At 33.9% G+C, this 144179-nt stretch overlaps 4 protein-coding genes across 10 annotated transcripts; 3 read left to right on the top strand and 1 right to left on the bottom strand.

Annotated features, from left to right (window-relative positions):
* The first annotated feature begins 49770 nt into the window (after positions 1-49770).
* On the top strand, positions 49771-82320 carry LOC124531760 (synaptotagmin 1). Of its 7 annotated transcripts, none has more exons than XM_047106275.1 (11): positions 49771-49897; positions 71113-71232; positions 71664-71804; positions 72583-72725; positions 73280-73378; positions 73663-73857; positions 73933-74109; positions 78241-78358; positions 79024-79157; positions 80277-80482; positions 80884-82320. In XM_047106275.1, the coding sequence occupies exons 2-10, from the start codon at positions 71118-71120 to the stop codon at positions 80469-80471; spliced, it is 1317 nt and encodes a 438-aa protein (XP_046962231.1). In that variant the 5' UTR covers positions 49771-49897; positions 71113-71117; the 3' UTR covers positions 80472-80482; positions 80884-82320. The 7 variants fall into 7 exon arrangements, with proteins under 7 accessions (XP_046962231.1, XP_046962237.1, XP_046962235.1 ...); XM_047106281.1 differs by lacking the exon at positions 49771-49897 and adding an exon at positions 67100-67242 and having other exon boundaries at positions 73286-73378; positions 78250-78358; XM_047106279.1 differs by lacking the exon at positions 49771-49897 and adding an exon at positions 67100-67242 and having other exon boundaries at positions 73286-73378.
* Positions 82321-82796: 476 nt separating this feature from the next.
* On the bottom strand, positions 82797-84015 carry LOC124531761 (electron transfer flavoprotein regulatory factor 1). Its single transcript, XM_047106282.1, has 2 exons — positions 83754-84015; positions 82797-83666 (listed from the first exon to the last, which is right to left on the bottom strand). The coding sequence occupies exons 1-2, from the start codon at positions 83796-83798 to the stop codon at positions 83457-83459; spliced, it is 255 nt and encodes an 84-aa protein (XP_046962238.1). The 5' UTR covers positions 83799-84015; the 3' UTR covers positions 82797-83456.
* A 607-nt stretch (positions 84016-84622) lies between these two features.
* LOC124531749 (cilia- and flagella-associated protein 44) lies at positions 84623-110338 on the top strand. Its single transcript, XM_047106263.1, has 42 exons — positions 84623-84659; positions 84764-84917; positions 85294-85456; positions 86035-86189; positions 86257-86420; positions 86960-87090; positions 87438-87542; positions 87828-87977; positions 88218-88277; positions 89048-89290; positions 89685-89861; positions 90200-90391; positions 90556-90698; positions 90811-90941; positions 91301-91481; positions 91805-91970; positions 92211-92314; positions 92624-92729; positions 92810-92982; positions 93293-93502; positions 93951-94061; positions 94570-94738; positions 95286-95459; positions 95838-96035; positions 96403-96538; positions 97482-97581; positions 98224-98326; positions 98890-99009; positions 99779-99977; positions 100881-101040; positions 101913-102051; positions 102308-102510; positions 103942-104170; positions 105113-105217; positions 105300-105407; positions 105814-105968; positions 106474-106623; positions 107047-107188; positions 108110-108257; positions 108847-108972; positions 109494-109633; positions 110061-110338. Exons 1-42 carry the CDS (start codon positions 84623-84625, stop codon positions 110112-110114), a joined length of 6114 nt encoding a protein of 2037 aa, XP_046962219.1. The 3' UTR covers positions 110115-110338.
* Positions 110339-111200: 862 nt separating this feature from the next.
* Positions 111201-137809, top strand: LOC124531857 (signal-induced proliferation-associated 1-like protein 2). The gene is made up of 16 exons (XM_047106413.1): positions 111201-112190; positions 115034-115267; positions 115864-116149; positions 120647-121247; positions 121935-122070; positions 122694-122809; positions 123842-123974; positions 124590-124754; positions 126245-126414; positions 127089-127212; positions 128030-128148; positions 128573-128752; positions 129184-129279; positions 130204-130374; positions 130988-131109; positions 137071-137809. Exons 1-15 carry the CDS (start codon positions 111548-111550, stop codon positions 131096-131098), a joined length of 3285 nt encoding a protein of 1094 aa, XP_046962369.1. The 5' UTR covers positions 111201-111547; the 3' UTR covers positions 131099-131109; positions 137071-137809.
* Positions 137810-144179: the final 6370 nt, after the last annotated feature.

Raw genomic sequence — 144179 nt, 5'->3', positions numbered from 1 at the left:
CCAGACCTTTTTCATTTCCGTTTTCATCCGAAGTTTTCCACTCTTCTCGATTAAATAAAATTGTTAGGCATTAAAAGGTATTTTTTTCACCCTTTTACATTTACTAAGTAAACATTTTACGTATATGTGTATAATAATTTACTTGCATTTACTGATCTTATTGCCGAAACAATATTTTATAAGCAACTAGTGACTCGACCCGGCTTCGTACGGGTACAATACTGATACTAAATATACTGCAGAATTTGTTTATTTACGACATCATATTAGAAACTTCGAAAATTATCAGTGTTAATTTATTATATTGTCCTTGTATTACATACATAAACCTTTCAGTCGAATCACTCTATCTATTAATAAAAAAAAACGCATCAAAATCCGTGGCATAGTTTTAAAGATTTAAGAATGCAAAGGGACATAGAGTCAGAGAAAGCGGCTTTGTTTTATACTATGTGATATTGAACTCACTAGCGGCTCTACGTGGTTTCAGTTGCATTAAACATTACTCATGCCTCGTGATGACGCGATGTTATCTACCACGAACATATTTATTCATATCAAACTGCTAGATTTTGAGCTTTCCACGTCCTGGAAAACAAATCATACTTAATTTTTATTCCGAATATAGAAACCCAATTCAATTTATTCATTAAGCAGTGAAGCGGTGAAGGAAAACATCGTGAGGAAACCTACATGTGTCTAATTTCATCGAAATTCCGCCACATGTGCATTCCACCAACCCGCATTTTAACAGCGTGGTGGAATATGTTCAAAAAACCAAGCTTTAGCTCGTTAGTGGGAATTTCACAGGCTGTTACTGTTACTGTTTTACTTTTAATAAGCAGTACGTTAATTTATAATTTTTCGACAAGCTAAACACAGACAATTAGCTTAGTATTATTTTTATACGATTGAAAAAGTATAATATTAAAATACATTGCTATAGCGTTAAGAACATTTGATACTTCTTTTTAATATAATGTGCTAAGTAAATAATTAAAAGAATTAACAAATATATAAAGAAAAAAAACACGTTCAATCATAATTAAGGACAATTCCTAGCGTTCTTTGTTATTCCAGCATTACTTCGAAATAACTTCACCCAATAAATATATTTTATGTACGAGAATGTATATTCATAGTAGCCAGTAGCAACGGCCGTTTCCAATTAATTGGGGAGGTACGGCCCGATAGAACTACGTTTCGAACTATTTTGTCTATTTAGCAGATTCTAGATAAAGATTTGTCTAGATTTAGCACCTACGAGAGATGTGAACACGCTTTTTTGCTCTTTGAGTACAGTGATAGTTGAACTGTTTTTGTGTTACGAAATATCGATGAATTTGAAACGAATTTTGTAATGAGAATATATCGCGTTAACAAGAGATCATACTTTACTTTATACTATACTAGCGACCCGCCCCGGGTTCGTTATTTTATTTACGACATAACATTAGAAACTTCTAAAACTATCTGCGTTTTCTTTACTATGTTATCTATGTATTATTTATAAAAACCTTTCTTTCGAATCAGTCTATCTATTAAAAATAACCTCATCAAAATCCTTTGCGTAATTTTAAAGATACATAGGGACAGACTACGGAAAGCAACTTCGGTTTTTACTATGTAGCAATTGTATACCATACAGAGAAAATAAATAAATACAACATAAAAACAGATTTAATAAAAGACGCGTACATTTTTGGTGACCTTATCGCTACATAGCGATCTCTTCCATACTACGATACAATACCAACGGTGTATGTTAGGATAGCACATAGAATTTGGGGTGGGTGGTGCTGTAATAATAAATTAATATAACATGTATCCAATATTAATAGTAAATAAATTTAAATATAGAATAATGTAAACATATCTATACGAGGTCGTCATGCAGCAGTGGTTTCAACTGTGACGTCATCGGACTGTCGTTATTATTATTATTTTATCTGTTCACTTGCATTCATTGAGCTAAAATAGCCGAGTCGTTAAAACGTCTGTATGTTAACTGACGATTGCGGGTTCAAATCTTTGTGTTTCTAATTAATTTCGTACTCGTCGGTAAAGGAACAACATTACACCAACACATTTGAGCAGCGTGGTTAAATTAACTTCAAACCTTTTCCCCCAGGAAAAGGATGCCTTAGGTCAAGGCTGGTACATTTACAGGATTTTACTTTTATCTATTTATTTACTTAATACTTACGTAATTAATTAAGTTACCTATTTGCCAATCCAACCTATAAAACAATCTTTGGTAATTTTGCTGTAGATTATTTTTTTGACCGACTTTAAAAGAGGAGGTTATCAGTTCGATATATATGTATGTAACATTGTTGGTGTTGAATATTTTTTGAGTACGATGATATGATACCATTTAGACTACCACGCAGGTGTGCAGTGGCGCAGCTATCGTAGGGCAGGTGGTGCAGTACACCAGGGCCCTCTAAACCAAACCTTAAGCTTCTGAAGTTAAAACACGACCCTGAGCACAAGATCTCCTATTTGGTATCTTTAATTTTAAAGGGTAATTATTAATTAAAGAGGCATGGGAAAAAGCTGAGGGCCCAATTCTTCTATGCACCTTCCTTCCTTACTGCACGTGTGCCAAATTTCGTAATTGTATGTTTGTAAGCTTTATTCGCGAATTTTTCAAAAATTATAAGTCCTATTGAGATTATAATTTTTAAGTTAGGTTAGGTGCACTTCAATATGGAACAATGTAAGTTTCACTAAAATCGGTCGAGTGGTTTCATAAAAATATTTCTAAGATAGATAGATTTATTTTTAGTTCATTAGCTGTTTCTAATTTTGAAGTCGGTTTCATTTTATATATATTACTTATGTAACTAGAAGTAATTTAGTAGTACATAAATAAATCCATTGATTCAAACATCAGAGGTCATAAATTAATATTGTATAACAAAATTATATATTGTATTAATTATTGTTAATTATAAGTTAAAAATGCCCCAAAAGGTCCAGGTTCAAAACAATATTAAATTAAACATGGGTCAGTTATTTGAATAATTAACTTTCTTTGCCTTAAGTAGCTATAAAAAGTATCTTAGTTAATAATCTTTTAACTTTCTCTAATTAACTATTACTGCGCTGCCAGCCAGAAATTTTGCAAGTAGCTCCGTCGTAGCTGATAAAATATTAGACAGTAACATTTTGAAGTAAAATTATTCTAAATTTTCACAAACTTTCACTTTCACTAAAAACATTCTATATAATACGTGCGTTTTGGTTTTGTAATCTAAATAAAATATGTAGGTACGTAATTCGAATGAGCTCTTATAAGCATGACAGTCAAAATAGTTTCTTTAATTAATTTGAACAACACACCACATTGATACTCTTATTAACTGAAGATTTCAAGTTTAAACTCTATTTATCCCTATAGTATCACCCAATTCACGAGCTTAACTTGTGCCTATAATTAACGTCAGGAAAAGAATCTACATGAGTCAAGCGAAAAATTGGCACATACCACTAATCTACATTTAAACAGCAAAAACAAAATATATTTTATTTAAGGCTTTTACAAGCACTTTTGAATCGACATTTAAAGTATATTAAGTGAAGCAGCAAGCACTGGTTCAGAAAAACAAATTCTCCGGAAAGGACCGGCAAGAAACTTTTTTAACATTTCAAAATACAATCATGACAGTTAAATACATAATATATGTTTTTAATATAATCCTGCCTGGCAGTCAACAAGTATTAATTTCACTTTACTATATCGTCTGTATAATCTTGTATTTAGTAATATGCTTTCTTTACCAACGTTTTTTTTTTACAAATGATTTGAATTTATGAAACAGCAACGTTAAAAATGTCTCTAGCAAAGAGTACTTACTTGTCTACCTAAAAAAACGTACATAAATCATAATATAATATAATATTAAATAAATACAGCGTATGTATGCTTAGTAATTTATTATTTATATAGACATTACGATATGCCTCGGGGTAATATAGTTTCTTTTATTAAGATCTGAAAGTCATTTGCATGAAACATATATAGTCATTTTTCTAACAGCCTACCTTTATTGCCATATTATATGGCTGAAGAGAATGTTATACAACTTTTGCTAACGATATAAAGACTATTAACAAAGATTAAACACGATTGAGATTACTTTTAGCTTCAAAAATAACTAATCAAATAAAGCTACTCCAATGAAAAGTGAAGTAATTTGGCTTTAATATTAGAAGACACGGTACACAATTTTTATTTACCGTTATTTTTTTATAAACATTTATATAATGTTTATGTTGGTATTCATTGATATAATAATGTAGACAAGAAAGCCTGCATTTATTATGATCTTATTAATATTAATTATATTTAATACTAAATGTATTACTTATTGTTTAGAAGATAATTATTGACGGCCACCAAATAATTCAATTGATTTCAATTTTGCAAATGATTCATTTATTTATCCTAAAACTAATAATTTAAAATTTCCATATCAAAAAGCGCAGTGAAGTTTTCTACCACCACCTATGGGTGATGGTAGCCACCTGGTAAGTGGTCAACATCACCACCACCATAGAGAATGCCGCTGTAAGAAATATTAACTATAACTTACATTGTCAATGTGCCACCAACCTTGGGAACTAAGATACTATGTCCCTTGTGCCTGTAGTTACACTGGCTCACTCATCCTTCAAACCGGAATACCAAGTAGTGTTATTTGGCGGTAGAATATCTAATGAGTGGGTGGTACCCAGACGGGGCTGCACAAAGCCCTACCACCAAATAAAAAAGTATCCAAAAAGGTGTTCATCTCATTCTGTAAGACAAACTCATTATGCACTTAATCTATTTTATTTTTATTTTTTATTTTATTTTATTTGGGAAACAAACAGTACAATAAGTCTTAATATTAACAAATACAAATTAAATCACAAGCCAATCAAGTTTCCACTCATAAATTAATATACAATATTAGAATAACAAGAAAAAAAGGAGGATATTACAAATTACAATAGCAGCAATTACAATTTTGTTTTAATTTAAAGGATAATTTATATAATTAATAAAATTAAATTAATCTGAGTTTGTCTATAAGATAAACTATGAAAAACAATAAGCAATTATCAAGATACTAAACATTAAAATTATAAACATTAAATCAATTATGTAAGATACAAAATTATAAATTAAATTAGTAAATTAATAGAGGCAGCAATTTTAAATTATAACGGATTTAAAAGAATAACAAAAAATTTATATACCTATATTATTAAATTATACATTATTATTATTATCATTAAGCAATTGCAATATTTTCACTTTCAATTTATTAGCATTATCTACTTCAAACAGATCAATGTTATTAAATTTTTCGTTATAATTATTACATGCACGATTAATAAAAGCGTTTTGAGCATATTTACTTCGTGTTAAAGGCACATTAAACAGTAAATGTTTACGAGCAGCTAACCTGGGACATCGAAAGTTTACACAATTTAGCAAGTATGGAGAGTCTATGAAACCTCGAACCAATTTATACAGAAACATTTGGTCCCTTACAATTCTACGATCAGCAAGAGAGAGTATACTAGTACTGTTATTGAGCTTATGAGTGTAGTCATCAAATTTAAACTGCAGGTGTTTTAAGTACTTCTTTTGTACACTTTCCAAGCGGTTGATATGCAATTTATAGTGCGGATTCCAAACAATGGATCCATATTCTAATATGGGTCTCACGAGGGAATTAAATAAAAGAGCAAGTGTGGAGACGTTTTTAAAGTCCTTAGCAGTTCTAATTACAAAGCCAAGCACACGGAATGCTTTTGCTACCGTCAGATTAATATGGGACTTAAAAGTGAGCTTTTGATCGAGATGTATCCCTAGGTCTCTCACCTCGGTCACACGATTTATTATCGTATTATTCAGACAATATTCATGTGTAAAAAGACTATGCCTCCTCGTGAAGGAAATGATGTTGCATTTTCTTACATTTAAGAATAAAGAATTATTCTTGCAATATGCGCATAGGTTATTAAGGTCATCTTGAAGAAGTAAGCAGTCCGTAGAAGACGTAATCCTTTTACAAAGCTTAATATCATCTGCATATAGTAGGATTGAGGAATGCTTAATAATTTTTGATATATCATTTACATACAAGATAAAAAGAAGAGGACCGAGGTGAGACCCCTGAGGTACACCTGAGGGAACTGGAGCAAAAGATGAACAAAAACCTTTGATGGTTACTGCTTGGCTTCTATTATTAAGGTATGATGTCAACCACCGAAGAAGGTCACCATGTATACCGATTCCTCTTAACTTGTTAATTAATATATTATGTGAAATTTTATCAAATGCTTTAGAGAAATCGGTATACACGACATCCGTTTGGAACCCTCTATCCATGTCTGAAGTGACTTCATGGATAAGTTCACAGAGGTTGGTTTCAGTAGACTTCTTACTAATAAAACCGTGTTGTTGATCAAGAACTATAGACCGCAGCAGAGGAAAAATTTGATCGTAAATTATTTTCTCAAATAATTTAGCCAAAACGCATAATTTGGAAATCGGTCTATAGTTCTGAACGTTGTGTTTATCACCTGATTTGAACACTGGAACAACATACGATTTTTTCCAAATTAGTGGGATTTCACCGCAACTCAAAGATTTGTTGAATAGTAAGTAAATTGGATAGGTAAGAGACTTTTCACATGATCTGATAAATAAAGGAGGAAGACCATCTGGACCATAACCTTTAGTAATATCTAAAGCTTTTAGGTACTTATTAATTATCTCGATAGATATTGACATGGATCCAATAGAAATATGGGTTTCAGAGGGGTCACTTGTAAGGCTCGATAAATCATAAGTATCCGGTGGCTCATACACTGATTTAAAGTAGGAGTTAAAAAGGTTGCAGATTTCAATACCTCCATGTCCGACAGTTCCATTAAAAAACATTGAATCCGGGAAATCATTCAATGTTTTTTTAGATTTTACAAAATTCCAGAAAAATTTACTATTCTGTTTAATTTTTATTTCGGCATTATGGATATAGTTATTATAACATGTCAGTTGTGCTTGTTTTTGTCTCCTCCTTAATAAACTAAACGTATCATAATCAATCTGTCTTTTGTAGAGCTTCCATTTTACATGAAATTTCAGTTTCTCCGTGATTATTTTTCTTAAAGATTTTGAATACCAAAAGGGATAGTTGTTAATATGTTTAACTGTCTTAGTTGGAACCATGTCATTAATTATATCATTAATGGTGGTATAAAATAAATCTACAGCATTAGTTATATCAGAATCATTAAGCAATTCAAACCAATCAATGCTGGCCAATGCACTATTTATTGCATCGTAATCTGCCTCACGGAACAAGCGTATAGTACGGGGAGCATATTTTATTGCAGACAATAATGTGACCTTAAGAGACAAGATTAATGCAGGGTGGTGTGGGTCTTCCGGTACTAGTGGGTCATCACATCTACATACCAGACATTCACAACCACTTATAATTAGGTCAAGGTATCTACTATTAGCATTAGAAACTGAATTAAATTGTTTTAAATCATTGAAATTTAGAAAATAGAAAAGTGAGTTAATGTAGATGTCATCGTCATGAAAATTTTGAAGATCCATATAACCCATGTTATAAGAACACACCCAAGAAGCATTGGAGATGTTAAAATCTCCTAATATAAGAAAATTATCACCAGGGTGACAGATTATATCTATTGAGACTAAATCAAAAAATTCGCATAAAGCCTCGTAGTGATATTTACTATGCGGAAAATAGCAACAATAAATATGTAATAACTTAGATATTGGAAGAGAATTAGTAAATACAGAGACTTTGATAACCTCAGCTGCTGAATTTTTTAATTTAATCGGCATTGAGGAATGGACATTTAAATGTGACCGGAGAGCAATCAACACTCCACCACCTAAACTGTCTCCACGAAAGACATAGTCGCGGTCATTTCTATAAACAGAGTACCGCGAGTCGAAAAATTCAGAATCAAATATAGCATCATGCAACCAGGTCTCACTAAGACATATTACCTCATAATCTGTTTGGATCAGATTTCTATAAAAAATATTCGTCTTGGTCCTAAGGCCACGTACATTCTGATAAAAAACACTCAAATTAGGCATAATTATAAAAAGTAGAGTAAATAAAAATTCTCATCAACATAGACCATAAAAAATTAAGTACGTTCTTTTCATAAAACTCTCCATAAAACAATTGTAAATATATTTTTTCAGTGTATAGCCTACCAATACAGAATAAATAAAAAAATGTATAAATACGAGCCCATTTTAACCGCTTGCCCTTAAACATTAACACTGCTAATAATAAAGTAATATCAATAAAGCAATCACAAAACAAAATATTATTACATAAAAAGTGCAATAATTTCTTATAATAAAATTCTAGAAAATGTTCATTCATAATAACAGCTAAATTTAGTAAATGATAAAATGTTAAAAAAATATTACGACACTGAAATAAGTAAACTATAACACCTACACAATTTTTTTTACGTCACACATGTTAACAAAATGCACAACCGGACTAGAGTCATTACGTCTCGCCATGATACAACAATTTTTGACCCATACATATCGATACGCTTTGTCTTTAGCGGTTTTCTTAACAACTTGAAGGAGTGCCTTGTTGGAGCTGGTAAGATGATCATTAAAATATATATTGCTATTACTAGCGGCGAAACCTAGATCATGGCACTTAAGTTTGAGTTTCCTTGCTTTAGCAAGAAAATCATCCTTCTTCCACCGACAGAGAAATTTGACTATGATGGGCTTAATTTTCTTTAAGTCTTTATTTTTAGAGGATACTCTTGTAACAAAGTCAATGTCCGTGGTAACATTGAGATCAAAACCAGCCCGGTCAGCAATATTTTGCAAAATAACAAGTAGATTTTCATTCTTTTTTTCGGGAATGCCATAAATCTCCACATTAGACCTTCTCGCCCACTGCTCACGGTTGTTGGAATCCGTTTCGATTGTCTGTATTCTCGACTCTAAAGACATTACTTTGTTACAACGCTCAGAAATAAGTTTCAAATCTGTTTCGCATTTGTCGATTTTACCTCTAATTTCCTCATATTTATTGTTAATAAAATCTAAGCTATCTTTCAGACTTGATACCTCTTCGCGTAACACTTTTAGATCTGTTTGGATAGGAGCAATAGTTGATTTAAGCTCAGATCTAAGTGATGACATTTCTGATGAAATGATCTGCCGTATCTCTCTCAAAAACGACTCATTGGAGTCTACAGGACTACGGGGAGAAACCATACCGCAGGTCGAGCCACCTCTACGCAATGTGATGTTCTCACTATAGTCAGATTTGACCTGTGAACTATGGCCGCGTACAGGCGTATTGTCTTTGTTTATTTGACGAGGCATAGACGATAAGCAATCAGGACAAGTCCATTTTAACATTACTTCTTGAGATGGTTTAGTTTTACTAGACGGGTGAATGCAATGATAGTGGTAATTCTGGCCACATTTAATACAAGTCATGCATTCAGAGGCGCCACCTACCAAAGATTTGCAACACGCAAACTTCATGTTTTAAATATAAATAAATAATTATGATTAGACAAAGTGCAGAGCCGGTTGAGGCGCGAACCAAGGACTCAAGCGTAAAAAGCAATAGCTGCACCACTGAGCCAAACAATGTATAGGATTATAGGGCGAATATGGAGATCCTATTTGACGTCAATGATGGAAGCAACAGAGTTCGTTGACTTGGGGCGTGTCCAACACCACAAGCTCATTAAACAAAGACACTTAATGGCACACAGTGTAGGATAATTCAAAGTATTATCGAACAAAACTCACTATTTAAATTACACTTTTTGGTAAAATATATTTCCGTTTAACTGTACACGCACTAATAGTTATTATAAGCAAACATTACAAAGAAATTGTTAAAATAAACGTAAGATTTATTGTTATAATAAATGTAAATTATATATGGGCAAACTATTAGACATATAACACCCGACTCGTTCGGCGGTCGGAGCGAAACTATGAACTAATAAATATGAAACAACTACCATAACATGTGCATTACGTTATAAATGAATAAGAATTAAGAGCCGAATTAAATAAATATTATGTAATAAAGTAAAGTAAAGTAACAGCCTATACATTTCCCACTGCTGAGATAAGGCCTCCTCCTCCATTAAGGAGAGGGTTTGGAACATATTACACCACACTGTTCCAATGCGGGTTGGTGGAATGCATATGTGGCAGAATTTCAATGAAATTAGACACATGCAGGTTTCCTCACGATGTTTTCCTTCAGCGCCGAGCACGAGATGAATTATAAACACAAATTAATCACACATATATAGAGGTGCTCGCCTGGGTTTGAACCCGCAATTATCGGTTAAGATGCACGCGTTCTAACCACTGGGCCATCTCAGCTCTTTTTATGTAATAATAAAGTTCAAAATTGGAATTCGATTGATGAAAATTGGATTTCGGAAAAGATTGACAGAAGAATCCTAATTTATTTTACAGGAAGAGTTTATTGCGAAATATATTTGTAATACAGGAATATATTACAACGATATTGCCTAAAAAATATTATGAAAATAAACTCTTAAGGAGGCAGGAAAGAAAAAAGTACGGGGGTGGATATGATCAAAGCTTTTCGGTGTTGTCACTTGTTAGTCCTGTACTTGAAATTTGTGTTCGATATAAAATGATTTATAAATAAACGTCTAATCTCGGCTGTGGTGACGTAACGCTTCCGAATTAAAAGAAATACGTTTCTTCTGACATCTTAATTTATTTATTGGGTATAAACTGTTATTAGGATCCATGGGTTAGTATAGATTATATCTTCATTACAAAGTATAAAATAAAGTTGCTTACCGCTGTATGTCCCTATGTATGCTAAGGTCTTTAAAATTACTCAACGAATTTTCATCTGTTTTTTTTTTTTAATAAATAGAATGGTTTGAGAGAAAGGTTTACGTATATAATACATGGACAATATTGTAAAGAAAAACTGATAATTTTAGAAGTTTTGTAATATGATGTCGTAAATAAACAAATTCTGTAGTATATCTAGTATCAGTATTGTACCCATGCAAGGCCGGCGCGGGTTGCTAGTTAAAAATAATCTCGAAGTTTATTAACTTCTAAAACTGTATTGTATTTATTTTAAAAAGGAACAGTGACAATGTACCTCTAAAAGAATACTAATATCTTTCTCAAATAAGTTTCATACTTGTGCTTGGAATAGCATAAATAGCCCCAGGAGTCAGAATAAAGGACCGCTCCAACCGTATACTGTTGAAACATTGAAGCTTTACAGTTTTCTAATCTAAATATATACCCCCACCGTTCATAAGCAGTCACACTCCAAAAATACAATTTCTTACATCAGCTAATAGGAACCAAGGTGATACGTCCCTTGTGCCCATAGATGCATTGGCTCACACACCAAATAAATAAATATTGAACAACATCACATACATTAATCTGATCCCAATGTGAGTAGCGTTGCGAGAAGTGCTTTACACTTGTGTTATGGAAAATCAGAAATAACTTCGATACCACAAACACCCAGACCCTAGACAACATATGTAGAAGACTAATGAACTTTTTCTACATAGACTCGACCGGGAATTGAAGCCGTCCCGGTTTCGGAGGGTAAACATGAAAACCGGTGTATACTAATCGATCACGGAGGTCGTTGTGATGTTGAAGAATACAAATTATGGTTTCGCGGTAGAATATCAGATCTTGATACCTATTTAACAAGTCAATTTTTTCCAGTAATAAAACAATTACAAAACACACACACAAGAGTCGAGATGGCCCAGTGGTTAGAACGCGTGCATCTTAACCGATGATTGCGGGTTAAAACCCAGGCAAGCACCGCTGATTCATGTGCTTAATTTGTCTTTATAATTCATCTCGTGCTCAGCGGTGAAGGAAAACATCGTGAGGAAACCTGCATGTGACAAATTTCATAGAAATTCTGCCACATGTGTATTCCACCAACCCGAATTGGAACAGCGTGGTGGAATATGTTCCAAACCTTCTCCTCAAAGGGAGAGGAGGCCTTTAGCCCAGCAGTGGGAATTTACAGGCTGTTGTTGTTGTTGTTGAAAACACACACATAAATAAATATCATACTCAATAAGTCCTAAACGCATAACATTTTATTATTCGCCGTAATTAGTTTGTAAATGCCGTGATAGCGTTTATCATATTCGGTAATCAGACTATTGAAATGAAAACGATATAATACGAGAGCAATCTAGATTACGATGTAATTGCACCAATTGTACAGCATGACGTTAAATTAACTTTGAATTATTGGCCAGACGCTTATTAATTTAGACCTTTCATTATTTATGGTAATTACAAACGTATAGTCGGTAATCATTTTGCTCGCTTACCGATCGGACGGAAGTCTATTAGGTGTTTAACTAATATAAATGATTGCAAATGAATTTATTATAACCTCAAACCGGTTAATTAATATTTCATATTAAGTTCGTAAATGAATAATTTGTAGCTGAAGTATTGAAATACTCGATTGTGTTTTGGTTCTAAATCGCACCACCGCTTTGTGCTCTGTGCCAGCTTTCGCCGGAGGTTTTTAAGAACCAATACGACTTGGGAGCCTTAAAGGGAAGAGCATATTCCTTCGTTAAAAGTCAGCGACGTACCTGCACGCCCCCTGTTTTGCAGATGTCCAAGGACAGTAGTTAACACATCAGTTGCATCTCCTACTCGTTTGCCCCTATAACATAAAAAACTAGGCAGACAACCAGTTGGAAAATGGAAGAACTTCATCCTTCAACCTTGCATACCATAACCTTCATACCAAAGTGCAATAATACGAAGTAATACTTTATAGGAGTTCAAACCACTGATGGGTGTATGGAATCCATAACACTATATAAATCATGTACAAATTTAAAGGTGATGAAGCGGTTTCATGTCTAGAATTTGATTAATTATAAAGCCTGTCCTAAAGTTTCTCGTAAGAGATCGCTCTCCGGCGATAAATCCATCTTTTGTAACATCATATAGTATTTCATTTCGTACTAAAAATGTCTTGGTATGTAACAAGGAGTGTTATTATAATTAATCTTTATTATACATTATTTCATCGGTTACAATCGGTTTTATTGCGAGTTCAAACCCAGGCAATCACCGCTGAATATTCGTGTGCTTAATTTGTGTTTGTAAATCATCTCGTTCTCGATGGTGAAGAAAAACATCGTGAGAAAACCTGCATGTGTCTAATTTCATTGAAATTCTGCCACATGTGTATTCCACCAACCCACATAGGAACAGTATGGTAGAATATGTTTTAAACCTTCTCCTTAAAAGGAGAGGAAGCCTTAGCCCAGCAGTGGGAAATTTACAGGCTGTTGTTGTTATACATTATTTATTTAAGAGAAAAAGAATCACCTGATTTTGAAATGAACTTCAATGTAATCATCTAAAATTATAAGATCGTACTTACAAACAGAATGTATTATTTATATATTTATACACTTTACTGCGCATAAACACAATAGCACATCATTATAGGACAGGATACAGTAGGTTAAAGCAAAGGCGGGCTTATCGCTACAGCGATCTCTTCAGGCACCCTTTGTGACAGAGACTCGACTATGAAATATATTAAAAAACTAGTTGGAGCAGCGACTTTGTGCGCGTTTGAATTTAACAAAAAACTTTTGCTGTTGACTAAATTACTTCTCATTACATCGGCTATCTGCAAATGAAAGTTACTTCAAAATCGGTCGGGCAGTTCCAGAGATGAGCCGGAACAAACTAGCAAACAAAAATTGTAAAACATGTAACTGTGGAATATGTATCGTGTATACACAATTATTCAGTAAAATGTGGTAATTTTAATATTACAAACAGACACTCCGATTTCATTATATGTATGGACTAGTAGCCGCCCGCTTTGCTTGTGTTTTAGGGATTGATCGTACTGATAGATCCCTAAAACGCATGTTATGTTGGGGATAAAAAAGCCCTTTATTGTAGTATAGTAGTTGCTCATGTCCTTAATCAATATTATTTCATGAAATTAGGTTCAATCGTTTGTGATAACCACTGGCAGACAACCGAGGCAAACGAAGCACAGTTACTTTACATTTAAAATATTAATATAAATAGTATCAATAAGGTAGTGTTAGTATGAATAAAAGAATTGTTTTTTGTCGATTATAATTGAGCCACACGATACAGAATTAACATCCATGCTGTGTCGAGTACCTCAATTTTGTTAAACGAAAATACATATGTGTTTTTGTTGAACAAAATTAAGTATTATGTTGATTCCAATAATGTAGTTTTAAAAAGAACATTTATTTCATGATCAGTCAACGTCATCATCAACCCACTTTCCCACTGCTGGGCTTAGGCCTTATCTTCATTCGAGGAGATGGTTTGGAGCATGATCCGCTATGCTGATCCAATATGGATTGGGTAACATATGTGGCAGAATTTTGTTGAAATTAGTCACAAGCAAGTTTCCTCACGATGTTTTCCTTCACCGCTTAGTATGAGATTTAATACACAAACTAATCACATGAATATTCAGCGATGCTTGCCTGGATTTGAGCCCGCAATCATCGGTTAAGATGAACGCGTTCTAACCACTGGGGCATTTCGGCTCTTGAACCTCATTTAATAAAATAAAACTTGTAAGAACGCGTTCTCAGTAATATCGCTACAATTCAATATTATTTCAGATTCATTACACATTATAGCTTAGTAGAACATCAAAGGAGTTGATTCAGGGAATCGCTTTCTTTACACGAGGCCGCCTGGCATTTGTGCGTGTTAACTGATATGAAAACTAGTGATGTAAATCTATTATAATTATGTAAGGCCTTGTCCCTTTGATCGATATTACATAGAGAAGCGACGTATTATTTACATTTCCTTATTTATAGAACTGTATTTTTTACTGATCTCGACTCACGTTATTTTATAATTTCCCCGGCTTCACTCGATTGCAATTTTTATTAATTGTTAAATATATTTTTTATGGTATAGTTTGGCGGACGAGCACATAGGCCACCTGATGGTAAGTGGTCACCATCACCCATAGACAATGACACTGTAAGAAATATTAACTATTCCTTACATCGTCAATGTGCCACCAACCTTGGGAACTAAGATGTTATGTCCCATGTGCCTGTAGTTACACTGGCTCACTCACCCTTCAAACGGGAACACAACAATACTGAGTACTGTTATTTGGCGGTAGAATAACTGATGAGTAGGTGGTACCTACCCAGACGGACTTGCACAGAGTCCTACCACCAAGTCAAAACTTGGCAAATTGGATTGTAGAAAATGATGGCTGGCGTTCTTTTCAAATCTAAGTTTAATTTGATGCACTATAAATAATCATTTCCCACCCTTCACAGGGTTCATCGAGGAAACGTCAGAACAGTTGATAGAATGCAGGGTTACTTTTGTGTATTTTTCTTATATCCTTTGGTTTTATATTTTTTCGTAAATGGTCAAATATATTGGGAACTAATGACATCCGTTGCCGGTAGCGAGATCTTTTGAGGTGTCTAAGAATAAGTTACCGATTAATAAAAGAACATATGTACTACCGTTATTTGATTGGTGGAAAAGAGTAGCCAATATTAACTGCTGCGTTTCCTATTGGTTCTAGAAATAATGGTAGAAAAACATTCCAAATTATTAATTCGGTAGTTATGGTAGCTTTAATCGTAGATAGTTTTTAGTGAGAGTATCGTACTTACTCTCTCTCTCTCTCTCTCTCCCTCTTTCTCTCTCACACAGCAATATAATTATTTATTTTTGTAGTTACTTTTATTTATATATTTTGCAAATTTTATATGAATATTAAATTAGGATTTCAGGCAAGTTCTTATGTTCGGAATAATTTACTATTTTTAAAAGCTACGGGCTAAATTTTAAAATCATGTTATAACAATTTCAGCGAATCAGAGCGTGCAAACAATTTCTTCAAAGATAACATGTAAAACCCATTAAGATGTGTCAATATATTATGTATTAAAGGATTGAAAAACTTAATGTGTATAACTCGTAACATCTCCAAGTTTTCCTGTGATGAATACTCAAATATAAAACACAAGTTTTTCAGTATTATGTATAAAATAAATAAATAAATCTTAAAAATCCTACCGTTACATCGAGTTTTAAACTTATAGATCAATATTACTTGGTAGTTGGTGGTCTGGGTAAGTACCACCAAGGGTGAGTGAGCCAGTGTAACTAAAGATACAAGGAACAGAACATTTTAGTTACAAGGATGTGTATCAGTGTTATGAGGAATGATTAATATTTGTTGTTTTACCAATTTCTATTTACAGTGGTGACTACTTACCATGACGTAAGCCATTTGCCAGTCCACCTACCTATGACAATAAATTATCTCCGAATGACAGCAAGATGTGGTCCTCTAATAAGGTCAAGATGTTTCGAGGTGGTCCGACGGCCTGGTAAAGGTCGCGGGAAGATGCTGGTTGCGGGCTGCGCAAGACCGGTCGTTGTGGCGATCTTTGGGGGAGGCCTATGTCCAGCAGTGGACGTCTCACGGCTGAAATGATGAATGATGATGAAGAGTGAGATGAAAATGTACGCAATCATATTTAATCTTCAGTAATTAATTCAATGTGAAGAATCAACAGCCTGCTGCGGGGCTAAGGCTTCCTCTTCCTTTGAGAAGAAGATTTGGAACATATACTTATTATTGCGTGGGATAATAAATAAATATTAGAATTAACATTAAATAATAAAGAAACTTTTTATTATTTCATGTTAATTCTAATATTTTAAATAACAAATATAATTTACATGTAATTCAGTCCAGCTCCCCGCAGAATAGAATTAAATATTCCTATCTGAACTCGTGGGTGTCGTAAAATACGACTAAGGGCCAATTTACTGGAAGGCTTATCCGGCGCTGGCACTTTAATAATCTTCATGGTTACGAATTCACCAACCAGAACAACCATTGATGAGGAAAATCGAACCTTTGTTATATATAAGATATAGGGCTTTGTACCAGTCCGAGAAGGTACCAACTACCCTTTAGTTATTCTACTAAACAGCCATACTTTAAAGAGTGAATAAGCCAGTATAACCACAGGCGTACATCTTAGATAATGTTGGAATGGAAATGTAAGAAATATAAATATTAAAATATTTCATACAGCACTTACCATAGTGACTTATTTGCTCGTCCACCTAACTATGCTAAATACAACACTACCATGTAATAAATTGGATCGATCATATGTAGCATTAGTAATTTATCACTAAAAAGTTAATAAGATCCCAATTTTTTTATAGGGGGCAAACGAGCAGGAGGCTCACCTGATGGAAAGCGATCACTACCGCCCATGGACATCTGCAACACCGCGGGGCCTGCAGGTGCGGGCCTTAAGGAAGGAGTACGCTCTTTTTTTGAAGGCTCCCAAATCGTATCGGTTTGGAAAAATTGCCGGCGAAAGCTGGTTCCATAGAGTGGTTTTCGAGGTAGAAAATGTCTTAAAAATCGCGCTGTTGTGGATTGTAACCAATTGATTATCACTTGTAAAAACACAAGTGCAAAAAGTAGAATTCCGTAAAATCCCAGAGCTGAGCTAAGACCCCCTCCTCTTTTCAAGGAAAGTTTTGGAGTTGAATGCACCACATTGATCATTTTCAATATCACAGAGACAGGTCTTTCTAAAGTGGTTTTCTTTCTAAACAGGAGATGAATTAAAGCAAATAAATATTCAGACGTTCAAGGGATCCATTACAAGTTGTCCTCTCAGCTCATTAAAAAGTTAAAACAAATCCAATATCCGTGATGTCATTAGGCCTCGTCATGGAAACCGATTATAAATTGGCCTAATCACGGAACCATATAATGACGTTCGCACACGTAGTATGAGCTGACAGGACTCATGCTGCAACGCGACAAACCTAATCACTTGAAACGACTACACTCATTAAATTATCTTCGGACGAATTCTAAATACGTTCGATTCGTAATATTCTCAACTAGAATTTCGAAACTGAAATGTACGGTCACGTTATTTCGACACGTTTCGGTAAACCCCGCAGACTGTGGCAATTCGCAAAACTTTAATACGAATATGGAAATAAACTTCTTTGTATATTTCCATAAAGCGACATAGTTTTCGAAATAAGAAATGCATAGCGATAGATTTGACGACCTCCGTGGTCCAGTCGTGTGTACACCGGTTATCATGGGTATCCCACTCCGAGGTCCCGGGTTCGATTCCTGGTCGACTCGATGTAGATTATCATTAGTTTTCTGTATTGGGTCTGGGTGTTTTTGGTACCCTCGTTACTTCTGATTTTCAATAACACAAGTGCTTTAGCTGCTTACATTGGGATCAGAGTAATGTGTGTGATGTTGTCCAATATTTATTTATTTATTAGAATCGACTGTGTCGGTTGAAATTTTACTAAAAAGATTTTTCCGGTAACAAAATCGCCTGTTTATAACGAACGCCTCGGCGAAACCTTTCTCCGGTTTCAAACTTTTCATTCACTAAACAGAAAACACAATTAAAGTTAATGTATGTGATGTTGTCTCATATTTATTTATTATTTACATTCGATTCCGTGTAAAATAATTATTGTGAAAACGATAAATATCGCTATTTCGTTTTATTAATAATATCGAAAGTACTTAGGGGAAGTGGTCGAAATATTAATGTTAGCGATCAGCGAGCGAGTGTGGGTCTAACAAGCTATAACTCAAAAGAAGAGCATCTCACGGCCCATAACATTCAATCGTCCGCACGAGGGGAGAATTTTGATGACCTGGACGGAAAGTTTGCGTCTGAACACTCTGTATAAATCCGTTGGAATCATGTCGGGATTTTCTAAATCGCCTATTTTATTTATTGCACGCCTACTACTGTAGGCAGCCGTTTAGCAAAATGTCGTGTTGGATGTACGTGATAGTTTTTCTCGGGCTCATGAAATATGGTCTATGTAACTAGGTAGTGTAGTGCAAACAAAATGTATCATCGCTATAACAACAACAACAACAAAAACAACAGCAGCCTGTAAATTCCACTGTTGGGCTAAAGGCCTCCTCTCCCATTGGGGAGAAGTTTTGGAACATATTCCAACACGCTGTTCCAATGCGGGTTGGTGGAATACACATGTGGCACAATTTCGATGACATTAGACATATGCAGGTTTTCTCACGATGTTTTCCTTCAGCGCTGAGCAGGAGATGAATTATAAAGACAAATTAAGCACATGAATCAGCGGTGCTTGCCTGGGTTTGAACCCGCAATCATCGGTTAAGATGCACCCGTTCTAACCACGGGGCCATCTCGACTCTTCATCGCTATAATTTGTTAAGTAAATAAATAGGAATTTGGTTAAAATAAAAAATAAAAATATACTTTATTCAAGTACTTTTGAGTCGTCATTTAACAACTATATTAAGTGAAGTTACCACCGGTTCGGAAAGTAGATAGATAACTAGAGGAATCGGCAAGAAACTCAGTGGTTACTCTTTTTCAATATAAAAAATACAGTGATGTTAGTTAAATACAATTATATGTGTTACATACATATATAATTGTACATATATCCTGCCACTATAGATAAAAAACATTTTTCCCCAAAAAATACATCGTTGATTTTCATATTATTAATAATGGATCTAGTAGACGTTACGTTTCGCTGTATGATATCGTTACTACCTTTAAGTTTTATAAAATAATAAATATTAATAGTATTATAGAATTAATTTCAGTAGTAAGAACGACTACATTTATAATTTGCAGTTCATATATACACTTGATCTGGAAAAATATATGTACAACACTACACGACTACAACATTGTTCGAATATAGAATTTGGAGCATTCATTACGATATTAAAAATGTATCGTCGTATCAAAAAGTCCATTTGTATCTTATTTACGTAAGAGTTCGAGACGCCCATTAAATATCTTACATAGATCTGCATCAAAAGTACTAATATGATTGCTGTATTTCGACGAGCGAATATTTTATTTCAGTACAATACATGCTGAGAAAATATAACAGAAACGCGTTCGTTCAACCTTCCACTTGTCCCTGGAGGTCGCTTTCGTATCATCTATACAATACAACCTGTCAAATGCAAATTTGAGTCTCTGTTTCAGACATCTTAATAACAATGCTGTTTTCTGTTATATATTATCGAGAGAGCGATCGAAGTAGATACATGTACATGTACTGATATATTGATTTGGGACGTATTTTTATTTATTTTTTTATTTTATGAAATAGGTTGGCGGTATTAGTATGCGCCACCTGATGGTAAGTGGTCATCATCACCCATAGACAATGACGCTGTAAGAAATATTAACTATTCCTTACATCGTCAATGCGCCACCAAACTTGGGAACTAAGATGCTATGTCCCTTGTTCTTGTAGTTACACTGGCTCACACACCCTTCAAACCGGAACACAACAATACTGCATATTGTTGTTTAGCGGTAGAATATCTGATAAGTGGGTGGTATCTACCCAGACGGGCTTGCACAAAGTCCTACCACCAAGTAAGTACGTTTTTCGATTATAGTGTTATCTAAAGAAAATAGAAACAACAACAGCCTGTAAATTTCCCAATGCTGGGCTAAGACCTCCTCTCTCTTTGAAGAGAAGGTTTAGAACATATTCCAGCACGCTGTTCCAATGTGGGTTGCTGGAATCACATGTGGCAGAATTTCTATGAAATTAGACACATGCAGGTTTACTCACGATATTTTCCTTCACCGTCGAGCACGAGATGAATTATAAACACAAATTAAGCACATATATATAGTGGGTTTGAACCCGCAATCATCGATTACGATGCACGCGTTCTAACCACTGGGCTATCTCGGCTATTTTTAGGGAAAATAGAAACTAGTGAAAAATCATTTACAAGGCGACTAAAGGATTTAGTAATACGATAAAACGTTATAGTCCGTTTCGAGTGAAATAGCTTGCGATTTCACTGTGTGTAACTGTTTGCAATTGTTCAGACAGTGACCTACCATTACACAACGAGTTTATCGATTTTTGTTTGTATTTTACAGAAACTATTTTCATCAACGCACGATGATAACGCAATATTCGGAGTTATCCAACTCTCCCACTGTGGAGGCACAGCTTAATGCTCGTAGCGATACCAATTTGTCTGCAAATTGAAATACGGACAATTTCGAGCAGCAGCACGCATGACCCATTGATATATAACAACATACACATCTAAATTACACGCATAATAACTATCAAATATCTCTTAATAATAATGATTGATGATGATGATTGATAAATTGTCTAAATAATTTATATTGTATATTCTTATTAATAAAAAAGCACTCGTCACTTTACAAATAACAACAACAGCCTGTAAATTGCCACTGCTGGGCTAAAGGCCTCCTCTCCCTTTGAGGAGAAGGTTTGGAACATATTCCACCACGCTGTTCCAATGCGGGTTGGTGGAATGCACATGTGGCAGAATTTATATGAAATTTGTCACATGCAGCTTTCTTCACGATGTTTTCCTACACCGCTGAGCACGAGATGAATTTTAAAGACAAATTAAGCACATGAATCAGCGGTGCTTGCCTGGGTTTGAACCCGCAATCATAGGTTAAGATGCACGCGTACTAACCACTGGGCCATCTCGACGACGTAATGGCCCAGTGGTTAGAATACTTTACAAAAAACGAAGTAATGAGGTCGCTTAAATTAACTAAAAAATGCCCACATTTAATTAAAGTACGGAACACTGACAAATTAAGAAGGGTAATTACTTGATGGTAAGTCATCTCGGCTATTCATTGCATATTCTTCTCCCAAACAACACAAATAAATGAATATTTTTTTACAATTTTCAAGGTAAGGGGAATCAGTGTAGAGGCACAAGGATCGTGACATTTCAATTCCCCAGGTTGGTAAGAGATATCTTTGACGACCTCCGTGGTCGAATAGTGTGTACATCAGTCTTCACGTGTACGCCATTCCGAGGTCCCGGGTTCGATTCCCGGTGTAGAAAAAGTTCATTAATTTTCTGCCTTGTCTTGGCTCTGGGTGTTTATGGTACTGTCGCTTCTTGATTTTCCATAACACAAGTACAAGTACAAGCTACTTACATTGAGATCAGAGTAATGTATGTGTTGTTGTCCATTATTTATGTATACTTATCTTATGAGTATCTATGGGCGTCGGTTATCATTAGGTGCTAAACTGTCTTAAATTAAAATAAAACAATATCATAAAACAGTATTATCTATACCGTTAAACTGGGAAACTAAGATACAAATCTGTATTACATTAATAAAATAATCTTTTATTTTTATGTCTTTGAAATCAACTTAAATGAAACACTCGCTGAAAATTTTCCATTACAACACACAAATAATTATCTATTTTTTTATCTTTTCCAAATACAATTTTAACCGACAATTTTCTTGTATTTCCGTATTATAACTAAAGGTATATCTAGTTCCTTTTTCTTCCTTTCCATATTCCACTCCCTAACAACACAAATAATAAAAAAGAGTATTATTTTTTTACAATTTCAAGGTTTCAGTTCCCCAGGTTGGTAAGAGATATATTTGACGACCTCCATGGTCGATGTTGCCCCATATTTATTTTATTTTATTTATTTATTATTCCTTATCAAATGTTAGTAAAGATAAAGCTTCATTCAAACGAATTAATTAACAAAAGCCTCATTAATAACAAGCTTTTATTCGGTTCATTTAATAAATCGAATAATTAAACGTGTGCAAATTTTCAGCTCACTCGATTTGGTGATGTCTGTACAGAGTTCAGTTGCATAATTGACCCAAGTCTAATTTAGCTTAATTATAATTAAATATTGTAAACAAGGCTCGATTATAACACAAAAATCTCGCTTATTTTGTACTAGCTGTGCCCGTGACCTTGTATGCCTTTGAATATAACAAAAAAAATATTGTAGCCTAAGTTACTCCCTATTATATTAATTATCTGCCAGTGAAAGTCCCGTCAAAATCGGTCGGGCCGTTCCAGAGATCAGCCGGAACAAACAGACAGACCGACAAAAATTGTAAAAAAAAATGTTATTTTAGTATGTGTACCGTGTATAATACATAAACATTGAGTAAAAAAGGACTATTTTAATATTACAAACAGACATTCCAATTTTATTATATGCATAGATAATTAAATAAACACGCTGTGTGCACCCATCACGGGTCTTCCAGCCTGGATGAAACGCTGTGTACACGTTAGTATATGTATTCATTGTTACTTCTGAATACTAGATGGCGTTATGTCAAATCGTTGACATTTCTTAATCGCGATGGCAAGATTCACTAATCTATACATATAACAAAATTGCAGTGACTATTAGTAATTTTTAAATAGCCGCTTATTACTAAATGCATATGTATGTATACACGGTTCATAAACCACAATTACATAGTTGTATATAGTCCCTCAGAGTGTTTGTTTATTCCATCTAATCTCTAGTACGTCTGGACGGACTTTAACTGGTAGATAGCTGTAATGTAACTTAGGCTACAACGATGACTTTCTTTTGTTAGACTCAAAAGCGCACAAAGTAGCAGCATAACAAATCAAAAACAACAACAGCAGCCTGTAAATTCCCACTGCTGGGCTAAAGGCCTCCTCTCCCTTTGAGGAGAAGGTTTGGAACATATTCCACCACGCTGTTCCAATGCGGGTTGGTGGAATACGCATGTGGCAGAATATCTATGAAATTTGTCACATGCAGGTTTCCTCACGATGTTTTCCTTTACCGCTGAGCACGAGATGAATTATAAAGACAAATTAAGCACATGAATCAGCGGTGCCTGCCTGGGTTTGAACCCGCAATCATCAGTTATGATGCACGCGTTCTAACCACTGGGCCATCTCGACTCAAGTAGCAGCATATCTTTTGAAAATTGAAAATGACTAAATTGTTGTATTCTTAAATATAAGTGTTGTGAAGCATATATAGAATCAAGTAAGCATTCAACTTAAAAATATCATATTCACAGTATTTAACCCGAACGTGTATAACTTAATAACAATACGCGATACAAAGTAAGCTGTAAAAACATCACTCAACTTTAATCCACACATGTATGGTTGACATTTAATAAAACTCAAGACACACGCTGCATTTAATAACACGTAATCCTCGTACTTAATAGGCTGTTGAAGTTTTTATACGTTTTTAATCAAATAATATCATTTGACCTTTAGTATTTCATCGGCGACATTGTATCAAATTAATATTACAAAATCCTGTGTGTGCTTCCTGTGCTTAATGTCGAGCTCAGCATTATCCACTTTTAACCATAAAAGAAGCTTTATTACAAGTTAAAACTTTAAAAGCTCCACTTAAATAAAGCTCTTGCTTGCGCGATACGCTTACCTACAAAATGGAAAGCTACAGATACAATCTTATATTTTTTATTTTTTAAAATGGCTCAGTTTCTTGCTACGTTTTAAGTAAAGTGGTTATCACCAAATACATGGATTTCGACGCTTTATTTCAAGAACGACTTAAATGAAAACTAAACGGTGCTATTAAAGTAGAGTAAAGTAAAAGTAACACCATGTATATATCCCATGGCTGGACTATACATCCTTTAATTTTAAGACGAAATATGAATATTATTCCATAATGTTGTTCGAATGCGGATTGGTGGATATACGTCTGATATACAAATTTTCATTCGATATATATACAGGTCGTTTTACGATATTTTCTTTAATCTCTGAGTTATAAACATAAATTAAGCACATACAAATTTAAATATTTGCTAAGTTCAAACCAGTAATCTTCGATTCAATGCTATTTATATAATATTAACTCTACATTATAATCGTGTATACATTAATGAATAATATATCACGGTACGAAGGCTGAATGAACGTTGAACGTAACTCTAAAAGAACATTTAATTTCAACAACTATTAAAAGTAAATAACATATTTAAAACTAGGCTTAAGCGACTCTTGAAAGTTTTTAATATGCGCACAATAATGAGTGAGTTATATATGTATGATTAAAGAACATGGAATTCACACATTTCATTCCAAATTTGAAACAGATTAAATTTCAAACGGCTGCTTATAATATAGTAAAACCTCCTTCGAAATGTTCTGCATCTTGCAAATATGATTTAAAAAAAGAATTGCTTCCATTTATTAATAATATTTCTATAGTAATAATACGTATGTTAGCTAATAATAAAAAGGAGGTTTACATATAAATAATGCATATTCTCTCAGTCTACTCTATTCTATCTATGCGATGATACTGGCAACACTTTGGCAGTAAAATTAAATAACTTCCTACGAACTCGATTGTTAGACAGACCTGATAAATGAGACCTGATACTTAATATGGATAACCTAATCACTAGACCATCAAAGTAAGCTAATATATGTATTATATATTAGAATAGAATATTAAAACCTACATAACCTATGCCTTCCTGAAATCCCGAATAAATGTTTAACTAAAAGAATCCTTAAAGAGCGGAGTTTAGATGGTGTGTAAGATTGTATGATCTTTCAAATCTCGTAAAGGATGAAAATGACATTTCGAGCATAAACCGGCGTTTGTCACATCACTAATGGTGCGGAAAATCGGAAAACTCTTGCTTTGCAACTAAAGAATGAAAACGAATCGTATAACGCATCTTTGAACTCTCGAAAAATCAGAGGGAACAAAAAAATAAAAGGTACTATTCAATTCAAAAATAAAAAATGTTAACCTCTTATAAAGTCTATCAAAAAACATCTATTAAAATGTTTAATTAACTAATAATTATTATTAAAGCTTTGATTTATTAACAGCCAATCTTATTATTGTATAAATATACGACCTCAATGCTTGTAAAGAATGAAAATCTTAAATAACAACTAGAATTGCGTTCATTTGCATATCTTGTTACAAAGATAAGGTTTATTAAAAAAAAAATAACCCTTGGGATCCATCATAAAAAGTATATAGCATATTAAGCATACCGACTTTCATTAAAATCCCGAGTTAGTTTCCTCGTTAAACTTAAATATGTTTTACAAAATTACACTTATATACCATATATTTTTTCAAACAATAATTGACAATTACATAGTTTTTTTCATCACCTGATGAGGACGATAACAACTTTAATTATCATTACTTGTAAACATTAGCACCGTAAGAAATATTAACAAGCCCAATGCGGCACTAACTTTGTGAAATAAGATGTTATGTCCCTTGTGCTTGTAGTTACACTAGAAACTAGGAACACGACTTTGCAGCACCTTACCTTTACCTGAAGCCATATTAACCATATGATTTAATATATTATTTAAGTAATTCGTTCATTCTATATTTTAATAATCAAACTTTTTGGTACATTTTGGTATAAATTAAGAATAATTACAGTAACGAGGGATATAGAATCTTAATTTTCATGCCTGACGGTGACTTGACGTTTAAGGTAACAGGTGAGGTAAGGTAAGATTTAAATCTCCTCACATCTTTCTATTAGAAGATATATTAAATATTCTTATCATGTTATCTCCATTGAATTCGTATCAACCATCTTTTAACAACTGCCTATATTAAAACTAAAACCTCCTTCGAAATATGTAGCATCTTCCTTCAAATTCGAATTTTGAAAAAAGAATCCTGATCGAATTTATGATACGGTAACCAATCACAGGGACTATCCTTTTATAAAAAAGGAGGCTTAGTACATGTAAATAGTGCATATTCCCTCCATCCATAAATTCGTATCAACCTTAAGCTTAAACATATAGTATGTATATTAAGGTTAATACTCTAGGTGTTTCTTACATTTATTCATTCAAAGGTTTCCCGCTAAGTTTGGGGCTTTAGAAATATATTCTTAAAACTACATTTATCACATGACTATATCATAAGCACGTACATTTTTCACACACAAACCCAACATAAAATTCGGAGAGCCTTGACGAAACGTATACATTCATACCACAAAGGCGTAGGAAAATGCTAAGATTATACGCCTGATTAAATATTTTCGCTCCAATGCAAATAAAGGCTTTTGGGAGGAAATTTTCCTCCCACGAATATTCCGATTCAATATTTATGTATATAGTATATGTATTTATGTTGTATATGCGTGTGTTTGCACGCGACCCGTGAACGACTGAGCGCTGTCGAAACACACTTCTAAAATCTCGACATTATTACGAGGGACCTCTGTATTATTATTTACTTTCATTTTGACAGTAATATTGTTGGATTCTCGTATCAGTAACAATATATATTTTATTGAAATAAAAATATGTAAGTACAATTGATTTGGAATTGTTAAAATTAAACTTTATATCTATGTAGATTGAGAGCAATTTCGAGTGGAAATTTAATCGAGGAAGGAAAACAACAATCAATACCAGATTACTGAAATGTATCTGGCACCGTTCTACTCACTTCGGTGGCTCGAACTATCCTCTACGTCGACCCGAGACACGATCTGCATGCGAAATTAAATTATATCATTCCACACATATATTTAATACATATTTCGAATGATTTACGTATTAACTAAATATATTGCATTCACAAGTTTATCATACTAAATACGTATATACTAAATTCATGCTATACTAAAATTTACCTGTCACAGCCGTGGGATATTTCTCCACTCGAGAGCAAGGTTTGGAGCTCAGCCCACCACGCTGTTCCAATGCGGGTTGATATTGATGGTCAATTAAAAATATAAATATGACTGGTCCTCATCTTTAGCCAATAACATTTTCGGCTGGACAAATGCCCCTAACAAAATGCATCGAAGGTCCCGGATCCCGGTATGTAGGAATATGTGGCAACCCAACTAATCCATTTGGTCTAACGCCCTCTGTACCTGTACAAATATTATAAGATTCCCTAATATGATAAGATTAAACTATATTTCAGTGCAATATCCTGTAATTTATTGCACTAACGGTAGTCTCAACGCTACTTATATATCTTTACTAGACTCTGAACGCATATCATGACCTATTATTCGGTGTGCAAAAAAATATACATATTAGAAATAAAAACAATAAATCAGCCATACATAACCATGTAATTATATATGTAACTCACGCTTTACCTAATTCCTTAATAAGTGACATCATCATAAAAAGCGGAGACGAGGGTCACAAATGTCATATTATTTTAGCATAAAAAGCGCCGACAAAAAATGAACTTTCCCACTGTCCAAATGACAAATTAAAAGCGGTACGATAAAACTCCGTGCGTGTGGTAGGAAAAACTCCTCCGTCATTCAGATAACATTCTCTAATTTTCGTTGCCTACGAGGAATTAGGGAATGGTTAAATTTACTATAATTACTCTTGACCTATTAAAGTTTTTTTTTTTTAATTACTACGTCTCAGATCTTTATCATTACAGCTAATTATTTTTCTACGACGAACTAGATACCTTTTTGGTAGTTAAAAATTCAAATTATGACAATTATTTTATATTTCATTTCATTCGAATATATATGGCATTTTTCTGGCCATTAAGTGAGAATCATAGAACGTTAAAAATATAGAATATCAAATATAAATACGATTTGAATGATAATGATTGATAACAGATTAATAAAAGTCCGCAGACTATCTTAGTAACAAATATTATGAGCATTTAAAATGTGCAATGTACTCTATTCAATACATTTTGGTTTTATAACTTATTTTGAACTTATAAACTATCATGGTATAATTGACGGGCTAGTCATGAACAAATTAAACGTTGTCCACAATTGATATTTTTCATTTATTTATGTGTAGCCGCAGCGCTAGATAATTAAATTTTACCATAAAAATATGAAATCACTTTCGATTTTAGTAACATCACTAGAGAATACCATATATAATTTAAAAAAAGAACGTTATAAAAGTATTTATCTATAAAACATTATCAGAATAGCGGCGTAATGCAGAGAATAACCCATAGATAAACAGGAAGGAAGCTATGACGCAACTACTGTGCTGTACAAAATTGCTCACTCAATAGTAAAGGGTTGTGAAAAGAAAATTGATGTGAAAGACATTAAATCCGCGATATATTTTATTAAAAAATATACCCATCACTGTGCTACCTGTATTATATTACTATCAACCTTCTATCCTTGCTAAAATATAATTCGTACTATACGTAAAGTAAAGTAACAGTCTGTACATTTCTCAATACTGGGATAAGGCCTCCTCTTCCATTAAGGAGAGGGTTTGGAACATATTCCTCCACGGTTCTAATGCGGCTTGGTGGAAGGCACATGTAGCAGAATTTCGATGAAATTAGACACATGCAGGTTACCTTACGATGTCTTCCTTCACCGCCGAGCACGAGATGAATTTTGATCAAAAATTAAGCACATTTATTTATATATAGTGATGCTTGCCTGGATTTGCCCGCAATCATCGGTTAAGATGCACGCATTCTAACCACTGGGCCATCTCAGCTCCTACGGTACATAACGATATATTAAATACTATGTGTGTACTTCGATTTCACTTTTCGGGGTTTTCTTTGAAGTGAAAATGTTTAACAAATCAACGTTCAGTGGAAGGGAAATAAACAAATATAAGTTTATCGAAAAAAAAATATTCACGAAATCATTTGGTATCTATGAAATCAGAACTCAGCAATCTTGAAAAACTTGTCACATTATATTGTCAACCCTACGTCGCGTCTCAGATATTACGTCATAAATCTACGCTGCGCGTTGGATCGCTGTCGCCTGTCGATTATCACGGGGGAAACGCTTTTAACTCAGAATGAGGTATTATAGAAATGATAAATGCCAAAATCACTAAATACAATATTGTTTATAATATTTTTTTGGCACATACCCTAATGTGTGATTTAAGGGTGTAAAAACACGCAGACTCGATTTTGACCCTTAGGGTTATTTTCGCCGCCGTTTCTTACATAAGCTTTAGTCTAAAATAGCGTATGATTTAAAAAATATATACAACAACAAAACAACAACAGCCTGTAAAATTCCCACTGCTGGGCTAAAGGCCTCCTCTCCCTTTGAGGAGGAGGAGGAGGAGGAGGAATATATTCCACCACGCTGTTTCAATGCGGTTTGGAAAAAAAAAAACCAGACTCAAAAAATATAAATTATGTACTAAAAATAATTATTTAAAACTATTTGTCGCTGTGTTCACTCGGGTTAAAGGGTTTAAGGTCATATGTTAGACAAAAAAAGTAACTTATGTCCTGCCTTGAAGTTCAAATTTGCTTCATATAAAATTCGCTTCAGCGGTTTGGTAATGAAAGAGCGACAGAAAGATAGACAGACATAGTTAGTTTTACATTTATAATATTAGTATAGATAAATACATTTGATACCTATTTTCAGTTTAATTTTTATTATTATGTAGAATGTATTGGTCGTAACTGACACAGCACTGAACAATTGAATATATTTTTAGAACCAGAAGTAGGAAGTAGGTTAACCTCTAAAACAATTATCTTTAATTTAAAATAACAATTAATCTACTACAATAGAAAAACATTTAGTCTACAACACAAATAACCATCAATAATCACATTACACCGTAATAATTATATTCGCGATCTCAATGTGTCAAATACCAATCTCCCGCCTTGTTTTTTTTTTAAATGGAAGTTGTGTGACTTGACGATGTTGCTTGATTATTCCAACAATATATTTAAAAAAAATGACAATTAAGTTGAAATTAGATTAAGTGCACTAGTCGTATTTTTAAAAATATTTTGCAACACAAATGCCTCGTACGCTCGCCAATGCGAGCACCCTAAATTTATTTCCAAAGTTCCGACATCAACTTCGATTGCATTCAATTTGATTTTTAATCGCCATAATTAATAACATATATGTCATGTATGTTACATGTCAAGCAATGATAATTTTAATAATTTAAAACTATTTGATTGTTAAATTCATAATTTTAATTGAATTCTATAATTTTAAATTAGTCTGAAATATTTTAGTGTTTGTAAACAGATGTTATGTTAAGTGATTAAGTCTACCCACCTATTTTGTTATAAAACATAAGTATTGACAGGCTTGTTCGAACTATCGGACCGCCTCATATTGGAATAAATCAGAGAAGATTATTTCCTGAGTTTAATTTCATACCACCAAGGATCGTTAAAGATCGAAACCCTGACACTCGTGACGTCAGCAATGCTGATTTTATATATTATTTTCGAACTCAGCTATGATATATCAAGCCAGTTCCATGACTATTTTTTAACATCTCACTCTTCTGTAGTAGTAGAGGATAAAAATAAATAAACAAATTTGACCTTTAATTTACATAACATAAGGTTCAACTTGTGAGGTTTTGAAGTACTGAATCCTTGATGGTACATAAATAAATTGTCCAATAACGAATTCTCCGTAAATTTATGTATATACCATTTCTTTGACACGGAAAAATCACCCGTTCATAATATATACGCAAGATCAGCGACGAATGTGTCAGCGCTCGCTTGCAAATATTTATATATTTTTTTTATTATTTAGGTTCAGATGTTTTCACACACTTCGAAACTACGTTAAGTGTCAGTTCGGAAAAATATCAAGTCCTATGATGACGAGATTCTTAAGGGAACTTTTCTATTGAAATTAAAGTGGATTTATGTATGCAATTAATTTTTTATTCAAAAAAATATAACTCAGGAATTGATTATTGAAAACTATAAAAAGGAATTGAAGCATGTTGAAAAAGAGTAATTACTAAGTTTCTTGCCGGTTCTTCTCGGTAGAATCTATCTACTTTTGAAACCCCACTAACTTCATTTAATTGTTAAATGACGATTTTAAAGGGCTTGTAGAAGCCTACTTGTAAGTTTATTTTGATTTTGATTTTAGTGGTAGAGCTTTGTGCAAGCCTGTTCTAGAAAGGTACCACACACCCATTTATTCTACCGCTAAACAACGGACACATTAATACTTAATACTTAGAATTATTGTGTTCCGATTTGAAGATTAAGTGAGCCAGTGTGTCAGGGGATGTGTGGAGTGATACATACGGAGTCCCTTTCGTAGATAGCACATTAGCCGATGGAGGAATGGTTCAAATTTCTCACGGCGCTAATGAATATGGGCAGTGGTGAACTCTTCTTGCCATTAGGGGGCCCTTTTCCCCTTCACTTACCGAAAAAAATATAAAAAAAAGTTCTGGCAACAATTCTCATGGAATATTTATAAAAAAGGTTTGTTCAAAATTTTTCCCCTTTAATTATGTTGTACTATATTATATACTATAACGTGTAAGAATTTTAATAGCGATTACTTTTTTTGTAGAGTATTTTGATAGAATCTGGACACTTTCATTATTAAGTACTTTTTAAGATATGACTACTGAAAATCACAAATAGATAAGTAACTATCATGAGCAAGTAACTACGCATTTAACTATATTATGACTAGCATACAAAATAAATATTAATTTATGGCATACCATTTGTAATAAGGTTTAATCGTGTTGTTTTAAATCAAACAAAGATATATTTGATTGTATGATTAAAACATAATAATACATAAATAAAAAATATTCCAAGTTAAAGGATTCGTGAATAATGTATGAAAATTATTAGTTTGTAGCAAACAGATTTGATACATAAAAATCTACATTTATTTGGTCAAGATACTTGAGAACTCAGGGCGATAGCGGAAATGGTCCCTCGAAGTGATAACGCCCTTATTTATTTGCTTAAGAAAAAAATTCCTATGTTTGTTTCTCCATTTTTATAGAAATCCAGAGTCTTTACCGACCGGGGAATCATTTATAATTAACATGAAAATTAAGATTCTAATATGCTAGCTTGAGTCATATAAAAATCATAAAGTAATTAAAAGAAAAATTACGTATTTGTAATTATGAAGTTAATACTTGTTTCTACAAGTTTATAGGAATTCAGACTGTTTACCGACAGGAAATTAATGAATAATTAACATGAAAAATTAAGATTCTAATATGCCAGTCGAGTCGTATAAAATACTTAAAGTAATTTAAAAAATAGATTACTTATTTGTAGTTATGAAGTTTATACAGAAATTTAAAAATATCATTATAGAATTTACGTTTACATAAGAAAAAAAATTTATATCAAGGTAAGTGGTAACTTATAAAATAATTTAGCGCCATTTCTCCAATATTCATTGTTCCGAGTCCGGAACGGTTCTACTACGACGCCATTTGCAAATGACAAAAGATAGCGATCACTGTGTTGCCAGTACACAACTACGCGCTATTATACAGCCAACATAAGTTTATAACCAAAACATTTCCACAGAGAGTATCTGTTTGTTTAACTCATCAAAATCATCCACTTTAATAATTACGAGTATAAAATATCGAATTGCGTTATTAAATATTTTTATACGCAGCGATAATAACATAATTATAAATATGTCATTAAGTAATAACATACAGTCGTGTGGAAAAACCATAGATATTCATTCGTTTCGTACATTAAATGTCATATAAAATGGACGTTATAATAGGTAATCGCATTGTAGCAACTTGCACCAAACCCTAATGCCATCGGAATACAGTCGGTAATCGGATAGCAGCTTTCGGCGCAAATTTTACGCTCCTGTTATAAAATGATATCACACTTTTGACAATGTCCGAGCAATTACACGGTTTATATTTACTGCAAGTCAATCAAACGTTTACAAACGAAATCAGAACACCGACGAATTTATTCATTATTTATAATTACATATTCATTATGATAATGCTAAGTTGTTACTGACTTAATTGAATACGATTAAAATTTACGTGTAAAACACGCACACATTAATGTACAATTTAAATGTATTGTACGGCACAACTTAGATGTAGCATCGGCAAATTTAATAAAACTGATTACTGCCTATTTACACAACCAATAGAAATAGCTGCCTATCGCGCCATTTGACGCGATTCGTCGCTATGGAATATCGCGTCTGTTTAACCTAAGAAAGCACATGTAAATCGACGTGTCAAATTGACAGATTAGGTCATATGATATTACAAGTTATTACGTTAGTGTAAAGATCATATTCACATAAGAAATAAATGTTGATAATTTGGGATAGCGTACTTAATTCGGATGTGATCGGTTTTACGAATTTGGACGATGCTACATCTAAGCTGTGTCGTACTATACGCGTCAATACACGCACACTTTGACATTTTTTTTAACTAAGCTTTTAGTCTAATTACTCAATGATAATAAACTCGAGATTCTACTAATGATTAAAATTTTACTGATTTCGATTTGCTAACGCTGGTTATATTCATAGGCTATTCCAATTTAAAAAGGAATAAACATACAAACAAATATATGTTATTGTATCGCGTCAATTCGATATTTTATGCTATCTCTGGACCAGGCAATTTAATTTTGATTATTTTAAGAGAGAAAATCAGTTTTATCTTTTAAAAAAATCTATATTTAATACTTATTATAAATGCGATAGTAACATAGATCATACATTCATGGCGACCGGGATCTAACAATACATAAATACATACAATTTACATTCATTGAATGCCAGTAACTTTGGCATTGCCAGCAATAATCTCTAAACAATTGAGCAGCGCATTTATCTGCACTATATAACCAACGGAGTACACTGCTCGCATCAAAAGTTAAGTAAATTCGCTGAAAGCTTATTATGCTGTCACATTTGACAAATTCACTTAGATTTTGTTCATCGCTCGCTGCCGGCAAGTGGCAACTTTATAACTCAGTTAGTTACATAATCAACTTCGGAAGGCTGGATGTAGGTTTTAAACATCTGATGTACTTCAATATCAAGATACAACTCATCAGGGATTACACTTGACTCATAAATCATATAAAAAACGTACACATATATAAATACTCGTATAAGTGTAGAGTCGAGATGGCCCAGTGGTTAGAACGCGTGCATCTTAAGTGATGATTGCGGTTTAAAAATCCAGGCAAGCACTGTTGATTCATGTGTTTAATTTGTCTTTATAATTCATCTCGTATCGGTGAAGGAAAACATCGCGAGGAAACCTGCATGTGACAAAATTCATAGAAATTCTGCCACATGTGTATTCCACCAATCCGCATTGGAACAGCGCAGTGGAATATGTTCCAAACCTTGTTCTCAAAGGGAGAGGAGGCCTTTAGCCCAGCTGTGGGAATTTACAGGCTGTTGTTGTTGTTGTATACGTATAAGTGATTAACGTCGACAGTCTTGTAGGTCTATTTGCCTGCAGATCTTGAGGTGATCGTTCCAGGATTCGATCCAGGTTTTCTGTAAAAATATTTTGAACTAATAGTTGCCCGCGGATTCAGCTTTTTTAAGGTGTCGGTTATCATGTGTCAGGGAAAAAAGTAGCCTAAGTAGCCTTCCTTGGAGTTCAAATTTGCTTATTAAAAAATTTCATTAAATAGGCTATTCGACTGGTTTTTAAAATCCATTTTATATTATTTAGTAGAAGTTAAGGAACCCAGTAAAATTTGTGTTTTTTATTTTTAGTACATATTTGCCGAAATATATCATATTAAAAATTCCATATTTAAATAGTGCGCAAAAACGCTGCTTGGACAATATGGCGCTACAATGGGGTCGGTGACATCACTTTGCTGTATTTTAATCTATGGTTTATATAGTAGAAAAGCAAAGCTTACAAGAAAATGATATTATTAGCCCTTCATCATAAGCCCTGCCAATCAGGAGCGTTTTGTGTCACGTGACAAACGTTTGAAAATTTGGATTTTTATTTATGGATTTTTGAATAAATTAAGTGTTATTTTCAACTTGCCTTAGTAAATAACCATTTTTAAACTCATAATATACACTGATTACAATAATTCACAATTTATTTTTCGTATTGTCAAATAGCCTATTGTGTTTAGCGGGTGTGTTGTGAAATAGCAACAGACAGACAGACAGGGTTACTTTCGCATTTATAATATTTATTACAATATAGATTACAACCTCATTTTCATTGCAAGATGATATTTAGTTACTTAGAATGTTTCAAATGTTTGATTACTTTCGCAACTGTAATGGGTAGCAATGAAAATGCTCTAGATTTTACCTTTAAAAAGTAAAGTAAAGTAACAGCCTGTAAATTTCCCACTGCTGGCCTAATGGCCTCCTCTTCCATTAAGGAGAAGGCTTTGAACATATTCCACCACGCTGTTCTAATGCGAGTTGGTGGAATGCACATGTGGCAGAATTTCAATGAAATTAGACACATGCAGGTTTCCTCATGATGTTTTCCTCCACGATGAATTATAAACACAAATTAAGCACATATGTATAGTGGTGCTTGCCTGGGTTTGAACCCGAAATCATCAGTTAAGACGCCAGAGTTCTAACTACTGGGCCGTCTCGGCTCACCCACGTTTACTATAACTTAAAAATAATATCTCCTGAGTAATAAGTTGTAACAACACTCGTCGTTATATCACAATAGTATTAAAAGGACGTAAGTTTTGTCAGTTCAATTATTATTTCGCCTTTCTGAAACTACATCAAAACCAATCTGACTGTCACAGACCAAACAAAAAGGTCCGACAATATATGTATAATATTATGCTACAGATACAAAATATCAGATATTGCAATAATCTGAACTTTATTGGAAGAGTTATATAATATAGGATTCTACTATAACGGCAACCTCCGTGGTCGAGTGGTGTGTACACTGGTTTTCATGGGTGGGTTACCCAGTTTCAATTCCCGGCCGAATTTATGTAGAAAAAATCATTAGTATTCTATGTTGTCTTGGGTCTGGGTGTTTGTGGTACCGTCGTTACTTCTGATTTTCCATAACACAAGTGCTTTAGCTACTTACATTCATTGGAATCAGAGTAATGTATGTGTTGTTGTCTCATATTTTTTTCTTTTTTTTTATGTTATAGGTTTTCATACAATGACGCTGTTAGAAATATTAACAATTCATTTAATCGTCAATGCGCCACTAACCTTGGGAACTAAGATATTAAGACCCTTGTGCCTGTAGTTACACTGGCTCACTCACCCTTGAAACCGGAACACAACAATACTGAGTACTGTTGTTTGGCGGTAGAATAACTGATGAGTGGGTGGTACCTACCCAGACGGGCTTGCTCAAAGCCCTACCACCAAAATTTATTTTATTGAGGATTAAAATTCGATACGACAGGAATAAATGAACGGTTATGTTATTGTTTCAATATAGTTACAATATTTATTCTACTTCGAATAAATATCATAGAAATTATAAATGTCTTAAATAAATAGCTGCTGTTTATGTTTTACTATCCGCAACGGAACCGGTTGAAATATCATAAGATATTATTATGTTATACTAGTGACAGGCCCCGGCTTCGCACGGGTATGTATATCGTTATATTATGAACAAATTACATAAAATCACTATAAATTGTTAGCCTATGTGCTATTTCAATGTATAACCTATATTACTGTGAAATTTCCTCCAAAACCGTTAAGTATCTTTATCTTGAAAGAGTAACAAACATACATACACCCATTCTTACAAATTATTATATATTATTCTATCGCTAAACAACAGTACTCAGTATTGTTGTGTTCCGGTTTGAAGGGTGAGTGAGCCAGTGTAACTACAGGCATAAGGGACATAGCATCTTTGTTCCCAAGGTTGGTGGCGCATTGACAATGTAAGGAATAGTTAATATTTCTTACAGCGTCATTGTCTATGGGTGATGGTGGCCAATTACCATCAGGTGGCCCGTACGCCAACCTATTCCACAAAGAAAAAAAAAAGAAAAAAAAGTAGCATTTAGAATATTAGTAGTATAAATAAATAAAAACACGTAGGGCTTTTGATACGATGTTCTAGAACTAAGTGAAGGTAGTCCGGTGAAGTCGCTTGGCACGAGAGAGAAGATATTTATTTCGAACCGAAATAAGTCTGTGAGTAGAACACGCATCTGAAATGAATAGCCCGAGTTTAAATCAAAGCAAATGGCATTTTCACCCTCATTTCATCTCGGCCTCGTAAAAAATATCGCGATGGAATCTACATGCCGTATGGAAACTCTACTACTATACATATATATTATTTATGTAATATGTAGGTTGACGAGCAAATTGGGTCATGTGAAGTGGTCACCACTTTCTATAGACGTTCTAAAAAATATTAACCTCTCTTTACATCACTAATATGCCAATCATGGGAACTAAGATGTTATATGCCACTGACTCACTTGCTATTTGATGACAGAATAGCTGATGCGTGGGTGGTACCTACCAAGACGCCTTAACAATGCCTTACCACTGAGTAAATCATACTTACCTTCTTAGACTTTAGAAAAAGTTCATTTATTTTTCCATATTCTCTTAAGTCTGGGTGTTTGTGGTACCGTCGTTACTTTTGATTTTCCATAACATTAGCTACTTACATTCAGATCAGAGTAATATGTGTGATGATGTACAATATTTATTTATTAAGAATAAAACAGTAAAATAACAACTGAGTTGCGTGCACGGAGCTCTACTATTAAATTTCGCTATGAATAAAATAATTTAACGCAAAAGCTATACGCAATTTGTGGCGGGCTGTCTCTAATATTTAATGCGTCATAATTTATGAAAAATATTTGCATATGTATTACATAATATTAAATTATGCCACTATATAAATACCAATCGATACATATATTAATTATCCGATTATTATATATTAATTATATACTTCTAATCTCCGATTCTCATTTTTTTTTCTTCCTCACTCTCAGATCAAAATCAACCGCCTTTTGTTTTTCTCGTGCCAGGCAGTACCAGTCGCCGCACCACGCCACGAGAGTAAGTGACGGGAGTCCCACAATACGGTGTCGATAACCGAATCAATAATCATACTAATAAATGTTATTTCAATTAAAATTATATGAGTATATTTAAAAAATCATGTAGGATAGCGTATCCGCAAAAACGTATACATATATAAATACTCGTGTACATACGTATAAGTAGAGTCGAGATGGCCCAGTGGTTAGAACGCTTGCATTAACTAACTTAACTGAAGATTACGGGTTAAAAATCCAGGCAAGCACCGCTGATTCATGTGTTTAATTTGTCTTTATAATTCATCTCGTATCGGTGAAGGAAAACATCGTGAGGAAACCTGCATGTGACAAAATTCATAGAAATTCTGCCACATGTGTATTCCACCAATCCGCATTGGAACAGCGCAGTGGAATATGTTCCAAACCTTGTTCTCAAAGGGAGAGGAGGTCTTTAGCCCAGCTGTGGGAATTAACAGGCTGTTGTTGTTGTTGTTGTATACGTATAAGTGATTAACGTCGACAGTCTTGTAGGTCTATTTGCCTGCAGATCTTGAGGTGATCGTTCCAGGATTCGATCCAGGTTTTCTGTAAAAATATTTTGAACTAGTAGTCGCCCGCGGCTTCTTCTTTTTTAAGGTGTTGGTTATCATGTGTCAGGGAAAAAAGTAGCCTAAGTAGCTTTCCTTGGAGTTCAAATTTGCTTATTAAAATTTTTCATTAAATAGGCTATTTGACTGGTTTTTAAAATCCATTTTATATTATTTAGTAGAAGTTAAGGAACCCAGTAAAATTTGTGTTTTTTATTTTTAGTACATATTTGCCGAAATATATCATATTAAAAATTCCATATTTAAATAAAAAAACGCAAAAACGCTACTTGGACAATATGGCACTGCAATGGGGTCCGTGACGTCACTTTCTTGTATTTTAATCTGTGGTTTATATAGTAGAAAAGCAAAGCTTACAAGAAAATGATATTATTAGCCCTTCAGCATAAGCCCTGCCAATCAGGAGCGTTTTGTGTCACGTGACAAACGTTTGAAAATTTGGATTTTTATTTATGGATTTTTGAATAAATTTAGTGTTATTTTCAACTTTCGTTAGTAAATAAGCACTTTTAAACTCATAATATACACTGATTACAATAATTCACAATTTATTTTTCGTATTGTCAAATAGCCTATTGTGTTTAGCGGTTTTGTCGTGAAATAGCAAATGACAGACAGACATAGTTACTTTCATATTTATAATATTTATATACATAATATAGACTACAACCTCATTTTCATTGCAAGATGATATTTAGTTACTTAGAATGTTTCAAATGTTTAATTACTTTCTCAACGGTAACGGGTAGTAATGAACATGCTTTAGATTTTACCTTTAAAAAGTAAAGTAAAGTAACAGCCTATAAATTTTCCACTGCTGGGCTAATTGCCTCCTCTGCCATTAAGGAGAAGGCTGGGAACATACTCCACCACGCTGTTCCAATGCGGGTTGGTGTAATGCACATGTGGCAGAATTTCAATGAAATTAGACACATGCAGGTTTCCTCAAAATGTTTTCCCTCACCACCGAGCACGAGATGAATTATAAACACAAATTAAGCACATATATATAGTGGTGCTTGCCTGAGTTTGAACCCGAAATCATCGGTCAAGATGCAAGTGTTCTAACCACTGGGCCGTCTCGGCTCACCCACTTTTACTATAAATTAAAAATAATATCTCCTGAGTAATAAGTTGTAACAACACTCGTCCTTATATCATATTAGTATTAAAAAGACGTAAGTTTTGTTAGTTTAATTATTATTTCGCCTTTTTGAAACTACATAAAAACCAATCTGATTGTCACAGACCAAACAAAATTTTTGACAATATATAATATTATGCTACAGATACAAAATATCAGATATTGCAATAATCTGAACTTTATTGGAAGAGTTATATAATATAGGATTGTACTATAACGACGACCTCCGTGGTCGAGTGGTGCGTACACTGGTTTTCATGGGTGGGTTACCCAGTTTCAATTCCCGGCCGAATTTATGTAGAAAAAATCATTAGTATTCTATGTTATCTTGGCTCTGGGTGTTTGTGGTACCGTCGTTACATATGATTTTCCATAACACAAGTGCTTTGGCTACTTACATACATTGGGATCAGAGTAATGTATGTGATTTTGTCTCATATTTTTTTTTTGGTATAGGTTGGCGGGCGAGCATATGGGCCACCTCATGGTAAATGGTCACCATTACCCATAGACAATGACGCTGTAAGAAATACATATTAACTATTCTTATTTTATTACATTAACTACTCTTATTTACACTGGCTCACTCACCCTTCAAACCGGAACACAACAATACTGAGTACTGTTGTTTGGCGGTAGAATAACTGATGAGTGGGTGATACCTACCCAGACGGGCTTGCTCAAAGCCCTACCACCAAGTAAATTTATTTTATTGAGGATTAAAATTCGATACGACAGGAATAAATGAACGGTTATGTTATTGTTTCAATGTAGTTACAGTATTTATTCTACTTCAAATAAAAATCATAGAAATTATAAATGTCTTAAATAAATAGCTGCTGTTTATGTTATACTATTCGCAACGGAACCGGTTGAAATATCATAAGATATTATTATGTTATACTAGTGACAGGCCCCGGCTTCGCACGGGTATGTATATCGTTATATTATGAACAAATTACATACAATCACTATAAATTGTTAGCCTATGTGCTATTTCAATATATAACCGATATTACTGTGAAATTTCCTCCAAAACCGTTAAGTATCTTTATCTTGAAAGAGTAACAAACTTACATACACCCATTCTTACAAATTATTATATATTATTCTATCGCTAAACAACAGTACGCAGTATTGTTGTGTTCCGGTTTGAAGGGTGAGTGAGCCAGTGTAACTACAGGCATAAGGGACATAGCATCTTAGTTCCCAGGGTTGGTGGCGCATTGACGATGTAAGGAATATTTAATATTTCTTACAGCGTCATTGTCTATGGGTGATGGTGGCCAATTACCATCAGGTGGCCCGTACGCCAACCTATTCCACAAAGAAAAAAAAAAGAAAAAAAAGTAGCATTTAGAATATTAGTAGTATAAATAAATAAAAACACGTAGGGCTTTTGATACGATGTTCTAGAACTAAGTGAAGGTAGTCCGGTGAAGTCGCTTGGCACGAGAGAGAAGATATTTATTTCGAACCGAAATAAGTCTGTGAGTAGAACACGCATCTGAAATGAATAGCCCGAGTTTAAATCAAAGCAAATGGCATTTTCACCCTCATTTCATCTCGGCCTCGTAAAAAATATCGCGATGGAATCTACATGCCGTATGGAAACTCTACTACTATACATATACATATATTATTTATGTAATATGTAGGTTGACGAGCAAATTGGGTCATGTGAAGTGGTCACCACTTTCTATAGACGTTCTAAAAAATATTAATCTCTCTTTACATCACTAATATGTCAATCTTGGGAACTAAGATGTTATGTGTCACTGACTCACTTGCTATTTGATAGCAGAATAGCTGATGCGTGGGTGGTACCTACCAAGACGCCTTAACAATGCCTTACCACTAAGTAAATCATACTTACCTTCTTAGACTTTAGAAAAAGTTCATTTATTTTTCCATATTCTCTTAAGTCTGGCTGTTTGTGGTACCGTCGTTTTGATTTTCCATAACATTAGCTACTTACATTCAGATCAGAGTAATATGTGTGATGATGTACAATATTTATTTATTAAGAATAAAACAGTAAAATAACAACTGAGTTGCGTGTACGGAGCTCTACTATTAAATTTCGCTATGAATAAAATAATTTAACTCAAAAGCTATACGCAATTTGTGGCGGGCTGTCTCTAATATTTAATGCGTCATAATTTATGAAAAATATTTGCATATGTATTACATAATATTAAATTATGCAACTATATAAATACCAATCGATACATATATTAATAATCCGCTTATTATATATCAGTTATATACTTTGACCGCTCTCAGAACCTCGTATTTTTCTTCCTCACTTCCTTTTTAAAAATCAACCGCCTTTTGTTTTTCTCGTGCCAGGCAGTACCAGTCGCCGCACCACGCCACGAGAGGAAGTGACGGGAGTCCCACAATACGGTGTCGATAACCGAATCAATAATCATACTAATAAATGTCATTTCAATTAAAATTATATAAGTATATTTAAAAAATCATGTAGGATAGCGTATCCGCGTTGTATCCAGTATAACGCATTGCGTCAAATGCACCTTTCTGTTATTAGCAAATGGATTCAAATGTTGATGACACGATCATCTAAATTTCACCTAGATAACGTTTATTATAGGGTAAAGTTCCGCTCGTTACGGCCCTCTATTCACTTGTTTGAAGCGAGCTTGATTACATATTTCACATGGTAATGTTACAGATAAAATACAAAAGTACATATTTTTAAATTAAATATTTTCTCCGTTTTTTTTTTAAACTGATAATTTTTTGTGAAATAGTTTTTTTTTAATACGTACCGGTTACGTAGATGTGTAATACAGATGCACAACACACTGGCATTCTTGTTTTATCGAATTATTTTACTTTAGAAATAAAAAAGAAGTTACCTCTTCAAATATAGATAATTTAATCCATTATATATATAAGACAACAAACAAACACCAATTTATAAACTTGAAATCTATCAGGTAGGTTCCTAATAGGATATAGATATCCTTTAAGAACGGATTTCAAGAAACTAAGGGGTAAAACTGGGGTTAGAAGTTTGTGTTTTATATATTATACTTCACGTCGGTAAAACCGCAGGTTTAGCTAGTATTGTAATAATACTGATCCAGTGGTCAAAGGTAGGTTAACGCTAACAATACATAATGCGTAATTTATAATTCATTTCATGGTCGGTATAGGAAACGTTGTGAGGAAGCCTGCATATAACCTTTGAAAGATTACCTCACATATATCCACCTCTAAAGTGGTACAGTAAGGTAGAATAGCCTTCTTAATAGACATTTTATTTTATATCGCGGGGACATAAATAACATTCCACTTACTTTATCAATCATTTATTCAAAGCAATACAAACTTGAGAGGTGAGATGGCCCAGTGTTCATTTTAATCGATTATTTCAGGTTCAAACCCAGGCAAGCACCACTACTTATAGATGTGTGCTTAATTTGTATTTATAATTTACTCGTGCTCGGTGGTGAAGGAAAACGTCGTGAGGAAACTTGCATGTGTCCAATTTCATCTAAATTCTGCCACATGTCCACCAACCCGCATTGGAACAGCGTGGTGGATTATGTTCCAAACCCTCTTCTTAATGAAAGAGGAGCCTTAGCCCAGCAGTGGGAAATTTACGGGTTGTTACTTTACTTTAAATACAAACTTAGGCGTACTTAAATTATAAGTATTTTATAAATTAAAAGATAATTCGTTATCTGCCTTAAGGGATCTTAATTAATTTCATAAAAAACGTTGACCCATAACTTCATCTTTCAAAATAATCAATAAAATATTCAAAACAAGTTGAAGCGTAAAGCTAAAAGCTATTTTAAATATTTAAGACTAGCTGTGCCCGGGACCTTGTACGCGTTTGAATTTAACAAAAAAAAATATTGTAGCCTAACTTTCCTCTTTATTATATCAGTTATCTATCATAGAAAGTCCCGTCAAAATCGGTCCTGCCTTTACAGAGATTAGCAGGAACAAACAGACAGATAAAATGTTGTCTTAAATTTTCACGATTACACATTGAAATAAAACTAGCTATAACGGATTTGAATCGCGAAAAAAAATTGTAAAAAATGTTATTTCGGTATATGTACCGTGTATACATATGCATTGAGTAAGAAAGGGCTATTTTAACATTACAAACAGACACTCCAATTTTATTATATGTATAGAAGATATCGGTAAATCGGATCGTGTGCTGAAGGAATTTTCATCATAATAATTGATATTTATCACTTAGATAACGTCACTTATTAACTCCATTAGCCTTAATAAGTAGATGAGAAGTTTGCGTTTACGTTATTATATATTATGGATTTAAATAAGTTTTTATTATCCACTTACCGAGATAAGACTAATAATCGCTGGCTTTTGGCCAAACTTTATAAAATTATTATTTCGTTTACCCATATTTTGGGGATTAAATTAGAAAAACCTTGCAGGAAAATTATTTGTATCGTTCGGTTGTATTAAAAGCGGTGCGAACGAGGCCGATCAAACTCAAAATGCTTGTGTACTACTAGGATTTAATAAAACCTTACCATTGCTCGGATACTTACCAAATATATATTTACAGTAAACAGTAAATAACTTTTTAAAGTAAAAAAAATAAAGGGTTATTAAAAGCTGAGATGGCCCAGTGGTTTGAACGCGTGGTCTTAATCGATGATTTCGAGTTTAATCCCAGGCAGGCACCACTATATATATGTGCCTAATCTGTGTTTATAATTCATCTCGTGCTAGGCGGTGAAGGAAAACATCATGAGGAAACCTGCATGTGTCTAATTTCATACAAATTCTGCCACATGTGCATTCTACCATTCGCATTGGAACAGCGTGGTGGATTTTTTTTCAAACCCTCTCCTTTACGGAAGAGGAGGCCTTAGCCCAGCAGTGGGAAATTTACGGCCTGTTACTTACTTTTACTTTAGTAGTCGGCTGCGGCCTCGCTGGCGTTTTGGAGTGTTAGCTGCCATGCGTCAGGCAAAAAATAGCCTATGTCCTATCTTAGAGTTCAAATTTGTTTCATACCAAGGTACATCAAATTCAGTTCAGCAGTTTGGTCGTGAAAGAGCGACAGACAGACAGATAGAGTTACATTCACACTTATAATATTAAAAATATAGATTTAACTGCTCGTTTCGACTTCACTAGACTACATTAGAAATTCTGTCATACATGATTTGTGCGAAACTGTTTGTGTAAACCATTTAAATATCGCACACGACGAAAGTCCTAAAAAAGATTATTTTTTTTTATAACATTTTTCATCAATACTCTGCTTACTTACTCTGCATTGGTCGTAACATATCATACTACTTTTCCCAATTAATGTACTACATAACACTGAAAGTTTTTTCAAATCCAACCAGTAGATCAGCAGATCAGTGCCTGAAATTATCCCGTCCAAACAAAAACAAACAAATGCTTCGATTTTTCAATATTAGTATTTAATTTCGTTGAAGTACAAAACTAATTTATATATTATTTATTTTATTTAGTTCACCGTAGCCATTTTGTAACGAGATATTGTAAACAGTGCAAACTTTGTTAACGTAAGATTCAAGAGTGTTTTAATCCAATGTTTAACCGGGAGCAAGTTTAAGAAACCAAATTGAGTTCTGGTAAAAGCCGGGATCACAATTAATCTTCGCTCTTAATCTTAAAAGTATGGTTTCGTATTTATATTAAATGCTTTAAATAAAATTATTTTGTATTTATTATACTCGGGTGGAAGTATTCTTTGATGAAAATATATACTGGGACAAAATAACATTAAGTGCTTAAATGTATACAAATATGAATTAAAAATAGTTACTGTATAAATGGCAAATGTATGAAAGGGCTATGCTCGGCGTTTCTCTGAGGGATCGCATCAGAAATGAGGTGATCCGTCAAAGAACCAAAGTCATCGACATAGCCCACCGGATTAGTAAGCTGAAGTGGCAGTGGGCTGGTCATATTTGTCGCAGAACCGACAACCATTAGGGTAAACGCGTTCTAAAGTGGAGACCGTGTCTCGGCAAACGTAGTGTAGGACGTCCTCAGGCACGGTGGAGTGACGATTTACGCAAGGCGTCTGGCAGGAGCTGGGTGCGAGTAGCCGGAGAAAGACCACAGTGGCGTGCACTTGGAGAGGCCTATGTCCAACAGTATGATGATGATGATGATGATGATAATGATGATGATGATGACTGTATAAATCTCGACCGCGTGGAATGATGGTGGAATGCTAGCAGCATTTTCCCGTTGAATCGCAATTCCAATCCTCTGGGCTAAAATCGAACTAGCCTTCCTGGCACCAGTGGAGACAGTAGGCAAGGTATTATCCAATAATAGTATGTTACAGCTGATGTTAATATTATAGTTATATACGTAGCTTATTACATGATGTTATGTATTTTTGCAATCGACACCACTTGTGTATTTTTCCTTAGAGAATGTTTTAAACTAAAATTATATGTAATCTGCAGCCAGCTGAAACAGCAGCACATCAATAATATGGCAAATGGTATAATGGCAGTTCAATGTATTTTTAAGATGTAATTATGCGGACGAGAATATGATCCGGCTTCTGGTATTGTCCATTCATAGACATTTTTAACAATTACTTTATATGTTTTAGCTATTCTTTACATCATCCAATGTGAATGTCGCTACCCTGTCTCACTCACCCTTCATACAGGAATGTGGAACCAGCTTTTGCCGTCGATTTTTCCTAAACGATACGACTAGGAAACCTTCAAGAGAAGTGCATACACCTTCCTTAAAGGCCGTTACGTTGCACATCGACATCGGAATGGGCGGTGGTAGTCACTTTCCATCAGGTGAGCCTCCTACTCGTTTGCCACCTATTAATACATATAAAAATATATATATATTACTGCTTATCGGTAGAATATATGATGAGTCTGGATAGGTACCCATCTGAAAGACCTTGCAGAAAGTCCTTAAAAAAACATTAAAAAAATAGGCAAGCTTCACCAATAGACGCTCAACTAGAAAATGTCACTAAGAAATATGATAGCAAATTTTTACCATTTTATTTAATGAAATTTGAAAATTAGATGAAAAGCAAAAACATAAGATTCATTTCTCTACTTGACATTCGTTTTCTTTAACAATTTCGTCGGTATAATTCAAGAAACAATCACGAAAGCAATATATAGAATACAGTTTCGCCGTAGCTCTTGAATGGGCACTCGTAACAAAGGAATCACAAGACGCGTGTCACAATCGTTGAGGATTGATCGCTGTGATGTTTATTTCGCTCGTGGAGATCAGATTCTGTCAATAATATAACTACTCATATAGCGTATCGGGAGGGAAAATTCTAACACTTTATTTTATCCCTTTTGAAGATTTTTTTTTGTCATGGGTCTTAATTTATACAGCCTAACATAAAAACTTATTTTTGTCACGAAGTTACAAATACAGTACATTTAATACAAATACGTATTACCTACTATTGTATATAGATATTACGAGACCGTAACTGAATATTATGTATTTTGAAATCAAATTAATTATGATACGCTATTTAAAAAAAGAAATCGGCATTTTTCTGTCCCACATCTTCTCGAATCAAAGTATTTTCTTTTCCTATCTAAATAATCAATACATAATTGAAAGTTGAGTGAAGGAATTTGATTTATAGTTGGCAAAACTATAACAATGACAGCAATCTACATTGATCATGTCTTAGAAACTGAATGGTTTAATTTTTACGGCAATGCACTTGCTAGCTACCGGAGTTGTAGATGTCCACGACTGGTAGTCAGCTAGTCACTTTTCATTAGGTTTTATTCTACACGTTCCTCATTTATTATTTTAAAACGGTGGTTTATTGGTCGCTAATTTAAACTTGTCCTTATCTTTCGTATTAAATATATGTATATAATATAATAATCATATTCACAGTTATATACATCGTTCGTTTTATAGTATGAAAAAAATGATTCTACATTTTTTTATATACGAGTCTATGTTATGCCGGAGAAAAGGGTTCATTCGAAAAAGGGTAATTTATCTTAATACAACCTTGGATTCCCCATGAGAAAAAATCAAGCGAGATTCATTAAAAAAAAAAACTTAAATAATGCGATGTTATAAATGAATAATTTAAAAATAAATAAAACCTAGTTATTTAAATCCTTATTATAATCGATCATATATTTAAAAATTTAAATATTACATTCGATTTACATTATTTATATAAACTCAGCGCCATCTATCGAAACACCAGTGTAACTAAAATTAAAACCTTAACATGACACGAGGAAAGCTTCCCAATGAAAACGTTTTCCAAGTCTATAACAGAGGTCAGCAGCCAGAGTCTCGATAAGAACCACAGCCCCAACTAACAATTTCATAGATGACGCTTTAGGAATAATTTGGAATAGTTGTATAATATAGGCTCATTCAAACAATATGTTATATGACATAAATTATATTTTAATGGAAGTAAAACATTAACAATTCCTATAATACAATTTCATAATAATAGATTTACATAAAAAAAGAATATATTTTAAATATACAAATATAAAACCTTTTTAGGCCATACTATTTTTAAATGGCAGGTTGCCAACGATTATACTTAAGAGAATCTATAACATGAAGCCGTAGACTTGAAGAACAAAGCTGTACAAAAATCAATGAGATTTGGCAACACCCAGTGTCACAAGTCAACATAAAGCGACTTCAGCGCTATTTTATATTATGCAAAGCTGTAATATTATGCATTATAATACGCTTTCATGTATATCATTATACAGCCAACATTAAAAACTCATTCGTCATATATTGATAATTGTGTGCTGAATCTAACTCCTTTTTATGTTAATTAATAATCCCTTTATTAATTGAAAACAATAATAATATTATTATTAGATATTTTATGTAGAATTATATAATAAAAAAATAGATCTTTGATAGATAAATATTGTTGTTTAATTTTTTTTTTTTTTTTTGATAAATTAGTATATTATATAAAATTTAGACGTTATATTTAATAAGGTTGTCTTATAATTATATTTCTCTGATGTAAAATATTTTAATTTTAATTTTTATATTATTAATGTCTGCGTGTATCGTATTCTTTGAACAGTTCCTTATGATTCCGTTTCCATTCTGAAGCGCCACTGTTTAGTTCAAGGCGTATCCCGCGCTTAAACGGCTGTATACGATAGAGCCTCGATCACTGTTAAGGTGAATTTTGCATGATGGGATATTTAAAAAACAATACATACTTACTTTAGCTGATTTATAAAAAAAAGGTAAGATTTTTCTATTATATACACACATATTTCAATAAGAATAATTTCGTAATTTATATTTTATAAAAGAAAATATATTTTTGTGTAGACTGAATATAATTATTTCTTTGAGTATCACAATAATAAAAAAAAACACGTGAGAGATACAATAAATGCAGATTGAACGTAAACGTCTTTATATAACATCATGTTTAATTTAAGCATTTAATATAAAAACTATACTATCTAAGTAAGTACTATTAGTAAAAGCGGAATATTTTCCACGGAAGCCATTATTTGAGTATTGATTAACTTAACATCTCAGATTAGACAAGTATTTCACAAAATTTACCTAATTAATACGAAATGTTTATTTATATACCGAATTTTCACTTTGAAATATTCAAACAAAAAATATCGGAACGCGTTATCAATTATATTTCCGTCAAATTAAAATGTTTATCAGTCCAACAACAAATCTACATTAAATATTGTTCGTATATGTTAAATCCTATAATACTGTTATATTTACATTATGATTGTATTCTAAATAATATTATGGAGTCGATAATTTCACATTCATATCCAACTTTCAATCAAAATTTTTGCGCATCAAAATTGCGCAGAGACCTCACTACAAAACACGTCCATTGTTGAAAAATAATCTTAATACTAACTAAAATGTAGAATCGAATACACTGGTATATCTGTACTTAGACAAAATTACATAAATAATGTATCTTGATATGTTTAACACGTTATTTTATAGATTTTTAACCATCTGACATTTTGTAAATGTTTAACAACGCATGGCATTAAAACTGTGAAGCTTAATTTTCTCGTATGTTACAATAGAAAATAACAAACAGATTTCTTAGATTATTAAATGAAACACTCGTATCAATGAGAAAGTTTTAAGAAATAATTTGATATTAATAGGTGTTTATTTAATAAAGAAATATTGAATATTGCTATATTCAATACAATTGCTCTCTAGGTCATAGAGATAGTAGTACAGGTAGGCTGTATATTATGTCCTAATCGTGTATATATTATTATCGTATATCTCATAATTAATAAACAATTTTAGTATAACTTAAAACCACAAAAGATAAAATTATATACCACTGATTTGTAAATGAGCCGAGATGGTCCAGTGGTTATAACGCGTGCATCTTACCCGATGAATGCGGGTTCAAACTCAGGCAAACATAACTGAATTTTCATGTTCTTAATTTGTGTATATAATCTATCTCGTGTTGGAATACAGTCCAAACCTTCTCCTCATAGAGAAAGGAGGCCTTAGTCAAGCAGTAGGAAATTTACAGACTTCATAATTCAATATATAATATAACTTACTGAAGTTATTTAAATTTTGATTATATCTAGATTATCTTTCTATATTATCTATAAAGAGTATTAAGTCACTTTTTGAAACTGTCTGTAATACACTGAACAGATATTAATATCTCGGTTTTAAAAACTGTCCTTGTACGCTTTTATGGATAACTCTTAACTTTAAGAGATACAATCAACGCTTTACATAATTACAGCCTTTAAAAACACACACGGAAAAGTTCGAAATTGCATGTGCATTTCTTCTATTAATCTTCTTCAATCTTCTGTCAAAATCTACTAAAAAATGTAAGTTATTTGGGAAATCTTTTTCTCAAATTGTTATAAATATGTATTCGTATATTGTAAAACCTATAGCTAGCTAGCTTAAAGCCTACTTGCATAAAGAATATTCTGGTTTTGATTTTGACACCAATGTATAAATATATACTTAACAAATTGTTGATTATTAATGCACTCATGCCAAGGAGTGGATTAACAGTAACATGTACTTAATATATTTACGAAAATACAATTGTAACACAAATACTTTCTAATTATATTTGCGTGGTGTTATCGAAATATACGAATAAAATTATATTTATATATAACTAAACAAACGCGCAACCAAGAGATCAAGCAAATCATTTTCATGTATATAAATGAGAAAAAGAAACGGGCCATAACTTGGTCCCGAAGAGACCCGTGAATTAATGAAAGCCCAATATATTTTTTTCCATTTACGATCCTCTCAACTTGATTGTTCACACGAAATCGGTATGTTTAGTGCGGCTACTCGCCGTAAAAACGTAAGAACTAGCGCGCACTGGTGATTTTTGTCACGGTGACTTTAAAGTGTTTGTCACTGTCACACGTTTCCAAAGTGGAGTGCGCTCATTAATAGAGACAGTGACAAAACATTTTCGATATCGAAGTGTCATTTGTCACTATGGATTTCGAAGAGACGGTGGTTCTCTGTGAACTCGTGAGACTGGGCAAAAAAATACTTTAATTTTCACGTGAATATCTGAATACTCTTTCAATTTTTTATCATAAAGAACTGGTCTCTTTTCCACTTCTTCTATTAGAACATCATTATCAGTATCGTCTTCACGAATGTTTACGTTTTGAATAGATGGTGACGCCATTTGTGCGCGCCAAAGTCGGCAGTCAAAATGCAGATAGCGCAAGACTGGCGACGAGAGTGACAAATTTGTCGCTACCGAACTCAAATGTCACCCAATTGTCAAGTCGTAACGTGCGCGCAACTCCATACATATACTGGACTCGACAAAACTGACGAAACAGTCACCGTTACAAAAATCACCCGTGCGCGCTAGTTCTTACAGTGCTTAATGTTGCACGCAATCAAATGAAATAAATCAGTTATGAAATAGTATGTTAAAAATATTCAGGTATAGAAAACACGCCACTAAGAACATAATTATTAAATACGAGATTGTCATGTGATAGGTAAAAAAGTAGGAATGACTTTCCTGGAGTTCAAGTTCGCTGCACACCAAATTTCATCAAATTCGTTGCGTTGGTTTGGTAGTTGGACGGACAGAGAGACAGAGTTACTTTCACATTTATAATATTCTTTTTTTTTTGGTTGGTTGCCGAGCATATGGGCCATCAGATGATAAGTGGTCATCATCACCCATAGACAATGAAGCTGTAAGAAATATTAACTATTAATTACATCGTCAATGTGCCACCAACCTTGGGAACTGAGATGTTATGTCCCTTGTGCCTGTAGTTACACTTGCTCACTCACCCTTGAAACCGGAACACAACAATACTGCGTACTGTTGTTTAGCGGTAGAATATCTGATGAGTGGGTGGTCCCTACCCAGATGGTCTTGCACAAAGCCCTACCACCAAGTATATTAGTATAGCTTTTTATTGTTACAAGCTAAAATCATTTACAATCGTATTTACCTTTAAACAGACCGCCAGCAGAGACGTTATCTTAATGTCTAAATTTAAAATAATAATAAATTTATATATCTTAATAAATTACACATATTACACTATATAAAACTGTTTTCATGTAATATAATAAAGAAAACTAAAAAAACTGAAGTGACAGCTAATAAATGTCCCACAGCTGAGCAAAAACCTACCCTGTTTTAGTAGGTTTTGTAGTTTACTCCATTACGCTGCTCCAATGCGGGTTACACGTGGCAGATTCTCATGCACCACGTGCAGGTTTCCTCACTATGTTTTCCTTCATCATCGAAAACGAGGCGAATTATAAATACAAATTAATCACACGGATATAACAGAACTTGCCGAGCTTAAACTAAGTCAATCATTTCAGGAGGAACTAAGACATTTTGTCCCTTTTGCTTGTAGTTAAACTGGCTTATTCAACCTTTTAACCTAAATATATTTATAATACTAAGTATGACTATATCTATTATTGACGGTAGAATAAACGATAAATTAGTAGCCCATACCAGAGGGGCTTGTAAAAACCCCACCAATTAAAAATTTATATCAGAATAGTTTATAAGCACTGGCATACTACTCTTATGACTTTAACTAATTTATCTTAATACCTTGATTATACTTAGATTAGTAAGGACCGTGTTAATAAAAGGACAAATGTATCTAAAAGGTTTGTCTAAAAATATATTTTTCAAATATGGATTAAATATGAAAGGTTTTATATCATTATATTAATATTTTTAATAGCTCGATTGCGGTTTTGTATTATAACACTAAGCAAACAAAAAATTCTTAATAGTAGCTGGGATTATGGAAATTATAAATGGAAATTGAAAAGTCATTGCTTCTGTTCATATTTTCGTAATGTTATCTTCATATTTTTCCGGTCAATTGAATTATGAGAGTTTCTTAAATAATATACTTGGGCACTATTATATCCTAAGGAAGTGGCTCGTAGAAATGGTCTATGGGTAATATGTAATTATTTCTTTAAGGAAGTAATATTTGCAATACATTATAGTAAATAGTTCTTCAGAATACTGAGTAGCTATAAAACTGATTGTATGTGTAAACACATCTAAATTGAGATACAAAATATTTGTGTTCTTAAATTATTTTTGAATGTACAAAACAATTAAAAAACCACAACAATTATAAATTATCTTTTATAAGAGATTTCTGCCAGGTATCCTTGGGAATTTTGAGATTATTTACTAAAGATTGTTTATTAATTAATATAAGAACAATAATACAATATGTAAGAGTAACTAGTCAAAACAGACATTTTTTACATTTTACATTAACCGCCTGAAAATTTCACACTGCTGAGCCAATCCTACTCTACGTTTGAGATTTGGAGCATATTTCACCAAGCTATTCTAATGCGTGTTGGTAGATACACATGTGACAAAATTTCATTGAAATTAGACACATGCAGACTCACGAAAACACTTGCACTAATAAATATAAATAATTACAGTATGTTTAAAGATATTATAATGAAAACAATAGTAACAACAAATCTAAAATAAATTAACCTCCAAACTTAACGTAAATGTTTACATATGCAGGCAAAACAAATAATACAACAGATAGTCAACAAATGATTGCTCGTACGTATAATCAAGATAGCCATGTATTTCACGTAGTAGACAAATGAACAGAACAATTTAGAACTTGAATTTGCTGTTAGAACATCACCAATATGGAGTGCCGGCGTAAAGCGTGGGCGGTTTGGGCCACCACCCACGGCCTTGCGGTGCAAAGGGCCTCGCGTCCGAAATTTTAAAAAGTACAATATAACATTGGGATCAGAGTACTGTAAAAATATTATAAAACAAAAGCCTCGCAAACTGTATCTTGCCCACATTAAGATTCGATCTTGTGGCGCCACTGCCAATATGCTAGTAACTTTGGAAACTAAGCCGTTATGTTCTATGATTACCGAGACAGAAATGTATGTTTTTTTATACAAAATCAGTAGGCCTTAGTTTTTGATGCAAAGTCGCCAACAGTGCCTTTTGACATTGAAGCTGTACGAAGTATCGCCACAACAACCTTGGGAACAAAAAAGTTGTATCCCATTGTGTCTATATATATACTGATGGTGATTGTACATATGATAAGTGAGTGATTAGGTGGATGTTGGGATGCAGGCGGACTTGTACAAAACCGAACCACCGAGTTACATAATAATTTAACATAATTAGTCCTGATCTTAAATATATCGTAGTTTGCCTTATGGATTTTTGACAATTACATTTTTAATGATGGCAAAATTGGTATACAAATTTTGGCCAAAAAATTAATGTAGATTAATCAAGAACTGATTATGCTCCTAATATATAACTATTAACAAATCTCATGTAATATTTTTACAAATATAAAAAGCTTGGTTTCTCTCTATTTCTATTTTGGTACCAAGTAACTATGTTTTATACTGTGGAACCTTTATAAAAATCATTAAGTGACAATTACTAAAAACAGAAAAAATATTTTAAACATTAATATTCTTTAACTATAATTGTCCTACAATATAATTAATATTGTTAATTAAATCATAAGAATATAATAGCTTAGATATCACAGACATCCATGACAAACCAGTGCATCATCAGATAGAAAAAAGTTTATTATATTCCATTCGATTTTCTTTTTCCAGTGGAGTATTCGGAGTAGGCACAGGGTTAAAACTGCATGAAAAAATCAGCCGAATCAATAAACTGTTTCTTTTTGGAGTCTGCTATAAATGATTTGGCAGATTTTTACAGTCGTCTTGGCAATGTTTTCGCAGATGGTTTGCCTGCCTCCATAAATATGGTTCGTTTGTGCATCGTTTTGGCCCTATTTTAAAAACCTATTTAATATAGGACAACGTTACAATTATGTAACATAATACATAATTTATTTTCATTTATTCAATCTAACTCCGAGTGACTAAGAAATGAACACGTATACTATGTATATATAATACGTAGTCATTGTGAAAAAAATATGTGAAATAAAAAACAATTAGCTATTTATGAATATCATCAGACTTTAGAACAGTGCAATTTATCAAATAAATTATTTTCGTAATCAGCTTGTATTTTAGGTTAGGTATAGGTCCATAGCTTTCAATCTTCAAGTAAAATGAAAATCTACTCTCGAGAGCTGAATGCGGAAATGAAAAACAAATGAAATCGCTAGCATTATCCATAAATCGATTAAAATGTAATGGAATCTCACGTGTCCACGGGACCTAATAAACATGACGGAGAATATTTAAATATAAACGTTTATCTACTGACAAAGATATGAAAAAAGCATTAATATAAATTAAATGCAAACAGACTCAGAATTCTCATAAAGTATTTTAGGCATTTAGAAGCTAAAATTGCTTTGTCACAAAAAGTGACAAAGCAATAATTTATACGAACGTTAAATGAAATTAAACATAATTAAGTCGAAAATATTATTTTAATATTTTTCTTTTATAAATATGTGACTCAGATCTCCTCTGCCTAAATGCCCCAAGCATTCCATCCAGACTATACCAGTTTCATAAACCAAGGACTACAGATTCATTTATTTGTTTTGGTCCCAAATAATTTTATCTGGGATGATATTGGGGATAAAAGTTTGTATTGAAGATCTCATTTTAAAGTAAGAAATAAATAAATCGAAGTTTTAGCATTCGTTGATGTAAAATATATTCGTTACAGCGTTTTAAAATACAATCCCTTAAGGAGTTTACTGATAAATATTTGTAAAGGAGTTGGTCGTTCTTAATGCTAGTAATATCGAAATTTGTATTTATGTTTAAATTAAAGATAAAAATTTAATTACATTAGTAACAGCCTGTAAATTTCCCACTGCTGGACTAAGGCCTCCTCTCTCACTAAGGAGAGAGTTTGGAACATATTTCACCACACTGTTCCAATGCGGGCTGGTGGAATACACGTGTAGCAGAATTTCGATTAGATATATGCAGGTTTCCTCACGATGTTTTTCTTCACTGCCGAGCACAAGATGAATAAACACAAATTAGGTACACATATGTATTGCTTGCCTGGGTTTGAGCCCGAAATCATCGGTTAAGATGCTCGCGTTCTTATCACTGGGCCATCTCAGCTCCTATTAATATGATTACTTTACCTACAAAAAATTTACACACACATGACTCAGAAGTCTATACAAATGAACGCATGCATGCACACATTAAACTAATAATATTACTTTCATTTTTAATTAAACTAATTTTACTTGAATTATCTTTTAGTATTTTTATACAAAGCTTACTCATACGTTCCGTTAACACTCAAAAGCGAACTAATTTATATTTGGTTGTATTTTTTTGTGACAGCTTCCGAAAAAAAATGACAGCTTGTGAATCCAAAGTCTAGAACTAAATGAGATATTCCATGGAATCTGATATCTGACTAGCTGTGCCCGCGACCTTGTACGCCTTTGAATATATCAAAAAAAATATTATAGCCTAAGTTACTCCCTATTATATCAATTATCTACCAGTGAAAGGCCCGTCAAAATCGCTCCAGCCGTTCCAGAGATTATCCGGAACAAACAGACAGACAGACCGACAAAAATTGTAAAAATGTTATCTTGGTCTACGTACCGTGTATAAATACATGTGCATTGAGTAAAAAAGGGCTATTTTAATGTTACAAACAGACACGCCAATTTTATTATATGTATAGATTAATTGCAGACATGTTTTTGTTAGCAGAGCAACACAGATTACATCCCGTGACCGATGTAACATTACATTATGTTACTTGGTGGTAAGGTTTTGTGCAAGCCCGTCTGGGTAGGTACCACCCACTCATCAGTTATTCTACCGCCTAATAACAGTACTCAGTATTGTTGTATTCCGTTTTGAATGGTGAATGAGCCAGTGTAACTACAGGTACAAGGGACATAGCATCTTAGTTCCCAAGGTTGGTGGCACATTGACGATGTAAGGAATAGTTAATATTTCTTATAGCTTCATTGTCTATGGGTGATGGTGACCACTTACCATCAGGTGGCTCATATGCTCGTCCGCCAATCTAAAACATAAAAAAATAACTTACTTATACGAGTATACTCTAGTATCGACGTTATCTTCGCTACTTATCAATTCCCGAGGAGATCGCTTTCTGTCAGCGACTGAGCTTTTGCGAAAATTGAGTCTTTCAGTCATATCTCCATGTTTTGAGTACGATGGGATCTTTTCTGGAGTGTCAACTGTGATTTTTCCCAAGAGACTTATTTGATCTTTATTCCCATGAAATAAGTCTCTGGGTAGTACAGATATAATGTCATTAGTCCTAATCAAACCCCAAATCATGAACTCCCTTTAATAACCTCTGTTTTGAAATTATCGTAGATGGTGAATTCCACTGCTTAACTCTTGGCTCATGGCCCAGTGGTTAGAACGCGTGCATCTTAACCGATGATTTCGTGTTCAAACCCAGACAAGCACCACTATATATGTGTGTGCTTAATTGGCCGTGGAGGAAAACATCGTTAGGAAACCTGCATGTGTCTAATTTCATTGATATTCTGCCACATGTGCATTCCACCAACTCGCATTGGAACAGAGTGATGGAATATATTCCAAACCCTCTCCTTAATGGAAGAGGAGGCCTTAGCCCGGCAGTGGGAAATTTACAGGTTGTTACTTGACTTTACTTTAACTGCTTAACTTCCTTCTTAGTAAGTCTTGGTAAAGGGTTTAAAAATCGTCATTTAAAAAATAATGCGTTAACTCAGTCGTTTTGTACCGGGAGCAGTATTTTCCAAACAATTGTTTAGCTTACAATAATGGTTTGACGACTTTGTGCTTTTCAATGGAACAAGAAGTATTTGAATATACAGAAAAAGAAAAATCACGCTATATATAAAGAAATATTAGACGTATCGTTAATTACATAAAACGTTCAAAAGAAGTGTATTATAATTACGAATTAAGAACTCCATTTAAAAGGGTGCGCTATCCATCGTCTTATCGCGTGGCATATGTCTCCACAAAAGCTTTATATACGACCGAATATATTAAAATAAACAAGTGATTATTTTAATAGCCAGTATAAATTTAAACATCAAATTTTATTGTAATATTTCGTTAGTTAATTTAAGATATTCTTCTATAAAAAAGTTAGGCAACAATCGATAGTGACTTATTCTGAATACCGATAACATTTTGTAGCATAATTAAATAATAAGAAAATATTTTTTTACAATTTTGTGTTTTAAATTTACATTTACAAAATACAGAGATATAATTATTTTAACAGAATAACGTTATTAAAAACCCAGACATATAATACTAAATATAATTTCTCACGTCACTTATGGGGTAATGAGTAAAATGTATTTTCGAATAAATATAAAGGAATTTAATGTTTTATTGTTTATTCCTTAACACTGATTACATTTTTACTCGAATTACTTGAATATATTTTAATGATTTAAATCGTCTTATAAAGAATTTTCCATATTGGCTGCTGTTCGTCATTAGTTTTGTTTTGTTTAGATTTATTTCTAAACCAACTTCTTTACTAGCTTTGAGTAGAGTGGATATCATGTATTGCATTTCATTATGATTGTCAATTAAAAGCACAATGTCATCAGCGAACCTTAGATGTGACAGATATTTTCCTTTAATATTGATTCCCAAATTTTTCCAATTTAATTTACCTATGACCGCCTCTAGCACTGCTATGAAAAGACGGGGTGAAAGGGGGTCACCCTGCCTAACCCCTCTTTCTATTTTTATTGGTGGTCCCGTGTTTTCAAGCTGAACTTTACTTTGGCTCTTTTCGTAAAGATGTCTAATTATATTTATATATCTTTGGTTTACATTTTGAGTAAGAAGAGTTTGCCAAATCGCCGAGTGTGATATCGTATCAAATGCTTTCTGGTAATCAATGAAGGCAATGTAGAGTGGTCTTTGGAATTCTTGATATTTTTCTATAACTTGTTCTAGAGTGTGTATATGATCTGTGGTGCTGTAGCCTTTCCTAAAACCAGCTTGTTCTATCGGTTGTTTTCTATCGAGTACTCGGCCAATCCTTCTCTCTATGATCGAAGAAAATAGCTTATATAGAGCAGGTAGCAGACTTATGGGTCTGTAATTTGAAATGTCTTTTGGGTCGCCTTTCTTATATAAAAGAATAATATTAGACTCGGACCATTGTTGGGGCGTACAAGTATTTTCGATAATCATGTTGAAGAGTTTTGTCAATGGTTTTACTAGAAATTGGTGGCCTATTTTTATGACTTCATTAGTTATTTTGTCCGGGCCTGGACTTTTTTCCATTTTCATCTTTTTGATTTGCTTAATTATTTCAGTTTCAACAATGGGCTCTAAAAGTTAATATTACTGTTAATTTATTAGTATATGTTTAATGAGAGCAATTTATTAAATTTTAAATATGTAATTTAAATTTACTTGGTGAGAAATAAAAGGCTTTTTTATTTTATTTATAAAGAATTTTAAAAGAATTTGCGCTTGCTTTTATTAAAAAGGAATATGAAAAAATTCCTTGCTCTGAAGATGTTGTATTGACTTTGTGGAGTTTGAGAAGTTGGTATTACACGTTGATTAGGTTTCGTGTTTATATAACATTTGTCGCTGTTTCTCTTCAATATATTTATCGTATACATAATACATAATATTGTTGTAAAATTATTCGTTACTCCCTAAATACACCTTTAAGGAGTCTCGGGCTCTAAGTTATAGCCCAGCCCATATTTCTATAAAATAAAACTATTTCAAAATCTTTATAAATATCTCAAAGGAATAATAGTACAACTAATATACTATAAAAAAAAATTTATGATGTCTATATACCGATTTCGGCGCGGAGCCCATTCTAAGCGGGGAACAGCAATCAACGCTACATATATAACAGTATTCGAATATGTGAGCAAACATAGCAGCACTCCCATAATACAATGGAACTTTTTTACGACACTACCGATTACAGTTCAGATGAAAACGAACGTCTTCACATGAAGTCATGAAAATCTTATTTGTTTACGTCACGTCACGTCACGGTAGTAAGCGTACGCTTACTACCGTGACCCAAAGTTTAAACCCAGGGTTTTTATTAACAAAATTTACCCATTATTCCAACGACTACCGTGGTCGAGTAGGTCGAGGTGTACACCGGATTTCATGGGTACGCCATTCTGAGGTCTCGGGTTCGATTCCCGGCCGAATCGATGTAGAAAATTATTAGTTTTCTTGGGTCTGAATATATGTGGTACCGTCATTACTTCTGATTTTCCATAACACAAGTGCTTTAGCTACTTACATTGGTATCAGAGTAATGTATGTGATGTTGTCCAATATTTATATTTATTTATTATTGAAAATATTTACCCAATAGCCCATCTTATGTATAATATCAGTGGTCACCTCTGGCTATAGACATTGGTGCTACAAAAATATAAGCCACTCCTAACTTTGCCAATGTGTTAACTTTGGGAACAAAGATGTAATGTCCCTTGTGCCATTCGTTCGGGTCGCTCATTCTTCAAAGCAAAACACATCCATAGCTATTAAGTATCGCTGTAGATTGACTGTGAAAGGTGTATTTAGTGGGTAGTATTCATTACGTACCCAGACGCTTACATAGAGCTAGCCACATCACAGTGTATAGAAAACATAACATATTATCATTACATAGTATAAAATAAAGTCACTGCTGTCTGTCCCTATGTATTCTTAGATCTTTAAAATTACGTAACGGATTTTGATGCAGGTTTGTTTAATAGAGTAATTCGAGAGTAAGGTTTTGTATGTAATACATGGGCAATATAGTAAAGAAACGCTGAACATTGAAATAATATTTAGTGTCCGTATTGCACCCGTGCAAAGCAGGGGCGGGTCGCTAGTGATACCATATATATATGTAGTATTCATATTATAAAAATCAGCTGCAGTATCAATACATAAGTGTCCAGCTTCTCTTATCGTTTATGATACGGAGCTAGGTATATTCAATCGTATAAAAAATCTAATATAAAAAACGATTCCTGAAATATGAGCTGAGATGGCCCAGTGGTTACAACGCGTGCATCTTAACCGATGATTGCGGGTTCAAACCCAGGCAAGCACCACTATATATATGTGCTTAATTGTGTTTATAATTCATCTCATGCTCGGCGGTGAAGGAAAACATCGTGAGGAAACCTGCATGTGTCTAATTTCATCGAAATTCTGCCACATGTGCATTCCACCAACCCGCATTGGAACAGCGTGGTGGAATACGTTCCAAACCTTCTCCTTAATGGAAGAGGAGGCCTTATCTCAGCAGTGGGAAATTTACAGGCTGTTACTTTACTTTACTTTTTTTTTTATTCCTGAAATAATTATAGTGACGCTTAATAATTATTCTTGAATCTTTCAATATTAGGTAATGTAAATAACCACACGTTATGTTATGTGAAACAAAATAATTTGTTGTAAACCATTTTAGAATTAGTGATAATGCATTATTTACCTTGTAACAATAATCATTGTTGTTTACCAACGGCTTAATTATTTTCATACAACACTATTAATAATTCGTAATAGTATTTATTACTAATATTGCAAATACTCTCTTAACACTCAGATATTAGAGTATTCATTTCAAATCAAATCAAATCAAATCAATTTTATTCAAGTAAACTTCACAATGAAGCGTTTTTGAATCGTCAATAATCAAATACTACCACCGTTTCGGAAAGCAGCTTCTAGCGAGAAGAAACGGCAAGAAACTCGCATAGTTGCTCTTTTCAAATAAACACATTTACAATGCTGTTATTGACAGTAATTAGCGTCCTATGATGGAACCCGAGTCTAACTCCAGGCGTTTCTCTCTAAAAAGTACTCTTTTAATGAATAGTATGATTTATTTATTAATTTAGTCTTAATAATATTTTTAAATTTTGAAAATGGTAAATCGATTATATTTTCCGGTATCTTATTATATATGCGTATACCATTGCCCAAAAACGTTCTATTTACCGTATGCAAACGGAAACTGGGGGTTTTTGGGATTTCTTGTATTAATAGTATGTACATCAGCATTGATAGAATAATTTTTAATATTCTTTTGTATAAAGATTAAATTATCATAAATATATTGTGAAACAGCCGTTAATACACCTATTTCTTTAAATTTTTCGCGTAATGATGTCCTGGAGCTAATATTGTAAATAGATCGGATAGCTCTTTTCTGTAGAATAAAAACAACTTCAATCTCTGCTGCATTACCCCATAACAACATTCCATATGACATAATACTGTGAAAATTACTAAAATAAACTAGTCTAGCAGTACTTATGTCCGTAAGTTTTCTAATTATTTTTATTGCATAAATGGCACTACTTAGTTTTCTTGCCAGGGCATACAAATGGGTGCCCCGCTGCAGTTTGGAGTCAAGGGTTATCCCTAAAAAGACCGTCGACTCAACAAACTCAAGCCTTTCATTTTTCAAAGTTATTGCAGAAGGATTTGATTTGACATTTGGCAAGGAAAACAAAACACATTTAGTCTTTTTAGCATTTAGTACTAAATTATTTATGTCAAACCAACCAAGAACCCGCGACAGGGCACTGCTTACAACGTCATAGTTGTTTATTTTTCTATCAAGTTTAAAAATGAGGGATGTATCATCTGCACACAGTACAATATAGCAAGTATTTTTTACGAAATAAGGTAAATCATTTATATATATTAAGAACAAGAGAGGTCCCAAAATTGAACCCTGTGGTACTACCCATTTGCGCCACAGCGCCATTTGATTTTGCACCATTAACCACAACCTTCAAAACTCTTTCACTAAGGTAGGAGGAAATTAATTTCAATGCAGGGCCCTTGATACCATAATATTTAAGCTTTTCTAGGAGAATATCATGCCTAACGCAATCGAAAGCTTTTGATAAATCACAAAAAACTCCAATAGCGTTTTGTGACTTTTCCCATGCATCATAAATGTGCTTAACAAATGCTACACCCGCATCAGCAGTCGAGCGACCCTTAGTAAAACCAAACTGTTGAGAATGCAATAGCTTATTCGAGTTAAAGTATAATAGCAATTGATTAAGCATGACTTTCTCAAAAATTTTACTTAATACTGGCAAAATAGAGATTGGTCTGTAATTGTTTGGATCATTTTTATCACCGGACTTAAATAATGGGATTACTTTACTTAATTTCAACATATCAGGAAAAATACCAGATTGTACACATTTATTAAAGATGATAGCTAAATAAGGAGCCAAGTCAACAATTACATTGTTTATAATTGTGACTGATAAATCCCATAGATCACTGGTTTTTTTTTCATTGCCTTATGTTTATATGTTTTGCTATATCATTCATACATGTCGTTGTCGAAACTTACTTAGTACTTGCTAATTTATTTTTTACCTACGGTCTTCGGTTAAAATGTTGTTGTTAATGTTCGATCCCTTTCCATGCCATTATTAATATTCTTATCTAATATTAATAGTACCATCGTAAATATTTCAATTAATTCTATTACACGGCGATATTTATATGTTGTTATAATGTGTTTTAATTTTGAAAAAGAGTAACTACTGAGTTTCTTGCCGATTCATCTTGGCATCTACTTTCCGAATCGGTGGTAGCTTCACTTAACTGTTATATGACGATTCAAAAGTGCTTGTAAAAGCCTACTTGAATAAAGTTTATTTTGATTTGATGTGATTTGTCATAGCTGTCCCGAGATTGATTATAAACACAAAATCACATGAAATATTATAATCAGATGACCTTGCCCGATTTCAATGTTATATTAATTAAACGGCCTACCCTTTAAAACATTTTCGGAAATGAACCTTATTATTATAATATTTAAGTAGCATATTCCAATATTGAATATTTTTAATTAAATTTTTATGCTCTTATTGAAACGAGTGGTAATTCTCTGTTTATTTTTTCATATATATCAACTTGTACAGATTTTATAGGTTGTAGAGATTATTAAGAATCTGATTTAAAACTTCTTGGGAATTTTAATTATAGGAACGAATATTAAGGAAACAGGAAAACTATAATATCGTAATTATTTCTCGATTCTAACATATTGATCGCGAAGAAATTATTAAGCATTAGTAACTTTTCAAAACTTTAGTATACATATATTCAATTATATATAGATATTTATTCTTGGATAGGAATTTTTTTATATGTTTATAGGTCAACGGTATACGGGTCACTTAACGATACTAAAATTTACGTTTTCTCATGAACGAAAATAGATGCCAACAAAAACTTAATGACTATTAATAGAGGGGAAAATAGAAATATAAGTGTATAATATGGCTAATATCTAAAATAATTCGTTTTTGAACAATATTAATAATCAAACAAAAATAATTTTCTTCTAAATAACTGACTCAAGTATGGTTCTTTCTTGTTTCGAAAGAATGGCAAATAGGTTCCAAAATATTACTTTAATTACGATTATCATAATACTCTAGACACATATAGGTTTTGTTTATGGAATAGGTTGGTGGACGAGCATATGGGCCACCTGATGGTAAGTGGTCATCATCACCCATAGACAATGACGCTGTAAGAAATATTAACTATTTCTTGCATCGTCAATGTGCCACCAACCTTGGGAACTAAGATGCTATTTACACTGGCTCACTCACCCTTCAAACCGGAACACAACAATACTGCGTACTGTTGTTTAGCGATAGAATATCTGATGAGTGGGTGGTACCTACCCAGGCGGGCTTGCACAAAGTCCTACCACCAAGTAATTTGGTAAAAAAGAGTTTAGTTAAGAATAGTTTAGAAAAATAACTTTTTAAACATTTCACTCACATAATCCCACAGAAATGTACCTGCGAAAAATGTATGGAATTATTATTTCTTACTATTATTGATTTGATAAACTTTCACTCGTACAAAGGAGTAACTACTGAGTTTCTTATCGGTTGTATCTACACTCATGATCAGTCACCGTCTTAGATTCAATTTAATCTTAAAATGAATTTGATCGTTTGATCTTTGAAGTGATAAAGATTCAATAATGGTTGTATATGTGATTAATAAGGCACATTATTTAATATAAGATTACCTTAATGATGAAAAAGCGTGTAAGTAACAGTTGATTTCCTAACATTTTCTACTTTTTATTGACTTATAATTCTTAAGTTTTTAACGGCTCTTCGAACTAGAATCTAATTTCTTAACTCGTAAAGCTATATAATTCAATGCTAGAGCATGACAATTTAAAATAGCTGACTAATTTGATAACTTTTCGACTAAAATTTCTTGTTAATCTGTGCTGTTTTTTAACAACACTTATTCCACGACTGTTATGATATTATGTAACGAAAACCTCTGTACCGAATATTAATTCACCTTGCCCGGTTTCTTGGTCATGTAATGCGTTGATACTAATTACTCTTATTTATAAAATAATATGTTCTATAACTCATAATGTCAAATATAATTAATCTCAAAAAACCAATGATGTTTTTAATGAAGCTGAGAATCAAATTTATATTAACTCATATGACTTTAAATCAAGAAGATGCTTACTTAAAATACGAACTAACATATTTTTTTTATTTGAAAACTTTGACAGTAATTATGTAAGACGAAAAAACTAGCCGACCGAACGAATAACTTTGGTGAAATGTAAAAATGGGGCAGAAAAGGTCGAAACCTTAGAAAAACTGTACCCATTTCATTGCGTATCTTTGAAATTTCAGTACTATATAATACATTGCCTGTCTTTTGTTTATTTTGGTATGGGCGATGTCGACTTCCTCCATTTACTCATTCAATGCTGTGGCATGCGTTGCAAGCTCGTCAATGTACGCAACGTGTGACGTAAACGTCATGACTTGCCCAGAAACTGAAGCGAGGAGGCATCGCAGCGCGCAGCGGCAATCGATCGCTTGCGCGCGCACCTCCGCCATCCTAGCTCCAATAGTGAGCCGAAGCTCATTCGGACATTAAATTCGACAGAAATGAAGCAAACTCGTGCTAAGTGACTGCCGATTTAGGAATTGATATTAGCAACTTGGGAGCAATTCTCTAGGGAGTAAATAAGGTCAGTGGTTAGGGTGCTGGTTTTAATTTTTGTTAACGGACCACCGTTACGGTTTTATATTCGTTCATTTTCTTATGTGAGCTCGATACAAGGGGAACTCGGCCGTATGTAGGTAAGTACGTACTTAAGTAGTCTCTTGGAAAAGTGGAAGACATTGACTGTGCTTAAGAGAGAAATGCAATTTAATAATATATAAAATTATCGAATTTTGTTGCACAATTAATAATGGGGACTTAGATTGCTGTGTGAGATGGAAATATCTTAGTCTAAAATATGTATTAATTAACATGACAGTGTTCTCTTTCACACAAATTTCCACATTCCACATTTCTAATTGAATCTTGGCCAAATAATAGATTAATATTTTTATATGTATGTGGGTCAAAATTTTACAGATATGATATAATCACGACGCATATATCATCTTCTTCTTTCAAAATGTATCGATTTATGTGTACCGTGTAGTCTGAGTCGTCTTGTTGGAAAATTGGAAATAATCTAAATGACTGGCTTGAACTTTATTCAATAAAATAACCAAAATAAAGTAGATTATATTAAACTTCATAGAAATGTATCCTGATGTGATAATCACTAGACACTAGTAATTGTTCCAAAATCAATATGAAGAGTATCATTCTAAGCTCAATAATATATGATCTTATTTTTAAGCCATCAAATATAGGGCGTGTCTTTTATGCCCTTTTAATTTCGTTGTTGATAAATGTTGTTTTTTTTTAAATGACACAGTGGAAAAGAACCAGTTATCTCAGATAGATCTATATTAAAATTGTACATTAAATTGGAGATCTTATTAAAGCACTTTTCATAAACAGTTTTCGATCAAGGCCTACTGTCTTGCACATTAATATGTTAATTGAACAAATAGCATAAAGTAAGAAAATTAATCTTTAAACACAACAATTATTACATCTTTTTTTATTAATGCTTGTATTATTTATAGGCAAAAATTTATAGTCAAACTTAATGCCAATGTCGTGTATGATAATAATACAACACGTAGGAGGAAAATCGGGTAGAAATTTGAAATTTTAATCGATATTATTAAAATAATAGCAAAAGCAGTAGTTATATAAAAAAAATATTAAATACGATATTATTTTTTATTTAAATTTAAATAATGTCAACTTAATACAAAGATTAAATAGTTAAAAGAAATGACACGCCTTTTAAGTCGGTAATCTGTTATTCAATTTTTTTTATAACAACATAATAGATTAATTATCCAATAATCTATATTTATTATTTGTATATGTATGTATACTTTTAGCAAAAAATATTTTTGAATATTTTGAAAATTATACATTATTTAAATTAGATTTTTTTTTTTGATTTATTTATATATTACCAACCAATCGAGCAACTGACATTGAAGAAACAATGTTAAGAGCCAGTGCCGCCTTCGATTGAGTCCATTCGAGTCTTATGTCAAATTACTTTTTCGATAATCATACATAACAATAATAATGACTCTCATACGAAACCACTAAAATCTAACTCAAAGTTGACAATTTCTTGAAAGTACACCTAATAAATTCTATTGGCCCGATTTAAAATTCGAACTTCACACCTCGATATCTACAGCGTTACACATACGCTACTACAGAAATAACAATACAGATTATAAATACTTTACGAATACAGCATCAAGTATGGGGTAGGCTTTACTAAAGAAGCAGCTATCTCATCATTACATGACCACCGCAACTTTGCGCAACAGACACAAATAGGTTTTACATATTACAGCATCTCAATAATGACGTCATATCTCTTTTACTCTCTGTGTACTACATTTAAAGATATACACATCTCACATATTCTGCCATATTACAAACATAAAAAGTCGGTATATCTATTTTTTTCTTCATACTGATCAAACTTTTACTTTTTATTCCCTACGGATATATTTTAATAAAAAAATAATTAACAGGTTCTCATACGTGACATAATTATTAATTACTAATTATTGCCGGCTGCTACAGTCGCGTTTTTCGGCTGGTCGTGAGATGCTGGAAAGACTGAGGATACTTTTGGTATACCAAAACTATCCTTTGGATTCAGGCTTACTTCATAAAATAATTCCTCAAATTTGGTTGGTGTTTTTATAAAAGAGCTACAGACAGACATACAGGCATTAATACTAGTATGTATATATACGTTTGCCTTGAGTCTTTTTTTATTAAATAGGCTATCTATATTTATTGGAGAAGGTTATAGACTACATAACATAACGCTACGGATTCACGGGGGCGGAAAGCAACGTTAATGGTGTCAACTATTCCCATATATTCTAGGTCTGCGCAGTGCGTGCAAAGAATAAAGGATTTTCTAGAGTTTTCACTGGCATTTTCTTCCCGAACAGCAACTCTTATTGGAAATATTATTGCTAATGGGTCACTGTAGCATTTTCTTTCCAAACAGAAACTCTTATTGGAAATACTTTTTCTAATGGGTCAGTTACTTTTGTTTAGTCTTTTAAGATATAATAAATTTCTTTGTATTATGGTTATATGTTTATATATATTATGTTTATCAAAAAAAATTAAGATTGATTTAAAGATGTTCTATTGTATCAAAGTCCACATGGCTGTGGATCCTTTATACATAATGATTTTTAGTATAATAATATAATGTTAAATAGGTATTTGAAACTGATATTGAAATAGAACTATGGCGATGAAATAGTTTTCACTGTTTTGACATTAATAGTCTCGGCTATATATCTAGGTCAAAATATTTATCAATTTCTAACTAGTAGTTTTAGGGTGTTGGTTGTCATATAGCAGGCAAAAAACGTAGTCTTTCTTGGAGTTCAAGTTTGCTTCATACCAAATTTCATTAAATTCGGTTCAGCGGTTTGATCGTGCAAGGGCGACAAACAGACAGAGTGACTTTCACATTTATAATAATAATATAAATATAGATTGAAACCCAAATATGCTACGTTAATAAAATATCTATATGACATTTATTTATCATATTAATAAAATAATAACGTGATACCTTACCCTTTTGTCATCAGATAAAAAGTTTACCAACTACCTACTTAATACAATCAATGGTGATTCAGTAAAGTCTTAGACGATTTTAATGTATCACTTTTTTTATATATTATTTAAGAGCTGTTCTAAAGTTAAAAAAATATAATACATAATTATTACTGTCTTAACTATGATTGAAGATTGAATTAGCTCCAAAATTCATCTCCTTCAATGGAGAAGTTGGCCTTAGTTAGTCCTGCTGTCTTCTGAAGTTTTCAAGAAAGATCTAAGCTTCACGGTTCCTATTGTTTTTGTGACATATTTTGAAGATAACTCCAGTATGTTCCATTGCAGTTTTTTTTTTTCATAAAATTGGCCATCTGGGAATCTTAGACATCAAACAAAATTTTACCACCAAATAAATGGATACCTATCGCAATTTCTCAACCGTCATGTAATATTTACCGTCATGTAAAGGTTTTACTATGTTTTTCAGTACCGCAGATCGCAAACTACATACATAAATTAAGCACAAAAAAATCAGTGGTGCCTACTAAGACTTTTTTTAGATAATTTTCGATTAATATCTGTGTTTCATCCATCGTCCAGTTGACTTCCACGCAGGATATATTAATTTAAATAATTGTATTTAACTAAATTGACTTTGTATTTTTTAAATGTTAAAAAAGAGTAACTACTCAGTTTCTTGCCGGTTCTTCTCGGTCTTTCCGAACCTGTGGTAGTTTCACTTAATTATAAAATGACGATTCAAAAGTGCTTGTAAGAGCCTACTTGAATAAAGTTTATTTTGATTTTGATTTTGTCCCATATCGGTCTATATGAAATTGCATAACATTATATTTGTTAACAGACAATATGTCGCCGCCATTATCAGCACATTTGCGATGGCGCCGCGAGGTGGAAACCACGACCGAGAAAGTCACCGTCGTGGGCAACCTCACTGCTGGCAACATGACTACGGGGACTCCAGGTAAATAGAAAAACTCAGGCTTAATTCATCTGCAGAGAGTATATAATCGATATTTATCTTCGATACTCAAAAATTACGATTTATGTTATATTTATCACAAAACATCGGTTCATATATATGATTACCGAACATCTTTGTAAGAAATATATCATTGGTTATTATTAAATTATAAGAATTAGTTATAGTATATAAACAATTACTTGATAACGGAGAAAAGCTTATAAAATATTTTTGTTTGTCGCCTATGGAAATAGTGCTGCTTTATTTTACATTATATACTTTTACATTTTACATACTGTAATTTATTAACATTCTAAATTATATACTTAATTTATTAAGTTAAATTCGATCTACAAATAAAATTCAAATATACTTTTTTCGAGGAGGCTTTCACAGGCTTTGGTAGCGTAATTTTTTTTCATTTCTTGCAGTTGCGTCTTCAATCAATCCTGCTATAACTTCAGAGGCAACAGCCACTGTTATCACTACCCAAGAATCGATCGGGGAAAAAACAGCCGAAATCGCGCGAAAGATGAACATGGAAACATGGCAACTAGTCGCCATTCTTGTTGGTACGTAAAATATTACACGATTTACTTACTATCTTTCTTACAAGTATATAATAAAGTTCCAGTAGATTCCATAAAATTATAATTTCCCTTTGTTGGGTACAAATCTCCTCCTACTCTTTTTACGGAAAAGGTCAAAGGTCAAAGGTCAACTACAAGCTGCACTGTGGGTATACATGTGGCAAAATATTATCAGACACGTGTAAATACACGTGCGGGAAGAAAAATCGTATCTCACGATCATGGACACGGGATCAAAACAAATAAAGCTCGAGTTAACTCAATTGTGTTTGTTCAGATTCGTTCATTGGTTTAGATTGAGGAGTTTAATCCACCATTATCTTGTTTCTCTTTACCGTAGAATGTTTATTGTACATTATTATTTGAAATAAATTATTTATTTTTAATAAATTTGGTACTTGGTTGTGTTTTTTTATGTTAGTAATGGAAATGGAAATTATTCACCTTCACGTGGGACAACGTATACGTTTTTACAACGAGATCTCAGAAAACGAGAAATATTCAAAAGTAAAATTTAAAAAAGAACATTAAGAACTTTTTTGTGCTAAGGGCTAACTATTTTTTTTTTTCGATGATTGCTCACTTTGTGATTGAAACAATTGCATACGGACCAATTGATTATTATGCATTTGAGATAAAGAAACAATACTCGATGAGTTTCCCTTGTTCTTCTCAAAGTTAAAAAGCAAGTTTAATGTTTCTCTACTGAATAAGATTTCGACGTTGTTGTTTGACCTTGAAAAGTATATTTAATATTTAGGAGTGGGTGTGGTGGTTCTCGGAGTTTGCTTCTGCTGTATCCGCCGGTGTTTCCGTAAGCGACGATCCAAGGATGGCAAGAAAGGAATGAAAGGAGTCGACTTCAAGTCCGTCCAACTCTTAGGTTCAGCATACAAAGAGAAGGTAATGTTTAAAGTATTGTAAAAAAAAAAAGTTTTTTTTTTTTTAATATCAACTGGGTATTTTGAGACTAGCTGATTATTTTACTTGGTGGTAGGGCTTTGTGCAAGCCCATCTGGGTAGGTACCACCCACTCATCAGTTATTCTACCGCCAAACAACAGTACTCAGTATTGTTGTGTTCCGGTCTGAAGGATGAGTGAGCCAGTGTAACTACAGGCACAAGGGACATATTATCTTAGTTCCCAAGGTTGGTGGCGCAATGACGATTTAAGGAATAGTTAATATTTCTTACAGCGTCATTGTCTATGGGTGATGGTGACCACTTACCATCAGGTGGCCCATATGCTCGTCCGTCAACCTATACCATATAAAAAAAAATAAACCAAAGCATTAACAATAATGACGTCTATTAGCGACGCAAGAATGAAAATGTATGGTGAGACGCAAGATGTAGTCAATGATTTAGCGTAAAAGAGGAATTGATCGAGTAATTTTGCTTGTTATTGATAAGAAATCCGATATTCATGTGAAATTTGCCGCGGGACATGCATTTAGGTTCAGCCGGATATGGAGGAGCTGACGGATAACGCTGAGGAACCGGACGACGGCGATTCTAAGAAAGAGGAACAGAAGCTAGGAAAACTTCAGTACAAGGTAGGTTACGCCGCCGTCCTTAAGAAGCTGCAGGAGCGAACAACGCCCAAACGTATTGTACCCTTTGGAAACAGAAAATTCATTTGTCCATTGAATCATTACACTTTTTTAATTTTTGTAAATCCATTAGAAATATGTAACATTGTAGTCGTAGATTATATTTTGTAGATGGATTTATTGATCAGTAAATATTTTTTCTCACGTCAAATTCGAATCAATCTCGTTTCTGTATCAGGTACTTTTTGTCGTTGTTGTCTGAGTTGATTTACGTTGTCGATTTACAGCTGGAATATGACTTTAATAGCAACAGTCTATCGGTTACTGTTATCCAAGCGGAGGAGCTACCGGCTTTAGACATGGGCGGGACATCAGACCCATACGTAAAAGTATATCTTTTACCGGATAAGAAGAAGAAATTCGAAACCAAAGTTCATCGAAAAACCCTCAACCCCGTTTTCAACGAAACCTTTGTCTTTAAGGTAGGCGTTTACCTTTAAAGCAATTGCATTATTTTTCTAATCAAACGAAAATACTTCATCGATATTTTTGTGCAGAACGTGCCATACGCTGATGCAATGAACAAAACCCTTGTATTCGCGATCTTCGACTTCGATCGATTCTCCAAGCACGACCAGATCGGTGAAGTGAAGGTACCCCTGTGTCAGGTCGATCTCGCGCAAACTATTGAAGAATGGCGTGAACTGCAGAGCGTTGAGGGCGAAGGAGGGCAGGTGCGAATTACGAAACAAACTATCCAGTATCTTCTAATTCTTCTTTATTTTAATACAAAGTTTTGTTAGATGTTGTAAAGTATCGGTTTATTGTATATAAAGTTAACATACTGACGCCTTTGTGAAAGTAATATCACAGTACCGTTCAAAAGTAACCAGTAACTAGCTGACCGAGAAGTATATCCCTTATTTATTTTAATAATAAAGTAAGTTTACATTTCAGCTTTCAACACAATATTAGGTTCTCCTTGGCGCGGTTACAACTGCTTGATTTATTTTTGCTGATATAATTTTAATGTTTATATCTAATACAGAAAATATTTTTTTCTTATTTAGTATTTAATGGCGTCTAAAGACTTTAGAATATATTTAGGTATGTTGCAAAAATCTTAATTGGTGAAGTTACGAAGTACATCGAAGTATACAGTTACACCCAGGTCACATCAACAATCCATTTTGGTAAACACACATCTACCATTTAAGACATGTATGGTATTCCAACATTACTGTCATGAATGCACAAATATAAAGCATAAACTTAAAGGCAAAGAAAGGTATACATATGTAGGTAACGCAAATCAAATAAGAAGACCTTATTTCTTTTTTTCTTAGCTTAGGCTACTCTGGCAAAATACACCCTGATTTATTTCAGAAACAATTACGTCATACATGGGTGTGGTTTGCTAGCACAGCATTATTTAATTTTAAGTCCTTTTAATAAAATTACAGATAACTATTTTACTTATATTTTATATATAATTATTAATGACAGCTATTTTTATTACAAAATTATTCATTGTCATTTCTTGATTAATTTTATTGAGAGGACGAATTTAATTTCAAATTTATTGCACTTTTTAATCAGAGGATCCTTGACATTATACGTAAAAAAAAGTTATAGATTAAATATCTACTGAAATTTTGTTATGAAAACATTTTCAAATATGGAAGTCAAGTCAAGGTACCTTGAAATGGATTGAATCGTCATTTATTTTTCCGATAAGTTAATTTGAAGAGCAAAAATGTATTTACTTGGTTTTTTCTCTTTTTCTACATATTTTCTCTACTCTGCTTGGCTGTGTTTGATTGTGTCCTGAACAATCTTGCATGCCGCTTCAAAAACGAAATGATCATTCACGTAAGTATTATTTTGAGACACATCGAAATGTAAATTAAATAAATTTATAAAAACACGTTCCATTACAGTTATAAATACACCATAATCTTCAACAAAAGTAAACGTATTATTCGGCCTAGTATTGAAGAAAATAAAATGATATGTGGGTCGTCAATGTGTTTATTGTATAGGTAGGACGCATTTTGAGAAGAAAAAAAGAAAATTTATCAATAATATATGATAATCATCCGTTACCTCAAATCATCCATCAGACCATGTATTTATTTTATTTCTTATAAATTATTTTCATCCATCCGACACTTAAAATTAATTTATATAGCGGCTGGGGAATGTTGCATGCACTTTATATTTACGCTTCGATTATTCCCGTATAACCGTTTTTAGGGTTTCGCGGTCAAAAATATAATCAAAACAAAACAATCAAAATCATCGGTATAGCGGTTATACTCTAATGCTATTAAATTTTAAATTGAAATTAATACGATGAATAGCAGATTAAAATTGTGAAAACTACTATAGTTTATATTATTCAAAGCTGTCTAATGATTTCTTTTGTCACGTTTATTTTAATTAGAATGCTAAGTTTAAAAAGTTTTTATATTCGAAAATAAAAAATACAAATTTGAATATAGAATAAAAAATACAAATTTCTAAGATAACAGTTTTTATTGTTATATTTAATCTAGATGACCGAACAAATGATGTATGTATTGGGTATAATTTAACACGACTGCGAAACCCTAACCTCTGCGTAACCTAACACTAACACACCTATATAAAACCTCTTTTATTTGATTGTAGCTCTAAAAATATTTCAATCTACAAAACTATCCACAGCCACAAAACCAAAACGTCGTATAAACGTACTCGCTACAACGTAGATAGTGACAATACATTTTCATTTTGTGTATGTGGCTTAGCAATCTCATTAATTTTAAAACGCTTCTTAATATTACAATATAATAATTTATTACATCACAGGTCATATCATGACCATTTCATTTATACAGTAAAAGAACAGATTACATTTATTATTATATAAATGTATTGTATATTAAAACTGTAACAAGATGTATAATAATAACATAAAATTATTGAAGTATGTTACAGATCATGTGACCGACGAAAGAAGAGTTGTGACTGTCTGAGTCTAAGCAACTTCTGTTCCAAATATATCTCTGCTTCAATATGAAAGCAGAGATTTAATAATAAAAAACACATCACTAAATGAATAACATCAATTAATAACAAGTGTTTTTCATTATTTATGCTCATTTAAAGGTGAACTATGTTCTCTTACAAATATATTTAAAAAAATTATAACAAACATAAAAAGTAGGCTTAAATGACACAACTCAATACAACACACTATATATTATTAATATACATTGTAATAATCCAAGAGTAGAGAATAATACTTTCAAAATAATCGGTATAAGTAAAGATAACACTTTTCGTAGTTACTTCATTTTTATACATTGTAACTTTTCGAAATTCAAATGGTGATTTTCAGAAGATTTTCTGTAGACACTCCAAGAGCCTCGCATTTGAGGTGTGCTATAAAACCTCCAACGAGGAACCGATTTGAAATTAGAATTTTTTTTTTTATTACCACTTTTAAAAAATTGACTTACACCAGTAACATACCTAAATAAAGAGCATAGTTTATCTTTTGTCACAGTTTAATGCAAGCTTAGCCCTTCATGCGCAGTGAAAATTCACTCGTAGTATGTCCTAATGTGTCATAGTGTGATGTCACATGTTTTACATGAAGTGTACTCCTCGGAATGTATGTATGTATTTTTATGCATTTATATCCTAATCCAATAAAGAAATGCATTATTTCAATATACATTATTAAATATTTACGATTGTTTAACAAAAAAACATATCCTTATTAAGCATTTCTTTTTGGATTTATTTCGTAGATAATCTATATGTTAATAGTGTGCGTGTGTGTGAATTATCTAAATGTTCTTACTTTAGATAATTGCGATCTGTTTCTAAAATGGTTAGTCGCTCTTAGGCGATACTAGGCGATAACAACTCTTTCATCTGGGACGCCATTTTCTAGGTTCCTTTCAAAGGTGAGCAGAACAAATACGCTTTGATGATCTGAGCTGGGTGTTACAAAACAAATAAATTGGCATCATTTCGGCAACAGATCGTAATAACTAACCCGATTCTAATACCTATATATTTCGACGGATAATTGCTTTATAAACGTAGGTTTGATGTGTGTTTTTATGTTTCCCTGTCCTATAGATTTATATTAAAGTGTTTGTACTGTGTTTAATGTTTAGATGAAGTGTCATCTATGTGCTAAAACGTTATATGTAACGCAATGGAAGTGGTTGAAGATAACCTGACTAGTTGCAAACTCTATTCTGTTTGAGGCTAATTTATAATCTTACGTATGTATGTGCTATGGCATCCTAAGCACATGTCGATAATCCTGATCAGTATTCAAGATATACGTGTAACTCTAACATATTTATGTTGTTTTATAAAAGGAAGTTTTCATTATAAAATACGAAGGCGATTTGAATTATTCTTGCTGATCAGGTTTGCCGAGATACCGACAACCATAAATGCTTCTAGGTGACTACACGGAGCTATTATTTTGTTCTATTTGTTTTCCCTTGAAAAGTTACAACCCTTGTCCGCCCTAAGCCGCGTTATTACAAAACCCGTATATTATTTGTATATTTTATAAGACAGCTTACCAAACCTATATCAGATACTGTATTTCCCACACAACTCTTCCTATATTGTCTTCCATACTATTCACCCAATCCTTTGGATGAACACAGATGAACATTTTAAAACAATAAAATACTGAACATTCTTATACTTTTGCATTAAAAAAAAAAACAAAACCAAACAAAGTTATATGAGAGTTTGAGAAGCGCAGAGTGAAAATATAATTTTATTTTACGTTTGAACACCAACATGTCTTCACGATTTTAATATATCTTCATGGAAATTTACAGGACAACAAGCTGGGTGACATATGTTTCTCTTTGCGTTATGTCCCAACTGCTGGAAAACTTACGGTGGTAATTTTGGAGGCAAAGAACTTAAAGAAAATGGACGTCGGTGGCCTGTCAGGTAACTATAAGGACGGTTTGATATGTAGACAAAGAGATTTATTAAATCTGTGTCTAACTCTAACACTATTCTACTTACAGGGGTTTTAGGGTAAACAAGTGATATGATTCTAACATGACGTTATCGTTCGTGCTATGCTTGTCATGTGACAATTATATTTGCATGACGGACTTAGTTTTGGTCTTTATCATAGAACTATTTTGATCTTCATGTGTACATACTATAACCGCAATACACTAAGTAGATTTTGTAGTAGATACGTATATAACTATATATTATAAAGCATTTTTTTACGTTCACATAATTCTCGCACACCAAGCCGAATTACAGAAATGTTAAGCTACTCTGTATAACATTTAGTATGGTCTAAGATTTGCTTGCAAATAACATTTTAGTAGTACCATGCTCGTACTTTTCGAAACACACTACTCATTGCTAAGGGCAGCGTGCAATATTTTTGACATATTTGAATGGCAACGCTACACCTACAGAGGCATTTTTCATCACATTTTAATAACTCTACATTTATTTCCATATGCATCAAGTATCGAATTTTTGAATTATCGTTAAATTCGATTTATCGAAATGATTCCTTCCAATTTAGAATGAACTAATATATTAATTTTCATTTTTTCATATCCCGATACGTCGCTGCGTGACAACAGATCCGTACGTAAAGATAGCACTCATGCAAAATGGCAAACGTCTCAAGAAGAAGAAGACGAGCATCAAGAAATGTACACTGAATCCATATTACAACGAGTCATTTACTTTTGAAGTACCATTCGAACAAATACAGGTGCGAGCCGAGATTGCGTCAAAATTCAATGTTGTGGCACACTGTGTGAGGACGTTAGCGAATGGAGAAAAACAAACGTCAAAAATCAGTTTATTATTGTTGTTGCTTCAATGTTTCGCTTGTGTGACTGTTTGTTTTCCACATTCAAATACGACCTAGCAATGTGCAATCGATGTTGTGCCCTAATTGTTGTGAAGTTGGATACACACCACTTAACCCTAATATACCTCAGTAGTATCCCTTATAACATTTATTATATTTCAATGGACGTACATATTCTTCTAATAGTTTGTATCTAACCTCTCTTATTTTCAATATCTCTTTGATGTTTCCTTTTATCCTTTTGTTATATTTGTCAAAGCTGATATTTTAGGTATAATCTGGTGTGAACTTTGACCTTCAGTTACAATTAGATTTAAGGAGTTTTGATTGGAGGTTTTCATTTACAAGATATATCTAGATATGTCGCTCTGATAATATAACATAACCTCAAAGTCCCAAAAAATAGTGGTGTCTGAAAATCTCCCCTCGTAACTGCATTACAATTTGGTGACTTCAAATTGTAATTACCTAAGCATATGGTTTTCAGGAATCCAGTTTCTTTTTCTTCTTGTGGATTTTTTTTTTCAATTTTTCATATACTATCAATTCATCCCTATCCCTAAAGCTAAAAATTTAGTAACCTCATCCTAAAGATCATTTTTTCTGGTCGGCAGGTAAGTTTGACCATTCATTCGTAGTTAATTAATGTCATGGAATGCAAAGCTTGTAGTAATAAATTTAATTTATTCTGTCAAAATTAGAAAAATCCTATTAAGATCGACACTACCTACATACACACATATCTTCTGAACCGCCACGAGTAATTATTAATTGTATTTTTTAAGTAGGTATAGTATTCATTACAATTGGAAAATTATCTTAATCTACAAATAATAACGCTATTTTTACCTCGCACTAATAGTTTAGAACGCTTAGTTTTACTAAAATCATCGTGGACCCATAATTACACACTCACTACCAACCTGTAGATTATTTGTTTCATAAACATAACGTAAATTAAAACATCAATATAGATTATAAAATTTTAATGCCATTGGTTACTAATCGCATATACAGAAGGTGAATCTAGTCGTAACCGTTGTGGACTATGACCGCATCGGTACGTCGGAGCCGATTGGCAAGGTGGTGCTTGGGTACAACGCGTCGGGCACTGAGCTCCGTCATTGGTCAGACATGCTCGCTAGCCCGAGGCGCCCCATCGCTCAATGGCATACTCTTAAAGATCCCGAAGATGGTGAGAAGAAGGATTAAAGACGAATAAGGTATTATACGATAATTCTCTTAATTTTTGGGTAGTTTTATTTGGTACTTCATAATTTAAATATATTAACACTAGATATACAGCATGTAACTAGTGTACCTAACCGTGTAACGTATCATAAAAATAAGTTCGGAGCTTGCCGAATACAGACATCTTTAATAGATAATAAATATAGTAATTGTCTATACTTTAATTTCTTATCGAACGCAACGTGATCTCCAAATTATCTTTGGGTGACCTGACAACACCATTATCAAAAATCAAAATAAACATCAACAGATGTCGATACAAATATTCGTACGGAAAAATCGAATTCAATTGTAGGAAGGTATAGCTGGGGCATAATATAAGTATTTCTTGATTGTGTTCAGCGATCCTAGAAGTCAGATGTTATTATTTCAGAAGATCATCGAAACGAGAAATAGAAGAACGAGAACGAAGAACAAACGCCTTATTCAATATCTTATTGGAATTCATAATAATTCGTCTCTCAATATTTGTCTTCTCCTAAGATAAATGAAAACGGTGTAATATCCATTCAAATATCACGATCTATATTCATTTACTGTATACCGCCGTTAACGTCCCTTTAATTAGAACTATGAATTTCTTTTTTATTCAAATCGAATATTTATATTTTAAAACGGCTGTGTACGTTTTAATTTCATCGTATTATTTATTTAATATTGTATCTGTACGATTTATTTTGTAAAGAAATAATTTCATATTTTAATTGTTACATAATAAAAAAATTAACTACATATTTCAAAACACTTATCTATTATAATTGTATCGAAGCTATGTAAATAAGTTGAATCCTGTTAAATTTATTACATTCTATTTTACTACCAAGTAAGTGTTATTGAGTCGATACATTTTAAGTATTAGGTTCCTCTGAAGAAGGATAGACATTTTATTGTCATATTATAGACACACCTTATTGCTTATTTATTTTCAACCTAGACGTTTTATTCTTCCCTTCTTCGGAGGAACAATTGGCCTATTTAGATGTCTTATCCCTTGTATTACTTTATTCCATGACAATCTAAATATAAAGAACATGTCTTTTCTTACCTGTAACGTTGTAGAAATTGTCGTCTGCCATAGCTTTTCCTTCCAATTATAAAATCGAAGTGCAATCATGGATGCATTGAATATTTTAATTTAATGTGACTTCCCCATACCAATTAGGTATATCTCGAGACTAGTTTTCTCTGTTTAAATGTTTAACTTAGTGTAGAAAAATATTTATGAAAATAATACCTAAGTAATTATTGTAATATACACAATAGTAATAATGAGCTATATAACACGATATTCGTAGAGTTTGTATATCTTGTTGCATACGATTACTCCAACGTTTTTCAAACAAAAAAATATCTATGATTCAACTTATGAAAATAGAACATAGTATCCTGAATAAGAAATTAACTATAAATATTAATTATATTTTTTCTTAAATTAAAAAAAATCTATAAAACCTGATTACATAACCTGTCATTGTGTATAAGCTTTCTGCTATATACTTAACGGTTATTCTCAATAATTTTATTTTAATATAAAACTAAATTTATATAATTAGAAAATAATGAAATTTCTCATTTTGGTGTGAAATATATACTTCTATACCTACTTAGCTAAAGCTTGACTGTTGTTGATCTCAAATGTGTATGTTATTATGTATATAATGTAATCACATGTTAAATTTCACGATCACATCTAGGAGTAGGAAATCTGAAGTGGGGCTTCAAGTATATAAAACTGCACCAACACAAAACATGTAGACTTGTGATTTAAATACTGTATTTATCAATAAATATAGTAATGTTAATGTACTTATAGATTGTACTTATTATAGCACATTGCAACAGATTCATTGCAAGCCACTCCTATTACTTATTTGCGTGTTATTTTATCAGCAAAGCTTAATTAATCGGATGAAATAATAAGCTGCTTTGCATCTGTTGAAGCCTTTAATCGTAAAAATTACTCGAATGTTGATCGACATAACTCTTCGATCGTGCAGTAAAGTATTGACAATATAGAAAAGAAATTGAGGCGATAGTTATATTAATATAATTAATTTACTAGAAAAATTCTGGATGAATATTCAGTTTCTCTGATGAGAAAAATTATTTGTATTCTAACTGAAATAAATTTATAATCTATTTTAAAAATTTGTGACAAGTGACAAAGCCATACAAAATTATATTTAATAAAAAAAAAACAAATGAAGATATATTCTTCTATCTCAAAAAAATGCATGTGACATTTCCTTCGCCTACGAGGACATAAAAAAAAAACAGTTATAAAAGTATTTTGACAAAAATGTTGTATTTGTGATAATCAGTATTTTTATCTTAACAAAATTAAATATGAAATGATTATCAAACAGAAAAGTGATGATTTCTCATGTAACTGAATTCATAAAGTCAAGAATCATATGTACATAATGATAAAATCATGAAACTCATCAACAAAACTATCATATCACTCGCCAGTTAAATAAAACAAATGTCTTATAATATTGTTATGATTTATTTAAAGTTAGACATCTTTTAGTAAACTGTTATTATTTAATCTAGTTTAAAATGATAATGTACTGTGAATTATAAAAAAATCTATAATACAAAAATACATAGATGTTTTTAGTTTTATTTATGTAATTCATAATATTCCATTAATTTTGAATGTTGTAAATATGGTCATAATCTACAGCTATTATATATCACATTTAAGTTTAAAAATCAACAAAGTAAAAAGTTATATCTTTAATACATACATCTATTAACATTTTTAAAAGTTAAAAATTATTTATTATAAAGATTGACAATCAAATTGACATCTCAAAATTAATCCCTTTCATTCCCCTCCTTTTTGTATAAATTTACATATGCAGTATTTAGAATGGATGAATTTTTAAATCACATTTAAGAAAGAACATGTACATACCGTGCAACATATTATGTTTATTTTTAATTGTCATCATAATATCTTCGTTTCATTGCTCTGTACTTTTTCAACTTATAAAGAGCTTCAATTTCCTTAACGACGAATTGACCATGTTTCAACATCATATCAATTTTCTTTGAATCAGTTTCCTCACTATTTCTAAGAAAAACATTATGTAAACGTTTTCTAAATAATTCGTAACCCTGTGGCCAATCTCTTCCTAAAAATAACAGCTGCAATCATAAAAAGGAATATTAGAAGATAAATTATAGTAAACAAACATTTATATTTTATAAACACCTGTTATCATTTTAACCCACCGTTTTGTAAAGATTCAAAACCGCCCTTCTCTGTGGCTGTGACATTTTTGTTTTTATTCTTATAACATTAAGAAATACCTATATTCCCTCTGGTCAAAGTTTAAAGTCCAAAATAGCAAAGTAGTGTAAATAAAATGTAATCTGTGGATGCAACTACTAGGACTGGCAAGCAATTACATCAATGATCATCCTCATCTCTTAAAAGAAAAATTTGACAGTATTTCTGTTAATCTATTTTTTTAATGTCATCAAGACGTGTGTTATCATAATGACAATAACATTGCCAAAATTGTCATCTTTATCAACAATTAATGTCAGTTTGTCGTATGACACTGTCGTATGTCGTACATCGAGCAACAAAGTGTAAAACAACATTAATCAAGGCCAATCATCAGAAGAACTATCATCAACTTGGATTATACCAAGGGAAATAAAGATCAATGTTTAATAAATAATTAACTTACTATTCTCGAATCAATAATAGAATATTTCATTTGAGTTATGTTTAAATTTGCCATAATTCAAAATTTGTGTTCAATAAATATTCATAAAATATCAACTATTTTTATTAAAATGTATAAATTTTAGGATTCGAATGGTCTACTAATAGGTCTACTAATGAATTCTAGCCTCGAATATAGTTCAAGCTGCTTTTAATAGTATCAGAACAATATTATTTTATTAAACATTATATTATTATACTGTTTTCTATACTAAAATATAATGTTGCCATCTATTACAAATTGTTACCTTTCCAAAAAATAAATGTATTCATACGTATTTTGGTGTTACTTAGCAACATAATATAGTTATTCATTAATATTGTATTAATAGCATATCTACTGAAATAATATTTAAATGAATTAAAAATGGCTGAAGAGGAAATAATAGGAGAATTTGGAAATGGTATAATTTTTTTTCAATAATAATGAAAGAGTAAATACACAAAATTATTTTTTTAAAAACATACTATAGAATGTTATTAATGTAATCTTCATTTAACTATTAAGAGGAAGAAATTGTAGAAGAGGCAGTTCCCGAAGAAGTGGAACAAGAGTCAGTGGAAGACGAATCAATTCTCACTGAGTACGATCCTGACGATTTTTTGTCTGGTGCCGTAAATAGCTTGGATTCATCAATACCCCTTGATTTATTCGATTTTGAGTATCCTTTGCCAGTACATAGAATAAAAAAGTAATTGGAACATAAAAGTGTAGGCATTACGAAATGAAAATTCAAATTTCGTCTGAAAGAATCATTATAGCTTTGTCACAATTCATATCGAATAGGCTAGAGTATTTTATAAATAAATGTTTATTTCTATTATCTGACACTAAAGAGTAATATGGTCTTCAAAATAAAATACTAATCAATTAGTTAGGTACACATTTGATATGATTTTCATAGCAAAATTTTCTTATTTGATTCCACTAAAGTAGATAACTTTGTTGATCATTAAAATATTATTTGTTTAAGCTATATTAAATTGATCTCACTAGTAATTTTAATCTCATGATAATATATTCCTATTTATATTAAGACATTCATATGGGTACAACTGCCAAAAGTACTTCAATATATGCGCGTGTGACGATTCGGTGGTTTGTTGGGCTGCGGGCAGCATCATCGCGTTCCTGGATGTTAATACAAAACAGGTGTGGTTTCGAAGAAGTTCCACAGGAGGTTCCGTAGGGGCATTAACGGTAGGTTATTTAATAACTAATTTATACAATAATAAATATAATTCTAATAACGTAACAGAAGTAAAAAGTAAGAACTGCCTGTAAATGGAAAAATGACCTTTTGGACAAAATTTTCTTCTTTCAAGGAGAAAGTTAGAAGGTTATTTTGCCTCGTTACCCCAATGCGGATTGTTATATATTTATGTAGGAGAATTTCATTAGTGACATGACAATTCTTTTATCCACGACTTCGAAATTCAAGTTTTCGAGCTAATGGGCAATTTTAACCAGATTTTTAGCCATGTAAAATGCCAATGTCGATGTTACCAATTTTTTTATACTATCAGTCGTCCCAACTTCGCTCACGTTTTGGGGTGTAGGTTGTCATGTCAAGGCAATAAAAGTAGCCAATGTCCTTTCCTGTAGTTCAAGATTGCTGCATAACAATTTTCATCAAATTCAGTTCAGCAGATTGGTCGTGAAAGAAAAACAGAGTTACTTTCACATGTATACTATTAATATGGATTAAATGTATTGATTCGATTTAAAAATAAATAATCTTAACGATTAAAAAATGTTGACAGTATTGTTCTGTTCAGTCTTACAGAAAAGACCCAAATTACCGTATAGTGATCGCGGAAGGTAGAGAAGGCGAGCGAGATCCAATAATACTACTTTACACCTGGCCCCAAATGGAAATAGATGCAGTTCTACGCGATGGCACATCTAATGCTTTTTCGGTCTTGGATTTCAGGTAGCTTTTATGAATAATTATTCACAATATCTATATTGTATGAGAAATGATATATTTTTTCTGACAGTCCTGACGGCGAGCTCCTAGCGTCTGTAGGGAAAGAACCGGATTACAACTTGACGATATGGAACTGGAAACGACATAGAATTCTTCTGCGTACGAGTGCTTTTTCTTTCGACGTTAATACTGTTATGTTTTCGCCGTACTGTCCAGGACAACTTACAACAGCAGGTGAGGCTTATTTTCGACGAGGTAATTTGTCTATGACTTATGCCTATATCTATACAAATAGATTTACAAAAGCCTAAAGACATTAATTACGTTTACTTACTTATTGGACGATTTATTAGTCCCATTGGGCTATAATATCTCGCTACGTCCTTATCTTAAGACTTTACCTTTTTTGAATTACTAAGGATATATTTATTGTTGATTATGAAATTAAAATTCAGCGCTATGGGTTGGCAGAATCTGTGTTGCATATGTAACTTTAGCATATAAGAATTCATTGATACTCTCCTGAAATTTATCCGCTATTTTAAGTCACACGTGACCGTTGATCCACCCACTCAGCTATTAACTCATATTTAAACAATATAATTTTATTAAAAGAAGTAAAATCATAACTGCTATCCTGGAAATAAAAGGACTTCCTAAAAATACATAAATGCTAAATGTAAATGATAAGACTATACTGACAGATTATAGTATTCTTCAATGTGTATTTCTAAACAGGACATTATATTTATATTTTAAAAATTCTCTCACAGGAGCGGCGCATATTAAATGTTGGAAAATGGCGCATACATTTACGGGACTTAAATTAAAAGGAGAACTTGGCAGATTTGGTAAAACAGAAATCTGCGACGTGCTCGGTGTATATCCAATGCCCGATGAGAAAGTGTGTATACATATTATAATTCCTTTATAAACTAGCGAATAATCCACCAGATTATAAGTGGTCACCACTTTTAGAAATTTTAATCATCTCTTATATTTTCAATGCGCAACCAAGTTTAAGGACTGATGAAATATGATACCCCTTTGTGTCTGTAGTCACACGCATCCTTCAAACCAGAACACGAAAATACTTAGTAACACTGTTTGGCTGTAGAATATTGTTAAGTTATCAAAACCTCTACCAAAAAGTAATATTATATAAAATGTTCAAATATATATAAAATTAAGAAGATAGATTGGAACAATAATTGCATACAGAAGCTTTGATTTTTGAAATGGTGATTCCAGATACTATCTGGCTGCGAGTGGGGTAATATTCTCGTTTGGGAAGCTGGTCTAGTTAAATTGGAAGTTACTCAACGTGGAAGAAAAACCTGCCATAAAGCACCGATCGTTTGTACTTTGTTATAAAATGCATAGAATTTAAGGATTTTTGTACGGCATTTTTATTGAAATTCTAAATTTTAAGTGGCAATTATCACTCAGAAATTATAATTTAACATGAATCTTATTTTCAACAAAACAAAACCAAACTGTTAAAGTGCAATGAATCCTTGGAATTCATATATCACTAGTGGTAATAGCTATATTTTTTGTACATTTTTACATAGTTTTTTGGTAGAGTAGTCCTTTATTTTTATTATTTGTCTAGGATGTTTATTATTTTTAATATTTCAGGTCCAATTTATGTTAAGCCCGAATGCTGATGAGGTCACCACTATCGCTCGTGACGGATATATTCGTGCTTGGTATTGGGACACAGTGGATCAAGCTGATCCACCTGAAGACGACCCATTCGTCGAATTAAATCCGGTTGCTGAAACTTATGTACGATATTATTTAACATTTGACTTTTTTGCTATACAGTGTTTAAATTATTAGAGACAAAAATTAGGCACATGAAAATTAATTGATGTTAGCTCGGATTCCTTGAAATCTATGTTTAAGATAAAAATGGACTATAGACTCCAGCCTGGACCATCTAGACTTATATTATATTGTATATGTATATTTCCAATGGTATATATTTGAACCTAACCTCGTCATTCACATTCCACTTATTTGCAGGTACCAGGATGTCAAATAATGTGCTTGAAACACCAACATGATATGTACTGGTACGCTCAAGTAAGTAAAAATATAAAATTGTGAACTATCCACGATAGTGTCTTGCACATGATTTTTATCGTATAGGTTGGCGGAGGAGCACATGGGCCACCTGATGGTAGGTGGTCACCATCACACATAGATAATGACGCTGTAAGAAATATTAATCATTCCCTACATCGTCAATGTGCCACCAACCTTGGGAACTAAGATGTTATGTCCCTTGTGCCTGTAGTTACACTGGCTCACTCGCCCTTCAAACCGGAACACAACATTACTGAGTACTGTTATTTGGCGGTAGAATAACTGATGAGTGGGTGGTACCTACCCAGACAGGCTTGCACAAAGCCCTACCACCAAGTAAATAAATTTAAACAATAAGTAAGTAAATTTAAACAGTCCTTGAAAATTCTTAGATCATTGTGACCAATGCCTTCTTACGGTGGAAATCCACGATCGCGATAGGTAGAAGCCAACTTTGCAGGTTCACTAGACATTATAAAATATTTTTTTTGGTGGAAAATCTTTTTTAAGGCCCGACCCAGCATTTTCTCTTAGGGCTTCAGAAATCAAAATCAAAATATATCTACTTAAATCAAGTAGGATTTTACAAGCACTTTTAAATCGTCATTTAACAAACCATATTAAGTGAAACTACCACAGATTCGGAATGCAAATCAGAATCTCCAAGCTCATAAAATGGCCATACTTTAACTACCTATGTATATTGATGATCTAAACAAAATGAAATCTTTAATTAAAAAGTAAAATGATGTGAGTAAAACTTTTAGGATGCCAATGGAGGAATATGGACTGTTGATATAGAAATAGACAAATTACAATGTAATCATACAAAGATTATGACATGTCATGCCAGTGGCGTCGTAGCTATGGCTGCTTTGCGCACATGTCCAATACTGATTACTGCTGGGTGTGACGGAGCGCTGCATGCATATAACACTGAGACTCACGCACTGCTTGCCAAGTACCAGTTCCAGGCAGCCATTACTTGTATGCTCTATCCACCGACAGACGTAAGTTATCATTATTTTACAAAACAATGAAGACCATGTAATTAGTTATTTTTAGGCATACAATCTCACTTGGAAAATCTAATATTATTAATAACTAGCTGTTACCCGCGGCTTTTCTCGCGTAGAAAATACGAATATATTTGCAAATTAACTTAAAATATTACACAGATGTAAATCCTCTTTGTTAACAACACTTTTTTCCAATTAAAAAGTAGCCTTTCTCAGGCTCTAGACTATATGTGTACCAAATATCATTTAAAGCGGTCCAGTACATTTGGCATTTATGATATTAGTATGAATTTAATATCATACATTTAATATTATATGTCAACAACGTCACTGTATCTAAAGCACTTATTAAACAAAAATATGTATTACCTCTTTTATTTAATAGGTCGATGCAACTTCACGAATAGTACTGGTAGGGTTTGCTGATGGGATCTTGCGGACGCTGCTTATTCACCCGGAACGTCTTCAGGCGCAATCGACGTTAATAGAAGTTCGTGTACATTCCGATCTCACTGTCCACAGTGAAGACTCTATTCACGCTGACGTCATCGATCTGATATCGGTAAGTTTTGGAAGTATTCACTTGAATGAAGTCTGTAAATTCTGCTTTTATCCAATACTTCTCTTTTCGAATTCCAATTTATCGGAAATTTTGTGTTCTAACTGTTTTAGTTTTCATCAAGCGTCTGCTCTCTATGTGCCGGATTTTTTATTGAATGCTTATATATTTACATATTAGGTATATATTTATTTTAATTTCCAAGCTGTTGTTTCATAATTTGCCTTCAAGTTGTACCAAAATATATTATTTCTCAATTTATATACTAGAAACTTTCTTCGGCTCCAAATTCTAAAAATATAAAAATCTGGAAAGTTCAAATATAGACTATTAATTTTCAGTTGTTAAAACCACACTCTAAGTCCTTGACGCAAATAACAATAAATGTACAGCGAACGTTACTTGTGACCTGTGGAGATGACAGCACGATATTCCTATACAATTTGGAATTAGGAACTCCTTTTAAGCTTCATAGATTGGGTTTTATACAAACTCCTAACAATGTTGCTTTTATGACTTGGAGACCAAATGAAGTGAGTATCAAGATTTATTAAGAGCAGTATTTTTTAAAATTGCTTATAAAAACGCTACTTCTGATTTATAAAATTTGAAATTGGAATTAGTTTTTCATGTTTTTTTAATCTGTTCTAAAATTAGATAACTAACAATGTAAAATTAACTTTATTGACAATTTAAGGAACGTATTCTTCTTCTGTGTGGTCAACTCGGGCTTATAATCGAAGCTACTCTGCCCGATATTCCTATAAAGAAATACAGTGAAATCACTACTTTCAAACAAGAATTTGTTTCAACTGAAGAAATTGTTGTGAAGAAATATTAGTAAGTATCAAGAATATTTTTTTTTTATAATCTAAAAGCCTAATGACAAAATTTGAAAGAAATTACATATAATTGAAAAAGGTTTTATTTAAAATAAAATAAAATATTTCAGTATGCGTAATAGACCGTTCCCAACGGAAGAAGATTTAGCAAGTATTGATGAAGAAGCTCTTAAAGCTCAAGAGGAAAGTGAAAAGGATAAAGATGAGGAAGAGGAGGAATATGTTGGTGAAATACAATTAGGTAAAGAGTTACCTGTGTGCATACGTAGAGACGTACTAATATTTGTCACAGTCCTTGTGAATATTATCTATGATCTCTTGACGCAAAAGCAAAGTTATCTTAAATAGGCAACAGTTAAAATTATGATTATCCTCAACATCCAGGGACCCATTATTTAGCAGCCTGTTGTATTTTTAATTTAAAAAAATTAAAACATTTGTTTATGCCCAAAAAGGAAATTAAATTCGGAAAATGATTTGAAAAGTTTTACTACTACTACTACTACTACTACTTACTAAACACTACTTTAGTTCGACTTTATAATAATTAGTAAATGCAAAAAAAAAGTACAAATAAAAACCCATTAACCTTGTTTTTAGTGGAGAGTGACAATGAAACGGGTACTACCATAACCTGGGCTCAGTACTGCGATGAAGGTATCTGGGTAGTCCAACAAGGTACTGGTGCGCTGTTGCTCGTCAAACCTGGGAATAATAAGATAATAAAATATGGACCTATCCCTGGTGCTTGGTGTGATGATATTACAACTTTAAAATTCATGTATGTGTTTAATTATTATTTTTAGCAAATATCCAAATCGAATATAATCACGAAGAGTGTTGGTAATCTAAAGCTCGATAATTTTCGGTGGACATATGTAATAGACGCCTCACATCAAGACGTCAAAACCTCACTCGGAAAATTTATAGCAAAAAAGATATTAGCACCGGGTAGCTTTTCTTCTAGATATTTTTCTAATTAATCAGCAATTATGGATCAATAGTTAGATTTAAAATTAGACAGAGAAAAAAGTTCATAACTAAATATACCCTTTTCGACTTATGATTAAATGATTGAACATAAACTATTTTGTTAATACCAAGATGCGAAGATCGGTATCTTATATTGGGAACAAACTCAGGATACATTCGCGTAGTGCGCATGCCTACTGAAGAAGAAGATACACCAGAACACCATTACTTGACGTGGAAAATGGCACAGCAGAAACTACTTAAAAAGCTTAAAGGAAGACGATTAGCGAAGGAAGAGGTGAGTTTATAAGAATTAAAGGACACTTGATAATCTAATATGTACCTGGCTGATATCTAGACGAGTAAAATTTAATTATTAGATTCAATTTTGTTAAAAATAAATGTGTGTGGCCAATGGAAAATGCAGTGTTGATCCTGTTTTAAAAAGAGGCTTTAGGTCGAGCAGTGACAGATACACAAGAAAGTCTGTGACAAAACTGTCCAAGAAATGACAATTATTCGTAATATTGTGTTTTAGAATCAACCGACACCAAGAATAGATTTTATTGATTATTACTATCTCCCAATTCATGATCGTTACACGGGAGCGATAACTTGCCTGGAATTTAGTTTTGATAACAAGTAAGTAATAACATTAACAATATAATCTATACATATAATTAAATTGCAGTGTCTATTTGTAATATTAAAATAGCCGTTTTTTACTCAATGCATATGTATACACGGTACATATACCAAAATAAGATTTTTTACAATTTTTGTCCGTCTCTCTATCTGTCTGTTTGTTCCGGCTAATCTTAGGAACGGCTGGACCGTTTTTGACGGGCATTTAACAGGCAGATAACTGATATAATAAGGAGTAACTTAGGCTTCAATAATACTTTTTTTTGTTAAAACCTAGAGCATAAAATAATTGCTGCAAATTTTCAGATATTTATACACAAGTGGACGAGATGGTAATATTTTCTCGTTCATTATAAACTTTTCGGAACCTCTAATTTCTTTCCCTCCTTTAAAGTCACCAAAAGAAGCTATCGTAAGTATTTTCTTCATTACTTAAAGTCATAAGTAAGAGGTGTTTATGTTGTTGTTATGACGTTTATTTTGATGTTATAGAAAGTACAAAAGATTAAAGAGCCCAGTACTGTTGATGGAGAACTAATGTCGCATGAGGAACTAAAACAAAAGGAGGAGTACGACAAGATGATATCGATAGCCAACGCTCACAAGAAACGTGTTCGCGACCAGCTCGCGGAATTGACCGCTGAATACACTAAGCTTATTAAAGCGTAGGTATTTTACCTAAATTTCAACCGAAGAAATTCATATATGCTTTAGTCTCTAGATTTTGTTTCAAATATTGTGATTCTGTATTTCTATTGAATAATTTGGCTTTTTTTATTAAACACATCAATCAACAATTTCTAAAAAGTCAAATTTTAATACGCATTAATTGAATCGATCTTTTCTGTCAGAATTCGTTTGAAAGCCTTTTCCACTTTTGATTTAGCAGTTGAATGACTTAACTCATTTAATGATAGATGATCTTAATATAACTTGATATAAATGGGTTGGCTTATAAATTAATGATATAAACAGAAATCGATCTCTACCATATTCCCAACAAATGGACGTGACTCTGGACCCTCGTCCACTCGTGGTGCAAGAGCAAGAATTGGAAGAAGCAAAAGCGCTCACTCGTCGTAAACTGGCACATCAGCTAGAAGCTTCAGACTTAGCTCTGCACAAAATGTACTCAAGGAATATCATACAACTTGACGTTTTTCCGTTCACTTTAAAGGCTATCAGGTCAGTTATATGCCGGTTTCTGATTGGCAAATCATCTAACAGATGTTGATGACAAGTATTTTTTAATTGATATTTGGTTTATAGAAACGTTCATTGAATGATTTGTACTAGTTTTGCGTACTATGTGCTCATCTATTATGGCACAGTACGTTGTGAATGACATAAGTTACATACATTCTTCCTCTATTTATACAACTCTATTTTCACAAAATTTCTAAGTTAACAATATACAGATCGATAGTTTAACTGGAAATTAATGACATGAAGTCATTATAAATAAATCGATACCTTTAAAAAAAACTTGAAATGTTGAATGATTTGACATTCTAAATACTGTAAGTATCCTTCCATACATCATGGATAAGTTCCATCGTCGTCTCAAGCTATCTTGCGATTGTATTTTGTTAAACGCAATTATAATCAAAATACATATGTTTTTACGCGACAGGGATCCAGAAATAATGATAAGACCATTACGACAGAAGAATCTATCGAAGGCGTTCACGGACCAACTTCAAGAAGTTCATCAGAAAATGTATGAAGCATCACTTCGAGGACGGTAAGTCAAAACATATTTTATTTCTTCTTTATATTTACTACTATTTAAGAATTTTTAATCATTGTACTTCAATCTTTTTTTACACGCTTACATTAGGAATTTAGACCTATTTGCATTAATCGAAAGGGAGAAAAGGTAAAATAGAATACTATAATTAAAAACCCGTATAGTACGACACAACTTAGATGTAGCATCGGAAAACTGAATAAAGTCGATTACTGCCGAAAAACAACAGAAGTAGCGCCCTAATCCGAGAAAGCAAATGCAAGAAAATTGTCGACTCAAATTGACGAATATTTTAAGTCATATGATATTACAAGTTATTAGGTTTGTGTAAAGATCATATTCACATAGTAAATAAATATCTATAATTTGGGATAGTGTACTTAATTCGGATGTGATCAATTTTACGTATTTTGCCGATGCTACATCTAAGCTGTGTCGTAATATACGTATTCATTAATTTACAATTACTATTATTATTCATAGAATAAAACGATATATTTAGGAGAGCAGAATCCTCAACACAGAAAGCGGTAGCGAAGAAGTTGTCATTAGGTCCTCCTCGTGTGGCGTCATTTTTGCTCGGCCTACCGCCGAATCCACCTCATCCCTTGAAGAAAGCACTTCGTAACTATTACCAGAGACTTAATCGTCACCATATTCAATTCATTGAGGTTTGTTTAGAGTTATTAAAAAATTAATCTTTATAAGGACTTTTTAAAACTTTGATAAATTTAATTTGATGGTATGTATTTTATCAATTATGGATTTATTAATCGATGATAGTTTTGGGCTACAAAAGGGATGACTGAAAGACATTTGCACGTCTCGGAGATGATTATGCTGAGAGGAATGTCTGGTGTTACGCGAATGGATAGAGTAAGAAATGAGTACATAAGAGGAAGTTTGAAAGTGAAACCGGTAAACGAGAAGTTATTTGAAAACCGGCTGTCATGGTATATTATGAAGAGAATTGAGGACCTCGTTGTAAGGAAGGTGTAAAGATAGAGAAGGACTCGAAAAACGATGGATGGATTGTGTAAAAGAAGATATGGTTAGAAATAATATTACTTATGAGATGAAGACCGACAGAGAAGTATGGATGGATAAGACTTGCTGAACCGACCCCAAATAAAATTGGGATAGGGGCAGGAGTATGATGATGATTTAACGTTCGATCAATATTATCTAAAGAGATTTTTATTATTTTTTTTCGTTTAGTGGCAAGAACATTTGTCCAGAAAACCCGATTCCCATGCGTTACCTCCAGGCGCTGCTGAAGCATTAAAAGAAGCTGAAGAAACAATTGGAAATCGCGTTTTGAAAACACAACCTGACTACGTAGCGCCACAAGGTCACAATACACAGCTTCGTATCTGTCTTACACGTAAAGAAGTGAGTTTTACTAATAGTACAGCCTTATTTGCTATTAAAAGTCAAACAAAAGCAACAAATACTCAAAAGGTTTTAGTTACCCAAACCAATTAACAGCACCGTAAAACAGAATAATTCTGATCCACGCGTAACAATAATCAATTATATGAATTCTTGACTAAAAAAAACATACAGACTTTTATTTGGCCCAACCAGCGGCTTGACAACAGAACCTCGTCGTTTTGGGCTTATAAACTAGCAAGTGGACCAACGACGCAAAATTAAAATACAAAATACAAATTAACCAATGTACTAAATATTTTATGTTGTATGTAATAATTTGACATGACACAATATATGTACTTATTATTTCTAATTATGTTTCCAACTTTCCTTCAGATATACGATAATAAACGAGAATTTAACGAGAAGGTGTTAAAGCTACGAGAACAAAAAGTTAGGCTTGTTGAAAAAATGCAAGAAATTGGGAGGCGTTTGGCAGAAATACGGGTCGAAATTCCTCACAAACTCGCCAATCACCCTCCCCCCGTTCCAATAATTGATGACAATCTGGAGTTTCCAGAAAAAAATCTTGAGGTAATTTTGTTGGCATACTTTTGATTACAACTGAGACGGCCCAATGGCAAAATATAATAATAATATAAACCTTGATCTAACATTACAAAAATTTTAACTCGATCAACAATTTATACCAATTAATTTATTATTTCATCTCGTGCCCTAACATCACATCTAAGATAACTTGCATGTGTTTGATGTGAATTCTGTCAAGTGTTCATGCAACAATACACATCGAAGCAACGTGCTGAAATAAGCCACAAGCCTTAAGGGTAGAGGGCCTTTGCCCAGCAGTGGGACATTTACAGGCGTTTACTTTTAGATTAACATTTATCTGATTAATAATTATTATTTTGCCATCACGAATCATCATTGGTAATTTTAGATAAAACCGGAAATCGCAGTTCCTGCTAGTCATCGTGCGACGACAGCACGGAAACCGCAAGAACGAAGACGATCGATGATGTATCCACAGCCGCGGGTTCGTCAGCCGAGAGTTGCTCGCTTCGTTCCAATAACTGGTAGCTATTCAATCTACACTAATATTATAAAGAGGAAAACTTTGTTTGTTTGGTTGTAATGAATAGGCTCAAAAACTACTGGACCGATTTTAAAAATTCTTTCACCATTCGAAAGCTAAATTAATCCCGCATAACATAGGCTAATTTTTATTTTGAAAAAAAAAAAATAGGGTTCCGTAAGATATTTTGGGTTTTTCGGACAAAAAAAGGAAAAAATCTATCTAAAAAGTTGATTTTTTTGCGTATGATGCCTAAACTATAAAAGATAGAACTATAAAATGTTCTAACTCCGGTCCTTAGAGGTCATAATGGCCTCCGACCTTAAGAACCTCATCAGATTCGTGGCTGATGTTGGTCTGGCTGAGGTGTTGTGATCACGAATTTGAGGTTTATCACAATAGATCCAAGCGCCGGTTGCAGTAATTCTTCAAATGTGACCGTGCCTCAGCAGTAGGGATATTAAAAGACTGATTATGAACCGTTATCTACGCGGGCGAAGCCGCGGGCGACCGCTAGTTATTTATAAAATAGAGCTATACTCTTATGAATTTTAAGCATTTTTATGGCCAAGCTATATATATACCTACAGTTTGGCCAAGAGAATACTCAAATAGAAACGCAAATTTGACAAGAAAGAAAGAGATCGGATGACTTTTAAATAGTAATTTATACACTGTAGTGTGAATTTATCCATAAAAAAATGGTTTTACTCCTCTCCAAAGGAGCGTACTCCTTCCTTAAAGGACGGCAACGCACCTGAAAGTCCGCCAGTGTTGCAGACTAATTTGTAACATCTGTTCCCAAGAATCATGTAGGCATTCATGAAATAAAGAAATTAAATTCAAATCATCATCATCACTACATAATATTTATCGTGTATATTTTGACGAGGTAGTTGCTCTAAGAATGAACTAAATGCTTGAAAGTAACATTTTCCGTTTAGAATCCCGCCCACTCACAGCATCTTGGGAGCTTTTAAAACCGAAACAAGACCAAGAATCATCTCCCATTGAAATTGAAATTCGAGAAAGGCGAATTGAAAGGTAAACGTTACTAGGATCGTTAACCAGATGAAAATCCAATAAAGTTTAAATTACTAAAGGTTACATCACGCATCGGAATATATTTTTTAACTATATTTTATAAAGTAGGTAAGTGACATGGGCCACATGTTGAGAAGTCGCCACCACCTGAGTCTATCATTCGTATTGGAAGACAAGAAATTTTCTTACAATCCTACATCGGCAATGCGTCGCAATACGAGTCTCAAAAACACAATAGTCAAAGTCAAAAACAAATATTTTTATCCAGCATATAATATCCCTTTGTGAAATATCTACTACCGATTCAAAAATACTTCGCACCTCATCCGTAACACCAACCATTAATTGCTCAAATATTTTCTGATTGATTGATGAACTCCATTAATAATTCCCTGCACTACATGATGGTATATATATCGACTGCATTGTTCCAAAGTTAAATGCCATATGACATTATAATATCCAAATAACCAAAATACAGACAAGCCGTAATAACAACTGCCAATAGTTTATTTCTTTTACGGCAAAGGGTGCAGAGCTATCTATCAGTGCTATCTAGTTGTCAATCTACTTATATATCTTACATGTATTTGATATTAATTAACAAATAGAATATGTCTAAAACAATATTTAATTATTTAGGCATTTGTATGAACAAGACGTACTGATAGTGGATGCCGATATATTGGTTCAGGAGTTCGACTCCAGGCTTCGGCAACTTCAGCGGGAACGTATACGCGTGCAGGTATTTTTTTTAAATATTTTGTTTATAAACAGTTTTGTATGTACGACGGGCATTCATTCAACGTTAACAGCTATAAAAATGGTAGTTTTTCGAAAAACAATGTATTAAAATCGTTTATGTGTAATGTACAGCTGGGGTAAATCACCTTAAGGTCTATTTTCGTGTGCTCATTATGAACGATAATCTGCTTTACCGATTGAAAATGACATATTGCTTCGCAATTATTTGATGTTTAGATTCAAAAGGTATTAAGAGCTTGAGACTTGATAAAGGAATGAATTTGAGAACTGACGAAGGTTTTCTTAGTCTGACTGTACGAATACTACTATTACAACTCCAGAAAGTTGTTGATCAAAGAGTCATGTGATATTGTAATGACAATTTTTGCCTATGTGACGTCACAACGGATCTCTAGACTATATTAAAAAAATTGTCCCATTTTTCACCTATTTTATAACGTTACGACCGTCTGTTGCACTTCATGCAACCTGTAAAGATATTCCGGACATTTTAGTTTTATTTTAGGAGTAGAAGAAATGCTTAAATAACTCAAAATGTTACAGGAGAAAAATCAGTTATTGGAACTGCATCTATACCAGTTACACAGGGAAATGACAGTGTTGAACCGTTTTGAGGCTCACGAAGATCGTTTAGCAGAGAGAGTTTACGCTAAATTAATGCAGGTCACTCATTAAACTTATTTATGTAAAAGTGTGACTGTTTATGACTTACTATAATCGCCCTATAATTTTTTTTACAATTGTTTACATCTTTTTGACTAAAAATTTCTCGCAAAGTCATCTTATATTGAATTGAGAAATATTAAATTTTGTTATTCTGTTCAATACTTTTTATCATAACAAATTACTTGAGACCTTTCGGCTGTGTATGTAAAGATTATTTTATTGTTCATATATAACCTGATTCTCTGAATACCAACGACTGTATATGATCATCATCCTTATCCCAATCTATTTCGGTTTCAATGTCTTCTTCCATACTTCCCTATCTAACGTCATTTTTTTATGGAATAGGTTGGCATATGGGCCACCTGATGGTAAGTGGTCACCATCACCCATCGACAATAACGCTGTAAGAAATATTAACTATTCCTTACATCGTCATGTGCCACCAACCTTGGGAACTAAGATGTTATGTCCCTTGTGCCTGTTAACTACAGGCTGGCAACTATTAACACTGGCTCACTCACCCTTCAAACCGGAACACAACAATACTGAGTACTGTTATTTGGCGGTAGAATAACTGATGAGTGGGTGGTACCTACCCAGACGGGCTCTTACAAAGCCCTACCACCAAGGTCATCTCACAAGTAACATTACTTTCAGCCATATCATCTTTCACACAATCCATCCATCGTTTCTTCACGACGTAATACCTATAGTGATACAAAATTGAACATATAAATTGTTATATTCCTTATATAACTTGTAGGTGAGAAGTGTAAATGACCAGATAATCGATTGTGAGCATCGTATTGAAGAGCACAAAGCGGAAAAAGAACGGCTCGACCTTGCGTGTCAGGATTTGCAGAGACAGTTCAAGAAATTAGTGCAAGATAATAAATTCGCTGATTTCCTTCGAAGGATATTCAAAAAGAAATATCGCCCACCACGCGATAGAAATGAAGATGGTAATGTACGAGTATATAATACAGTACCCCTAGTACAAGTTTCAATACTTCTTGCGTTAATAACGTATCGTTTATTCGAAAACGTTTGCGAAGTATTTGAATTCGATAGTATGAGTTTGACATTACTCGTTTGCGTTAAAACCATGATAGCCATCGAGCTACTCGAAAAAGACTACCACACAATTCATATATCCGTCTCGCTTACACGCGGTAAAAAGAGTGAGAGAAAATATTATGTCATTTTTATTGATATAGATATATAAACATAATTATAAGCTGATATACATACGCTAAAATAAGACCATACCATTACCATTTATATTAAAAAGCTTTATTTTGACGAAATTAATAAATAAATCTTATTATTCATTAAAAGAGTACTCTTTGGACAAAACGTCTGAATTTAGGCTCGGGTTCCATCACATAACACTAACTATTGTAAAGAACAGCATTGTAAATGTGTTTATATGAAAAGAGCAACTACGCGAGTTTCCTGCCATTTATTCTCGCTGGAGGCTGCTCTCAAAAACGGTGGTAGTATTTAATTATCGACCAATCAAAAACGCTTCAATGTGAAGTTTAACATAATGTTGTCTTAAATTTTCGCGATTATTACACATTTAAATAAAACTAGTTATTACGGATTTTAATCGCGTATATTAATTATTTTGGACATCCCGACGTTTCGAGCACTTTACAGCGTTCGTGGTCACGGCTAGACCACGGTAGGGTAAAATAATTAATATACTCGATTAAAATCCGTAATAACTAGTTTTATTTAAATGTGAAGTTTACTTAAATAAAATTGATTTCATATATAACGATGATATCAATCTATTTTTAAATTTATTTTCGATACGCTTTATGTTATGACACAATTAATATTTCATTTGGTTTGAACAGAATCGTCTGAATCCGAATCGAGTTCGTCTTCAAGTGAAGAAGAAGACGAAGGCAGTTTAGATAGCCGAGACATTGGACCCATAAGGCTTGATCCAAACATATGCCCAGAGGGTTGTGATCCAGATATTTACAATAAGACTTATGAACTTAGAAATACAAGGTAAAATCAGACGTATCTACCTAAAGATTCGAATAATGTTAAAAATCTCATTAGAAATAACTAAACAAATCTTTAAAAGCTTAAGCAAATTAAATTTCACCAAAAACCGTAAATATGTTTTTACACTAATTTTCGTTCGCAGCCGAAGGACTTAAAAAAAATCGAAAGTACTTTAAAAGTGAATTTATTTTAATTCGCAAATTTATTTTACAAATATTAATATTAATTTACTTAGACTACTTCATGTGTTGAGGTTGTAACACAGAATGCCCTCAGAACCAATTATTATAAAATGGTTTTAATACTTTTCTTAATTCTAAGAGACACAGAAATTATAAAGAAAGATCGGTGTGGTCCGTTGTTGGGCGGCGTGATGTTGCGCAAGTGTTGCTGGTACCGGGCCGTCGTCGATGGTTTCGGCGAACGCGATGTCCCAATGTATAGTACGACACAAATTAGATGTAGCATCGGAAAATGCAATGGAATGAAAATAAAACCGATTACTGCCGATTTACACAACCAATAGAAATAGCTCCCTATCGCGCCATTCGACGCAATTCGTCGTTATAGATTCTCGCGTCAGAGAAAGCAAGTGCATGTAAATCGACGCGTCAAATTGACGAATATATTAGGTCATATGATATTACAAGTTATTACGTTTGAGCCAAGATCATATTCGCATGAGAAATAAATATTGATAATTTGGGATAGCGTACTCAATTCGGATGTGATCGGTTTTACGAATTTTGCTGATGCTACATCTAAGTTGTGTCATACTATACCTCCATAGGGTCGCATACATAACACACTTTAACTCACAGCTTACACATCATTTTATTTATTATAAGACGAGTTTATATTTTAATATTTAGGCATAAACATGAACAAGAGATGCTAGAGAAAGATCACTTGGTAGACTTGCTGCGGAAGGACATTGATGCGCATAACAAAATCAAAAGGAAGTATTCAACGCAATTAGAGAAAAGGAAACAAGAATTAAGAGAATTTATGGTACGTCAATTGTTTTTAGTGAGATTATATTTTATATGGATGATTCTGTTGTTTTTCTTTTCATCGGCACATAAAATCAAAGCACCTCTATCACCGATACACTTCCAAGATTATGAAAAACTTTCTCATGAACAAGACATCCGTATATAATGTCCCCTAATTAATAAATGTAATAATAAAAATAACCATGTTCATTTGAAATCTTATAACTTTCATAAAAAATAATTGAGTGTAACGTAGGTACATATTATTACAGATGGAAAAACAAAGCTGCATGAACGAAGTCGACCAAGTTGTGATACTACGCTACGATCAGATACGGGCTTCAGCTATACGCGGATGCACTGGACCCGGGGGTCTTTCGCAAACGGTCGTCTTTCCAGAGAAGATGCTGAGCAAGCTGAGACGGAGAGTGCTGGAATTGCAAGACGAGATCCAACAGCAGAAACAACGACAAAAGTAATGACAACATGACATGAACAGCCTGTAAATTCCCACTGCTGGGCTAAAGGCCTCCTCTACCTTTTTGAGGAGAAGGTATGGAACATATTCCACCACGCTGTTCCAATGCGGGTTGGTGGAATACACATGTGGCAGAATTTCTATGAAATTTGTCACATGCAGGTTTCCTCACGATGTTTTCCTTCACCGCTGAGCACGAGATGAATTATAAAGACAAATTAAGGACATGAATCAGCGGTGCTTGCCTGGGTTTGAACCCGCAATCATCGGTTAAGATGCACACGTTCTAACCTCTGGGCCATCTCGACTAAAAACAAAAGTAATGCTATAAACTAACAGAAACTGATATTTCCATCATACGATGGGATAGCGTACTAATGGACTATGTTAGTATAGGAAAAGAGAATCTGTGTTTATTTTAACGTCATGTGCACTGTATTCCCTTTTAAGATGGTATATTCGATGCTATATTGTAGTTTGTCTCTCATTAGGCGTGCTCTTCAGGTTTTAAATGAAACGAACATAACGTGAGGGTTGTATATTTTGCGTTTCATTGATACAGAGTTTGTGTCGCGACTGACTAAACATATCTATCATAATTATAAAGAAAAGTATGATGCATTGCTTATAACCTATTTTTAGAAGTGGTGCCATGTATTATGCAATAGGCTATTAGACAATGCGAAAAATAAATCGTAAATTATGTAATCAGTGTATATTATGAGTTTAAAAATGGTTATTTACTTACGAAACTTGAAAATAATACTTAATTTATTCAAAAATCAATAAAAAAAATACATTTTTTTCAAACGTTTGTCACGTGACACAAAACGTTCCTGATCGGCCGGGCTTATGATGAAGTCACTTTCTTGTAAACCTTGCTTTACTACTATATGTACAGAATTAAAATACAGCAAAGTGACGTCACCGACCCCATTGCAGCGCCATATTGTCCAAGTATCGTTTTTGCGCGTTATTTAAATATGGAATTTTTAATATGATATTTTTCGGCAAATATGTACTAGAAATAAAAAAAACAACTTTTACTGGGTCCCTTAACCTTTTTTTATGGTATAGGTTGGCGGACGAGCATATGGACCACCTGAAGGTAAGTGGTCACCATCACCCATAGACAATGACTCTGTAAGAAATATTAACTATTCCTTACATCGTCAATGTGCCACCAACCTTGGGAACTAAGATGTTACGTCCCTTGTGCCTGTACACTGCCTTGTTACACTGGCTCACTCACCCTTCAAACCGGAACACAACAATACTGAGTACTGTTATTTGGCGGTAGAATGACTGATGAATGGGTGGTACCTACCCAGACGGGCTTGCACAAAGCCCTACCACCAAGAACACTCACTCAAGTGGGCGCAGTTGAAAATGAGTATTGTAGAATGTTGATGAGATCCTGTCGTTCAGAGTGAACCGCACGCACCTGTTTCGTATGAATGTTGACCTGCGCGCGATGGAGGCGCGCGCGGCCGAGCTGAGCGCGGCGATGCGCGACGTGCTCACGCGCAAGCTGGGCCGACCTCGCCGCGTGGACCGCGCTCTCGACGACCTCTTGCGCCGCCTCGCGCGCCGACACAAGTTCTCCGTCGCGCTCGACGTGCTGCCGCACATGCTGGCCCAGCTCACCAGCTGGCGAGTGAGTCAACATCACATATAGTACGACACAACTTAGATGTCGCATCGGCAAAATTCGTTAAACCGATCACATCCGAATTGAGTACGCTATCCCAAATTATCATTATTTATTTCTCATGCGAATATGATCTTTGCACAAACGCAATAACTTGTAATATCATATGACCTAATATATTCGTCCATTTGGCACGTCGATATACACGCACTTGCTTTCTCTGACGCGTGAATCTATAGCGACGAATAGCGTCAAGTGGCGCGATAGGGAGCTGTTTCTATTGGTTGTGTAAATCGGCAGTGATCGGTTTTATTTTAATTCCATTGCATTTTCCGATGCTACATCTAATTTGTGTCCTACTATACATTACTCTGATCCCGATGTAAGTAACTGAAGCACTTGTGTTATGGAACATCAGAAGTAACGACCACAAACACCCAGACCCAAGACAACATAGAAAACTAATGGTCATCTATATTGTCTCGGCCGGGATTCGAACCCGGGACCTCAGAGTAGCGTACCCATGAAAACCGGTGTACATCCCACTCGATCATGGAGGTCGTCAAATATTACTAGTAGGTACCTATTCTGATTTCGATTTCTATTATGTCCCTCAAGTTTAAGAATGGTTCAATTATCAGCGATTGAATTACAGTTCATAGGGTTCACTGTGTAAACTGTAACATTGAGAATAAAATATATCAAAATATACTTTATACAACTAGGCTTTTACAAGCACTTTTAAATCGTCATTTAACAACTATATTAAGTGAAGCTACCACGGGTTCGGAAAGTAGATTCTACCGAGAAGAACCTGCAAATACTCAGTAGTTTCGGCTTTTCGATTTATCCTGTCTGGAAATCAACAAGTATTCCCATTGCTGTATACCATTAATACCCGTCGCTATCATACTCTACTTTTGTAAAGAAGTTTGATGTCTATAACAGGAACGTCACAGTGGACTGGAGCAGAAATATCTAACAATCCTGAATCGATACTCTGATCGCCTTCGACTCGCCGCCGCTCTTCAGGCTGAAGTATATCCACAAAAGGTAACGTCAAATTTTGCATTCAGACAAAAATAAGTAATTTTCCATGGGTATTATTTAAATGGAAGTATATTTATTGATCCAGCCAGCAAAAGATTCAACAATTATGGCTGGAGGTTACGAACCTGAGCAGTATCAGCGTGACGTCATCCGTCTACGTATTGTTCGATCTCAACAATGGCAACAGATTCAGGTTTGATAATCAATAATATCCACAATAACAACAGCCTGTAAATTCCCACTGCTGGGCTAAAGGCCTCCTCTCCCTTTAAGGAGAAGGTTTTGGAACATATTCCACCACGCTGTTCCAATGCGGGTTGGTGTGGCATACACATGTGGCAGAATTTCTATGAAATTTGTCACATGTAGGTTTCTTAACGATGTTGTCCTTCAACGCTGAACGGTGAAGGAAAACGTCAATAACATCGATACAACTAAACGTTCCATGTTTTTTTTCTATTTGAAAAACTTAAACTAAAAGTTGTATCGTGTTAGACAATGTTTAAGTAGCTGAGATTCGCAATTTTGTCTGCTATTTAGACTATTGAAGTGATAATCGTAAATTTATCAAATAAAAATCAAATAATCTGATCACACAGGCCTTGGAAGAAGAAATTCACCAGCTACGCTTGAAACCTCTGTCACAGATCTCGTCTATGTCTGTGTTATCGCCACCTGTGTCAGATCGGTCGGAAATTAATCTCAAGTTTATACACGCGAGTGCGAGGCCGTTGCGACAGAAGTATTTTCCTATGTAAGGCTACTGAATTTAAGTTAAATGTTCATTGGTGTGATTATTGATATATCCAAACGCCATTTGGTGTATTTCGTTCATTGTGATACATGATTTTAATATGATCCTGCCTTTAATTTTCAGGCAGCATCATAATTTTCATTAGGCACTAAGATAGGTAGAATAATACATTACATTAGTTTAAAGAAACTTTTGCCTCGTTCTTTATCGTTCTTTAACTCTACTTTTTAATTTTTTTTGAATGCACCTTTATATACTCAATTTTGAATAGCAGATTTGTCTACGACACGTATAGTAAGGTACCATTCAGGAGCTATTATTGGTTTTCCACAAACGAAACATCAGTTTTTTTGATCATTCGTGTTAATGTTGTTAAATGTTTTATAATGAAAAAAAAAACACAAGTTTTAATTACCAATTAGACAATTATATTCTCTGTACGTAAAACGAATTGTTTTGAATCCCTGTACACGAATGCTTAATGCGACTTTTTCTGAATACACAGAACACCTCTGGGCTCACAAGTTAAGATAGTGTATGAGGTAAATTTGATGAAACTTTTATATGACTGCTTGGATCTGATGCGAGTGACCCGAGATGACGCAGAGGAACTTTTGCAAGAGCTAACAACGGAGCTCACAAAAGTAGTTTCAGGGTAAGCACACTAATGTTAACAAATAACCTTATACGGCTTATTGTAAAGCAGATATATGTAAATAGATTGTTTGCACTAAATTCTAAAACAGTACCAATTAAGTCATTCAGTATTTTTCTGTAAAGGCTTGAGTGAGCGTATAGATGATGTAACAAATCTACCCCCACAGTCACATGGCTCATTTAGCAAATTTATTATAAATAGATTACAAGATATGATGCAAAAGCGACCTCATCACAATTAGCGATCTCTGAAAAATCAACCTCGGAATGAAAGACGTTTATAATAATACAAACTTTATTGATAAACCTATACCCTGTCTATAATTACATTGTATGGTTAATGAAACTCTTAAAAATATCATATCAAATTGAATTTATATTATATAATTATGAGCGGAAATGTAATTGAATGTGTTTCCAGTGCCAAAACTCGTTTCGAAGTCGTAGACGCGTTAGTCCGGAAGTGGCTACTCAAATATGGCGGAGACCCAAGTCTCTACAAGAAACAGACGCGCGCCTTCGATGCACTCGCTACTTTGGCCGATCGACTTATTAACCAACATGTAAGTCAAAATATAATAGGCTATTTGACTGGTTTTTAAAATCCATTTTATATTATTTAGTTCACGTTTAGGAACTCAGTAAAAGTTGATTTTTTTATTTCTAGTACATATTTGGCGAAAAACATCATATTAAAAATTCCATATTTAAATAACGCGCGAAAACGCTACTCGCACAATATGGCGCTGCAAAGGGGTCGGTGACGTCACTTTGCTGTATTTTAATCTGTGGTACATATAGCAGAAAAGCAAGGTTTACAAGAAAGTGACTTCATCATAAGCCCGGCCAGTCAGGAGCGTTTTGTGTCACGTGACAAACGTTTGAAAAAATGCATTTTTACTTATGGATTTTTGAAAAAATTAAGTATTATTTTCAACTTTCGTTAGTAAATAACCATTTTTAAACTCATAATATACACTGATTACAATAATTCACAATTTATTTTTCGCATTGTCAAATAGCCCATTATATCAATAAGTAAATATGAGACAACATCACAGACATTGCTCTGATCCCAATGTAAGTAGCTAAAGCACTTGTGTTATTGAAAATCAGAAGTAACGACGGTACCACAAATACCCAGACCCAAGACGACATAGAAAACCAATGATAATCTACATCGACTCGGAGTGGCATACCCATGAAAACCGGTGTACACACCACTCGACCACGGAGGTCGTCGTTTATTATTATTATATTATATTGTCAGACACAACCAATAAAATGTGTTGCAACGTTCGCTCTTTTACACTAACAGACTCTTGGAAAAATCTTAATTTCCATTCTAAACGTGCAACGTAAAGGTGAACGATTAAATTATGTTAAATTTTTACAGAGTCCATATATCACTTTACGCCATCGTATTCTATACACGAAGTATCAAAAATAGCGCTAATTATTTTATTAATCGTGTAAATTAAAAGGTAGAAGCGATGGAAGGTTTAGACCCGAAAACTCATCAAATAATGCAGTCTCTCGAAGCAGCCCTTAAAGACGTAGCTGGCGAGAAAGAATCCCTTAAGGATCGGCTCGGTCCAGCTCTTGCCACATTGCTGCACACCGCAGATTCAGGTTAGTGTTTCAATAATAAGAAAATTATATTAAGAAGTTTTTAATAAGCCAAAAGTTTTATATGACGTTTTGAAAAGCATAGATTTTAAAACAACTCTTAAATTATTATAATAGTGTTTTTATATGCCCAACACTCGAACAAAAATTACGCTATAGTTCATACTTTCCATTATGTCCAATATAATACCAACAGATGTCTAGTTAAGTAATCGTGATGTATGACTAATGCTTCAAATTAAGCAGTATTTGTGAAATTATATTATACTTTGTGGAAGATTAGAAATAATTAAGTCCTTTTAAGCGATTTTGGTTGCTCTACTTGTTGCCGGTGTAAAAAAATGCAAAGCTTCTTTGTTGTACACTTGTCTAACAGGATCGGTGAGAGATAAGGCGTAGATCCGATGGCTTTGCTCTTCAAGGCACGTGAAATGACAAATGAGAGGCAAATGAGAAGTTTTTGAAGAAAAATATCCACAAACTTTTGATGCTTGATTCATGCAGGATTTTAATCTCAGACGAATTATATAGAAATAATATTAACTATAGATTCTAAATTATTCTGTGTCTATACCTACCTAGTTTTTTTTAGAAAGTGAAGATGCAATGGCTATAACTATGACGTCGCTAGTGCAGTGCCTAGTCGATGAAGCGCATCCTCTAACAGCGGAATCAATCGATCGCATTGAAGTCTTCAACGTCGTTGAAGATATAAAAGGTAACGCTACATGCGTTTACTGATTTTTTTACTTCATTTAGAAACCAAATATGCTATTTGAGTGGTATTTAAAATACATTTTATTATTATATAGTCGAGGTTAAGGAACCCAGTAAAAGTTGATTTTTTCTTATTTCTAGTACATATTTACCGAAAAATATCATATTAAAAATTTCATGATTAAATAGGGCGCGAAAACATTACTTGGACAATATGGCGCTGCAATGGGCTTGGTGACGTTACTTACCTGTATTTTAATCTGTGGTATACATATAAGGCAAGCAAGTGACATCATAAGCCCGGCCAACGCTGCTGCGTTTCGTGTCACGTGACAAACGTTTAAATAAATCCGTTTTTATTTATGGATTTTTCAGTAAACTAAGTATTATTTTCAACTTACGTTAGTAAACAACCATTTTTAAACTCATAATATACTGATTACAATAATTGACGCTTTATTTTTCGCATTGTCAAATAGCTTATTGAATAGTATTTTAAAAATATTTATCCATAAAATATAGATTGCGGAGTAAAAGCACCAGAGGAAGAATTGACGAACGTTGTAAAGTTGGCAATAGACTGTCTTCGCGCCCAACTCGTCAGTCCCGAAGAGAAGCGAGAGTTGGACAAAGAAATAGAAGATGCTCTACACGTCGATACGGTTATATAACTTTAGTTAATCAGCTTTACAACTAAGATATTTCATAATTACTATGCCATCAAACGCTCGTAATTTAAATGATAAGTGAATTACGTAACAAAAGAAAACATTACCTACTTTTCTTCGGATAATAATTACCTTAAATTAATGATTTTAATATAACACAAAATGTTTGTCCAGTGTGACTATTTCGCAACTACTAACATTTTGGTACAACTTTCATATTATTACTTGAGGGTAGGGATTTTTGCAAGTTCTGAACTGAACTGGTACCACCCAATCATACATATATTCCACCACCAAACAATAATACATATTGTTAGAATATTCTTGTGTTCCAGTAAGAAGAGTGAGTGTGTTATACTCACTCTTCTTACTGGAACACAAGCATAACGAAAAAAAATTATAACGTTTAATTTTTTTTTAGGAATCTCTAGCAACAGAGCGCGAAACTTCCGACGACAAGAAAAAGACAAAATAAGAATTATTATCTTAATATTTAGAAGCATTTAATTAAGTTTTTTTTTTAATTAGTAAATAAAGTTTATTGTTCCCTTACTTCCATGACTTAATACCGTTGCAAGTAACTACAGTATTGGGAATTAACTGATAACTTTTAGGTTCTAGGTAGTGTACCTATTGCATATGGCGCTGTAAATTACATATGCATAAGTTGTCGTATAATTTTATCAGCCTTGGTTCAGTTCGTGCAAATATAATTAGTTTAAATTAATATATTTTGTAATATAAGTGTCATTAGTAATAAATTTTGAAATATTTATGTATTTTTCTTCAACTAAAAGATTAATTAACAAAAAAATATAAATCCTATAGTAAATAATATATGCATACAGATGCGCAACGGCAACCATGATTTTTCAGACTCTTTATAGGTGTAGCCATACAGTGGACAACATTTTATTGAAAAAATAACCCAATGATTTTTTTTAGACGTAAATTCTTCTTATCATAAAAAGGAGAAAAAATATGTTTTTTAGCAAATACTCGATGGGTACACTGATTCTGCAGCCGGATCTTAGACTATTAGTATATTGAAATCATTGAATCATAAGTATTGAGTCCACATATAGATCAAACATCTCAATCAATCTCTATTTCAAATAAAGATTATATTAAAAACATATAAATTATCTTTATAAAAAAACTAGAACAATAATATTATAATAATTGATATTGTATACTGCATTTAATTACTTTGGATATTACAATATAATTCAGACCAATCGGAATCTATTCGATTAAAACGATTTTATTAAATTTTCTGTGACATTGCTTAAATTACATAAAAAAAAAGCTTTATTTTCCTTGTTCAAATAAGTTGCTAGATATATTAATTCAGTATTTGCTGAATAGTATCTCTGAAAACAAAATAATATTTCGTTACATTATTATTTAAACGTCCTAAAATAATAAAAATGTAATATAATAAGCATACTTCGTGTACATTTATACATTTCTTTATGCTTTTGATACCCATGTGTATGACAGGCTTAATGACTTCTTACATGGTTTGATTTTATTTTATTTTATCTGTGCAGTACTTTGTCCAACTGCAGCACAATCTGCACTTGCAATATTTTTTGTGTGCTCAATAAACTGCCGATACGTTTTAGTCGCATATTATTTAATTTAAAAATTAAAAATGTTTAATTATGATTTCGACAAAAATATAAACCTCATTTTAGTGACATAAAATTACTTTACATGAATTAATATAAGTGTTTCGTGCTACTTTCTATCTAACTGTAATTATGGGAAAACAAGTGTAAATTATTTTTTACTCAAGTGACAGTTATCTGATATCGACAATTAAAACAATTTTATCGGATTTAAGATCACCGATGTTATCAACGTAAATTCACACGTACGTTATTGCTACTGTCAAACAATGCCATGTATGCTCCAGATCATCTTAGAAGGAAGGAAGTTCGAGATGCTATGTACCGTAGTAATTCCAGTCTTGACTTGATATATGCTGACCACTCCACAGGGAATGGTTTGCGACGGGAGTATGGTAGTCACGGGTCAATTGACGTGATCGGGGGTACTAGCGAACGGCTCCCTGCAATGGTACATAATTACAGCGGCTTAAACGCACCCGACAAGCCATCTGGACTAAGCCGTTTGACTGACCGATTTTCCGAAGTATTAGCTAGCGATCATGCGGACGGGCCAACGCCAAGAGCCAGTGTCAGCCCCAAACCACGCCTCAAATTTAATAAACTATGGGGTGGTGCCACTCCAGTCATAGCTCGATCAGATGGCGATGGAATTATAACATCTGTTTCTGATGTAAACAAAAGGAAACAATTTGCACACTATGACTGTCAATCCCTTATGGCCAACTTGAGCTATGCTGCTGAAATCCGAGGAGCCCTGTTGAGCAGACGTCGTAATACAACAACGGGAGCATCAGCTGCATCCTTACTCGCTACACGTGGGTTACCACCAGGTGAAGATGCTGTTCCGGACACTGGTGATGGTCGATCAAATGAATTACTGGAAAGCTGTCCATTTTTCAGGAATGAATTAGGCGGTAAGAAATACTTTACAATTACTTATAACATGATTTGTGTTACCCTTTTTTCTAGAAGCTGCACTATACTAACCCACTATTTCCTTATACTGTGTCTGTTTCCTATAAATAATAACTATTTTCATTAATCACAAGACTTAAGTTTAATACAAAAAAAAAATACCTTTATTGAAAATTACCCTCATATATTAGAAAGAAGTTGTGTCTATGTATGTACTGAGAAAGAAACATACATAAATAAGACACAAAATATTTTTTTCTGCTAATCTGCCAGTATTTAAAAACCATATATATATCCATAATTATAATACTAGTACGAAGAAACAATTCTTTCATAAAAATGTGTGAATATTATGATTACTTTTTACACTACGATATTAGTATTCTGTGAGAATTAGGTGTCTCAATGTGAGTTTATTGTTATGCGCCTATTGTTTAGCAAAATAAATGGACAACTTTATTTATTACTAGCATATCTTTTAATAACATAAATTATTTTTTTTTTTTTTATTTATATGTTACCGGATTATAAGTATAATTATTAGTCTATAATAAATAATTGTTTTTAATGTAATAAGCCATTTATATTCTACTCCCAAACAGCACCAGTCAATGTAACTTCTAACACAAGGGACGATAACATCCTATTTTATAAAGTACCAATACTATAGGCACTGGTGAACTATAGCCCTAAATATTTAACACAAAAAGCAATTTCATTCTGATATAATTGATAGATTACTTGATGTGATGAAAATATTGTGTATTTTATTGTAAATTTAATGTTTTGTCCACATTAACAGTTTACTGTATGTGTAAATTTATTATGAATGAATGGTCTTCAAATGTACAGTAACATATAAAACATTAGTATAAGTACATATTTAAGATCATGTAATATCCAATATAATTACTATGTTATATCTAAAGTATGTTATTAATTTCTGATTTTTATGTATTCTGATAATTGAAATAATTTTAGTATCATTAACATCAAGATATAGATAGCATAGATAAATATACTAGTATCTCAATTGTCGATATGTTTGAAAATTATACGTCATATGGTAAATTACATTCATGACATATATGAGTTAACAAATTGAAATAATAGTATGAAATGCTTATGAAAACTTTTTTTTGTATGTCTGTTGTAATCAAGCATTGAAGTATATCATATAAAACAAGCTTATACTTATAAAAAATGGTTTAATCAGCCATCAAATCTGAAACAGCATTATGACATTAATAATTGATATTGATCTTTGCTACTGATTCTGTAATCAAAGTATAAAGTATCGAGCATTGAATGAACATAGCACACTATGCCAGACTCCACAATCTTTGCTCAAGTTAGCTTTTACAATTACTTTAAAAGATCAAATTGTCCTTTTATAGAATTATGTTAAATGTAAATCTACCAATGACAATTGAAAATTGTAATTAAGACTATGAATAACTGGCTAGAAACTCAGTAGTTAGTTTCTTCCACTTTTTCTATATATAGTTGGAACACTTCTTCCATACTCGTATAAGATCATCTTATAGATTTAGCACATTGTATGTTGCAATCCGTGGCATGATCAGAGCAAGCATTGTTGTCAAAGATCACCTTATTAGAAAATACTTTATACTTAGCACAGTATACACATTAAAAACACCATAATATATAAAAGTACTTTATTAACAAAGAGAGCTGAGATGGCCCAGTGGTTAGAACATGTGCATCTTAATCGATGATTGCGAGTTCAAACTCAGACAAGCACCACTATATATATGTGCTTAATTTGTGTTTATAATTCATCTCATGCTCGGCGGCGAAGGAATCGTGAGGAAACCTGCTTGTGTCTTAATTCATCGAAATTCTGCCACATGTGCAGTCCACCAACCCGCATTGGAACAGCGTGGTGGAATATGTTCCAAAACCCTCTCCTTAATGGAAGGGGAGCCTTATCCCAGCAGTGGGAAATTTACAGGCTGTTACTTTACTTTACTTTACTTTTATTTTAGCAAATGTTAAGATATACTATTATAGTTAATAAAAGAAATCATTTATGACACATTCTTATAAAACTTTCATTTTCATTACATAGTTTTGCATTAAGTATGCATGCTTAGAGTCAATAACTCTCCTATTTGTATGGTCGATAACATTGATTCAGTCATGCATTAGGAATGCATCTTCATGAAACATTAATTTATTAATATTTATAGTAATAATGAAACTAACTTTACTTGAGATGATTTTAATTTATTTTCAATTATTCCCTTCACGGTAATAACTTTAAAACTAATTATGTATTTAAAAAGTTATTTCTTCATACGTATAATTTTATCATAAACTACAAGACCAAAGCCATGTTTAAACTTGTTTGTGACTCATGCAATATGAATGTACTAAGGATTAGTGAATAAAGCCTGTTTTGATGTGTTTGAAAACATTCAGGATGCAAGGATGTTATCATTGCACAAAAAAGTAGTCAATACTTCTTAAAAATTTAAAAGAGCTGAGATGGCCCAGTGGTTAGAACGCGTGCATCATAACCGATGATTGAGGGTTCAAACCCAGGCATGCATCAATATATATATATAATCTCGTGCTCGGCGGCGAGAGGAAACCTGCATGTGTCTAATTTCATAGAAATTCTGCCACATGTGCTTTCCAACAACCCGCATTGGAACAGCGTGGTGGAATATGTTACAAACCCTCTCCTTAATGGAAGAGGAGGCCTTATCTCAGCAGTGGGAAATTTACAGGCTATTACTTTACTTTACTTTTCTTAAAATTTAACAATAATGTTGATTAATTATATGTATGTTCATTAAAATGAGTTTGTTTTTAGGTGAAGAAGAGCGTTGCGTGTCGCTTTGCACCCGTACAGCTCGGGGCGCAATTCCCGGCCAGTTTGGAGGATGGCACCGTCCCAGGACGGCTTATGGGTTTTCAGTCCTGGAATTCCCACCTGGACAAACGCATTGGCGACACGGGTGCCCTTTCGTAAGATCGAGTTCCCCTTTACCAATCGAAAGCCAAGATCTCGGCGCATTGTACTATAGGAATTATTTTTACACTCAACGTTAGTATTTTATATATTTACTTTAATTTAAAATAGGTATGGTGACTGGCAAATGGGCCTCTTTATGGAGGGTAGTCTATTAAGGTTTTACATCATCAATGCGCTATCAATATTGGAAACTAACAATTTTGTTTTGGCCCATATGACTGTACCAAGTTTTTGTTTGATTTTATTGATAATAATCGAAAGCAATACAAAATTCATACATTTAATTATAAGTCAATGAATACTTCTTGGGGCAAGGTTTCTATAATAAAATTCCGCAGACATTTTTAACTTTGCAGTTTCGTAAATTCAAATCGTTTGTAAAAAATACTTTGGTAAAAGAGGCATATTATTCGATACAATATTTTATAGATGATAAGAAACCGTGGAGTTAATACCTGTTGACTTCCAGACAGGATATATTACATACACATTTAATTGTAATTAACTAACATGACTGTATCTTTTAAATGTTGCCGGTACTTGGTGGATTCACTTTCCGAACCGGTGGTAGCTTCACTTAATTCTTAAATGACGATTCAAAAGTGAATACCTAAAGTTTATTTTGAATTGACTTAAAAATTGGATATCTAATGCGATTAATATTTCAGCTCATCAAAATTGGTTTGGTATGGATGAGAACTTAGGGCCCGTTGCGATATCAATAAAGAAGGAACGCGTAGAGCTAAGGCGCGGTGGTGTCGACGCGTCAGCACCGGCCTCGCAGCTGGCTTGGCAGTATCGACTCATCATACGAACGTCAGAATTACTTCCCCTACGCGGTTCTATACTCGAGGACGCATTGCCAACCGTCAAGCCGAGTAACAACAGTGCCACATATAACACCAAAGAAGTGCTAGAATACGTCGCGCCGGAGTTGCAGTTGGGTTGTTTGAGGTGAATAATGAATTTAATATTTCATTTGAAAGGTTTTTTTTTATGTTATAGGTTGGCGGACGAGCATATGGGCCACCTGATGGAAAGTGGTCACCATCACCCATAGACAATGACACTGTAAGATATATTACCTTACATCGTCAATGTGCCACCAACCTTGGGAACAAAGATGTTATGTCCCTTGTGCCTGTAGTTACACTGGCTCACTCACCCTTCAAACCGGAACACAATTTATTTATTATTTATTTTATTTAATACTTTATTGCACACACAATGAAAGGACATACAAATAAAGAGAACAATTACAACAAAGAAAAGAAAATAAGAGCGTGCAAAGGCGGTCTTATTGCTAAAGCAATCTCTAACAGACAACCTTTGGTGAAAGGATTTGCAAAAGCAGAAACAGGATAGTGCAAAAAATAAAATAATATTCATGATAAACGAAAATAATGACTTATAATATACATACTAATATAAAATATATATAACCTACATACGTTACATATAAATATATGTATATGTATATACTTAGATACATAGATACATAAAAATAAATATAAATACACACATATAACATTTTTATATATAATACATATTCAATAAACGTACATACATTACTTATTGTAAGGAAAGATAGTGAGTTTTCACACGACGTTTAAATATATAAATAGAATTAGACCGACGGATTTCCGGGGGAAGCATATTCCATAGCTTCACAGCTTTAACAGTAAAAGATTCACTGTAAAAGCGAGTATGAGCTGTTGGCATCTTTAAGCGATTGTCACTTCGTGACCGCAGATCAAGATGACAATCAGAGTCAGTGCCTAAAAAAGAGAAACGAGTTTTTAAGTAATTAGGAGATAGAGGATTATAAAGAATAGAATAGAGAAGGGAGAGTATATGCAAGTTGCGGCGATGTCTAATTGTAAGCCACTTCAGTTGGTTACGGTATTCGCTGACGTGATCGAATTTACGTAGCGCAAAAATAAATTTGATACAGACGTTTTGTAATCGTTCAAGCTTGTTTAGCTGTTCTTCTGTTAGGTCTGTATAACTACAGTCAGCGTAGTCCAGTATTGGGAGCAGTAGTGATTGAGCCAGGCAAATTTTTGTTTTAACCGGTAATAGGTGCTTCAGACGTTTGAAAGAGCTAATAGTGGCAAAAATCTTTCTACTTACTTCTGCAACTTGCACGGACCAGGAGAGGTTAGTATCTATGAGGAGACCAAGGTTTTTTACATGGGAACAGAGGGTTAAGGAAACATTGTCGTAAATAATAGCGGGTAATTTACTATAATTAAGTTTGGAGAGTTGAAAGGTGCTACCAATTATAATGGCTTGGGACTTGGCAGGATTAACATAGAGTCCATACGCCTTGCACCAATTGCAGATGTTAAGCAGGTCCTGATTGAGTCTTGCGATGGCATCATCAATATCGTGTGCTGTACAAGTAACATAGACCTGCAGATCGTCGGCATAGAGATGGAAAGACGATGAAAGGATTTTTGGGATGGTATTAATGAAAATAGAAAACAGGAGAGGTGAAAGGACACTACCTTGCGGTACACCAGCTGTGAGAGGGAGATAGGAAGAAGAGAGGCTGTTAATGTGTACACTTTGCCGACGACCAAACAAGTAACTACGAAACCAGTCAGTTACGTCCGAGGCAACATTGATGGACTGGAGGACAGCCAACAGGAGCTCGAAATCAACCGCATTGAATGCATTGCTAAAGTCCAGCAATGTAAGGATGCTCAACTGCTTGTTGTCCATATTGGAACGTAAGTCATCACATACTTTTACCAGAGCGGTAACTGTGCTGTGGCCCATACGAAAGCCAGATTGATATTCGGAGAGGATGTTGTACATTAAAACGTAGTCGTTTAGCTGGCGGTGCACAATACGTTCCAATACTTTCGACAAGAAAGGAAGGATCGATATAGGACGATAATGAGAAAAGGATACTGGATTTTTATTTTTAGGAATTGGAAGGATGTGAGCAATACGCCATGCTCTTGGGAACTGACCTGAAGAGAGGGAGGAGTTAAAGATAAGATTTGATCAAGAATTAGGAGAAGCATTCTGCGGTTGATTCCGTCACTACCCATTGCGTTAGACCTGATAGCCAGAATATGAGCCCTAATATCACTTAGCGCCATTGGTGAAAAACTGGAAAGGAGGGTTGTTAGGAGTAGGTAGAGAGCGAAGAATACTAAGCGTTTTTATTTTTTCCTTGATATCCATTGGGACAGTAGTAGCAAAAAATCCGTTCAGAGCATTGAGATCAAGGTTTGGATTGACAGGGCAAGCTTGGCGTCCGATACCGAGCGACTGTAGAAATTTCCATGTCTGAGAAGAATTACTGTTCTTAATTGTACTGTGAATGTAACGTCGTTGAGCATCTCGACAAACCCTGCTGCAACGGTTACGCAAGCGCTTGTATTTAATTAAATTTTCAGTGCTAGGGTTATGTTTATATTTAAATTTGGCTCTATTACGCTTAGTCATTAACGTTCTAATTTCATTGGTTAACCAAGGAGCAGGAAGATTTTTCAATTTGATGGGACGTAAAGGAGCGTATTTATCAAAAAGTTGAGTTAGGAGCGAATTAAAGATATCTAACTTGTCATCAGTCGTTTCAGCTCTAAATACAGAATCCCAGTCAATTTGGCTAAGCTCACTCATAAACGCATCATTGTTAAAATCCTTAAAACTGCGACGCATTACCACAGTAGGCCTAATCTTAGGAGGTCGAATTTTATATGATAAATATATTAGATCATGGTAAGAAAAGGCCTCTGCGGGAAATTGTCCATGACATTCTACATGCTCCAAGGATGCAACAATGCTAAGATCCAACTGAGATGGTGAACAGCCGGGAAAATAATGAGTTGCTTTCGAAGGGAGAACGTTAAGATTAGAGCTGCTGACAATATTTAATAAACGTTTTGCACGTGCATCATTTTTAATGAGACATGTGTTAAAGTCACCCATAATAATTGAATGTTCTATATTAGCCGTATGAAGCTCCAATAATTGTTCGAAGGAATTAAAGTAATCAATGTGAAGAGACGGACAGTAAAAAACACCTAATAGTAACTTAACACGGCCAAATAGAACTTCAATAAAGATGTGCTCTGCAGATTCAGAATATTGCGGGTCAGACATATCAAGTATTGTAAAAGGAATATGGTTTCGGATATAAATTGCCACGCCTCCACCTCCCTTACCCACTCGATCATTTCGAATGAGATGAAAGTTGGGCAAAGAGAAGCAGGAAGAAGGCAAGGAGGGTTTGAGGAAAGTCTCGGAAACAAGGATAGCATGTATGTTGGAGTTGTCAAAAGAGGATATAAGGTCGGAATAATGAGCAGGGATGCTTTGAGCGTTTATGTGAACTACATTAAAGTTTTTAGGAATAGAAGAGAAGGCATTATCAAGTGACAAGGAGAGAGGAGAATAAGAACTGTGAAAACTATCATCCGTGGAAAAAGCTGTGGTGAAACTATTGCTGTCGTCGTCTGAAAAGATATTACATTCAATATCATCGATACTCATAATTGTATACTATAAAATATGCGAATAAATATATACAATATACACAATAATACTGAGTACTGTTATTTGGCGGTAGGATAACTGATGAGTGGGTGGTACCTACCCAGACGGGCTTGCACAAAGCCCTACCACCAAGTAAAAAGGTTTCAAACCCCCAAATCGGGCCACTATCAAATGAATCGTAATGTTTTTTTTGAGAAATCATGTTCCTTTTTGAAAAAATAAACTCTTTGGTTATGTGATATTTGTCGTCTTGTCCGATGAGAATGATTGAATAGTAATAATAACTAATACAGTCACAGTAAGAAAACCGTCAGTTTTCAAATTCATTCTTTTATCAAGTCGTAAGCTCTTAGTACCTTTTGAAACTAAAGCACGTAACTGACAACTGCATATAAAATTTTACTTATGTATTATGTCAATCTCAATCGGTAAAGCAGATTATCTGAGCACACGAAAATAGATCTTAAGGTGACAAACATTTTCTTACCCCGACTGTACATATCCTTGAGCATTATTTTATCTCCCATAATCAGTCAGGGTTAATTTTCATCATCATCATCGAATCGAGATGGCCCAGTGGTTAGAACGCGCCCATCTTAACCGATGATTGCGGGTTCAAACCCAGGCAAGCACCTCTGATTCATGTGCTTAATTTGTCTTTATAATTCATCTCGTGCTCAGCGGTGAAGTAAAACATCGTGATGAAACCTGCGTGTGACAAATTTCATAGAAATTCTGCCACATTTGTATTACACCAACCCGCATTGGAACAGCGTGGTGGAATATGTTCCAAACCTTCTCCTCAAAGGGAGAGGAGGCCTTTAGCCCAGCTGTGGGAATTTACAGGCTGTTGTCATCATCATCATTACTATCTAACATAATATATTATGTTTGTTAAAAAAAAGTATCTATAATTATATCAAATAATGTTTTCAGATTAGGAATTACAAATGGAGGTGCGGAGAACCAACTTCTGCGACTTGATGAGCAACGTGTAACGAGGCACTACAAAGTCGGAGTGATGTATTGCAAGAGCGGTCAGTCGACGGAGGAGGAAATGTACAATAACCAAGAAGCGGGACCGGCTTTTGTGGACTTCCTACAGATGTTGGGTCAGACGGTCAGATTAAAAGACTTTGATAAGTACAAAGCTGGTCTCGACAACAGGACAGACTCCACTGGACTGTTTTCTGTATACACAACATATCAGGGCTGTGAAATAATGTTTCACGTTTCAACGATGCTTCCATACACACCGAACAATAGACAGCAGCTGTTGAGGAAACGTCACATCGGTAATGACATAGTGACAATTGTCTTCCAAGAACCTGGTGCGGCTCCCTTCACACCCAGGAACATACGTTCCCAGTTCCAGCATGTTTTTGTGGTCGTTAGGGTCATAGATCCATGTACAGAGAACACACACTACAGTATCGCTGTGAGTCGTGCTAAAGAAGTGCCTTTATTTGGACCCCCCATCAAGGATGGTGCGGTTTATCCGAAAGGTGAAGCCTTCACGGATTTACTTTTAAGTAAGGTAATGGACCATAGTTTATTGTTCATTTAAATTAATAAAATTAAATTAATGTGTGTACTTATGTCTCTAAAATATGTGTTCTTCAATTTATGGCTTTTAGTGATTTACGAAAACAAAACCATGTATTATTTCCATTTTTGTGTGAGAACTGAGATGGCCCAGTAGTTAGAACACGTACATCTTACCGATGATTTCGGGCTCAAACCCAGGCACCACTATATATATGTGCTTAATTGGTGTTTATAATTCATCTTGTGCTCGGCGGTGAAGGAAAACATCGTAAGGAAACCTGCATGTGTCTAATTTCATCGAAATTCGGCCACATGTGCATTACACCAACCCGCATTGGAACAGCGTGATCGAATATGTTCTAAACCCGGAGAGGTTTAATGGAAGTGGAGTCCTTAGAGCCCAGCAGTGGGAAATTTACGGGCTGTTACTTTACTTTACCTTTGTGTGATACTTTCTTTGCCAGAGCTAGTCTTTAATAAAGTTAAAAGTTATAAATATATAGTTAATTATAGTAAAAATATTAAAGTAATCGAATTATTTAGTTATAAATAAACGAGACAGATATATATTTAAACTTAATGGCAGTTATTTCAGCATTCCGAAATAAAACAGATCCAGCACAAATGGTACGTAATAAAATATAATCAAATACATAAATACTTTTTGGTATTTTAGGTTATTAATGGTGAAAATGCTGCCATACAATCGCCCAAATTCAGTACCATGGCTACACGGACGCGGCAGGAGTACCTCAAAGATCTAGCTAAGAATTACGTCACTGCTACCACTACGGAGACTGGACAGAAATTTTGTAAGTGAAATCTTGATTTATTAATTAATTGTTATTATGTTCGAAGTTCAAATTCTCTATAATAGTAGGGCTATTCTGTAACGAGAAACTCGAATCTCGTCACAAAACGACGGTGATTTTTACGAGTGAGATGCGAAATTAATTCTTACAGAGTAGCACTACTTTCTTTTTCTTTTTTGTTTGTGGTGTGCAATAAATTATATAATAATATATAATAATAAAATAATTATTAATTCATTCATTCATTCACTACAGTTTCGGCAATATTCAAAACGTCATTTTTGATCCATAGTGATATCATAGATTATTCAAGCTTTCGACAAATGATATCGCGTCAAGTCCTCTCTTGATTGGGACAGACTATACAATACACAGATAAATAATTATAAATACAGGTTCGTCACCTTAAGATCTATTTTCGTGTGCTCAGTATGAGCGATAATCTGCTTTACCGATCACATGACATATTGCATCGCAGTGATTTGATGTTTAGATCCAAAAGGTACTAAGAGCTTAAGACATGATAAAGGAATTAATTTGAAAACTGACGAAGGTTTTCTTACTCTGTACATGTAAATAAGGTGCATTTTTCTTTATTAATTTGTCCATCTTGTTTATTACAGCTATATTCTCTTCGTTGTTGATGAAGAGCGGAAATAACTCAAGCAACAACGCAATCGTGCCTCGCGTCGACGACTGCACTAACGACGTTTTAGTAGGAGGAGCGTTGTGTTTTCACGTGAGTAATACAGACTAATGATAAATCTTTTAACGTTAGATTACCTAAGTATTGTTAAAAATAAAAAACACTAAAAATGACTTAAAGTGCGAATGTAACTCTGTCTGCCTATAACCATTAGGCTATTTGACTGGTTTTTAAAATCCATTTTATATTATTTAGTGGAAGTTAAGGAACCCAGTAAAAGTTGGTTTTTCTTATTTCTAATACATATTTGCCGAAATATATCATATTAAAAATTCCATATTTAAATATCGCGCAAAAACGCTACTTGGACAATATGGCGCTGCAATGGGTCGGTGTCGTCACTTTCCTGTATTTTAATTCTGTTCATATAGTAGAAAAGCAAGGTTAACACGAAAGTGACGTCATCATAAGCCCAGCCAATCAGGAGTGTTTTGTGTCACGTGACAAACGTTTGATAAAATGCATTTTTGAATAAATTAATTATTATTTTCAACTTATGTTCTTAAATAACCATTTTTAAACTCATAATATACACTGATTACAATAATTCATAATTTATTTTTCTCATTGTCATAAAGCCTATTTAAATGAAATTTGGTACACAAACAGTCTAGAGCCTGAGAAAGGATGTAGGGTACTTTTTAATTGGAAAAAAGTGTTGTTAACAACAATGAAATATTTTAAGTTTATTTGTAAATATATTCTTATTTTCTACGCGAGCAATAGCCGCGGGTAATAGGTAGACAAGTTTACGGGAGCAAGACAGACTTTTTTAAAAAGATATAATATTTGAGTTTCAAAATATTTAATTATAATTAAATTGACACTACCGAACAGAGGTTTATACTCTAGTCGAATGTTGTTCCCCATTTTACAAAATCGTTTCCCAAGACATATGATCCCAAAGCATAGTATGATGCATACTTACATTGTGCTGATTAAGCATTCACTTCTATTGTCTTCATGCTTTGAGCTAAGATAATTAGGTAGTAAATAATAAGTAATGATAACAATTTTATAAAATAAACTTATAAGTTTATGTATTTATATTTGATGCGGTTCCAGGTACAAGTTCAGGATGAGGGAGCCGGTGGGACCGTAGTGGATTGCATCATGGGGATATCTGCAGACACGATAGTTATAGTTGAAGAGAGTTCCAGGCAGATCATTCTCGTCCTACCCACAAATACTCTACTTGGTTTGTACTCGGCTTATATATTTGTGGTTGTATAATTTTATTTACTATTGTTTTCTAATAAAATAAAAATTAGTTAATCACCGAGATGGCCCAGTGGCTAGAACGTGTGCATCTTAAACGATGATTGCGGGTTCAAGCCCAGGCAAGCACTGCTGAATATTCAATGTGCGTTTAATTGGTGTTTATAATTAATTTCTTGCTCAGTGAAGGAAAACATCGTGAGCATGTGTCTAATTTCATAGAAATCTGACACATGTGTATTCCATCAACCCGTATTGGAACAGCGTGGTGGAATATGTTTCAAACTTTCTTCTCAAAGGGAGAGGAGGTCTTAGACCAGCAGTGAGCAATTTATAGGCTGTTGTTGTTGTTGTATTTAATAGAAAATAAAAGTGATATATAGTAAATGATAAGTATTTGATGTGGTGGCGTCGCGCAGGCTGGGTGGTGAGCGGGCAGTGGGTGCGCGTGTACTACCACTTTCGAACTTTTTCCTCAAAGTTAGAGGAGGTCTTAGCCCAACTGTGAGCAATTTACAGGCTGTTTATATATTTAAAAGAAAATAAAAGTGATATATAGTAAATGATAAATATGTGATGTGGTGGCGTCTCGCAGGCTGGGTGGTGAGCGGTCAGTGGGTGCGCGTGTACTACCACCGCGGCGAGAGCGTGCGCGTGAGTGCGGCCGACGCGCTGCTGCGCCGTATGGCCGCAGTGGCGCCGCCGCACGCGCATGCGCTCAACGAACTCACGCTGGACCGCGGCGCCGCCTCGCAGCTAGGTGACGCACACAACCCTCTATTTTAACTATAGTCTGTTCGCGTTAAGAATGCAGTGAGTTGTCATTATTTACCGGCCTGACTCCGCCCCCTTTGACCAATCAAATCTTTTTTAACAGCAGGGTGAAGGTGTATGCATATTTGTGTTAAAATTCCAACAAATTATATTTGTTTTAAAGACTAAGTGTAATGAATTTAAAAATACATATTAAAATAAAAAATCGAATCGGGGTGAATAATCAACAAAATTCTTAACTCAAAATTATTGTATATAGTATACAATCGTTTGCGAAGCTTGCCATCGCGATGTAGAAATTTACATATTTTGACATAACGTCATCTAGTAGCCTTGAATAAATTAAATATAAATATATAAATAAAAAAAATTTAAATTATAAAAATAAAAATATCAGTTAATAATTAATTAAATGTGAACTTGACTTTGTACTTTGAAAATATTTGATTGGTCAAAGGGGGCGGAGTCAAGCCGGTAAAGAATGACAACTCACTGCATTCTTAACGCGAATAGACTATAGTCTAGTGATTATATAGTCTAGGAATTTTAGCACCAAAAATCGGTCCGCTCTGCATAAAATCCTTCAACGTGATTTTTCGATTGGATTATGTCGGAGGGTGCCCCCCAAGTATAAAACCGAGTTTCTGTCGCCCGAAACCGCGAGCGTTAGCCGCCATCTTGGAAAACGTTTTTTTTTTTGCTTATATCTCGGAAACTGTAAGTTTTACGTTAAAAACCGAAGAAATCTTTTTTGTAGAATAACAAAATTTCCCACCTTTTTTATACCCTCATTTGGGGTACCCTCCGACATAATCCAATCGAAAAATCACGTAGAAGGATTTTATGCAGAGCGGATATCTAAAAATCTTGGACTATAAGTAATAATTACTGGATTTTTCTATCGAAAAATTCTCAGTAGCAACCTGGAATTTGACAATTGGTTGCCAATGTACACATACACATAAGATGTTCTGCGTAATTTACAGGTCTCTATTGAGACATCATCTTTATTAATTTAAATAAAACTAGTTATTACGGATTTGAATCGCGTATATTAATTATTTTTTCAACATCCCGACGTTTCGATCACTTTACAGCGATCGTGGTCACGGGTAGACTAAAGTGGCATTTGTCTATTTGAGGAACGAAATAAATATTATTTACAACTACCGCCAATTATTTCTTATATAATAACTCGTTTTATTTGAATGTGTAATAATCGCGAAGGTTTAAGACAACATTATCTTTATTAATGTTTTTTTTTTTTTTTTATATGTTTGTTACCTCATAACTTTTCACTGGGTGGACCGATTTTGATAATTTTTTTTTTGTTTGAAAGGTAGTCCTTCCCGTGGGGTCCCATTTTTTTTTAAATTCTTTTCCGATGATGGTATCCGTATGAAAACGACATAAGTCTTAAATTTGCATTATGTATGCAGTAGAAATAAATATGTGATGTGGTCGTGTGGTGTGTAGGGTTCCACGTGCAGGCTGACGGGCTCGTGACGGCGGTGGAGGGCGGCGGCGCGGCGGCGCGCGCGGGCGTGCGGCGCGGCGCCCGCCTGCTGGAGGTGTGCCGCGCCGCCGTCGTTGCGCTCACGCACGACCACCTCGTCGACCTGCTCAAGACCTCCGACCCCGTCACCGTGAGTCTGCTGCAGTCATATCACATATTTGTAACATTTATTCTCATCATGCAGATTTGAGTTACGAAAATTAAATTATATACTAAATACTTTTCAATATTTAATAATGATCAAATGTTACCTAAATATTAGAGCCAGGCTATTTAGATTAGCCCATTACCTCCATTGAGGCCGTAAATCCCATGGTTGGCAATAAAAGTTATTGAATAATCAGACAGTAAATGTACTGACTGTACTGACTAACCTGCTTAAAAAATTTTAGTAGCTCTCGTGTTATATAACTCGTGTAGTACAATAGCTACACACACACACACACACACAAACACACACACACACACACGGCAGTGGTCTGTAAGCGTGCGCGCGCAGGTGCGGCTGACGTTCGCGCGCTTAACCTGCCCAAAAAATCTTAGTAGCCTCTCGTGTTATATAACTCGTGTAGTACAATAGCTACACACACACACACACACGGCGATGGGCTGGTCTGTAAGCGTGTGCTTGCAGGTTCTTAGTAGCCTCTCGAGTCATGTTTATAACTCGTGTAGTACAATAGCTACACACACACACATACACACACACACACACACACACACACACACACACACACACACACACACACACACACACACACACACACACACGCGCGGCAGTGGTCTGTAAGCGTGCGCGCGCAGGTGCGGCTGACGTTCGCGGCGGGCGCGCGCTGCGAGTGCCAGAGCGCGGGCGAGGCGTGGGCGCAGCAGCCCGCGCGCCGCCGACAGTCGCCGCCGCGCTCCGACACCTCCGGATACGGCACCGGTAACACACCGCTAAGTACTTACGTTACTGGCGCATTACTATGGATTTTACAAGAATCGGTAGAATCTATAGTACGACACAACTTAGATGTCGCATCGGCAAAATTCGTAAAACCGATCACATCCGAATTGAGTACGCTGTCCCAAATTATCAGTATTTATTCCTCATGCGAATATGATCTTTGCACAAACGTAATAACGTGTAATATCATATGACCTAATATATTCGTCAATTTGACGCGTCGATTTACATGCACTTGTTTTCTCTGACGCGTGAATCTATAGCGACGAATAGCGTCGAATGGCGCGATAGGGAGCGATTTCTATTGGTTGTGTAAATCGGGAGTAATCGGTTTTAATTTCATTCCATTTCATTTTCCGATGCTACATCTAATTTGTGTCCTACTATACTTTCCGAACCGGTGGTAGCTTCACTTAATTGTTATATGACGATTCAAAGGTGCTTGAAAAAGCCCACTTGAATAATGTATATCTTGATTTTTTTACAATAGAATTACTTTTTGCGGTATTTTTGTCTTATTGCATTTATCTGTATACTAAGCGAATCTGCGGTTTACATGCGCGAGTTTTCTAAAACTTCACTTAACTGTCATCGGAGGTTTGTTAACCCTCGAGTGGTGAATTAAAAAATAGCATGTCATAATCTAGACTCAAACTCTCCACACCAAATTGCATCGAAATCGGTTCAGTAGTATAGGGGGGAAAATAGCAGGCAGATTTAATTTCGCATTTATAACATGAAAATATATTAAATTATCCTAAATAAAGTATTTAATATAGTAATTGACTTTTCGCAGGCGGGTCTGGCCGCAGCACGACGTCGGGCGGGAACGCGGATGTGCGGCGGCGCTCGCACGAGGACGCGTCGCCGCGACACTCGCGCCGCCCGCGCTCGCTCGCGCACTCCTCGCTCACGGTGAGACGCGCGAGAGACAGGGACAGACATATATGTCTGATTCTTTTAGATGTTTGACATTTTCAATCAATGCAGTTAATTCTCTAGTTTATTTAATTATGAACTAATATAGTATATTAATTGATTTCGACGACCTCCGTGATCGAGTGGTGTGTACACCGGTTTTCATGGGTACGCCACTCCGAGGTCCCGGGTTCGATTCCTGGCCGAGTCGATGTAGACTATCGTTAGTTTTCTATGTTGCCTTGGGTCTGGGTGTTTGTGGTGCCGTCGTTACTTCTGATTTTCCATAACACAAGTGCTTTAGCTACTTGCATTGGGATCAGAGTAATGTATGTGATGTTGTCTCATATTTATTTATAAAATGAGATGATAATTTAGAGTTCAGTGTTTCCTTGAATAATACTGAATATATTTCGTGCAGGAAGAACTGATGCGATTAATGGACGCTGAACTTGGCGAGCCTCGTAGCGGTAGCGGCGGTGGTGGTGCTGGTAGCGGTGGTAGCGGAAGTGGCGGGGGCAATGCCCCGCTGCCTCTACCAGACGCGTCTGCGCTGGACTGGGCCACGCTTGTACATACTGCCACTCGGGCTATGTTACAGGTACATTTTAAAACATATCATCATTGTAGCACATAACATCGTCGATAAAGTAATTACTTCTTTGTAATATTATTTAGTAAATATATATAAATAGTCACATATTAAAGTACATAGAAAAGACAGTTTTTGTTTTATGGTATAGGTTGGCGGAGGAGCATATGGGCCACCTGGTGGTAAGTGGTCACCATCACCCATAGACAATGACGCTGTAACAAATATTAACTATTCCTTACATCATCAATGTGCCACCAACCTTGGGAACTAAGATGTTATGTCCCTTGTGCCTGTAGTTACACTGGCTCACCCACTCTTTAAATTTAATTTTGAAAGAGTTGTTGAATAATTTTTCTATGACGAATTTAATAAATGCAATTAATATTATATTTATAATCATAAAAAAAACTTGAATGAAACTCTTTATTTCGATGTAGATTTGTGAAGAGCATCAGTATCCGTCCATAGACAACGCCGAACCGAATTCAGAGACAGCAACTGAGGTCGGCCTCGACACGTGGTCAGAGATAGCCGTGAGTTGAATGCCTGACTTAGATGGTTTTTATTTCAAATCAAATTAATTTATTCAAGTAAACTTCACAATGAAGCGTTTTTGAATCGTCAACAATAATAGGCTATTTGACTTGTTTTTAAAATCCGTTTTATATTATTTAGTAGAGGTTAAGGAACTCAGTAAAAGTTGATTTTTTATTTCTAGTACATATTTGCCGAAAAATATCTTATTAAAAAATCCATATTTAAATAACGCGCGAAAACGCTACTTGGACAGTATGGCGCTGCAATGGGATCGGTGACGTCACTTTGCTGTTTTTTAATCTGTGGTACATACTGTAGAAAAGCAAGGTTTACAAGAAAGTGACTTCATCATAAGCCCGGCCAATCAGGAGCGTTTTGTGTCACGTGACAAACGTTTGAAAAAATGAATTTTTATTTATTGATTTTTGAATAAATTAAGTCTTATTTTCAACTTTCGTTAGTAAATAACCATTTTTAAACTCATAATATACAGTGATAACAATAATTCACAATTTATTTTTAGGAGTTGCCGAGTTTGAATGTCTTTTGAAATTAGTTACTCCGTATATTCAAAAAGAATATTCAGAAAGAAAACCATGGTACACGCGGCCACAGCAAACAAACATACGAGCGACTTTGCTCTGCGGCTGCCGCGCGCTGACTGAACGGTCTAAGCGTGCTAAGTCTTATTACACTACGCGGTATTCAGCAAGCAAGCAAGTAAGCATGGTCGAACCCATTCGGTCGGTCTAATTAGACAGGCTAACTTGCTAACTCTTATTACATTATGCTAAATCTTAGTAAGACTGTCTGAATACCGCGTAGTGTAATAAGCCCTTAACAAAAATTCCTTTTTAATATTTTAAAAATCGAATCCGTCCTATACCTTTTTTAATCTTTATCGAACCGTTCGGACACAGAGTAACGACGCAGACGAGACGGCGAGCGCGGGCGGCGGCGCGGCGGCGGGCGCGGGGGGCGGTGCGGGGGGCGCGGGGGGCAACTGCGCGTGCGGGCTAGCGCAGCGCGTGGCGGCGCTGGAGGCCGACGCCGCGACGGCGCAGCGCCACCGCCACCACTTGGAGGAGGAGGTCAGTCTTTAGTAATGGAGGAATGATTCGATCATTCGCTTTTCGAATATCGATTTTTCTTGACTTCGATGGGAGATTTAAGTACTTTTCATGTTATGAAAATTTCAATTTAAATAAATAAATAAATATTGGGCAGCATCACATACATTCCAATGTAAGTGCAAGCCCGTCTGGGTAGGTACCACCCACTCATCATTGCAGTACAGTACTCAGTATTGTTGTGTTCCGGTTTGAAGGATGAGGGAGCTAGTGTAACTACTGGCACGAGGGACATAACATCTTAGTTCCCAAGGTTGGTGGCGCATTGACGATATAAGGAATAGTTAATATTTCTTACAGCGTTATTGTCTATAGGTGATGGTGACCACTTACCATCAGGTGGCCCATATGCTCGTCCGCCAACCTATACCATAAAAAAGTGTTATGGAAAATCAGAAGTAACGACAGTACCACAAACATCCAGACCCAAGACAGTACAGAAAAGTAATGAACTTTTTTCTACATCGACTCGGCCGGGAATCGAACCTCGGAGTGGTGTACACACTACTCGAATATGAACATGTAATTTCCAAGTTGTGTTACGGCGATAGTCGCTCACGGTGCGCGTGCGCAGGTGCGGCGGCTGCGGCGCCACAACGCGCGGCTGCGCGAGGAGTCTGCGCGCGCCGTGTGGCAGCTGCGCCACTTCACGCACTGGCTCAAGCGCACCGTCGACAAGCAGTGACGCCCAACGCTGTAAGGACTCGTACAATAACACACACACACACACACATACACACACACCCTTAATAATCACTTCCTTAATATTCTTTCGTTCTATTAATAAAAAAAAAAAAATTGAGAATAGATAAGTTTTCGAAAATTATCAACGGAATGACCACAGTAATTAGGCTATATATTATTAAGCTATTGGGTTTGATTATCATTTTTGTGTAGAAGGGAAGAGAAACAAAATATACCTGACATTGGAAAAATGTAGAACTAATACATAAATAAACAATATCGGCAATAAATGGAGGTCCTCGAAGCTATTTTTTACTATATAAATTGCCTTCATGTTGTTTTCCTCACGATGTTTTCCTTCACCGCTGAGCACGAGACGAATTATAAAGACAAATTAAGCACATGAATCAGCGGTGCTTGCCTGGGTTTGAATCCGCAATCATCGGTTAAGATGCACGCGTTCTAACCACTGGGCCATCTCGACTCTGCATACACTAAGCGACTTTGGTTTAAACAATGTAATGAATTTCCTATTCTGTGAATGGAAGATCAATTGATTTAATGTCATTCAGGCCTCTGAGTGAACAGCGACATTTAGCAAAGTGGCTAGGCGTTTAATAGGATGGCTGATTAAACTATTTAACTGCGACGCATATATTACTGTTTTTTTTAAAGACACGTTTCTTGGTGGTAGGGCTTTGTGCAAACCCGTCTGGGTAGGTACCACTCACCAGTTATTCTACCGCCAAATAACAGTACTCATTATTGTTGTGTTCCGGTTTGAAGGATGAGTGAGCCAGTGTAACTACAGGCACAAGGGACAAAACATCTTAGTCCCCTAGGTTGGTGACGCATTGACAATGTAAGGAATAGTTAATATTCTTACAGCGTCATTGTCTATGGGTGATGGTGACCACTTACCATCAGGTGGCCCACATGCTCGTCCGCCAACCTATACGATAAAAAAAAGCTTATTTTTTAAACTCATACTAGCGACCCGCCCCGTCTTCGCACGAGTGCAATGCTGATACTAAATATACTACAGAACTCGTTTACGACGTCACATTAGAAACTTCTAAAATTGTCAGCGTTTATTTAATATATTGACCATGTATAATACAAAAACTTTCCTTTCGAATCATTCTATATATTAAAAAAAAACCGCATCAAAATCCGTTTCGTAGTTTTAAAGATCTAAGCATGCATAGGTACAGACAGCGGTAAGCGACTTTGTTTTATACTATGTAAAGAAGATTGCTTATTCCCTCTTGAATCTTAACAACTGTTGTTAATGATTTTAGTAGGTTGGTATAGTACGACACAACTTCGATGTCGCATCGGCAAAATTCGTAAAACCGATCACATTCGAATTGAGTACGCTATCCCAAATTATCAATATTTATTTCTCATGCGAATATGATCTTTACACAAACGTAATAACTTGTAATATCATGTGACCTAATATATTCGTCAATTTGACGCGTCGATTTACATGCACTTGCTTTCTCTAACGCGTGAATCTATAGCGACGAATAGCGTCGAATGGCGCGATAGGGAGCTATTTCTATTGGTTGTGTAAATCGGCAGTAATCGGATTTATTTTCATTCCATTGCATTTTCCGATGCTACATCTAGTTTGTGTCGTACTATACATTTCTGCGAAGTACGGTCTAATTAACAATCATAAAATATCACAATATAAAATGGATTACTGGGGCTTCTACTAATCCGCTTAAAGCAAATAGATTAAGATTCATTATAAAATGACTTATAAATAACATTTTTACGGATTATACTTAAGATAACGAATCGTAAAGATAAAAATAAGTGTTTAATTTTATATTTAACAAAACATACAGGGTGACTTAGATGTACAAGATGTCTAAGTAAATAATACCTCAAAAGAAACAGGGATAATCAAGCATATTTTTAGAAAGTGACTTGACTTGACTTACTTGACTTAAAGTCCTATGACCCCTAGATGGGGCAGAGGGCGTCCACAGAGGTTCTCCATCTCGATCTGTCTTGAGCTTCATGCTTCATCTCGCTCTCTCAGATGCTCGCCACTTCAGCTATCACAGTGCGACGCCAGGTTTGACGAGGACGGCCACGCTTCCTCTTCCCCTGAGGATTCCAATCCAAGGCTTGCTTGGGAATGTGGTCGGGATCCCTTCGGAGTGTGTGGCCAATCCACCCCCATTTGCGGCGTTTAATCTGTCGATCAATGGGGCTTTCGCGGCATTTCTCCAACAGTTCTGAGTTGGAGATGGTCTCGGGCCAGTATATTCCGAGAATGCGGCGCAAACATCGGTTGACGAAGACCTGGATTTGGCGTGAGATGTCTTTTGTGACCTTCCACGTCTCGCACCCGTAAAGCAGTACGGCTTTGACATTGGACCCGAAGATTTTGAGCTTGATCCTTCGGGTCAGCTGTCGTGACTGCCAAACAGGTCTCAACTGCGCGAAAGTAGCTCGGGCTTTGGCGATCCGTGAGGCGATGTCCTCCTCACATCCCCCCGTTTCCGACACGACGCTCCCGAGGTAAGTAAATTGGTGGACGCGTTCCACCACCTCTGTGCCAATCAGCAACGGTGAGTTGTTCTTCATACCAGATCGCATTTCTTTGGTTTTCCGGGTATTTATCTTCAGTCCTGTCTTTGCTGCTTCCTGCCGTAGATCATCTAACTTTGCTTGCATGTCGGCGTGGGTGTGACTCAGCAGGCAGAGATCGTCGGCATAGTCCAAATCCTCTAAGATATTGGATAATCCCCATTCTATCCCGCGGCGCCGTTTATCTGTGATGCGGAACATTATCCCGTCAAGGACGACCAGGAAAAGAAGAGGCGATAGGAGGCAGCCTTGGCGGACACCTGCATGCACTGTAATGTCTTCCGAAATGAGGCCGTCGTGAGTAACTCTGCAGGAATATTTTCTATAAATACTCTCTAACAAGCGCACTATCTTCGGAGGCACCCCGATGTCCAGTAGACGAGACCAGATGCTTGACCACTTCAGCGTATCGAAGGCTTTTTCGAAGTCAACAAATGTAAGATAAATCTCTCTCTGCCATTCTGATGCCTGTTCTAGTATGATACGCAGAGTGTTGATCTGGTCTGTACAAGAGCGATTTGACCGGAAACCAGCCTGCTCCCTGCGGAGGAGAGGATCTACAGCCTTTAGCAACCTGCCCAGAATGATCTTGCAGAAAACTTTGGCGGGGATTGAGAGCAATGTAATACCTCTCCAGTTGTCACACTCACTAAGATCTCCTTTCTTTGGTACTGTTATAATAAGACCTTTTTTCCAATCATCCGGGAGCTCTTCCGAAGTCCAAATCTTCTCGATTAGAGGCGTCAGCACATTGACTGTGGAGGTCAAGTCTGCTTGTAGCATTTCCGCTGTGATCAAGTCAAGCCCTGGCGCCTTGCCGGTCTTCAGAGAGAGGACTGCTTTTGCCACCTCTGATGGTGATGGTGGTTCCGTATCACTGTCGAGTAGTTGAGGTTGTGGGGAACTAACATTTATCGCGTCAGGTGTCGATGTTGCAGATAAGCGGAAGACCTCCTCAAAGTGTTCACGCCAACGCAGCAGCTGCCCTTCTGATGTCACAACAAGCTGACCATCTTTGGATTTTATGGGTTTCCTCTTCCTAGCCCTATTATTCCCAGCCAAGGACTTTGTTGCGCTGTAAAGTTCCTTCAAATTCCCAGTATTAGCAGCTTGTTGAGCACGATCAGCAATACCGTCAGCCCACAGTCGCCTGTCCTTGCGTGTACTGCGATAGATCTCCTTACGCTTTTGGCGGTATTGCGAGTTAAGGTCGGCTCGAACAGCAGCATCATGAGTCTCAAGGAGTCTTAGGTGGAGATTTCTCCTTTCTTCGATCAGATCCCATGTGCGTTGTGACATCCAGTCCTCTTTTGAGTGAGGTGATTTAGAAAGTATTTTAGAAAGTATTGAACCTAAAAATATTATCTCCTTTTTTATTAATTAATAATAACAATAATAATAATAACCCTTTATTGTACACGCACACTAAAAAAAAACTTACATTCAATAACACAATATATAAAAAGAAGAAATATACAACAGGCGGTCTTATCGCTTAAAAGCGATTTCTTCCAGACAACCAGCATGTAGGAGTACAGTACAGGGGTTAAATACTATATTAAATTATATTTATACACAAATAATTACATTAAACAAGGTAGATACACTACACAAATACCTAAATATGTATCAAAACATATAAATATACATACATACATGTACAAATACTCACGTACATAAATAAAAATACAGATACATACATACATACATACATACAGATATAGACATTAATGTGAAATTAAATCAATAGAATTTTGTTTGATAGATTTCACGCACTTAAAATGTGACTGTATTCTTTTTTCTTATGACGTACATGCTTGATATTTGCTTTCTGAAGATTCGTTGAACGTTAATTTAGTAAAATAAAATCAAACTTTGACTACTTTTTTTATATTAAGCTAGCTATTTTAAAAAAAGTACAGATTTTTTGGTCTTTTAAAAAAAACTTCAAATCTTACTAGAAAAAAAATACGCAGACTTTGTCTGTGACAACCTTGGCCTAAATAGTTTTGAATTGCCTATACTAGCTTCTCCTTAAAGCTTTGCACCCATTTTTAAATCACCCTGTATAATATAAGAGATCCATTGATTGCGTTAGGTAATGTAACGTTACACACATATTGGATTCAAACGATAAAAAATTGAATTAAAATTTAGTAGTATCTCTAAAACTGGAGACCAAATCATTTAATATCAATAATCATCTTTTCTTTACATTTGAATTGTCATCGGAAGAAAAATACGTACAAGTAACTAAAAGTACCGCTTACATAAATAAATATATTGTGTCACTGGTGTGAAACAATAAAAATATATTTTAAACAATGGCAATACCAATCTCTAACTCTTTACGTCTGTCTGATCTCTTCCGTGGCTACACGACTGAATCAAATTCGATGCAATTCAGTTTGAAGCGAGCCAGAACTCTTGTAAAATAAAATTTTTGTTAAACAAAAAGAAAAACCGACTTCAAACAAAACACTATTTTAAAACAAATGAATATGCACTAAAAAGTAATAAAAATAATTGCGTATTCAACATATTTTTTAGAGTCATCCTAAACAAAATGAAATGAAAAATATATGAGAAAATATTAGACTACTTAAAAGTCGATTTACGATTATATAACGTAGTTATAGTTATTGGTATATTTGGAGCCGGTGTATAAATATATCAAAATCGGTCCACCCAGTGAAAAGTTATGAGGTAACAAACATAAAAAAAAATACAGACGAATTGATAACCTCGTCCTTGAAGTCGGTTGAAAATCAGAGTAATAGAAAAAAGTATGATAGTCATTACACACTATAAAACAAAGCGGCTTACCGCTGTCCCTGTGTATGCTTAGAACGAAATTTGATTTGGTTCTGATGCGAGAGAAAATATAGGACAGGCTAATTTTTAATACCTAATACCTACGATCAGCCCCTAAAATGCAAGTTATCAAGAAATCTTATATCTTTATCTATAAGACTTCTAGAATTGAGCTGAGAGCTGGCCCAGTGGTTAGAACGCGTTCATCTTAACCGATGATTGCGAGTTCAAACCCAGGCAAGCACCACTATATATATGTGCTTAATTTGTGTTTATAATTCATCTCGTGCTCGTCGGTGAAGGAAAACATCGTGAGGAAACCTGCATGTGTCTAATTTCATCGAAATTCTGCCACATGTTTATTCCACCAAGCCGCATTGGAACAGCGTGGTGGAATATGTTCCAAACCTTCTCCTTAATGGAAGAGGAGGCCTTAGCCCAGCATTGGGAAATTCACGGGCTGTTACTTTACTTACTTGCTTAGTTATAAGCCTTCTAAACATATACATATGTATAAATATATAGATAATATGATAAATTCATTTTCAGGTAACGTCAGAATGACAAGATGGCACCATCGCCGTACGCCACAGCGAGGTACTCTTGCATACATGAATAGTATTTAATGAATTACATAATTTCCAAAGAGTAACTACGTGTGAAATATAAATATATAACTCGCGCTGTATCTTATGAATTTTGTGCCTTTCTAGCTTCTAGTGAAGCTGTTATTTTGGCGTAATGATAATTTTTCCTTAATTATTAAGTACATGCCACTGTTTATCAAGTTAATTATTCAGATAATATAATGTTGCTGTTTCGATGAGAACGATGTCTCTAAGGGCGCGTTGTTGTGTTAAGCGCCCGATACTATGATATGCTGTATGTTATAAGATTATTTATTTATTACTGTTTTAAGTATTAAATATGCGAAAACATTTTGACTATGTTATTCTAAAAGTAACAGATTATACATAAAAAGTTTGTCATGTGTAATCTCTCTGTAATAAATTAAACTACAATTTGTAGTTCGTTCGTCATGTTAAATAAAAAAATATATTAACGATTTATATGATTGTACTTCCTTACATTATTATGAAACTGTTACTATTAAGTAATTATGTAAGTAGCGTTAATTTTTTTTTTAAATATTTAATACAGACTTGAACCCTGCCAAATATTATAACCGTAAGATGTCATCACATTAGCACAAAATACTTAATTTAACTGCTAAATCACTAAAATGCATATTATACGTTTCAACGGCAGGAGTAGTAAACATGAACAAACCTTATACTCCAGCCACATTCGATTTGGAATTTTAGTAAACAAACCATGTGTCATCATAATTAGGGTTGATACACTCTTAATAAAAAATAATAATTATTATAATTACAACTATATTCATTATAACACAATTTCCTGTTTAAACACAAAGATTTTAATTTAATAGAGAATCCAAAAATTTTATTTAGCCGGTCAATACATAATTTATATGAAAATTAGCTTAAAATAAAAGTTTAAATTTTTTTAAATACCACTATAATATTACTACAAAACTAACAACCCTATATTTTAATACTGACGTAAAGAAATCGCAGGTTTGTAATATTTGGAGTGTTTTTTAAGTAATTGCAGATTTAGGAAGGTATATAATAGCGATACAGGCTCTTCCTAATTGGTGGTGTATATTTTTAGTCGTATTATAATGGTAGTATAACCACAACAGGTTAAGAATGTTAACATTACACACAACGTCTCATTACACATAGATTAAAAAAAAGACATCTTGTTTTGGCTGGCATAAATATAGCACTAAAATCACTGTTTCAAATTAATCTTAATGAGTCCTGTCGTTTGGGAGGCGATAGATAAAGTTAATAAAGCGAATTATATAACCACGAGGTAATTTCTGATATCATTTTAAAATTGGAAGTATTATTTTTGAGATCTACATTATTCCAGATTATCATAAGTATTATAATTATAACCAAGAATGCGCTTAGTCCTTTGTCTTAAATATTTTATTATTAATCATCAAATTTAATTTTTATTAACATCAAAAATAATTGTTGTACATATTTCTAAAAATGTTTTGAGCATCTGCCTGACGTTGGTTGCTAAGCAACGCTTTGTTATTAAACATTCCACATCGAATTTGGCTGGAGTATAGATATATATTTTCAGTTGCTAATAGTTCTTCTTTATTATACATTATAAATAATAATTTATAAAATTACTAGCTGTGACCTTGTACGCGTTTGAATTTAACAAAAAAAATATGAAAGTCCCGTCAAAATTGGTCCAGCTGTTCCAGAGATTGGACAGAACAAACAGACGGACAAACAAAAAAAAATTATTCTGGTATACCGTGTATGCATTGAGTAAAAAAGAGCCTTTTCTTAATATTACAAACAGACACTCCAATTTTATTATATATATAGATAATACAACACTATAATCATTTAACAATCTAAATCCGTGTTATTATTAACTACCAAAATTACAATGATAACTTTGCCGCTATAGATTAAGACTTCAGATCTCGATCGATGTATCTTTTTGATTAACGCGTTCAAGAAATTCCAGCTGATGATAAGGGGTTATCAACTCAAATATAAATTAGTGCTGTAAGATATATCACATATGTTTTACAGCGCCGCCTACCTCGCTAAAGATACGTAGGTATAACTTATCCCGGTAGTTACATTGGCTCTCCCACTAACCAGAGCACAATGTATGTTTAGTATATGTAATATTTTTTTACTGGCGTAGACGATAAGGCTCACTTAAATACACATCATGAAGTTTTTTTACATTTTGTCCGCATATATACAAATAATATTTATTTAGGCAGTGAATTTTAAATGCAATAGACTCGCCTGATTGCTTCTTCACTTATGTTCGAATTTTTATCCTTGTCGCCATTGAGATGTTTGTGGATAATAGGAAAACAGTTTATTGATAAGCAGGACGTTACCATGGTAACCCGAATAACAATAAATACAAGAGAAACATAGCAATAAGTATAACATATATCACAGTTTAGAGGTAGAATAGTGGATGGTACAGTACGACACAACTTAGATGTGGCATCGGCAAATTCAATAAAACCGATTACTGCAGATTTATACAACCAATAGAAATAGCTCCCTATCGCGCCATTCGACGCTATTCGTCGCTATAGATTGCAGATTCTCGCGTCAGTTCAACTCGAAAACGCAAGTACAAGTAAATCAACGTGTCAAATTGACGAATATATTAGGTCATATGATATTACAAGTTATAACGTTTGTGTAAAGATCATATTCACATAAAAAATAAATATTGATACTTTGGAATAGCGTACTCAATTCGGATGTGGTCGGTTTTACGAATTTTGTCGATGCGACATATAAGTTGAGTCGTACTATACCTACTAAATGACTGCGATTCCTACTGTAATAAAAATTCAAGGTGAAAGATGTTTATCTACTCCTGCCATTGAAATAGACTAAAAGTACCCATTGAAACATAATAAAATAATTATTACTACATAGGAATTTTTAAACCGTATTAACTAGCACGATCTCTTATAATATCGTTTTGTTAATATTTTATTTTATAACTATTTAATTATTAATTTTTTGTAAATATAATCGAATCTCTTAGTTAAATTATATAAACGTAAAAAGGAAGCTTTATTAGTGTAAGTCATTTTAAATGTAGCGTTAATTTTAGTGAAACAATTATTCATATTATCTTAAGCTATATTAATATGTGAATCAACGAAATAATAACACCAATAATTATTGTATAATGTTATAATTAGTACATGGTTATATTTGTTACCGATTTATGTTGGAAACACTAATAGCTTTCAGTAAGTAACGCGGCATTAAATGATGTGACAGTTTGATTGATAAGGCTTGTTAATTGAAACGATTTAAAATAATGGTAATTTTCTTTATCTAAATATATACAGGAATCATTGGAATTTGTATTTTTTTTTGGTGATTAATAAAATAATAACTATATTTGTTAAATGACTAAATTAAATTCGTTTTTCTATAAAACAATATATGTAAGCAATAATAATGCATAAAGTTTGGATTAGTTTATATATATTATAAAATAATTATTACAAAAAAAATATCAATCAAATTTTACGATTTCCAAGTTTTATATTTCATTTTTTTTTTGTATTATATATAAAACTATAGAGTTTGTATATTTAAACGTGCTAATATAATATATATAAGCCACCAATACAATTTTCTAAAACCTTTTTTTTTTTGTATTTAATAGTACGTTTATTAATAAAGGTTACCCAATGGGGCTGTAAAGAAACGTCGATGCATCTAAAAAAACTGTATTTAAGTTAACGTTCGAATGCTGAGTCTTTCTATTTCAGATATCGCCTTGTCCTTGTTTAACATAACATTGTACGATATGAGAGAAAGAGATAAAACGAATGTCATATCGAAATCGGTTTGACATTCGCTTCATCTCTTTCTCACAGATGGGTCACTGTATAGTTAGAGAGAGATAGGGTGACGTACCAGAACGATAATAATCATAGTCCTTTTCTTTTCAATATCCGATTTTATATTCGTTTCATGCCTACTGCTGAGAGAATGTGCTAATGACAGAATCGTGATGTAATAGACGGTTTAACTTTGACACGTTACAATAAAAATATTATTTTGTGCTAATTTTAACTAAAAAAAAAGTTTTTTTTTTAATCTGTTCCTCGCTTTTACAAGGTTATGTCAATTGTTTATACGTATTGTAACGTCTAACAGTTAAACGTATTTGTATGTATAATCAATATATAAGGCGAGTGAAATCGTTTAGTAATCTGTGCAGCTAATATTCTATGAATATATTGTTATTGTTGTAAACAGCCTGTATGAAACATAGGAAACTTTTTACCTTTCATTTATTAATAAATACAGTTTTAATCTAGGTCTTATATTCCGATAAATTATTATTATTTTATCGTTAATGCTCAATTTTTTTTTATTTGATACAAGCTAGGAATGAACATATTTTTGCATTGTTACACTTTTGTATTATAATAGTACTTTTTTTCTTGTATAGCATAGTGTGATAAATAATCATAGTGAGTTAACTCATTTGTCGATGTGCGAAATGCTAACAGCAATGAGATGTCACAAAAACGTCTTATTTTCTAATAAAATCTTTACTAAAGTTTTGTATTACTAAATAAATAAATAAAGCACAGTTATATATTATATATGCATACATTTTTATTGATATATTAATTATTATAACAAGCATCATTCAGATGTGCTATCAACATATGACTGTTTATGTGTTGACAACTATAGTAATAAACGTCACTGATTTTTTTATTTTTATTTTGGCTCGTCAATATTGTACAGATTATTTCGCCAATGTCTCGAAAGTCATTCTACGTTAAATTTACTAATTGCACCATATTTGGTGGAAAAAAGTCTTTATAAGATGTTTTAGTACAGAGGCGCGGCGCCATCTTGTTAATAAATCTGTGACGCTGTCGTTAGTCAAATAGTTGACTCATTATTACTATTTATTAATATTATGCTTCCGTTATGCGTAAACTCGTGGAATTATCGACACATATAATAATTTATTATATTATAGTAGAAAAAAAAGGGCCTTATGTAGTTTTAAGATTTCAATTCGTGTAAATTGCCTTTCGTCTACGTCAATTCAATTATTGTACTATTAACAATTGCTATTGTACCCACCTCTCCTAGATATAGAGAAGAAATTAATCGAAAATGTTGTTTAAGAATTAGTAATTTTACAACCAAAGCGTTACTGTTTACCGCCATAGAATTGAACTTTTTTTTTTTCATTGTCACTTAATTTTTCGATCTATTTAAGGTAGTACATAACATATGTTTATATTTTATACGATTATTTTAGGACATTCCAGTTTATTAAAGTATATACCAAAGAATCGTGTTATTTATATAACCTTTCCTAACCAATCTATAGTTAAATAAAAAAAATATTGTAGCCTAAGTTACTCCTTATTATATCAGTTATCTGCCAATGAAAGTGCAGTCAAAATCGGTCCAGGCCTTCCAGAGATTAGCCGGAACAAACAGGCATACAGACTGACAAAAATTGTAAAAGATGTTACTTTGGTATATGTACCGTGTACATACATATGCATTGAATAAAAAAGGGATATTTTAATATTACAAACAGACACTTCAATTTTATTATTTTTTATAGCGCAAGAATTTATTTTTGGAAATTTCAACTCTACGGATCAATGAAAGGATTAACTTTATATAAATCTTACCCAATAAATATTTAGCTTATTATCTGTTTATTGATTTATCTACAGATAATAAAAAGACTAATAAAAGTAGCTTAGCTAAGAAAAACTCAGGTGCATACAATCGATATCACAACAGTACAAGTGTACTAAAGTGTACTAAAGCCTGTAAATTTCCCACAGCTGGTATAAGGCCTCCTCTTCCATTAAGGAGAGGGTTTGGAACATATTCCACCACGCTGTTCCAATGCGTGTTGGTGGAATGCACATGTGGCAGAATTTCGATGAAATTAGACACATGCAGGTTTCCTCACGACGTTTTCCTTCACCGCCGATCACGAGATGAATTATAAACACAAATTAAGCACATATATATAGTGGTGCTTGCCTGGGTTTGACTTCGCAATTATCGGTTAAGATGCACGCGTTCTAACCACTGGACCATCTCAGCTCAAGAGTCATAAGGATGTACCGGTTGATATATTATACCATTCGATACCCCTTTTTTATCTCTCTGGAAAACCGCTCTCAAGTGAGGGTACAAGGGATTCGCTGGTGACTATTCTCTGTACGAGACAGCTTGATCGTTTTGACAGACGTGTTAGTGATGGGAAAAGAAAATATCTAGTAGTCCAAAAAAACGTTTTAAAATACTCGTAACTGTGACGAGATGATATTATGTGTGGCATCTCGAAATCCAATTAGTTTTCGTGTTCGATAAAATTGTGATCGTCGCACATGCCTATTGCCTACCGTCCGACCGATGTAACATTGTACAAGAGTCTTTCATTTTCAGTGTTTCTATTTAAATTTTATTTTGAAGAAATTAAAAGTTAAAATTTTCAGAAAACGCTTGAATATTTATGGATTTTTGTGTTATATGTGTCTTTATTAATATTTTTATATTTTTTAAATCATTAAATAAAGAATATGTCTGTCATTGCAAAGTTATGTCGATCTGAGAAATAATATCTGTCAAAAAGATTGAGCTAACTTGTACAGGGTATATGGGGTCACTATAAAACCAGCGGTACTTTCTCCATTGCTTCGGCGAGCGCTCGAGCAATACGAAGACCATCGCTTTCCTAAGCTACCGTAACGTGACATACAGACCTTGGAACAAGTACTTGGCTGATACGAATCATCCCATTATTATAAATTATGAAATTCTAGATATTCTTTATTATCTTCTTTTGAACCATTGCCTAATAAATATTTATATTCAAATATAATTATTGTAATAAGCTGTATGCAGACTGAAGTGGAGATGGGTAGGACACACCCCTAGAATTACTGACGGAAGATGGAGTGAAAGGATCTTGAACTGGTACCCGAGGGATGAAAAACGAACTCGCGGAAGGTAGCAAGTTAGGAAAACGAT

This window comes from Vanessa cardui, chromosome 8 (genome assembly GCF_905220365.1).
Source record: "Vanessa cardui chromosome 8, ilVanCard2.1, whole genome shotgun sequence".
Classification (NCBI taxonomy): Eukaryota; Metazoa; Arthropoda; class Insecta; order Lepidoptera; family Nymphalidae; genus Vanessa; species Vanessa cardui.
The sequence above is the reverse complement of the archived record's forward strand: the minus strand, read 5'-3'. Positions and strand labels throughout refer to the sequence as shown.

Coding starts and splice junctions, on each gene's coding strand:
- LOC124531760 (XM_047106275.1), top strand. CDS start 71,118: ATGTCGCCGCCATTATCAGCACATTTGCGATGGCGCCGCGAGGTGGAA. Junction 71,233..71,663: donor CATGACTACGGGGACTCCAG/GTAAATAGAAAA, acceptor CATTTCTTGCAG/TTGCGTCTTCAATCAATCCT. Junction 72,726..73,279: donor GTTCAGCATACAAAGAGAAG/GTAATGTTTAAA, acceptor ACATGCATTTAG/GTTCAGCCGGATATGGAGGA.
- LOC124531857 (XM_047106413.1), top strand. CDS start 111,548: ATGTATGCTCCAGATCATCTTAGAAGGAAGGAAGTTCGAGATGCTATG. Junction 112,191..115,033: donor TTTCAGGAATGAATTAGGCG/GTAAGAAATACT, acceptor GTTTGTTTTTAG/GTGAAGAAGAGCGTTGCGTG. Junction 129,280..130,203: donor ACACGTGGTCAGAGATAGCC/GTGAGTTGAATG, acceptor GTTCGGACACAG/AGTAACGACGCAGACGAGAC.
- LOC124531749 (XM_047106263.1), top strand. CDS start 84,623: ATGGCTGAAGAGGAAATAATAGGAGAATTTGGAAATG. Junction 87,978..88,217: donor ATCCGGTTGCTGAAACTTAT/GTACGATATTAT, acceptor ACTTATTTGCAG/GTACCAGGATGTCAAATAAT. Junction 94,062..94,569: donor GAAGCATCACTTCGAGGACG/GTAAGTCAAAAC, acceptor CGATATATTTAG/GAGAGCAGAATCCTCAACAC.
- LOC124531761 (XM_047106282.1), bottom strand. CDS start 83,798: ATGTCACAGCCACAGAGAAGGGCGGTTTTGAATCTTTACAAAACG. Junction 83,667..83,753: donor TTTTGAATCTTTACAAAACG/GTGGGTTAAAAT, acceptor TTATGATTGCAG/CTGTTATTTTTAGGAAGAGA.